Source organism: Neolamprologus brichardi, chromosome 20 (assembly GCF_056152115.1).
Source record: "Neolamprologus brichardi isolate AB-2024 chromosome 20, ASM5615211v1, whole genome shotgun sequence".
NCBI lineage: Eukaryota > Metazoa > Chordata > Actinopteri > Cichliformes > Cichlidae > Neolamprologus > Neolamprologus brichardi.
Genome location: NC_142123.1, coordinates 27,569,565 through 27,677,601, shown reverse-complemented (window position 1 = coordinate 27,677,601; position 108,037 = coordinate 27,569,565). Strand labels below are relative to the sequence as shown.

At 38.7% G+C, this 108,037-nt stretch overlaps 7 protein-coding genes across 11 annotated transcripts; 3 read left to right on the top strand and 4 right to left on the bottom strand.

Annotated features, from left to right (window-relative positions):
- Positions 1 to 17,792: 17,792 nt before the first annotated feature.
- nr4a1 (nuclear receptor subfamily 4, group A, member 1) lies at positions 17,793 to 22,249 on the top strand. Of its 2 annotated transcripts, XM_006794072.3 has the most exons (7): positions 17,793 to 17,912; positions 18,831 to 19,635; positions 19,749 to 19,878; positions 19,984 to 20,147; positions 20,263 to 20,465; positions 20,572 to 20,750; positions 21,070 to 22,245. In XM_006794072.3, the coding sequence occupies exons 2-7, from the start codon at positions 18,841 to 18,843 to the stop codon at positions 21,324 to 21,326; spliced, it is 1,728 nt and encodes a 575-aa protein (XP_006794135.1). In that variant the 5' UTR covers positions 17,793 to 17,912; positions 18,831 to 18,840; the 3' UTR covers positions 21,327 to 22,245. The 2 variants fall into 2 exon arrangements, with proteins under 2 accessions (XP_006794135.1, XP_006794136.1); XM_006794073.3 differs by having other exon boundaries at positions 17,793 to 19,635; positions 21,070 to 22,249.
- Positions 22,250 to 33,060: 10,811 nt separating this feature from the next.
- gtsf1 (gametocyte specific factor 1) lies at positions 33,061 to 35,833 on the bottom strand. Of its 3 annotated transcripts, none has more exons than XM_087833808.1 (7): positions 35,761 to 35,833; positions 34,981 to 35,081; positions 34,770 to 34,876; positions 34,186 to 34,312; positions 33,998 to 34,087; positions 33,438 to 33,515; positions 33,061 to 33,357 (listed from the first exon to the last, which is right to left on the bottom strand). In XM_087833808.1, exons 2-7 carry the CDS (start codon positions 35,063 to 35,065, stop codon positions 33,275 to 33,277), a joined length of 570 nt encoding a protein of 189 aa, XP_087689934.1. In that variant the 5' UTR covers positions 35,066 to 35,081; positions 35,761 to 35,833; the 3' UTR covers positions 33,061 to 33,274. The 3 variants fall into 3 exon arrangements, with proteins under 3 accessions (XP_087689934.1, XP_006794138.1, XP_006794139.1); XM_006794075.3 differs by having other exon boundaries at positions 33,438 to 33,495; XM_006794076.2 differs by lacking the exon at positions 35,761 to 35,833 and adding an exon at positions 35,583 to 35,753 and having other exon boundaries at positions 33,438 to 33,495.
- Positions 35,834 to 36,579: 746 nt separating this feature from the next.
- On the top strand, positions 36,580 to 45,472 carry letmd1 (LETM1 domain containing 1). The gene is made up of 9 exons (XM_006794077.3): positions 36,580 to 36,705; positions 36,987 to 37,141; positions 37,920 to 38,035; positions 39,533 to 39,615; positions 39,746 to 39,932; positions 41,070 to 41,171; positions 41,264 to 41,416; positions 41,501 to 41,597; positions 44,301 to 45,472. Exons 1-9 carry the CDS (start codon positions 36,590 to 36,592, stop codon positions 44,375 to 44,377), a joined length of 1,086 nt encoding a protein of 361 aa, XP_006794140.2. The 5' UTR covers positions 36,580 to 36,589; the 3' UTR covers positions 44,378 to 45,472.
- A 38-nt stretch (positions 45,473 to 45,510) lies between these two features.
- cd63 (CD63 molecule) lies at positions 45,511 to 55,330 on the bottom strand. The gene is made up of 8 exons (XM_006794079.3): positions 55,159 to 55,330; positions 54,373 to 54,461; positions 47,714 to 47,902; positions 47,493 to 47,567; positions 47,299 to 47,397; positions 46,965 to 47,108; positions 46,112 to 46,195; positions 45,511 to 45,933 (listed from the first exon to the last, which is right to left on the bottom strand). The coding sequence occupies exons 2-8, from the start codon at positions 54,436 to 54,438 to the stop codon at positions 45,868 to 45,870; spliced, it is 723 nt and encodes a 240-aa protein (XP_006794142.1). The 5' UTR covers positions 54,439 to 54,461; positions 55,159 to 55,330; the 3' UTR covers positions 45,511 to 45,867.
- A 4,648-nt stretch (positions 55,331 to 59,978) lies between these two features.
- On the top strand, positions 59,979 to 69,752 carry nemp1 (nuclear envelope integral membrane protein 1). Its single transcript, XM_006794080.3, has 9 exons — positions 59,979 to 60,104; positions 61,037 to 61,158; positions 61,367 to 61,583; positions 61,674 to 61,746; positions 61,837 to 61,930; positions 62,027 to 62,141; positions 64,048 to 64,273; positions 64,564 to 64,740; positions 66,180 to 69,752. The coding sequence occupies exons 1-9, from the start codon at positions 59,996 to 59,998 to the stop codon at positions 66,337 to 66,339; spliced, it is 1,293 nt and encodes a 430-aa protein (XP_006794143.2). The 5' UTR covers positions 59,979 to 59,995; the 3' UTR covers positions 66,340 to 69,752.
- A 200-nt stretch (positions 69,753 to 69,952) lies between these two features.
- ormdl2 (ORMDL sphingolipid biosynthesis regulator 2) lies at positions 69,953 to 79,780 on the bottom strand. The gene is made up of 4 exons (XM_006794081.3): positions 79,645 to 79,780; positions 75,081 to 75,254; positions 71,632 to 71,783; positions 69,953 to 70,534 (listed from the first exon to the last, which is right to left on the bottom strand). The coding sequence occupies exons 2-4, from the start codon at positions 75,252 to 75,254 to the stop codon at positions 70,399 to 70,401; spliced, it is 462 nt and encodes a 153-aa protein (XP_006794144.1). The 5' UTR covers positions 79,645 to 79,780; the 3' UTR covers positions 69,953 to 70,398.
- A 22,145-nt stretch (positions 79,781 to 101,925) lies between these two features.
- On the bottom strand, positions 101,926 to 102,984 carry LOC148097012 (uncharacterized). Of its 2 annotated transcripts, none has more exons than XM_087834222.1 (4): positions 102,838 to 102,984; positions 102,483 to 102,590; positions 102,154 to 102,336; positions 101,926 to 102,084 (listed from the first exon to the last, which is right to left on the bottom strand). In XM_087834222.1, exons 1-4 carry the CDS (start codon positions 102,982 to 102,984, stop codon positions 101,926 to 101,928), a joined length of 597 nt encoding a protein of 198 aa, XP_087690348.1. The 2 variants fall into 2 exon arrangements, with proteins under 2 accessions (XP_087690348.1, XP_087690349.1); XM_087834223.1 differs by having other exon boundaries at positions 102,163 to 102,336.
- Positions 102,985 to 108,037: the final 5,053 nt, after the last annotated feature.

The window sequence follows — 108,037 nt, the reverse complement described above, 5'->3', positions numbered from 1 at the left end:
GAGAGTTTTAATGGACATCTGCAACCGCTGCAACAAAAACAAACCAGCACTACACTCTCCCCAGTCGAGCACTGAACTAGCTCTGAATAATGCCTCTAATAGTTCCTCATACACTGCTCATTACTCCAGCAATAACAAACAGCCATCACAACACGCGAAACAAAAATGCCTAAATAAAAAAAGTATGCTATCTCTGGCCTTGCTGTACTTATTTATCTACTTAATTGTAGTTTTGAGCTTTTCATCCAAAGTCCCAGAGCCTTGTTTCGACAGGGTTTAATCAATTGGTGAATCTTAATTTTAAGACTGGAGATCAGAGGGGAAAAAGTTCCACTGACCCCTCATGCATATGCACGTTCCTTTTGTGTCCCTTTACATGCAAATTCAGCTGTAGAGTTAGACTTTTTAAACCAGCTGAAAGTAGCTCAAGACAGAGTAGAACAAAATGTGCCTGGGGGACGAGTCCTCTTCCCGTCTGTCAGTTGTGAAAATGAACATTTGAGAAAGGGAAGCGGGAGGGCCTGTAGGACAGAACTGAGCCTCTGTGGTGAAACAGTTCAGACCAGAGTGCTATTTCTCAATCCTGCTACATGCTGTGGCATCTGATTGGCCGCTAGTCCCCTCAGGTTCAAATGCTGGATCAGTGTGCTGATGGTTAATAATGAGGAAGCAGCTTAGCTTAGCACTTACACAGCTACTTATTTGCAGAGACGAGACGCCAGACAAAACCACTAATATTGTTCTCACGCAAGATACCAGCCTCTCTGAAGCACAAATATCATCAAAAAAAAGGAGGAAGTTTTTAATCTCAGAAACTGGGGGTGGTAAGTTGTGTGTGTTACGAGGGCAGGAGCTTGTGTGGGCCGTCACGGCAAAGGATGTGGGTAACAAATGTGCCGGAAATCCACCCTAAAGATAAGAGAATAAAACTCAAGGCAGGGTTTGAAAAAAACAAAACAAAAAACCAACTCCCAGCTTTATACGTATGCATGCATCTATATATCCATCTGTCTGGCAGTCTGCGTGTGTGTTTAATGGGGAGAGCGAGAGCAGGTAACGTGCAATATTGAGAAATTATGTCTGAAATAAAGAAGACAGAAATTGTCCTTTACATAGAAAATATAAAAAAGGAGTAACACTGAGGACCAAAGGGCGAAACATGCCCAGCGTGACTAAGATGACTCAGCTTTATTGCAAACCTGAGTGGCCGTCAGCTTCAACAGCGGAACAGCTAAATAAATGCAAAGCGCTGTAATCGCATCATAATCTGCATATCAGATAAAACTCCTGCATTTGGTTTCCCAGCAGCGGGGCACTGATACCTTCAGTCGTCTCTTCTATCGTCACTTTGTGGTTTTATCTGCCCCTTTCCTGTACGGTTCACAATTTTAACCCAACAGCTTGGTAGAGAACAGCCCAGAAACTCTATTTAGGAAGTGTGCGGATGTTTAATTTATAAAACTTGGTCTGTAGCTGCATCGGTTTGAAAGATTTAAAAATAATAAACATTTCATCCCAAAGTAACCGTTTCCTTAGAATAAAAGATTAATGAAAATATGCAAACAGCAACTTGAAGTACATATTAAAGCCTCTTTTTTGTTTGATAGACTGATGGGAGTGTTCAAAAGTGGGGAATTTGCAGCTACTGAGATTTTCATATTTTTATGTTTTTATATCTTGTCTGTGGTTCTCTCACTGGTTTGCAGTAGGCGAACCACGGCTGGGAAAAAACAACAAGAAATGTAATATCATGTGTTTCCATACGACAGTCAATCAAGACATCTGATGAAAGTGGTGTGTTTGTTTGCATTTGTTGCAGCAGCTGGTGAAAAATTCTGATCAAACACACACCTACGCAGGCCAGAGGAAGCAGATGAGATAAGTATTCAAGAAGAAATTCACAAAAATATATTTTTTTTATCCCACTCTGAAAACGTTCTAGACTTTATCATCTACCTGTATGCAAAAAACAAAAAGAATGTCATATGAGCTGCGTGTTATACTGTTGATTTTTCAGGGCTGTAACACAGAACAGTTGAAAGATTTAAAGGCTTCATGCAACGCTGACGATACAAATCAAAGTACAGACGTTTCTGGCAGAAAATTAATTCTGTTTTCTGCATGCATGGTGTATTGGAAACACGTGGTTATATCATTTAATATAAGCCTTGCAATTGTGTCGTATTTGCATTAAATTTAGGGGGGGGGGGAGAGCTGCGCCACACAAAACACTAAAAAAATCACAACAAAGTTCATCTTTACACTACTGACCCTGGAGTTTTGACCTACCCAGACATCTTCTTCTTAGAAACAGGTGAACCTGTGCCAGAAACCTTTAGTCTGCTTCCCATTTAGAAAACAAATTACAAACTTTGAGAGACGTTTGAGGGACTTTTACTAGGCAGAGAAGGCGTGATGAAAGATACTGCATAATGGATCCAGTGTTTTTAAAGATCAACAAGTGATATTGTATCTGTGGCTCTCCTGCATAAAATCGGGCAGTTCTTTTATCTAACTTAGTGGCAATGCCAAACGAGGTGATAAACTGCCCTATTATAGGGTAATGTTTTTGTTTATGTGCTTTTGGGTGGAAGAAAGGGACTTTGTGATTTGTTAAAATCCAGTTCCATGTTATGTGGTTGACACACAGATACATTTTAGGTAGAGGATGGATATCAAAGCTCTGGAAGTGACAATATTTGTTTTATTGCAGGGAAGCAGGTAACTGATGTTGAAACTGTTTGCATACGTGCCAGACTGTCTACACAGACGGTTACTACAGCAACACTTCCTTTTCATCATCACTTCATATCGCAGCGTTAAATAAATTCAGCTTTAACTCACCATCCCACACTCTAAGCTATATTTTTATTTCCTGTTAAAAGAGTAACAGGCGTTAAGCCTGCGTCATTGAACATGCTTTTGTTTCCCTCTGCCGCTCATGTATCAGACACTCGTGACCGTTCAGCTTCACTGCCCACTCTGGGGAACAACAGCTGCATGCAGCTTATCTCAGTACATAATGTGTATATAAAAACATCCTGATGTGATGAATCATAGGCCGTCTTTTAATGCAATACACATGTGACTGTGTTTGGGTGAAACTCTGAATCTCTGTTTTTTTGTCCTGCTTTCAAAGCATCATTACTGCAGCAGATCTGGAATAAATCTTTACATCTGGAAGGCTAAATCGTCTGGATTAGATCTAATAATATGCAGGCTATTTTCTTGATTCTGTATCTTTGGAATGGTGAAGCATAGTGTGTGTCCAGATGGCGTATATGGGCCTCAGGCTGAACGTTCAGTTTTAAAGTGGTTCCTCTTTTTTTAATATAATGGTTTTATTGTGTTTGAGAACAAAAGTCAGATAAGGAAACACCTGTTAATCCTCTGCCACTTCCACTGTAACCGACGAACATGGAGGTTTACCGTAAATGACTGAACGTATCTTTGTTCAGTGGTCAGATTTCCAATCAGGTTCTGTTTAAATGAAGTTTTCAAATGCTCAGATCAAAATAAACCTCTGTATGTAACTTTTTTCACATGTTTCTTTCTGTACTTTACTTTACTATTGACCATTCAGCCTGAAAAATGTTTTACTTTAGTTTAAGGCATCTCAAATTATAGTGAAATAAAATTATATCAAATCCTATGCAGCAAAAATACAAAGAAAGTTAAAATCTTGTAAAATCTAGACTGGATGTTACAGAAGTACTTAATCACTGTGATGTCACCCAGTGGCACTAAAGTATTGCTGTCGTCAAACAGGATAGTAAGCTTTGTTAGCAAACTGCGTCCATACAGTGCAGCAAATATAATGCTAGTCTTCCATTAATACAATGAGATACTCAGGAAGCCATATATATATAGGCATATTTGTCATATATCTTCAAAGCACCAACACCACAATCACATTTAACAGGTACAGTTAACCGGCTTGAGTTACTGCAGGCAAGGCCTTGCAGACAGCTAGTAGTTTAGTTTAGTTGACAGTATAAAACATGCAGTCAATGCACAAGTGCTTTAAAGCTTCATTGTTTCTGAAGACTACCAGATGGTGATACCCGTGGCTGCAAAAATACCTGCGATCCTATAGAAATCTGTGCAAAAATAGCTTTTACTTTGGACCTCTGTAAGCACTTTCCTGCTGAGTTTATGGCCTCAGCAACTCATTTTGGGTCACACAGACTAAATAATCAAGTCTATTTTGTAAATCTTGGTCATATTATTTTTCTGCATGCTCATTGGCTAAAGACATAAAACCCAAACGACTTAATTCTTGCATTTTTATTTTTATTCTAAGCTTTATTATTATTTCATTTGAAAGAAGACGTCAATGGCATGTTGCATGTGATGCTAATTGATGACAACAGATTAAGTGCTCCAAAATACACCAGAGAGGAGACAATGATGACATTTAAAAAATGAACAACATGCAGATCTTTTTAAAAGCCACACATAAAATAGCGTTTTTAAGCATGAGAGGAACGTGAAAAACTTGACTGACAAAGTCATTTTTGACCCATACTGTATGTTTAAGGGTTAAAAACTCAGTCTCTGTTATATAAAACCCCTGACAGCTGTGAGTGTGCACACAAAGACAGAGAAAGTCCTCAAACACAATAGCAGGAAGTGTCATGAGGTTATATCTTTAAACACACAGTGGCCTCAGTTTCAAACTTTTTCCCACAAATTGCAACAACAAAAACCTTTCAGCTAAATTATTTGCCCAAACCATCACATTCTTTGCTGTTTTACCCCCAACTGATTCTTATAACTGTAGTTTCCACATCAAGACTCCCTCCACATATCTACACTCGAATTCAAAGACGCAGAATAGTGACTGTAACTTCTTCCTGCCTCCAAAGACAGGATGTTTTGGGGATGAACTTGTTCTGGACGACATTTTTTCCCCAGGAGATGCTAAACAAACATAACCTCCACGTCCACACTGATGGAACAGCACAGCAGCGTATTGTACAGCATATTGTCTTCATCTCCCACCATTCCAGAGCAAATGAAACCAGCATGGCCGCCTGAAAGCTGCAGAGCAGAAGTGTCTGGCCTTCAGGAATGCTGGAAGCTGAAGTGTTTGGGAGAGAGGATGTTGACTCACCATTTTTTTTAAGAGCCAGCTTCAGGAAAACAGAGGGAATGACGTTCAGAGATACTGTAGTGTGTTCCTTGAGCGTAGTTAGCTGGAATTTACAGGAAGAAAACATTGTGCTTTGTGTGATAACAAAAGGAAATGACACAAACAACCCCAAATGTTGTTTCTATACTTTATTAGAGTACCTGCATGATTCACAGTTCATAATGATCCCTTTTTTACCTGATAGAGGACACAGGGTTTGAAACACTTGCCTTCTGTTTTAGCCAGCCTTCTTCTGATTGGTTGTCCCTCACAAACACAAGGTTTAATCAGCAGTGAAGTATACCATATTAAGATATCCCCTCTTACTGAGCAGAAAAAACGGTCTGAACCTGGGTGTTTAGAAAAGCCGAGAGTTACTTCTACATAAATGGATGCATACTGTACATAATGTGGGTCTGCCTCAGTACACCACCTCAGTGGATTTTAAACAAAACAATAAATATATGATTGAAGGCTGGGGCATCTTATTCTTCATTATTGGACTTAAAATACTTGGTACACCATTACTTGGGTATTTTTAAAGCTCAGCAAGGTCGTATTTATAAAGCGCGTGGGTCCGGATTTTACACAGACTCGCTTTCATCTGGTGGTGTTTAGATCATTCTCACTTTTGCCCACACACTCTCCACCTCAAAGTCCTTCACTCTCAATCCACGAAGGTAGAACTGACTCATCTGTGGTAATGACACATGCACAAACACTTCTTTGCGAATAAAGTGACGACTGTGAAAGCAGACACTACAGCGGCTGTGATATCATATTCCTAAAACAACTGAATTATCTTTGTTGGAAAAAGAAGAAGTTTGCGTGTCTGTCTTTTGACTTTGTGGCTGCTTCGTCTGCTGCCACTTCTTCCTTTTGTTTTTCATTTTGTTTCATATCCCATGATTAAAATCTATTTCTAAGAGCCAGAAGATTCCCCTTGGTTAATTATATCTGTAATTTTCATATCTTTTATGCTCTTCAGTTTGGTACCACAGTAGTTTGTTGGGCTCGATTTAGCACCAGACAAATAATGACTGTATATGCCGTGTGCTGATGAGATCGGGGAATTCACTGTGATTTGAAAAGAGACCAAACAAAAGCACACTGGGGCACAGCTATTATCCATTTCGGTGAATGGCAGCAGTGGTTCTTGCGGCTGACGTCTCTTTCCGCCTTCTACGAGTTTCTTCAATCTCTGTTTAATGCTGAGAAGCAAGCCTTTGTATTGTTGGGGGATTTCACCTGCATCAGTGCAATCAACCATGTGATACAAGCGCTTTATAAAGTCCCCTGCTTACGCTTAAACAACTAGATCCTGACCTTGAGCAGGTCCAGGAAACTTTGAGACAATAACACCACTATTTCATCCACGGACTGTATCTGGAAAAACAAGAGGAAATTCGCAGGGAAAAAAAGGGAAAAGTTTAAGATGAAAAGGGGCCAAAGTCAGCCAACAGCCAATAGAGTGAGTCACTTATGGCGACTGTCCCAGACCTGGAGAGGAATCAAAACAAAAAGCACCAACAGTTCACCACAGCAGCTCATGAGGAGATGCTAGTTAAGGGGAGTTCCTGGAAGACCTTTATGCTACCCCCCCACTACCCCGTTTGGGGCCTCGTGTAATACTTCCTGACTGTTTTCCTGTGGGACCTGTGAAAACAGTCCCCACCCTCGTCCACGCCTCTGCGGAGATACAGCGAGAATGAAGGCAACCACGACGACCCAGAAATCCAGAATAAAGGAGACAGCCAACCAAGGTGTGACTTTATGAAGAGGTGCTTCCCCCTCTGAGCTCATGACCTCGTATTATTTTCCTACAGAGGCGCTAAGTCTTTACTCAAGTAGCGCTGATGCTACTTAAGAATTGCTTTACAGATGAACACTTCAAAGTCTGTTGTGTTCCTTTGATTTGTTACTCATAAATGCAGATCAGTAACAAATTAAAGACGCAGTCATGTCTATATCGAGGGCTATGTTGTGGAATGGCCTTATTGGCTGGTTTGTCTTCTTAAATTAACTCACAGTTCCTCCAAGTCCACCTTTTATCCCTGGATAAAACATTTTTATCCTGATAACAGTGGTTTCTGTCAGGATGACAATATCCTCATGCCCTCGTGGGCAGTGAAAGATTTGATGTTTCTTAACGAGATGCGAGCCATAAATAACTGCTTTCTTCCAGTCCCTCAAACCTGTTTCATTCTAAGGTCTAACAGGGGGAAAACACTCCAGCTGTAATCTCTGTTCCCTCAATAAACATTTTCCTGGTTTTAGTCAGTAGTTTCCCATCATGTTGAAAACATGGATGGATGGATGGATGGATGGATGGATGGATGGATGGATGGATGGATGGATGGATGCTAGCCTGTCGCAGGGCTGAGACAGAGAGAGACACACAATCCTTTGGACTCACATTCACACCTATGGGCAAATTTAGAATGACCAGTAAACCTAACAGTTAATCTCACCTTCTGCATGTCTTTGGACTATGGGAGGAACCAGGAGAGAACCCCTGCAGACATGGGGAGAACATGCATGCTCCAAGCAAAATATGGTGGACTTGAACAAATAACCTTCTGGCTTTGAGGGAAAAGTGCAAACCGCTACACCACTGTGATGCAACCATGGCTACCACCACAGTTTTCTTACTACACTGCCCATCATACTTAGCTAAAATCCTGCAGCATTTCCATAAAGTTTTTTATTCATCGCCATTTTTCTTGGTTTTGATGGCCTTGGTTGTGCCCCAGTGACAGCCACACATGTATCCCTGAGAATCAACCACACACAGTGGACGAGGCCCAGCGTGTGTGGCTAAGTGAATGTGGGCAGTTGGAGGAATGTGAGAGTGGGAAGGTGGGGGGCATTCTTGTGACCTACAAATGGACGACAGAAAAGATTTTGTCCTCTCCGGGTGACAGAGACAAGCTTGAAGACAGAGCTCGTTATTCAAACTGTGCCGTGATGAAATGTCTCTGATGGCAGCACAGCCGGGTCTTACGTCACTTTCACTTAATGTAATCTGGACCCAAAGTCATTGTGCAACACTGGCAGCCACATGGCTTTGGAGACAGATTTAGAAATCCACAACTTTAGCATTACATCTGCAAATCATCTTCATTTACTAAGATCTCTCTTTTGATTCTCAGCTGTGGAAAAAGTACCATCATGCCGAAACATAATCCTATTTAATCAGCTTGAATCTTGTACAATGTGGTCTCCATCCTCACATCTTTTTCCATTGAAATATTTATTGGATCAAGCCAGCAGCTGACTTAAGCTTTATTTGATCTATTGTTGGCAAATAATACATTGGTTGCTGTTTATTTATAGTGTGTTGTAAATTTTTTCCTCTCTTGTTGACAAACTCCAATTTCACTCGTTATTATTGTGTTGTTTTTAGATAATAAGATCTCACCGGCACAATCTTTGTGTTTTTGTGTCTCATTACCTTTCAAATGTCAGAAAATAGTACACAAAAATGTCCTTGCTAGATTCTAAGCATGCATATTGAAGTCTTTAAGTGTCTTGTTTTGAGTTCAAAACCCCAAATAGAGCGGAAATAGCTGCATTTAACACAGCAAATTACTTTTATGTAAGCTTTTCCTTTCGTGTTTACTGATGACAAGAAGATAAATTACAACCAAATATGCCGAATACATCATTTTAAACAGCTTAAGCCTTCTCGAGTAGAAATAAATGACTTTATTCATTTTTTCTTCATTTGTTTCCTCCCTCTCTGCTTCAGATTGCGTCATGTAGAAGATGGACCCTCATTGTGCAATACACAAATAAACTAACTAACTTAATTTTGCTTAAATCCGCCTCCCGTTATTCAGCCAAAGGCAAGAGGACAGTAAGCTGCTGACATGCTGTAAAGATCCTGCCCTGCAGTGAAGACACGAGTGTTTGCTCACTTGTGTCAGGATGCTGCCCTCCAGTGGTTAAGTTCAAACATGGCAGTTTTTAAATATATATATATATATTTTGTTGTTGTTGTTGTTTCTTTGTGGATCACAAGCTAGTTGTGTCCCACAGCACTGGGACACAACTTACATGAATATAAGCAGCTGGAAATGATATTGTTTCATTATAACCTCAAAGACAACAATTTCAACAATTAAAAAACAAATCTGTCCCTTTAAGTGAACGGAGATTATTGATAAATAATTCCACAAAGTATTAAGTTAAGGCTTTGGCTGCTTACTGATTTACAGATATGATATGTAATCAGGAGCTTTTCGACTTAAATAAATACACTCACCAAACACTGTATTTATTTCACATCTCTCCTGACACTAGTCTCATTCTCAAGAGACTAGTTTAAGATGATTTGAGGTTTTTGACGTGGCCAATTATCCTCCCTGAAGCAGCATGGGTACACTGTGGTCACAAAGAGATGGCCTTGGTGAGTAACAGTCCGCACGCTCTATGTTTAAATGACCCTCAGTTGGTACTAAGGGGCCCAACGTGTGACAAGAAATATCCCCCACAACATTAGAATAACAGCAGCAGCCTGAACAAGGATAAAAGGCAGGATGGATGGCTTTTATGTTGTTACTGCCAAATCCTGAGTCAAACATTCAAATGTCACGGCAGAAATGAAGACAAGGAGACTATTTTCTTCTTTCCACTTTTGGTGACTCTGTGCAATTTATAGTCTTAGGTTTCCTGTTCTTAGCTGACTCAATGCAGTCTTTTGCTTCTGTAACCCATCTGCTAATGTGTATTCACACATGCTTTTGTGTATAACTTGGTTGTAATGAGTGATTATCTGAGTTACTATTTCCTTCCTATCAACTCAAAAAAGTCAGGCGATTCTCCTCTGACCTCCTCAGACATCAACAAAGCATTTTTGCCCAGACGTCTTTTCTCTAGTTTGGACCAGTCTCTGTAAATCGCGGAGTTTTGCGTGGGGAAAACACCAGTAGATCAGCAGTTTCTGAAATTACTCAGACTGGCACTCCTGGGACCAACAACCGTGCCACATCAAAGTCAATTAAATCACATTTCTTCCACATTCTGAACTTCAGCAGCTCGCCTCGATCGTATCTATATGTGTAAATGGACTGAATGGCGCCCACGTGATTTGCTGATTAGAGATTTACATAACAAGCAGCTGAACATTTGTACCTAATGAAGTGGCCAGTGAGTGTGAGGGAAGCAGCCGCAGGAGGCCAGCAACATCCACACCACTCACTTTGTAACATTTAAGTGAGGGTCAGCAGAATCTTATGGCCATTCATCTGAATGACCTGAAAACCAACACAAAGTATGTCAGGTTGTAACTTCCTGGTAAAATGCACAGAAAACTGTTCGCTTTATGTGTGACTAATAACTCACAGCTGATCTGATTGCTGTGGCGAGTTATGTTAGTTTGTATGTTGGAAAGCTGGAGTGAGAATCTGCAAAGGGGTATTTCATGCACTTCTTTTAAAAGTAGAAAGATGAGGAAAAATATTTTGTTGAACACTGAGAAAAGAGGCACTCTTGGACCTATCAGGGTCCCGCTGAGTCACTCAGGCCGGAAAATTGATAAGAATCAAAGACTTTCACCCACACAGATTAAGATCAGAACAGGGAGAACTCCAACATGACAAGAAAAACACAAACAGCACTTAACTTGTCTGCTGTAGTAATAGAGCCTGCAACTGTCAGTACTCACACCGTACTTGACTTATTTCACATAAGATATTCTTATGTACTTTGAGTCTTTATCGTTACACTTTTGACAGCTACAGTCAATATTATAGTCACATTTATCCTCTCAGATTGAGATTGTGGTCGTTGTTGAAAGCAGATCAAAAATCAGTTAAATATTGTTTTTTATTAAATTATTTATTTGCCTATTTTAATCCAAATGGATGTATACTAAAAGCTTTAGCATACATCTGAATAGGCTTGCTTTGCCTTAGTTTGACATGACATTTCAGTTGTTTCTGAGCTGATAACAGCTCTACCAAAGTGACATTTTCACTCTGACCTTCTCACAAGGTTTCATTTATGCAGGGCTGTCACATACACTGACTGTTTGACTTCTTGCCTCTGAGAGTGTCTGTGTGCCACACCTGAATGCCACTGAACAGCATCTGCTTGTTAGTGAAGCTGCGTATTGAGGCCCAGCTGTTTGCCATTTGGGCACTGAGCTTGTCTTGGATGGATATTAAGTTCAGCCTTTGATGTACCTTGAAATGTGTTTCTTGAGAGTTACTTGTGGCAAACCTATACATTCTCAGTTCCTGTTTTTTTTTTGTTGAAATTTGCCTGTAAGGCGATGAAGCTTGGTAAAAGGTTTTCTGACGCTTTATTTTTAGTATGTTTTTCCTGTTTTGTGGCCTGTCAGGGAACCTGTGTCGTCTAGTTTTTGTTTGAACCTGTAGCTTAGTGTTTCCTTTTATTTTTAGTTGGGGTTTTGCTTGTCGTTTTGGTCTGTGACCTTGGCCCTTCTCAGGATGTTCAGTACTTTTGATGTGAATTACCAAGTTTACTGAGAAAAATCTTTGATGTCACTTCCTGTGCCACCCTGGATTCCAGGTAAGGGTTCTCTTATGTGCCTAATTTGCTTTTCCTTTCTGTCATCTACACTCACTGGTCATTTTATTAGGTACACTTAGGTACATGCTCAACAACATAACTCTCTAATCAGCCAATTGCATGCCAGCTACTTAACGCATTTACATGGCATTTGAATTGAGTAAGCCCCTCTAAATGGAGTGAAAACCGCAAACATTACAGAAAAGTTACAAAACTAGACTTATAAGATACTGCTCTCTGATTGACAATACAGAATTAAAGGGACATAAAGACATTTTACACGTGCAGCTGCTATGATCAGCCTTTTTTTTTTTACTTTCCCCGTGAGTTATTTAAGTCGTTCTTATTTCTCACTAAAAACAGTGAATGCATTTTCTTTTAAATTTATCACACAGAAGGAAAGTTTTGGCTGCACTCTTTTATAATGATAATATACCAATAAACTAATTTTATATTTAAAAAATGTCAGAAAATGTTTGAAGTATGTTTAAAATCTTATTACATGTATCTGTATCATATGTATTTTTATACCATTTTTTATTTTATTTTATTTATTTATTCATTTATTTATTTTTTTTTTAGAAATGTATACTTTCACTGTTGATACTCTAAGTACATTTTTTGCTTTGCATTTTGAATGTGAGGTTTTCTCTGTGATGGAGTATTGTTTTATTTTTTTACACTCTGCTTATACAAATATTTCAATATTTTAAGAACTTTCTCATACATGTTGGTTTGTCTATTCAGAGAGAAAGTTCATTTTTGAAAAGGCAACAATAAAATAGTAACTAGTCTGGTATTTTTCCCTTCTTCCACCAGAGGGAGCATGAACAGTATGTGCTGCATCCTCTCCTTTCTGCAAACATAAGCAAAAATTGAGAACTCTGTAGTCACCACAGTCATAACAGATTCGATGTCACTTGTTTCTAGACTGACATGTAGCTCTGTGCACACCGATGTGGCTGTTCACACCCATTAAAAACAAAGTCAATGTGTTATTTTACGCAGCAAGAAGAAAAAAAAGTTAAAAAATAAATAAATAAAAAAACACACAGAAATGACCGTTTTTGGAGATGTGAAAATGAAGGGAAGGAAGTGCTAATTTATGTGATCTGAATTTAAAACATGAGCTGTACTTTATGTGTGGTGCCTGATCCTCTTTTCATTTGAGACTGGAAAGTGGAACCTGATAAGGACAGTGGCGATTTAAGCCTCATGGAGGAATGTGGGGGTGATAAAAAGTGTCTCACGTGTTCGGTATAAAACAGAAAGGGGAAGAGTGGCAACCAAGCCTAGTCATGTTTTCGTCATGGGTGCGACCAACAGCTTCTGCAAATACGTCTATTCCAGAGTCTGAATTGTGTTTCTTGCAAGTTATTCAGCACTGTGGGATTAAATGTGGCACGAAGGATTTCCCACATATCTCAAAACTCTTTTCACAGAACAGTTAAAAAAAATGAAAACGTAAAAAAAATAAATTTTGTTTTTATTTATACAAAATGTGATTGGAAATGTCAAATATCAAATAAATGGATTGTTTTATACCTTTGAATGCACATTTAATAAAACAGACAAACAAAGGCATCACAGAGCACACTAGCTTTGTAGTTCACAAAACACCAAAAAACACCAACAGTAACACAGCTTATTGTGAGCACCTTAGTGTATAATTTACCAGATGCTTTAGTTTATGATAGTTTAATCCTCTGTAGCTATGAAATTCCCTGACAGTTGACTGCTTTGTGTCAAAAGCTTTGAAATCAATCTCTCTTTTAAAAATATTAAAATATATATTTGATGTTAGATTATAATCTATCTATCTATCTATCTATCTATCTATCTATCTATCTATCTATCTATCTATCTATCTATCTATCTATCTATCTATCTATCTATCTATCTATCTATCTATCTATCTATCTATCTATCTATCTATCTATCTGCCTGCCTGCCTGACGAAGGATGGAGGATGAAGGTAACGGTGTCCCAGTGGTAATCTGAGTAGTAGGTGCGGTGACTCCCAAGCTAGGCAAGTGGCTCCAGCAGCAACATCTGAGATCTCTGTCCAGACAGAGCTCAGTCCTGGGAACAGCTAAGATACTGCGCAGGGCCCTCAAGCTCCCAGGCCTCTAGTAGAGGATCTGAGCTTGGACAGCAGGAAAAAGCCTGTGGGCACAAAGGCAAGTCTGAAACCGATCACTGTGTAGTAGTAGCAGTTACCAGCCACAGGCAGAAGATATTCTGAGTGCAGAATGCAAGCTGTGTCAGGAAAAGGTTTATCTGCAAGGCCTCAAGAGACTGCACACATGGAGTAAAGAGTCCTCAATGTATTATCAGAGGCACATTTTGAAAGAGAAAGTAAAGTTAACTAGCCGATATTTTATTTCATTATGTTCAAGGTTAAATGATTTTCATTGCACTGTTAAAAAAAGGAAATCTCTGGTGCACAGACTGATATTCAAGCAACAGATAGCATTTGACAATACTATACTATACTATTAGATATGATAACTTTCTTTTTTAGTTTATATGGGTGTGATTAAATTTTCATATCGGGGGGAGGGGGCGGTCAGAGGGTGTAGTGTATTAAATGTTGAAATCAACAATTTGTAATTGTACCAAGGAAGTGGAATTCCCTAAGGTTTGGAAAAAGATGTGATATGGATATCATATCTGCCTCATTTACATCTGTATGCAAACTACCTGGGATCTGGCTTCAACAGCTTTAGCACTTTTTTCCATCTCTAACGAACAGATGCAGCTTTAGTCCAGCTCCCTGATGGGAGTAATTTGCGTACAGAACTCTCTGTTATCTATTATCAGATTCATTACAATGCTGAAGTCCCTCAAGGATTCCCTGCAGCTCTCCGTTAAGCTTTGATATTTTTTATCAGATGGTAAAGGTGCACAAACGTGTCTTCAGTTTGCAACACGTTTGGCTAGAAGAACTGGAGGATTTTCTCCACAATCCCAAACATCTTCTCAACACTTAAAATAGCCTCTGGAAGAGCAACAGGTGGTTGGTGTATGTGTGCGCGAGAACAGTTGCACATTATAAGGTCTAAGATCTTACATCAGCTTTAGCCTAATGGAAACAGAATAAAGTGCAACCTCCTAGCAGTTATGATTTAGTGACGACTTCCTCCACGTTTTGTGAGTAAGCGCCCAAAATTAGACACAAAGAGCGGATGTCACAAAGCAATGACGTTGTGTCTGATAAGACAGGTATGATAACAAGCGAAATTTGTTTCTGTGCAGCAGGGAGGACCCAGACAGTGCTCACATGACATCACAGATTAACAGGAAAACAAACGCGCAACACCAGGGTGATTAGTTTCCACCACCCGAGGCTGCCATCAGTAGCTCAGGAGCCAAAAATGTGTACCGTCCAAGAATTTTGTCTTGACGCCAGTAGCAACTGTGTAACCACGTCGCCTTGGGTGCACGCAGCTCAATCATTCACCATCACCCGTACTCACAATTTCTGCTTGATGTGTGAGTGTGTGCGCGGCCTGCTTCCTCTGCTGTCAGCTTGTGAAAAGCTCTTCCTCCCATGTGGCAACAGAACTATGACTGACATTCGGGGGCAGTGAGCACATCATTAATGAGAGTCTGGAGGTTGACAGGCGCTTTGAGAAAACACGAGTCGAGGTGGGAAGAGATGTGACGCAGTGGGGTCTCGCATAAAGCCTCGCAAGACAGTACTGGTTTCTGAGTGGTAATAGTAGAGGTTTCTGAGTGGAGGAGTGAGAAAGAGAGAAACGCAAGTGCACTACACACTACTGCACGACAGCAACACCTCATAGGGGTGCCCTCTAACGAACTTGTGTAGGTGGACAGGAGAGCCTCATATGAGTAAAGACTATACGCTAGCAATTATCACGTACAAATGTCCAACCCAGAGTCCTCTCTTGATCTCATTGTGTACAGTTTTTCTCTACTTTATACTGATTAATATCTTTGCAACAAAACACAAAAGAATTTACCAATATGTGAAACAGAAACAATGATCTCAAACTAGGCTCTGACTGTGATCCTCTTTACAATTAGGTCTCAAAAAGGCACACACACATAAAGGCCTTTGTGTCACAGTCAAGGGCTCTCATTTAAATCAGTAAAAACCAATTCACACACACAGCTCTAAGGACTGAGTTTTCACTTTAACTCAAGTTTTAATTTCTGTTTTACTCGATTACTACTCTGTGAATCACACTTAAGGCGATCAGATGCTAGCAAGTAAATGTAGGGCAAATGTAGGAAGCATTACTAATACTGAGAGGTAGTCTGAAAAGCTGATACATATAACTCGCTGAATAAACATAAGCTATGCAGGTTAAAAGTTCGGTATTAAGAATATGAACGAAAAGTGTGCTGTTTTAAAAATTACATTGCTGCCCAGTTTTTTGAGGCATAAATGGAAGGCAAGGTTTGTCTTTGTATGCTCTTTTATTCACCTTTTCCTGTTGCAGTAACTGTTATTTCAGCTGCTGTTCTGTCTGTTAGTCATCTCTGGCTGGGAATGCAGATTTCTGCACAAACACCTGGCTGAAGAAGAGGCAACTAAAAAATGTGGGGAAGTGTCTCGTGAGACAGGAGCATGAATGGATTACGATGGCTCTCCCTCCTGCTCATGCAAAGAGTGCTCACTATGTGTGCCTTTCCTAAGCACTCAGTGTTTAGTCTAACAATTATGCAAGGCGGCTTTCTTTTTTATATGTTAGGTGCAGGACAATATATTCGCGTTAAGGATGCAAACACAAGCTTGAATCAAAACCACAGTAATAAATCTGACTGGCCCTCATTAGCTAAAGGGCCTTAAAACCCAGCCTGATTTCTGGCTCCCACAGTTTGGCTGTGTGTCCATGTAGCACACAGAGTATAACACATCAATTACAGATACTGCTGATCTCAACTCATTTTGTGTATAAAGCACACCTCTCCACAAAATCATTTTCTTCATTCAACTTCTCCCCCACCATGGACAAGACCAAAGAGCTTTCAAAGCAAGAAGCTTTGTGAGAACATAACACCTGTTAGTGCGACCATTCAGAATGCTATGCAAGATCCTGCCTGGGTCCTGGGTCCATCAGAAAGGTGATTGATCGGGCCATAGCAGGAGCAGTTAAGGTAAGTAATATAGCCAGTCTCCAGACCTCAATGCATGATGCATCGTGCTGCCAAGTATCACCCAAGAAACAGATTTAGACTGTTTCTGTGAAGAGGAGTGGACCAAAATCCCTCCTGAGATGTGTACAAACCTCGTGACCGAGTACAAGAAACATCTTATCGCTGTGCTGCCAACAAGTGCTTCTCCACCCTTGTACTACTAAGTCATGTTTTACTTAGGGATTAAGGCCACTAACTGACATGCAAATCAGTTTATAACTTTCATGTAGTGTATTTTTTTTTCAACATTTTGGTTGATATACTGTCTCTCTGCATTAAAATAAAACGATCATAAGACAAATAGACTATTCAATTTTTGGAACTGTGCAAACTTGCAAATTCAGCTGGGGATCAAATAATATTTCCACCACTGTGTGTGTGCCTACTTTGTCCTTGCAATAACCCCTCTATAGATGAGAGATTGAAGGATTTCTGTGCAGTCCCATACAAAGAAGAACACCTGATGTACACTGCAGATATGTAAAATGTAGGTCTCAGCAGAATTCTTCTCCATTCTTACCCAAAGACGCCAGGCTTAAAAATAGCTTTTTTTCTCTCTCTCTCTCTCACAGGAATAGAAAAACATCTGTGACTTCCTGTTTGTAAATGATAAAATCACAGTTTTTCCACCAATAATCAGCAAAGCATGGCAGCCTATAACAAAGACATTCTTGCGGGGAGTCGACTATCAGTGTTTGCATGCGCAGAATTACTTTTATTTGTATTTGTAGAGTTTTATTTAGCCATGTGTGAGAGTGAGAGCGTGCCTGTGCGTGCGTGTCTGCTCAGGGAGGACAATGCTGCGGTTCTTGGTCGTATGCGCGTCAACGGAATCCCGTAGTGCGTCATCCTGTGACTGTTCTCTCGAACAGCGCTGTGATTGGCCGCAGACTGGAAATCTCCCCGCCCATGTATGGAAACCTTCCTGCGTCATGGGTAGAGTAAAGCCAATCGTATAAAGTTGTTCCCGGGTCCCGAGCTCAGGGACTGCTTCTCAGCTGAGAGACACATAAGATGACACACGGTCGTTTGTGGAATACGGACCGTTCAAAACACTTGTAGACGGACCCAACAGGTGAGAATGAGGATTAATGATTTTTAATACAATAGACTTGAATGCGGGATGTCGTTTTTTCAGTTCTCATGTGTACGGCTGCAGCTGAATGATACTAAACTTAATCTGGCAGCAAAATAACTTTAAATCGGAACGAAAGCAGCCATCTGTTTGCACCTTTATACACGAAAACGTGTTTGAAGTTGTGCTTGCAGAAATACATTATGTTGCAAGTTTGCTAGATTTACATCTACACTAATATAGGCTACGATTAGAATAAGTATGTCAAGTGGGTTCCCTCATCAGTCTTCTCCGCGGTATCGTAACATGTGATTCATGGGTTGGCATTGGATCCATGTCTGAAGGTCAAGTTCAATGAACTTTGCAGGCGTGACTATATATATACCACACGACTAAGTGATATATAAAAAAGCGGGTAACCTTCTCCAGTAATGAATGATGCCTAACTCGCTTCAAGCCGGGCTCTTTAATTTCTTCGAAATTCACCATGTGGCGGGTCCATGTTGTGGATTTGCAGAGGGGTTCATGATGGTCTTCTTTTAAGACTTTCTGCATATCTATAGATGCTGCAAAGAAGCATACTTGATGTTAATTAGTGTTGTATCAAACTAATGCTTGAGAAGGTGAGACATCCAGGGTAAAGCCAGTCATTTTTCATGCAAAAATCTACAGCAACATAAATTAAAAATAGGCAATATTTTGTTATGAAATTTTGAGCTGAATCACTGCAATGACTTCTAACTTTTAACCATTGGTTATCCAACGTGTGGCCCTGCACTTATGTTGTCTAAGGCTGTGGAGAAACAGTGTCTTCCACCTCTGTTATAGCTGGTTAACCTGCCAAAGCTTGAAGGTTGGGTAAAGATAGTGACAGGATTTTGTGTCTTCTCTTATATTCTTATTTTTTGTGTTTTTCAGTCTTGCAGTCATGACTTGCATATATTCCCAGCACAGATCTCAGCCTAGTGAGAACAACCTCGGCAGCTCAGAGTTTCAGAACACAGACTTTATCTCCAGACTGGCTGTGGGAATGAGTAGCCCACTGGACCAGCACCTCTCTGCACCATCCTTGCCAAGCATCGGCTCCCTGGTGGGCACTCCCACAGGAGACTTCGATGCATATTCATGCCAGTTTACTACGGCTCCTGCCCATGTTGCTCCATCCTCAGCGCAGGAAACTCCTTTCAAGCTCGATGAACTCCAAGTTTACGGCTGCTACCCTGGATCTTTCATGTTGAGTTACCCCGATGAATCTGTGTCCCCCACTGGGTCAGATTATTATGGCAGCCCTGCATCAGCCTCGGCTCCTTCAACCCCTGGGTTTCAGAGTCAGCACACATCCACCTGGGATTCAGCCTTTGGGCCATATTCACCCAGTCCAGGGTACTGGGCAACTGAGGAGACATCAGTACCCCATGCACCATCTTTCTTCACATTTGGTGCAGGATCCATGGAGGATATGTCCCCTTTGGGTCAGCCACACTTACGAGATCATGATGCTTTCGCCTTGAGCCATCCTCACCCATCTACGCTGACCTTTCCCACCTTGGAGATGGAGCATGCACGCAGCTTTGATGGTGCTGACCAACTGGACGCTGGAAGCTTGTCACCCAAGCTGAAAAGTCCAGGTGGAAACGAAGGCTGCTGTGCTGTGTGTGGGGATAACGCCTCCTGCCATCACTATGGAGTTCGCACTTGTGAAGGATGCAAAGGTTTTTTCAAGGTAATAACATCTGATATCTCTGTCCTGCAGAATCACCTATTTGAAAACAGTTGTTATCGAATTGTTTGTTTGTGCTATGTGAGTTAAGAGCATTTCTTCTTTCTGTTTTACAGCGTACTGTGCAGAAAAATTCAAAGTATGTATGCCTTTCCAACAAAGACTGTCCTGTGGACAAGAGGCGGAGGAATCGATGCCAGTTCTGCCGTTTCCAGAAGTGTCTAGCTGTAGGCATGGTCAGGGAAGGTGAGCGCAGTGCAAACACACATGATTCATAGTGTAGAAGGATGCTAACACTGAACCTGAAGTAACAGATTTACCACATTTCTTTTTTTGTTTGTTTTGTTACAGTTGTCAGAACCGATAGCCTGAAAGGGCGAAGAGGCCGCTTACCTTCCAAGCCCAAAATTATTCAGGATGTAACGGCTGCTGTGTCTCCAGTGAGCATGATCGCCGCACTTGTGAGGGCACATATTGACTCAAACCCCAGCGTTGGGACACTGGATTATTCCAAGGTAAGAAAAATACATTTTCTACAGCTGTTTCAGTTCTTTTGGAGTAATCTTTGCTAAAAAATAAATGAATAAACTGAGATAGCTACCTAAATGTCTGCGCTGTGTTTAATTTCAGTATGTTGAGATGGATACCAGCCCTAATCAGAAAGAGGACGCCAGTGATATCAGACAGTTTTACGACTTGCTTACAGCCTCCATGGAGGTTATCAGGCAGTGGGCAAATAGCATCCCGGGATTCTCTGAGTTCTGCCTTGAGGATCAGGAACTGCTGCTCGAATCGGCATTTGTTGAACTCTACATCCTGCGTCTTGCATTTCGGTGAGTGTAACTTCCTTTAAAAAAATTTAAACTACCTCTTTAGCATTTACTTTTGACATTCTTGAGATATTTTATACAGCTAACAAACTGTGTTTCTCTTGTGCAGGTCTGATCCCAAAACGGAGAAGCTCATCTTCTGCAATGGAGTCGTACTTCATAAAACGCAGTGCGTACGGGGTTTTGGCGACTGGATCGAGTCCATCTTGGAGTTTTCGCAAAATCTCCATCGCATGAAGCTCGACGTTTCCTCCTTCTCCTGCCTCACAGCCCTCGTCATAATCACCGGTAAGAAACTATCATGCTGAGTTCAGATGACAGCACTATATATAGGGAATCTGCTTCAAAATACTGACATTACAGGTGTATGACAAAATATAACATGGAGCACATTATATATCACAGCAGACCTAAACGCAATCTACGCTGTGCTATATTTCAAAATACAATGCACAATTTGTGGGGTCATCTTTGAAACCATTATATTGGTCTTTATTTGCTTGTTTCCTCCCTCTGTGGCCACGATGCTATGCTTTTCCATTTGTATTTAGTTTTATTTTGTTAAAGTCAGATAAATGATTGCTTAATGACTCTTATATTTTCTCAGATCGGCATGGTCTTAAGGAACCAAAACGTGTGGAAGACCTGCAGAATCAGCTCATCACCTGCCTCAAAGATCACGTCTCTGGCTGTGGCTCTGACTCTTTGAGGCCCAATTATTTATCCAGACTTCTCGGGAAGCTGCCTGAGCTCAGGACTCTGTGCACTCAAGGCCTCCAGCGCATCTTTTACCTTAAACTAGAAGACCTCGTTCCTCCGCCACCGATCGTGGAAAAAATATTTCTGGATACGCTTCCATTTTGAGCGTGAGATGGGAGATATGCCATCTGTGATGTGAAATCTGGAGCTGATCTGAGAGCCAAAGCAAACAGACTGAGTGCTCATACTCCAGGTAGCAAAGTAAAACTGCATGCAGCTAAGAAAAAAAAAAGCAATCCTTAGGGATTATGCATTATCAGAAGTAAAGTGCTACTTCTGACTTATAAAATGAAATAAAACTTGTAGAAGTCCCTTTTTCTGTGGAGCAATCACATGATTCTTTATTTGGTTAGGAAATTGTAATCTCTCCAGATGGAATTCGAGAGGTCATCTCATGGATCAAACAGTAACTGTTTACATACGAGGTGCCATGAATGGAAACTTTGTTAAACAGAGGGAAATGACAGCACTTTTCCAAACAGTTACAAATGAATTCAAATAAGGTCCGCGCCATCATTTGAATGATATAAGCAAAAAGCATTAATGTGATATTTTCAGCTCCAGTATTAAAATAGCCAATACCCACAGATTTATTCAGCAGTACAGTTCGTGTATCATGAATCGACTCTGAGCAGCTATCATACTGTGTATTTTCCAGTACAGTCTTACACACTGGTCTTGTTTGTAAATGATTTTATATCTGTTATGAAGTCTGGTGTTGGTGCCACTTGAACTGTTTTATACAGTTTGTTTTGGATGAGTTGTTTTTATGTACAAAGATGTTCTCTTCTACTGCAGATAAACATTTAATAAAAATGTCAAACTGCATGTTTTGAGTGCGTTTGTTGTTTTCTCTCTGAATGTTTAGGATATTTTAAATGTCTTAATTTATTTATTGTTTAGCTCAGGCAGCATTGGGGAGTAATGAACCGATCGTACATCTTGATCATTCACTCGCTTCTTTTTTTTTGTTGTTGTCATTTTTGATGTAGCTACCTACTGAAACTATAAAAAGGAAAAGAACCATAAAAGGAAATGAATGGTTTTTTTATGTCACGCTGCCTGTCTTACTGTAATTGAAGCCCCTTTTGCAAGCTCCGCCTCCAATTTCCACTACAAAGTCATGCCCAGGCAGTGCATTTGGCAGGCAGCCACCACCACACACTTAGAGCATGTGCAAAAGGTGTTACTCAAGTCTCAAACTGCAACAGCATAATCATGGATAAACTTCCTGAAAATATCAATCATTGGTATTCATAAGCCAAGGTTCAGGGTAGTTATTGCATGGTGGAAGTTGACTGAGTGGTGCAATGCCCCCACCATAGCATCAGGTGTCTGTCTGATGGTCTTTGTATAAATATAAAGCCAAATTTGATATTAACTGTGCTTTTTCTTTAAATACTGTATTTTTTTTAAATGTAGTTCTTCTTATGCATAACTAGTGAACAATTTGCTGCAATAAATCCAACTGAGTTGTGTGAATTTTTTGTTACATCTTACAATTTTGTATCACTTGAACTGTACATTGTGAATTTAAAAGTCGTTCCCAACAAATGTTTGTTGACCAATCTATGAAGGTCAGTGTACTGCAAAATGAGAAAACATCTTCATCAGTCTTACAACCAATGGCCTAAAAAATTTCACAACACAATGTAAAACTTATCAGGATAAACAAAAACAAGTGTTGAAGTCAGTTGGACACACGTCTTGATGTTTTGTGACTTCTGAAGTTGATTGTCACCAGTGTTGGAAAACTAACTAAGATGTATGAGATTCTGTTTGTTCATATATGATGTTCTGGTGCTATAAACCTCATAAAAATGGAAATAACACAACATACTGTAACTAAAAGAAGGATGAAGCCACTGTGGTAGTAGCCACTGGTTTGCAGAGTCACGGCCTGCTAACCTGGACTGAGCATTCTGGTAACTCTAATGGCTACCACCACTTATGAAACGATCAACATACTGCACTCAATAAAATGAAGCTAGCAGCTGACACCAAAACACCAAAAATCATTTACTGATTTAGTACAGATCATATACTTGTATATGACTTGTAGGACTTTCTCCAACCAGAGGCCTCACCCGCTGCTATTAGAAAGAATGCAGGCTTAAGGCACTTCCACATTGGCTCATCAGAAACCACCTCTATCTTTTACATACAGTCTATGATAACTAGCAGGAAAAAACCCCCATGAAGAATAATTTTCCATTCACCAATTTAGTTAAAGTTTCCTCTTTAATGTAGCGGCATGTACTTCTATTTATGGTAGTTTCCATCATATTCCATCAAACAAACAAAAAGAAAGAAAGAAAGAAAAAGAAATCTGCATTGCTTGTGACTGTCTGGTGACCTGCAATTCACCATCTTGAAAAACTGTAACATGGTAACCTGCAGGAAATTTATGATGAGGGTTTTCTTTAAAGCCATTTAATAAAAGCAGGAAAATAAGGAATGCTGTGAATTCCCACATAAAGATGCACACTTTTTCACCCTGACAGCAGCTGCAGCTGGATTCATCACATCACTTGTGTCTGCTTTAATATGCTTTCTTATGTTGCAGCGTGCTGAGCTCTCTCTCAGTCACTGTGAATGTAGCTTTCTAAACGGAGTCAAGGGATTCTTGATTGATTGCCTCAATACCCTTTGACCTCAGTCAAGATGAGTTTCTTCCTTTGGCAACAGATCAGTACATACCGCTCAAAAATGAATCCCCTCCACCCTCTTCCCTCCCAGATATGTGCTGATCTGTTTTTAGAAGCTGGTGGATTTCCCAGTTCGGTCTCAAGTGACCCAGACTACTTCATCGTTACATAATGAATACATGTGTGAGTGTATGCCAACACACACATGAACCTCATGAAGCTGGAGGTGTTTGTTAAAAAAAACAAAGAAAAGAAAAGAAGAAATTTGCCACAATAGATAATCAAGTATGAATGAAAAGATTACTCAAATGCACCAGCATGCGAAAAAAACCTCTTCATTTACTGTATAGAGCACTTTTAAAAACAATGGGAAGTGACTCAAAATGCTTTCCAGTAGAGCCAAAACACATTTAACACATAAATATGAAAAACACACAGATAAATAAAATTGTGTGTGTGTGTGTGTTAAGCATGTGGCACTGTGACCCATTTAGCAGTATTTACATGGGATCATAGTAACAGTCAAGCATGAGAAAGAAGATGAGATGTAACAGTGAAGGCATGGAGACCTTTTTGACCTGATGATGTTGCAAGATGAGAGTTCAAAACCAAAATTAGATCAAATTCAGAGGAGGACATGATTGAGCATAAAATGTATTCAAAAGTCAGAGTAACCTTCACTAAAAAGTATCATGTGGCAACAACAAACTAAAAATGTGTTACATTTTAATGCTGTTCTTCCATTGTTGAAATGACTGTCTGGACCAACATGTTGTAATGATGCACAGATGATGCCACACTAAGTTTTAGGGATCACTTCCAACCTGAGGAAACACACATGCAAAGACTTGAATAACTTGTATAGCTAAAAATATACCCGAATCTGCATATGTTTGCATGCTGTACAACAATAATGAAGAAATATCTACCTCCTCTGTTGCAGAGTTTGTTTATTTTTCACTGCTCATCTTGGACACAGTTCTTTAAAAAATCTGCAGTGTCTTCAATCTGTATTTATCTGCACACATTTGGTCCAGAACTATTAAGAGTCACTACACTACATCATGATGACTGGCTCAGGATAGTACTTTCTATCCTTAGCTGCAGCCGTGTTACCGCACTATAGGATAGACCCTCAGTACGTGTTGTTCTCTTCTGTGCGCATCTCATGTTTCTTCATGGCAGTTACAGAATCTCAGATCTCTGTCTGATATGGTAATGTATCTTAATACACAAGCTGGAAGATTATATAATTGGAAAAGTGAAGACTTGTGCAAAAAGAGCTACAATATAAAACCAGTATCGCTTTCATTACCAAACTTATGTGAGTGATAAAGATAGCGTGGATAGGACAACTCTTTTATTTGCATTACACTTTGGTTGAAACTGGGGAAAGTGAGAGTAATTTGAACATGTCTTGTTAGATTGCAGGTGCTTTAAGCTTGCAGAGTGATGAGCTTCATAAGAGAATCATCTGACCAGGAGTGAAATAAAATCTGTTGTGTAACAGATGAACACGAGTGAAAACATGGTGATCAAGGGGTTCATCTACCCATGCAAATAATTGTCTTAAATATGTCCTTGAATTTGTTTAGATTATTTTAATTTGTTTAAATCATTTTGAAGAATTGTGATTAATTTACAGTAACACTCAAAACTCATTTTGCACAATGTAGAACAATCTTGATATCAGCCATGCAGAGGCTTTGATCCTTGCCCAGCTTGTTTGGGTCATCAATCAAGCTGGGCATTCCTTGTTAATGGATTTGAAACCATCAGAGACGTTTTTGTAATAGATTTTTCCAATTACTGAAGAAATACATATTATTGCAAGTTATATATACATGTTTCTTTCCAGATGTTGCATAACGCTTTTATTACAACAGAAGTTGTTGCAGCCACAAAACAACCATAAAATTGTCTCCTAAGAGAACCAACTGAAAAGAGGACCCAGGATCATCTCTAATTCAGAAGATCTATTAGAGCTTCAAAAATCACCAATTAAATGCACTCTACAGTCCATATCAGCGCTTCTCAAGACACATCTTGACATCAACTGTTGGACAGGAAGCAGCATGTGAGGCTGGGAAAGAATGTCTCGGACTCCCGGACCATCAGCACCAGTTCCCCCCAGGGCTGTGTTCTTTCTCCTCTGCTCTTCTCCCTGTACACCAGGGGTGGGCAATTCCAGGCCCCGAGAGCCGGTGTCCTGCAGGTTTTAGATCTCACCTTGGGTCAACACACCTGAATCACATGATTAGTTCATTACCAGGCCTCTGGAGAACTTCAGGACATGTTGAGGAGATAATTTAGCTATTTAAATCAGCTGTTTTGGTTCAAGGACACATCTAAAACCTGCAGGGACACCGGCCCTCGGGGCCTGGAATTGCCCACCCCTGCTGTACACTAACTGCTGCACCTCCACCCACCAGTCTGTCAAGCTAATCAAGTTTGCAGACGACACCACCGTTATTGGACTCATCTCGGACGGGGATGAGTCTGCCTACAGGAGGGAGGTTGAACATTTGGTGTCCTGGTGCAGCCACAACAACCTGGTGCTGAATGCCCAGAAGACAGTGGAGATTATTGTGGACTTCAGGAAGCACACAGCCCCACTCCCCCACATCATCCTGATTGACACCCTCATCACCACCGTGGACTCATTCCGCTTCCTGGGTACCACCATCACCCAGGGCCTGAAGTGGGAGCCCACCATCACCTCCGTCATAAAGAAAGCCCAGCAGAGGATGTACTTCCTGAGGCAGCTGAAGATTTTCAACCTGTCAACACGGACAATGATGCAATTCTACACTGCAATCATAGAGTCCATCCTCACCTCCTCCATCACCACGCTGGAGCCACTATCAGGGTCAAACAGAGACTGCAGCGTGTTGTGCACTCTGCTGAGAAGGTGATTGGCAGCAGACTCCCATCTCTGAAGGAACTGTACACCTCCAAAACACTAGGGTATGCAGCTCGGATCACAGCTGACCCTTCACACCCTGTGACACAGTCTGTTTGACCTGTTCCCCTCAGGCATGAGGCTCCAGTCCATACGGACCATTTATATTTTTATTTAAGTGTTGTGTTACAGTATGTTTTGCACTAAGTACCGCAGCAATTTCCTAATGTTGTAAACCTGCTCGACATTTGGCAATAAAACCCTTTCTGATTCTGAAGGGGGCTACAAAACAAGTTTTTTGCAGTCAAAGAGCCACAAAGAAGCCATTGGAGGAGAAGAAAAGGATAAAAACCACAAGACAGTAGATCAGGTGAAACCTGGACTTTAGTCTGATATGTTCAAACATAAGCAGACAAACCAGAGCAAGACAGCCACAGCTTCCAGTGTCTGCAACTCAATGACATCTAGAGTGTTAAAATATGACTTTTTATTGTAGTTTGACCAGGAAATATTGTGCAATTCGTTAAGAACAGGAGAGTGATTGAGCCTCATCCGAGCCAAAGGTCTGAATCGTTTTAAAGCCCTTGTTATGACAAACCACAGTGAAGCAAGAGTTAACAATGGGCTTGAACTTCGTCAGACAAACGGAACAGAAAAAACGTGAACATTTGTTTTTAGAGAATATTATTCATCTATTTTACTAAGCTGAGATCAGAAGGAGATCAACTTGGTTTCCATGTGGCCACTAATTTAAAATGAGTTTGACCCCATTTGTTGTCCTAAAAGCTGATGCCGCCCACGTAAAGTCATATTTAGTAGTATTTAAATGAAACAATTTGAATGGGAAAAGAGCAGGAGTTCCTCGTATTCTTTTCCTTGCCCCGGGATATTTACAGTACGTCACTTTTTACTCAGCACTGAGTCTGGAACAAAACTAATTTATTTCAATTTATGTTTCCAGAAGGCGTGTAAATATTGATTTGGTTATAGATGTCCAACCAAAGTACGAGAACATGTTGTAATCAATAATGTTTTATTGCTAATCAATAGCAACACATGTGGAAATCAGATGGGGTGGTGAAATGAAAGCCATTTCTTTGCACATTTACAGGTGTTACATTCTCTAATATATACTGAGCCATTTTTCAAAGGGGTGGGGTGGGGATGGGGGTAACTTAATGCTATATATCCAGTTTTAGAATTCATATTCAATGTTAATTGTAGCTAGGCTCAAAGTGTGTTCATGCTAGTTTATTTTTTATAAACAATTCAAAACTAGGGTGGCAATAGGGGTGGCAAGAGATTGTTTTAGGGCCACCCCATGCCTCCACAGTAGAGCTGCACCTGCAGCAACAGCAGGATTGTGTTAAAGGAGAACAGTTTGTAAAAGAACTGTGATAAGAGATGCAGTAAATCAAATCAAGCAACTACAAAATTATATTTTTTCATCTGTTTTAATAACAATAAGTCTGATAAAGTTAATCCAGATATTGTCGTTAAGAGAAAACTTAGATAAGCAGATGACCCCCTAATAGCAAGCACTTGGTGACAATGGGAAGGGAAAACTCCCTTTTAACAGGAAGAAACCTCGACAAGAGCCAGGCTCAGACAGGGGCAGCCACCTACTACGACTGGTGAGGGGAGGGAAACAGGACAAAAGACACACTGTGGAAGAGAGCCAGAGTAATAATAACTAATAATTAAATGCAAAGTGGTAGGTAAACACATAGTGAGTGGAAAAAAGGTGAGTGAAGTGCATCATGGGAAACCACAGCAACCTAGGCCTATTGCACCTTAACTAAGGGAGGATTCAGGGTCAGCTGATCCTGCCATCCTCAAAAAAGCAAAGTTTTAAGCCCAATATTAAAAGCCACATTATCTGTCAAACACGGTGTAAGCAATATTCTAGCACAGACATGCAAAGCTGCGAGCAGAACAGGGTCACTCGTGTTTATCTCACTAGCTGGGACCACATCCTCAGTGACGATGATCGATGATGGATGAGGAACCGTGTACTGGTAAACGGCCTGTATTTGTATTGCGCTTTACTTAGTCCCTAAGGAACCCCAAAGCGCTTTAAACTACATTCAGTCATTTACCCATTCCCCATGTACTAACGAGAAGTGGATGAAAGAAAGATGAGAAGAAAGAAGAAAAAAGGGGGCGGGAGAAGGGTGGGGCATGAAAATGAGAACAGCAGGTATTGGTGAAGGGGCTTATAGAGCCTGAGGCCGGAAGGGGCGTGAATGAGGTGTGATCCCGCTCCTGAAATTCAGATAATATCTCCACTTATGATGTGACTGTTCATGGAAGGATGAATTGTGAAATGTCCTCTCTGCTCAGATTCAGCCAATGCTCTGAAACTGCAAATGGATAATGCAAAGTGCAAAGGCAGTCTAAGAGCAATCAGTCTAATTTCTCTCAAAGCAGAGAAATTAGATATTTTTCTGTGGCCAAGTCAGTCACCTGATCTCAGCCCAACAGAGTTTGCTTTTCAGTTACTGAAGATGAACCTAACCTATCAAATTACATCCTCCTTGTATGGAGGCTTGTATGGTGACTTTGAACCTAATGGTACCCCTTTCTTTTCGCTATTTTGCAACTTCTGATCATTTTTACTCTGTTCATTAGCATCATCACAATTAATCCTAAAACAGTGACTCTGGTTAGTTGTATGGTCCCCAGTCTGAAGCCTGGAAGGAGACACGAAGCAGTGGACTCCCAGTGAGAAACAAGGCAGCAACCAAAAGTAACTTCAGGTGCCAGTGCATCGAAGACTGTATCACAAGATGAACTGATACAATATACTCTTGTCACTCCAACATGTCAGCATGTAGCTGATAGAGCTGGTGACTGCAACCTACCATAAAATAAAGAGTAAAACCAGAGACAAAGATGATTTTAACTGATAGCATTGATTACTTTGCCAGTTCTGTTGGTTACAGTAATTGTGAAATTAAAAATTGTGATACGTATGACAATTTTGTATGACAAATTTAATTTTACTTGTTGCTACAGATGAAAAAATAAACATTCAGGATGTTTAAGTTAAATTCAGTATTCACTGTGGTACTTCCCGGTTTTAATTCTACTTTTAAATCTAATACATTTTGATTCTTCACATAAAGACCCTTCTTGTTCAAAAGTTTTAACACAGTCCAACTTCTCAACTAAGGAACGGATCTTTTTCCACTTTTTGACATAACACCCTCCCTCCCTGTGATGTCTTTAAATAGACTGGCAGCCTTGAAATAATCACATATGTATCTGATGCACAACCACGACAATGAGCACAGGGTACTACTAAAAATCTGAAGATTTCTTCCATGCTGAGATAAAATCACTTTCTAAAAATACTCATAAAATCTCAGATACAAACACCCGCAGTATTAAGAAATCAGAGAGCATCTGAAGAGCTATTTATAATACTGGCTCAGTTCAGTTTTCCTCCTTTTTTTTTTTTTTAAAGACACTTTATGTCACATATCGTGTTATTTAAATAGACAGCATGGGCTCCTACTAGCAGTTATTCGTTGATAGTACACAATTACAGTGGCTGGTTTAAAAAGGGCACCGTGACATTTAAGCCTGCTTAGTGGCAAGGTTATAAGATTTATATCAATACAAGCATCTTCATGTTCCACCTTAAGTGGTCATACAAGTAGTAACACAACCATAAGTAGCTCTTGTAGCTCATTGAAAGATATGGGTGATAATATACAGAACAGAGGTCCTGCAGACTGGGTACAGATGCATGAAAAATAAAAAAAAACAGCTTCAAGTGTCTTAGTCAGTTGACACCGTGTCTTGCTTGATCAGCTTCAATGATCCTTGGCATAGATTCTACAACTGTCTAGAAAATTACTGGTAGGGATTGGGGATTGTACAAGAAATTCCCCTATTTGGTATTTTGATGACAGTTGTCATCAAAAGGTCAAACATATTTAATTAAGTTGAAGTTAGCTAAAATGGTTAACATCAATTTAATATTTATCAGATGATCGGTGAATGTCCATGGATGGAGTTAAAGTCATTCTGTAGGATACCAATCCCAGAAATACAGAAATATAAAAAATATTTATGTACTATAAACTTTTTATTGATTTGTAGAGATGCTTTCCTCTAATAGGACCGGAAAACCTTAGAACAAAATGTTCCCTCACTGCATAATAGAGACCACAGATCACTTCGCCTTAGAGGTGAAGGGTTTACGTTTTTTTTTCTTTACTCAGTCACCTGTTCTTACAGATGGTCACAGAGCAGTTTAGCGCCCCGTGAACATTTCTAATAATAGCCACAACTAAAATAGACAGTCATCACATGAAATCAATAATGCCACTTAGATATGACAGAGTGGGCTGGCATGCTGCCCCTCACACTTGGATTATCGTGACACTTGTAACTAAGCTCACTCTTATGCGGCAGCTTTGGATGCATGACTAAGTTAATGTCATAAGAGAAATGTTCTTTAAACATGGAAAAGCCACATGTTAAAAATGTCCGACAATAAGAGAAGATCATTGAATCGATGTGTGATAATGAAGTCAAATGAGTTTCCAAAGTGACAGAACGTAAAGAGAAAGAATGAATGTAGAAAGTTGACAAATAGCGCCATCCAGAGGTCAGAAAATGACAGTTAATACACGGCTGTGCTCAGACTGATCTTGGGTATGAATGTTACTCTGGCCTTTTAATGGTTCTGCATAATCTACACAGGGTCAAATATTTACGTATATTCACTTTAATCTTTTAATACATGATGAGGGCCAAAGCACTTTATCTTCTAGTTACTGATCATGATTGACTACAACTGGTAGTTTCTTTTTGCCAGAATAAAAAGGATTTGTTAGACAGCACTTACTGGATTGACCAATACCCAGCACAATGTGAAAGTCCAAGGAATTCAGTTAACATCTAAGGACAATTGTAGATTTACACGAGTTGGGAAGGCCGTTTCTAAACAGTTCAAACTTGTCCTCGGGATCTCCTTACCTGGATGATTGAGCATGTTCAGACAACTGTATGCAAGTTCAGGAACAACCCAGGAATCACTCAGAGTGAAACCTGCCATGAACTGGAAACCAGTATCACAGTTTACAGTGATGCAAGTTTTCCATTGTCATGGTCTAAGAAGGTGCTGGCCAAGAAAGACACCCCTGCTCCAAAACTCGACTGAAATTTCCAGCTGTCCACGTGGATTAGCCTTCTGGAGAAAAGTTTTATGGTTGGATTAGACAAAGGCAGAACTATCTAGCCACAATGACAAGAGGCATGATTGGAGGAGTAAAGGTGAGGCTCTGGGGATGGTTTAGTCACTGGTGCATTATGAAAAGTGGAAAGAGTAATGGAGGATGACGTCTACCTACAAATTCAACTTCACCTCAAACCAACAGCTAGACCAGTTGAAACCTAAAAACAATTAGGTTTTTACTTTAGTTATTTTTATTTTCAAGCGTTTATGAGCCCTGATCCACAGGATATTTAAGGGATAAAAAACCCAAACATTTTACATCTATTAAAAATTACAACCACATCCAACCACTCCACACAAAGGCCCAGCAGGACTTTGCAAACCTCTTAAGTCATGTCAAACTGGTTTCTTGAACTTGATAACAAGTTTACTGTACTCAAATGACCTCCACGTCATCAGATCTCAATCCAATAGAGCACTTCTGCAATGTGGCGGAACATGAAAATCCAGTCATGGATGTGTAGCAACTGTGACGCAATCATGTCACTCAGAATCTGAGGAATGCGTGGAGCACCTTGATTAAATTATGCCAAGAACTCATTCCAACTCAATTTTACATATAGTACTAAAACACAGCTACCTCAGGGTGCTTTATATTGAATGTTAACCAATCAAAGCAACACTGAAGTCAAAGTGGTCCAACCTGGTATAAGTGTACGTATGCATGCTGCACAACTAGAATAACCATAAATAAAGGCATTGCCACTACACAACTCATGTTATACCAAGCAGTTTGTTTAAAATGGCTGAATTACCTCATCAAAATGTCTTGAAATTCTCCAGAGGCCTGGTAATGAACTAATCATTTGATTCAGGTGTGTCGACCCAGGGTGAGATCTAAAACCTGCAGGACACTGGCCCTTGAGGCCTCGAGTTCCCCCATCCCTGCTCTACACCAACTGTTTTTGGTGTTTAATCAGACCTTGTGACTTGATGTCAAGTCCCGGATTCTTGCTGCAAATATATGACTTGAAAATTTTGCCTTTAAACCATCTTGAATCATTGCATAGCATGTGACTGAAAATGAATTTACTCATGTTTCCTCACATAAACAGCTTTATTAAGCAACAATGCAGTCTGACTAAACAGTGAGAATGCTAGACGCGACAAAAAAAAGTGGACATATCACATCAACGTAGTCTGCATCTGGCAGAAGACATGAGTCACATTGAGGGAGATTTTAAAAAAAATGTTAAGAACAAATTTAAAAAGCTAAATATCTAAACATGCTTGCATATGCAGTAAATACAAATTATAGCTTAAAAACCAGACCATGGAATGTCACTGGGTGATCTAAACTTTGGACCAAGATTGTTGGTGGGTCTTGTTTCCTGTCTGGTGGGAGAGAGACAACAGTTAGAGAACAAAGAAAAACTACTGTTAGCCGATTCAGACTGATGGAAGAGCTGACTTACTTTGGCCCAATAGTTTTGGTTTCACCCCACACAAATGGAGGAGCATTGTTATCCGCCTCTGCAAGATGGGACAGTTACCTTAATACTTTCACTAAGTATCGTCTCAATGTCTCAGGGTGCAGCACAAAAAGTTTATATTTCAGGTGCATTTAGACCCAGACCCATTCTTAAAATGGAAAGTATTGTTTAACAGTCAGAAACTGAAGGGGGAAAAGCAGTTTTCAAACACAAGGTTTGAAAAAGGTTGACCTAGGTGAGAAATGGGATATTTCACATTTTACACAGTAGCAGTTCATCACAACAGGCCTGAGCAATCTTCCAGAGTTAAATTCATTCAGTAATAGTTACTAAAACTAGCAACCGAGACCATTAACCCAGATGAAGCATTTACAGAGGTCACAAATCAAGTGAGCGTAAGCTTCAAGCAGGAGGAGCAGTTGTCTTCAGCTTTCCATTACAAGGAAAGCGAGTCTAAAGCACTTTAACGCTTGAGTCACACAGTCAGGTAAGGGTTAGTCATCCTTGTGCCAATACAGAGATGATGAGGTTATAAGTCATACCTTGATCCCAATCCTCAGTCATGTTTGGGTTAACCCAAGTGCTGACTGGGACATGCCAGTTACAAGGTCCATTTGAACTTGAACTTCCATCTGTAATAGGGGTGTAAAATAAGAAATATTCACGATGTTAAACATGATTAAATTTAAGTTAAAGAAAAAAAAAAAGAAAAAAAGAAAAGCAGTCTTACCTTCTTCCATGTCCACAGGAACTCTGTCCTCGCAGGTCTCAGTGTGGTGAGCCATCTCATGTTTGGGGACCAGGTGGCGAGCATTAAAAGGGCAGGTTTTTAGTTCACGGGCCAGTTTGGGATGGTTCTGCAGAGAGTTTATATAAACAATTAAACTTTCAGTCATGGCTAAAGTTTCATTCAAGCCAGGGAATTACACAAGACCAGTACCAGCTTCGCCACTTAGCAATTTTTATTCTCCCTCATCCACCAGTGGACAACATTTGGCTACTTTAGTGTTTTGATGTTCTGCTGGATAAAAATAACTTTAAGCGCTGGTTCAGCGGTTAGATTATTCAATAGGATGCTGTTTAACTCAGTTGCATGACACAGAGGCCCTTCCAAGATTTAATGTTTGCATTGTAATGGCTGCTGTGAACTTCTAACAAGGCCAAACTCTCTTATAAGATTAAAACCATCAGTGGAACTACGGAAACTAAAAAAATAAAACTAAAATGAGTAAACTCAATTTGACAGACTAATGTAAAATAGAAAGAAAATACAACTAAAACCTAAAATTTTAAAGATACTAGCACTTGACTCACCTTCCTGCACTTTATGATGTGGTAAGGAAAGCGGCTGGACCGGATCTTGTGGTTTTTATCAAAAGGGCACTGAAGAAGTTTTTCTGGGTCTGTGTTTCCTTTACCATCTTTAAAGGGGGTGAGAAGCAAATGCATTAACTTAGGATTTAAAGTACTGACAACACCTTAAAATGTTAAAAGAAAAAAAAAAGAAAAAGAAAGAAAGTTTCACCATATTCCTCCACCAGCTGTGCTGGCTCTGCAGAAGAGGTCCTGCAGGGACTGCTGGTGCTTCCAATTACGAAATTGCTCGCCATCCGTAGCTGGGATTTACTGTGGGCAGGCAAACAATTTAAATTAAAATATAACCACCCACCCCCAAATAGACACACAGGAATTGTGTAAACTAAATGCTTGCACTTTGGTAATGCCAACACATGGCACAGCATTCACAAGCTGCATAACCACATTAACCCTTCAGCTCTGCAGGTGTGCAACATTTTTCTGTCACCCCAAAGTGAGCTTAACTTAGCCTGCTGGTTTGGATTAGTTTTAAATATAGAGAAGAAGTAGAAAAAATATTCCTAATATGTGTACAAAGACAGAAACATGAGTGACCTTACTGAATGAAGCTAGCTCTCCCCCCCAACTCTTTGTGTCGCAGTATACGTGCAGGTGGTTCCTACACCCCCTGTTCTTCTTTGACCTGATTAAACATCCCATGATGACCAAATATTCACGTTTGACTGATATAAAGCCATTCTTTATGGCTAAAATAAGTCGTAGAGCTAACTCGTGGACACGTTACACAGTACCTAGCTCATCAAACGTTACTGTAAAATATGCAGCAAGAAGACCTGGCCCGTTTCCAAAGTCTGTTAGCAAAAAAGTTGCCTAGCTGCTCAGCACATTGCCTGAGACACTAACACGTGAATTTTAAACACCTGCACTTAACTTTTGTAAAGTTTATAGAAAATGGTTAAAATAAAGCCTAGAAGCAGTTTAAAATTACCGTGAAAGAGAGCCGTTTTTCTCTAAAGATATCAAACAACCAGAGCCGCCCCACTTCTTTAAATCTCGCGAAGAGTCACGTGATTTTTAGCGCTTACTTTTTTTATTATCTCTACCGGGGTTTTAACTTTTTTCTTTTTAAAAGAATATTTTTTTATATGAACTATGAATACTATCAATAAAATGTGCAAACTGAATCTCTGGCTTATGGTGGAAGAAGCAGCTAATTAAATTAGTTGTCCGTGCAAAAAGTACCCACTCATTTTTAAGTAAAGATGATAAATAGCATCAATAAAACATGATAATTAAATTGCACTGACTTTTGGAAGAATTACCAAATTAAATGAACTGCAAAAGTAAGAGTACATACAGTAGACACTACTGATTACATGTAAAATTCCAGTACTCAAAGTAAAATGCTAACGTAAAAGTACACACCTACTGGCAAAGAAGTAGTATGAAGAATAAGAAAAAATCTAAAATTCTTTAGTGATCTTAAAAGGTTAGAAATTATTGTATTAGAGCAGCGAAAACAACAAAATGTAATATACTTATAATAAAAGACTTATTTGTAACTGGACCTATTTGTATCACATCATATCATATTTTTCTTATATTAAAGCAGACTTTTTATTTTGTGAATGGATGGTTCATTAAAATATGAAAGAGTCAGTGTTTTTAGAATGCTTATTTACATTTATAAAACAAAATAGGTTACAGCATGTGACTCATATTTAGCCTGGCACCATTTTTTCCCATTACGGTAACTGACTCACTTTCATCTTTGCTGTATATGAGCGTCATTACGGTAAGTGCGCTGCCTGTCAAACATGGCGCTGTCCTGTTCGAGTCTGTGTAGTCAACTGTCTTTAATCCGACACTGTCGTCTCGGTAAAAACAGGATAACACATGGTCTTTACTCTCCCTTCGTGGTCTGTCAGTTCAGGTATATATGAAACCGATTAACATCGTCGCTTCCATCATTTATCATTTTTGTTTTACTCGTGTTTCGTGAACCTTTGCTAAGCTAGCTACCGGCTGATAAGAGATGTTGAAAATAAAATTGAAAATAAAAAAAATAAAGTACTTTGTTGATATTTTCATCAGAGCAATTATTATATCGTGATCGGTGCATACCCCAACGATAAAGAGTAATCATGTTTAATTCTTTAATGTACAAACAATTATTTTATTCCTTTAATGACAGATATCTTTCCTCTCTGATAGACTGCCCCTGTGTAGACACTACTCATCGTCCGAAGTCAGACGAGGTTTTGCTCGTTATGTTGCCTCCAAACTCCAGTGGGCTAATACCAAATATGAAGATTTTCTTAAAAAGCGATTTCCCCGCTTTTTTCTGCTCTATCACACTTTCGTGGAAGGTAAGCTCACGGTTTACTCACTCCTGAGGTCTCCAAAAACACTGCAGGAGTGCCCTGTGAGTCTTGTTAGCACAACAATGAGGTTGGGAGACCTGACTAGGGACCAGGAATCAGGAAACAGGCTGCTGTAGTACATAGGCACCTTATATATGAAGGTTTTTGAAGATGAAAGTTGCTGAGAGAAAGAGAATTCAAGACCCAACTCGTGATCAGAATCTGGAGTTAAAATAAGACATTTAATAGCCAGATTTCTCATATTCCATGGCCTTAATATGATCGTTTCACCTGGTCTACTAACATCAGGGTCCTCAGGGTCTTTACTTCCTGTATGGGTTTGTCTGCTTTTGTTCTAGAATTGAAAAAGCCTTTTGGATGGTAGGTGAAATGTCTTCAAAAACCTAAAGTAGTCCAGTTGTCTTCTTTCAAACATCACCCCATCAGCAGCATTATATCCAGAAAACACTGTTCTTGTCCATCACTTACCCGAGCTTATTTTTTTCAGGTCTTGCAAGTCAAATTTTCATTTTACTCTATTAAAACTGCATTAAACAAGCAAACAAACATTGCATACTACATACTGTTTGTAATATACAAATGATTATATAATTACATCATTTTGTGGCCCCAATCTAAAGCGAACATCTACAGGAGTACAAGCAGGCTCAGGAGTTGGTGTCTAAATACACAGCATGCTACAAAGCACTTTGTTCTAAGAGTCAAATAAATTTTTTAAATCTACAGTAATATTTAAAACAATTTTTTCTGTCACTCATTCCAGGATTCAAGCTACTGTTCCGAGATGCCAAAGATATCAGGAGGATAAAAGGAAAAATGTGGTCTGATGGAGTAAAGTTCCAGGATTTGCCTTACAGGGACATGGAGAAACTCAGACAGGTGGGTCTGATTACCACACTGCACACAGAAATATCAGAATTTTCCACACATAGTAGAAATGGAGGGAATCAAACTGCTTATAGCTCAGTGAAAATGAGTAATTTCTTGATTATTATTAAATTTGTATTAAATATAATTACATTTATTTTGTTATTATTAAATCTGCAATAAGTCAGAAAACATTATTTGATTTTTTTAAAATCTTTTAAATTGCAAAAGTTTGGAATATACTTGATTTTGATTGTTAATATGATGCTATTTCTTTCTGAGTGTAAAATTTTCTTTTGACTGCATTCTGTCTAATGGCCAGCAGGGGGCGAAACCTGGTTGCAAAAAGAAATTCACTTGTATAGAAATTCCCTCTGCTTTTTTTTTATCTGGGATCTTTTTAAAAATCCTTTCCTTCATACATTCACTCTTAGCAAAAAAAAGTTGTGTTTTCTATCATGTTATCTACCAAAATGTGATGCATTTTGTCACAGAAAATCCAATATAATCTTATTTTATTTAGATTATCGATTGGAGTATTAGTGTAATACCGGCAATGGGAATTCATGTCGGGTTAACACCATCTCCATGCACACAAATAAAACCAGTTCTATTTTGTTTTGACACTAATTGTCAAAACTGTTTAAAATTTTAAAGGCAAATAAACTATTATATTATTTAGTGCAGTCATCAGTTTGTATTCATTAAAAGAATAAATAGACAGAAAAACAGAATTCAAGATCAAAATAACAAATGAATATATTCTAATTTAAACTCCTAAAATGAAAAGGCTTAAGTCAACCATAAAAAGAAAAAACAAACACCCACTGTTTGAACTGGTCATAATGAGTTAATTCTGTCTGATATTAGGTTAACAGGCGTGAGGATTTATCACGATGCTAGCACTTCAGGTGCATTAGGGGTGGGATGGCAGGCCTCAGGAGGTAGAGAAGGTCATCTACTCTATCAGCATTGAAAAATGTGTAATGCTGATGTAAGCAATGCTCTTATTTATTTTTAGCAGCTTCTTCTTTTTGATCAGTTCAGTGGAATGTCTGTTTCCAACTCTTCTTGTCTTCTAAATCTTCCCTTTTCATGCCAACCATCAGCATTTCCTGTCAAAACAACCGTAAAGCTCCTTTTTGTTTTGTTTTTTTCTTGCTTGTCAGCCTCATCTTCTGCATCCTTTTCCCGATAATCGCACTTTCTCCCCTCCACACATCTCAGCCGATTCATCTCTCTGACTTTGTACGTCGGGTATTCAATCTGAGCTATCGCTCTGAATAAATACTAATGGTATTTAAAAATAATTTCATAATCGTGAGGACTGTCAGAGCATCCTTTAAGGGGAGGGATTAGCGTTTAGTCACCCGTTCTCATAAATTAGTGTAGATTTTGGTAGAGTTTCCTGTGTTTATGGCAGTGTAGTATTTTTAGTTTATGCATTGTCAGTGTTTCAGGGCTGTAATGTCTCACAGTAACTTGGCTCACTTGACTTGTGTTTGACAGTTTCGCAGAGACTTGATCAAGGCCATCCCGCTGGTGATCATATCCATCCCTCCCTTTGCCAACTACCTGGTTTTTGTCTTGATGTGAGTCCTCTTGAAATAACCATCTCATTTGATTTGCAGGCTTATTTATGTTGCTGTCCCTGTTCATTAATCATTTTCTGTCACTTATTGTGCCTCACTCTGCTAACAACACCTCCTCCTGCATCGACAGGTATTTCTTCCCCCGTCAGCTCCTGATCCCTCACTTCTGGACTCCCAGTCAGCAGCTGGAGTTTCGGAGAGTGTACCACTCCCTCAGAGCTCGGCACCACTGGCCGGTGCTCAAAGGACTTGAGTACACGAGTCAGCAGGTCAAAAATGGTCACTTACAGACACAACTTAAGGACCTGTGTGCAAAAGTAAGTATCGGGAATGTGTAGCAGTACTGCTTTCTGCTTGCAAAGTACACTAATCATTCACGAACAGTTTTTACAGTGTGGCCCCTTATAATGTTATCTTCCTGAATGTAGCACAAGTTATCAGGGAATAACTAGATATTATGTCTCAAAGTAACATCCTCATTAATGTCAGAACCAAAGATTTTTCAGCCGAACATTGCCCAGACATCACTTTTTTTCTACTGTCTTGCACTAAATCTGTAGCATATCCTGCCAGCATCTCTTCCAAAGTTAAGGACACGCACGCACATCCTCTTGGCTGTGCGCATGATGTAAGAGAAAATGTGACTCATCAAACTGATCCATCTTCTTCCCTTGCTCAATAACCCAGCTTCGCACTTGCATAATCACTAAAGGCTATCCAACTGATGATTTGGGTAGATTTTAGTGGTGGAGAGCCGAGAGCATGCGCACTATGACCTGTCTGTGGTTATTGTGCTCCATGCATGTGTCCTGTCAGCTTTCTTGGGTGCTTATAATCTTGTAAGCACCCAAGAAATCTTGTTGCTTGTCTGTGCTTGGCCTGCTTCTAGTACTAGCCCATGCTTATTGGGGAAACACCTGATACCTGTGGTTTGAAGATGATCTGTGCAAGTGATCTGGTCATTACAGTTCTGTCTGAGAGATTCTTATGCTGTCCAATTTTTTCCCCACTTCCATGTCGACTGTGAAAACTGACTCCTCACTTGCTATTTAATGTATCCCCCCTCTTATTAAGACAATGGAAATCCTCACTCTTAATTGTCAGTGGTTTTAAAATAGTGCATTGTTTTTCTGCTCTGCTAAGTATTCTTTCGCACAGTTTTTCACTTCAAACTTTGGACGCATAGCTGGGATACTTGGCCGGTTTGCGAGGATAACTGTCATTTCTTTTCATTAGAAAACTACAACTTATTTGTTAAATTTCAAACTGTTCATTATGGATGCACAAATAGTAAGTGCACTCTAGTTCTCATTCTTCAGTTTAATAAACATTGCAGGAGTCAGTCATGATGGTGCCTAAACGCCACAAAGTTTGGCTGTGAACTGTGTGAAACAGTACAGATTTGCAGCTCTGTTAATTTCTAACCAGTACATGTATGTTTGATATTTGTTCAGGTCCAAAGTGGAGCAAACCCCAAAGCGTCTGAAATCCTTGCTATCCGAAGCCTGTTTTCTGGACCTCCTTTGGGTATAAGGAGGATGAGCGTTGATCACATGGTCAGTAAAACTCCTCCAATTTTCTGTCTCAGTTAACAGGAAAGCAAAAGGCTTAGTAAAGCCTTTGTATTCATGTTTTTATGGCTAATCAGAGACACATCAGCCCGCTGCTCTTCTTGACGCCACGGCTCCCCGGCTTCTTGATTGGCCAACGGCTGAGCAGCCACGGGCTGGAGTTGCTCCAACTGGACCGGGGCCTCAGCAGACTGGGCGTTCACCAGCTGAATGACTCTGAACTCAGACAGGTCCATCATTCTCCATGACTTTATATACTGAGTGCCTTCCTCTTTAAGCCATTTTAGAAATACTTGATGTTTTCCTCCTTTCAGGCTTGTTATCTAAGGGGCCTTAATGCTGATGTTCTTGGTGTTAACCAGTGTCGCGAATGGTTGTCCCAGTGGCTTCAGGTGTCAAGCTCATTGAAAGGTATTATTATTATTTGGATTTACAGTATAGATTCTTTTTTTCTGTCACCTACCCTAAAGATTTTGATGAGAGCCAAAAAAAAATACCAGACTTGTAATAAAAATAACTTTACCTGTTTCCTTAAGAGGATTTATGTGAAGAGAAATTTCCAGACAGAATATTGCACAGATTTCTGCCTAATAAAGTAGCCGAAACTTGATTGCTTCTACTGTGCTTACCTGTATAGTCAGCCCCAAAATGTCCATAATGAGTCAGAAAACAATGGAATAAAATAATAGTAAATATGAGCCTAAACTAAAGTTCCCTATATAGAAATGAGAGTTTCTGGCTTTATCCATGTGTATGTGGGCCACAATTTAGAGTTGATGTGCTTTGTGGACAGCACATCTGTTGGATGTACACTGCTCAAAAAAACATTAAAAACACTTTGAAAAGACATCCAAAAAGAAATCATGCTAGAGATCTATATTGATATGGACTGGGTAATATGTTAGGAATGAAAGAATGGCATACTGTGTGATGGACATGGAAGTTATCAACCTACAGAGGGCTAAATTTAATGACACCCTAAAAGTTAAAGTGAAAAAGTTATTTTTGCCGAAATTTAATTGATCCCGGTGCTGCTGATGGGTTAACGACCTTCTACAGCCTGTCCCCTGGAATCCACCTGCTCTTGAGACTGCACTGAAAGACACAGCAAACCTTCTGGAAATTGTACACATTAATGTGCTATCCTGTAGAAGTGGGACTACCTGTGCAGCCTCTATAGGGCCCAGGTATTGCCTCATGTTACCAGTAGTGAGACTGACCCTAGCCATCGAGTGAAAAATCTGTCAGAAAAGATGAGAAGGGTAAAAATGTCACTTGCCCCCATGAGGTAAAATCATTCCTATTTTCGTGGTTGTCTCATTGGTGCCCCTCCGGAGCACCAAAAAAGTGGTTATAAGCTGGTTATAAACACACTCTCCTACTTAACTGACCAGATCAACATCCCAGAAGTTAGTTAGCTTGATGCTATAGTATGATTAAAAAGTGTTTCTTTAATTTTTTGATCAGTGTATAAGGCTCAGACTGTCCCACAGATCATCTCTGTTAAACTCCAGTGTATCTGGAGCCAAATGAGTGGAATGAGTCTGTACTGCTATTTGACATGATTCCAACAGATGGCGCTCCACTTTTTTTTTCTGTAAACCAGGGGTGTCAAACTCCAGGCCTCAAGGGCCGGTGTCCTGCAGGTTTTAGATATCACCCTGGGTCAACACACCTGAATCAAATGATTAGTTCATTACCAGGCCTCTGGAGAACTTCAAGACATGTTGAGGGGATAATTTAGACATTTGAATCAGCTGTGTTGGATTAAGGACACATCTAAAACCTGCAGGACACCGGGCCTTGAGGCCTGGAGTTCAACACCTGCGCTCTAAACAAATGAAACACCCTGCAGATCAGGGATCCCCAATCCCAGTCCGCGAGGGCCGGTGTCCCTGCAGGTTTTAGATCTCACCCTGGGTCAACACACCTGAATCACATGATTAGTTCATTGCCAGGCCTCTGAAGAACTTCAAGACATGTTGAAAAGGTAATTTATCCATTTAAATCAGCTGTGATGGATCAAGGACACATCTAAAACCTGCAGGGACACCGGCCCTCGTGGACTGGGATTAAGGACCCCTGCTGCAGATAATGGCTGATGAAATATACTGCATGTTTATCTAACATATAATCATCTTTATGAAGAGTAACCAAGCCTTTCTCCTTCTATGTACTGCAGTAGTATCAAAGTAGCTACAGAAACGGTCTCACTCAAGAACACGTGTAGTGACAGAACAGAAAATTATTTAAGTTAATTCTTATTTGAATATGAAGTGTCTGTTTGTACTTGAATGTTAATACTCAGTTCATTCACTGATGCAGGACTTTACTCTAAAGTTAAACATTTAAAAAATACTTAATCTGAAAGGGCATTTAATTGGAACCAAAATTCAATATAATTCAGCATTACCTGTGCATGTTGCATTTATTATTCAGTACATGACCCTAGATGATGAGCCGGTGACTCATCAACTTTCTAGAGGTGTTTGGTGCACAGCTTATGGCCCTAACAAAGCAGTGTGAACAGCCTGATAAGTGCACAATCTGCTGCTCTACAGATTTATGCCAAGTCAAGGAATAAGATTTTTCTTGACACTAACAGCATGTTTTGTGTCTCTCATAATTCAGAATCTGCTGACAATTACATTTGAGCAGGCTTTGCTTTTAATCCAAGTACAATTCAGAAGGAGAGCAAGAGGGATTGCATTTGCCAAAATGTATCTGGAAACCATCAGGCTACTGTCTGTCTTTTTAATCAGCTTTATCAAGATATTCTGCATTCTTAAGTAGCGGCCGGACACAAAAATCTTGGCTTTGTTAGGTTATAACGGGAGGCTTGAAAAACTGTTGAGGCTAAATCTGCTAACTAGCTAATGTAATAAATGCACATTGTCTCCACACATTAAAAAATATAGGAACTACTTGTTCTATGTACAATAGTCAAGACAAAATATCCACTACCTTTTGTGACTTAAAGATCAGGCTTTGAGTTATATTTAAAGCATTTTGGGGGGTGCTTTAAAAGACCTTTTAAGTACTTGTTGCATGATTGTTGCATGACTCTTTTATAGCAATTACATTAGTATGTATTTTTTACTTTCATTTTTGCAGACTCAGAGGTGTCACTGCTTTTGCACAGCATTGTCTTTCTCTCTGCAAACTACCCAAGTGGTCCCAGCCGTCACTGACAGGAAGCCTCATGCTATCTGCTGTTGTGATTATACTCTCTTACGTGCAATGAAAAGCAAAACTTTCCAAGAGGTTTTCAACAGCTCCTTTTTGGAAAGGAAACAACAACAAGGGGTGTTTTTGGCAAGAAACCATTTCTATTCAAAGGATTTACCACAAAAAAGAAGCCTTTGCAGTTGCAGTTAATAGCATTTAAAAACAAGATGAATCCATTGCCATCTATTAGACAATAGTGCTATACTGGTGATGTGGAAGTAATGTCATGATTATCTATTGCTATATGTGAACCTTGTTTGCATGTGTGAACTGATACATGTTATTACACTGTTTAAGTTCAGCAGTTCTTTTTCTTTGGTGATATGCTCAGTCACATTCCATTTAAAAGAATTACATTAAGATGGGCATGTTTGTTTTTACATTACACATCAAACATGTCCTGTATTTTTTCATGCCAGTACCTCACTTTGTGCTTTTTTTAAAATATACTTTGAATATTGTTTACCATGATCAAGGTTGTGGGTAACAGGACTTGTGGTGGGTAATGTGGAGATGAAGAGGCGTTATAACCTGGTTGACGTCAAACAGCAGTAGACAATATGAAAGTCCCCGAGAGTAACTATGTAAAGAAAAAGCCCACTGGTGGCCCAGCTGTAAAGTCATTGAAGCTTGCTTGTGTGATGAGATGCTGAACGTCTTGCACGTTCTCAAAGTTTTTGGTTTGTGGCACAGCACACATTTCTGACAAGATATCACTTTATTGTTTACCTTCTTATTTTTTTGAAAGGCTGGAATGACATTAACTTAAGTGCAAAATTTGTTTTAAGCCCTTCGCCTGCTTTCTGGTTACTCTTACGAAGAGGAAATTCCTGTTGTATCTGCTGGTGACTTGTGTTAAGTGTAAAACTGAACATGTCATTGCTTCCTGTGCCTTTTGCAAAAGCACACAGAGTTTATCTAAAATAGAAGATACAAAAGTTATGTTATGTTTTTTAAGTTTTTTTTTATTATTTGCTCTGCAAATGTTCATTGTTGTGTTGTGCCAATATTATATACAATATCTTGGAAATGTGTCTGAAATAAAAACCTTAAAGGTGCATTTTTCTCCTGTATAACTTTATACAGAAAATTCAGATGAAATTAAAAAGCTCTTTAATGAAAAAATTAAAAACTGGAACCCAGTACGACGTATAAACACCAAAGCAGTTCAAAGCTTAGAACAGATCCAGGAACACCAAAATAAACTCAAGTTTACAACAAAGCAAGCAAAGTTAAGAGAGAACATTCACTTATGCTAATATGACACTGTACATTAATCTCCATTTCCATTCCATGTACAGCATCAAAGCAGAGCCATTAACTATGAAAATATTATCTGTATGAAGAAAATTATATTCTGCGTATTATGTGGAAAGTATGATGAACATTTTAAAATATCCAAGTGAAGAACTTTGTGAGTAGCCCGAACAGTCAACTCCTCCTCTGGTGTCGATCACATAACTTCGTAGCCCTCCCGGATGCCTTTCATCAAACAGCAGGCAAACACAATACCGAGTAACTGGAAGGAAAGAAAACGGTCATCATTTTTGTTTACAACTTACTTTTCAAAAACTAAAAGTCTGTAGAGTCCAGAAGCAAGATGAGCAACAACACATTACCATAGTAACAAAGGAAAATAAAATGAGCTGATAGACTCTTGAGTTTAAGAGCAAATTTTGTTTAATGGTGTTACATACCTGCAGGATAGCAATAACAACCGCTGCTACTATCACCCATAAGATGTTGTTCTTTAGTGCTGTCTCCATAGCAGCACTACAACCCTAAAGAGAACAAACAGAAAAGTTAGAATTGATCTCCACTGTGTCTGAGAAAAGTTAACTCAGAGTACACTCTGTATGCTTGTGGGCTTTTTGCCGTTTCGTTTTTCTTTCCTCCTTCCATATTTGAGGTTCTACAAATCACATGCTGTGACAATGATAGCAGCTACCTCAACCATTTTCTCGTGCACGTAAAGTAGTAAATCTTTTTTTGTTTGTTTATTTTAGTCACTAATCTCCTGGTAGAAAATTTGTTTCAGACATTTAACTTTGGAGGTACTCTGTTTGCCAGTTGTATAGTCTGTGAGAAAACAGCACTAGGCTTCTTTGCTTTGTAGCCTCAAACACTTTCCTTAAGAGTTTATGACCTCAGACACTCATTTAATAGCACAAAGTCCATTTTGTAAATTATGCTCACTACTGGATTCACAAAGGATGATTAACTAGTGCGCACTCATTGCCTAACAACACATCAATCAGTCGTTATCAGATGAGTTTGCAGTTCCAAATCCTTTAATCCTTTTGTGTGCTTGGCACAAAGCAAGACTGTTACGCAGCTGGAGTCATGTTTCTAATATTTACATGCCATCCAATTGCAGTTTGGTAACAATTATCTACTGTATGTCTCTTTAGCTTGCCAGATATATATATTTTTTACCTATTTAAGCAACATGCTGATGACTTAGATGTCTTACTAAATAAACAGGACTTAAGAATTAAGAAAGTGAATTTCAGGTTAAATAAACTTAGAAAGAAATTGACCCCTGTTTACCTGCTGATACACTTTGTCAGAGTCAGTCATGGTTCCTTTTCCACAGCCTTTAGTGACATTCTTGCAGCATGAGTCAGGCACAGAGTCTACTACGCTACCGAAACCTTTCCAGTCAGAAGAACTGTTCACACCGCAGCATTTCAGCTGGAAAATGCAAACAAGTCTATGAACAACAGCTATGAACTTGAGATGGAGAGTAAAATGATATGGAACACACTGTGCAAACAGCAACAATATCCTGTCACACGAAACTTACCAACAGGATGCAAAATGTTTTGACAGGGTGGTACCATACTAACCAAACAGTGAACAGGAACATTTACAGTGAACTTACGTTATGCTGAAGATTGTCCACAGTCTCTCTGAATTCTGGTGCGCCCTTTTCGTACTTGGAGATCATGTCAGTGAAGCTATCGTGGACGATAGTTGAGAGCTACACGGGAGGCACAACACACACAACATCGCAGCTCAAATTAAAACCACACCTTCTGCAGGGACTCACATAAAACAGATGTATTCAACACTTACCTTGTTTCTGAAGACGTATCCAACAATTGCTGCTGCAATCTCAACGATAACAATCAGTGAGAGAAGGACAGCAAACTGAGGGAGGAGAAAAGGAACGAATGAGGAATTGAATGATCTACCTGAGTGGTTGCCACACGAATAAACAGCAATTTTTACAATGAAATCTCATGCAAAAAAGTTAACAAAAACAAAGTTACTGCATATGGTGCTGTGTGAATTACCGTGGCGACCATGCAGTGGTTTTCTTTGAAGGCTCCACAGCAACCAAAGAAGCTGATGAAGAAAATCACCACACCAACTCCGATCAGGATAATGGGAGCTGCCGAAGCAGTGGGATCAGTGATCTTGAGGGTTTTGTTAAGCGATACCTGAACCATGATTCCTACCACAATCAGTGCTAGGCCACATAGCTGCAAGAATAAGAAGAAGTTAGGCTAGAGTGAATTCATGGGGAAAGGTTTATATTTATTTTTTGGTCAGAGGGGCAATGTAATATTTTATTTGGCTATTTGACAAAAGTATGATAGCAAAGAAAAGCAACAATAATTTGATTCTTATTAGCAGCTAAACAATAAAACTGTACCAAACACACTTGTGTTTTTATACACCCAGGTACTTGACTGTGATAGGGATCAATCTAGAAAGTGTCACACCTGTGTGCCAGTTATGGAGGGTGAATACCACTACTTTAATAGGTGTATGTTAACCTTCTCTGCCAGTTGGCAGCAATGCCAAGGGGTAATGGTAAATGGACTGATTCTTATATAGCGCTTTTCTACTCTCCCGGAGTACTCAAAGCGCTCTATACAACATGCCACAGTCACCCAATCACCCCCATTCAAACAAGCACTTTCTTTCTATACTTAGTGCTTCCTAGCTTCATTCATACACATCTACACTCAGATGGATGCATCAGAGAGCAACTTGGGGTTAGTATCTTGCCCAAGGATACTTGACATTCAGACTGGAGGAGCCTGGGATCAAATCACTAACCTTCCGATCAGTAGGGGACCTGCTCTGCCTCCTACAGCCACCTCAAGGGGGGACAAATTTCCCAAGACAAGTTTTTTATCTTAATATAGCTGCTACAAATTTTAAAGATCTGATTATGGTATCATTAAATCAATTTGATTTTTATATTATTTCATTTCATGTAACGAAACATGAGAAAGGTCTAAAACAAAAGAGGAAGTTGCAACATTTTTCAGTCCCTGAATGCGGATGTAAAACGATCAGATGATACAATGACACTGTCACAGTGTCACTGTCTGGTTTGGGTGATAAGAGCAATTCATTCGATCTTTTACAAACACTAATGTCTGACCGCAATCAGCTGTGTCCTTGAGCAAACTGTATTCTTTTTACTTTTATTCCCTTTTAACTCGGTCCTGCTACTTTTCTGTTAAACAATTGTTCAGCTGTGCACTTTTTCAAGCAAATATATATATAAGAACAGGTGTTATTTGCCATATCAAACATCATGTTTTGAATGACTAACAGTATAAAAATTGCTAAATTACTACTGATAAATAACTGAAAATGTAAACTGTAAAATGTAGACCTATGTTAGATATTTTAAAGCTTTTGTATAAGGTGTGAGTAAGATTAAATGATTCATTAACCTGTTTTTATCGTTCTTGATACACATGGGCGAGAGCAAAAACAAATATATTGTGGCTGGAGATACCACTGGGAGTCCCTGAAGAACAACTTCAGCTCCCAACAGTATGCTCACTATTGTAGGGGTTTAATATTTGAAACATTTAAGGGAAAATAAATGTTTTCATACCAGTATGAAAACCTGATACCTCTCCAGCCTCAGTGTCAGTCACATGTTTGCTATGCTATCCATATTAAGACCTGGCTGCTACCTTAGATCCTTCTGTGTTGGCTCCACCAATGTAAATATTTGAGCCTGAGTCAAACAAACAGCTAATGGTTGGTGTAGGACAAAATATAAAGGAGTGAACAGAGAAGCCAAGCAGAGCCCAGAAAGTCACAGAAATTCAGAAGAGAGTATACTTCATGTTTCCTGAGAAGGAAGCTGTGGCAAAATTTGGTGGCTCTCTTGCTCTCACAACTGAAGAGCTATTCAACAGGCAGATCAGATTGTGAGATTAACATACAAGACAACTGTGCTGTTAGAGTTCACAACACTCATCATATTTGGTTATCATTGAAAAGATATAGAAGATTGTACTGAATAGATTTTCAATAGCTCGCTCCAGAAACTTTTTGAAACTATTCGAATGTCTGTTATTCAGCCAGAGGCACTAGTTGTGTTGCCACTCTGATCTGAAAATCAAGAAAAACTTGCGCACTCTAGCAACACAATAGGGCTGAAACTTACAGGTCACTCACCATGAGGCTCCAGTTTACTTATTTACAGTGTCTACAGGTGTAACCAAAGTCCTTTTACAAGGAAGTATCACAACTCAGCAACCATAGTAAAAAGAATTCAGGTAGCAATTTTAAAATCTTACTCGAACTGAAAGGGGAGAAGACAATAAATGTATGAACCAGACGCAGAAACTAGCCAATCAAATACACACAGTTTCACAACATTAATTTTTCCCAACTCACTGCGGTCACCACAGTCAGCATGATCGTTTCGCAAACAGATAAGGGAGTGGCTGTTTCTTTATTTTAAGAAACTGTATGCATCATTTTAAAAGTTTTTTATTTGACATCCAAAACCCTATATGTCTTTTATGCCTGAGCGAATGAAACTTCAATCTACAAAAAAAAAAAGTGGCAAAGGGCTAGAAAATTCTTTTATCACAATGCTTTGGCTCCTTCTATGATCTTGTTGCAAGATAAACTGAGACTTCATTAATGGATCAAGAATCATAATCTCTGCTTATCCCACGTATGGATGAAGTAAACCATAAAACACTTTGTGGTTTCTTTTTGTTGGTAATCTTTCCATATGCATTTTGCTAGCCATGTCAAACCAACTGGCTGCAGGTATTTTGGACATGGCTGCTGATTGGCCAGCCTTGTACTTAGCAGGATTTTTGTGGGTGAATCCTGAGTGTTAAAACAGTCAGTCTATGGCTACGAACATCCTTTTTTACTAACACTCCCACAAGGCAAAGCGATGTCAAAATACATAATGGTGCAACCAGCTGAGGAAATTTCCCAACATGTCAAATAGAGGTGGGAATCACCATACAACTCATGATACGATATTATCACAATACTTAACGCACGATACGATATTATTGCAATTTTTAAAAATATTTTGCGATATTCAGATTCTGTACATAAAGGTAAACTTTATCAATATTCATTTTATCTAATATCAAAGTCTCACACTCAGTCTTTCTCTCATTTCAGTCAGTTTTATAAACTGAACGGTTTGTATTACAGTCTAGTCCAACTTAACTGAATGCAACCATCTGGTACAATTATAGCTATTCTGAACTATGCAATTTATGAAAACTATGCAGCCCATTCAGCAACTGAAGAATTTGAAAGTAAATTAAAACCAAATATAATTTTACATTAAATAAAAAAGTTTTAAACTTAATTAAAATAAAACATGTCTTAAATTAAAATAAGTAAACTGTCATGTTTATTGCTGCCAAAAAAAAGTTAAACACATTTGGACAGTGAAGGAATGTCAGGATTCTTGCTCAGAAAAAGGAGCTGATCAACATGCTCTGAAGTCAGAGCATGTTCCAGTCCACGAAAAAATTGTTTGTAACAAAATATCGATTTCTGCTGTCCCTGTATCGATACATTATTAGCAAACAAAATATCACGATACTACACAGTATCGATTTTTTCCCCCACCCCTAATGTCAAACCACTGCTCAACACTGCGAAATCCACTGAGTATCTCCTATTTGGGGAGTTATCAGTGAGTGAACACTGACATGTTTCTTCATTTTTCTGTTATACTTTCTTCTTTAGCGTGCGGGGCTCAATTTTAGTTATTTATCAAGTAGTAAATTGTCAGTAACCAGTGTCAATACACATTTTGACCGTTTTTGAGAAAACGGTCAAAATGTGGAGATTATTTACAGTTGTCGTTTCCTGACAACTGTATTAAAATCGCACTTCAGAATCGTTTCTAGTAACAAGGAAGGAAATGATGTCTCATTTAGCACATAAATACAGCATGGTGATAAGTATAAGAACATTCAAATAATGGTTTAGAAAGCTGCATCTGGTCACATGGAAAAACCACACAAACCTGGAGGAGCTCACAAGATGCTCAATCAATTTGTTTCATTAACTCATCCACACAAGGCTTTTTGTTGAGGTTATAGCAGCAGTGACGGTTTATCTTGAAAGAACATATGTAGTGTGCACATTTTGACTTTTTTCTCGAAATGCAATTACGACTTTAATCTCAAAATTTTTACCTCATTCTCAAAATGATCAATAATATGTTTTCTCAATGTGGCCCTAATACACCTTTGTAGAGTTGTGATGTTTGAGTGGGTCATTGAGAAGACAATTTTCATATATGGAAACGCACCATAGAGTCGAGAGGCATTTCTTACTACTGTCTAGTTTATTTATTTACATTTTACAACTATCAATTAAATCAATTAAAGTAATAGTCAATTATTATTGATCGGAATTCGTCAGCATAATGTTTATATATGCCTCCACTTACATCAGTTTACAACTACATCAGTGTGCTACACACATTAAATTATTATATACTGTTTATAAATGCTGACCAGAAGAGTGAAATAAGGTGTCCCAATTAATAATGAAAATAATGACAGCACTTCTAAAAATGTGCACTGAGTGGAAAAAATTAACAATACCAAAGTGCATCTATAACAGTTTATTGTTTATAACTGTTTATTGTTATAAATGCTTTATAAAAGATAATATTATCTCAACAACTATGATTCTCTGCTCACTCATGACCAACAAAAAAGCTCTTAATAGGAGTTGAGAAAATTGCCACCTAAAACAAATAAACAGAAAAAGTATTTATTTCTGCCTTAGACTGTAGACTTTATGTGCCCAAGACTAGGGCTGGGCATATCATACCGTTCACGGTAATACCGGTATAATGTTGGGCAACGATAACAAAATGAAATATCGCGATAGAATATGGGTAAAACACGCATGCGCAGTGCCTTTGTTTTCATGCAAACATGGCGGAAAAAGCATGGCGGTGACAGAGAATGAGAAGGGCAAAAGCGGATCGTTGAATGAAACGAATGAACCAGAATTGGTTTGTAAAAATGCTGCAACTTCAGTGGTGTGGAACTGGTTTAGCTTTCGTCCGTCAGCTACACAACAAAGCACTATTTTTTGCTAGAGCATGCTAGCGGGCTGTCGTTATTACCGTGTTTTTTTGGAAAATACGGCACACTTAAAATCAATCCTTTGATTTTTCTGAAAATCGACAGTGCCGCTTATAATCCCGTGTGCCTTATGTATGAATTCTGGTTGTGTTTACTGACCTTGAAACGATTTTATGTCGTACACGGCGCTCGAAAATCTGTCAAATGTTTTAGTACGACTTTGCTAAGCTACGAACCTGCACCGCTTGATGGATTGTCGGAGCATTACGACTATCGTAGGCAGGAGCCTCGCGGAGTGATACGTACTGTGCTTCAACATAATATTACTGTATTGTGTGTGTATAACCTCTTTTTAAGTTTTGTGGATATTATACATGATTATGCTGAGGATATGTCGGCCAATTTCCACTGGAAATGCCTTTTGGTTAAACTGTCAGCAAGGAATTTGCATTTGTACTGTAAAATTTTTATATCGCTTTAATGCACACAAAAAACAGCTGCTTGTTTAAGTGAAAATACATTGATGTTTGTTTTTTTTTGCTCTAATAAAGTTGTGGAGTTGTACAGTATTTTGTCTAGTGTCAATTATATCGTCAGTTATATTGTTATCGCAAGTTTTCAAATGTATATCGTGATAAATATTTTTGGTCACATCGCCCTGCTCTACCCAAGACTGTCAAACTTAAAGGCATGCTAGTGTTCAAATGTGAAAAAAACTGCCTTTATATCACCTGAAATAAAGGCAATGACAACTTTGACTGTATTGTCAAGTTAAAGGCCACTGACTTCACAAAAACTGTGTATTATTTTCTTAAAGCAATTTCTTTTTCATTTTCTTTAGATTAAGTTAGGTTTTATGGTGACATCTTAAAACAATACTGCTCAGTTGACTCAAAATCCCAGGGTACACCTGGACTTAAGGAAATGCTGCTGTAAAGACTGAACTGTTTACCGAGTATAAGTATTAAATAATGGGACTTAAAGGGAAGTCCCGCCAAAACAGCTTTGTCATTTTTACTTCCTCTTGCCCTATTATAAATAACAGTTTGTTAATTTAGAGTTAACTGTGCAAACACCAGCTTACCGAACTTTATGGGGTGACTAAGCAGGAGGAAAAAATTATCTGCAGTCACATGGTACTGCAACACTTTGGAAATCTGGTCATAAGATTCACATTCCTGCCTCTCTTATACCCTCTCTCTTATCGTCACCATGAAGGTGATGTAAAACTAACTAATCTTGGAAAAAGTTCACTAAGTATCCCATTAGATTTAAACACAAAACTGAAGAATGGGTAATGTGACTTTCTGTGTGTGTGTGTTCATCATCTGATTTTACAAATGATTCTGCCCTATATGCTCAACCTTTAAGCCAAAGTCACAGTGCTAGTAAAAGGAGAAATGTGACAAAAAGGTCCTGAAATGAAAATATTGTGTAGATCAAGAAGATAAGCTGAAAACATAAACTTATACTAGACAACAGTGTTGCTTTCCTTCCTGCAGTTAGTTTTAGGTGGTTTCCATGTCCACTCTGCTGTGTTTTGTTTCTTTTTTTTCATAGCCCAGTTTTACTATAAAAGAAATGTGATTGCTGCTACTTACCCAGAAGATGAAGTTGAAAAAGAAAACTAGATACTTGACACATTTCATTCCTCCTGCTACGCCCATGATGAATGACGAAGATCTGTTTTCTACATTAAAAAAAGAAAGCAAGTTTATTGCAAGTTTAATTCTTAACTGATTACATCAGCTGTAATACGAGCAGCTGAAGGGTGGAAGAGCTGACTCGTTTTCAGTAGGATACTAATTCTCATTGCTATGAAAACGCTTGGTGATTTATATTTTTAAAGTTAGATTAACGCGTCACACATTTCGCTGATTAATTTGTATTTAGATTTACTAATTAAGATTTACGAAGGAGTCTCAAAAAATGTTAGGACTGTACTTTAATGTCATTATATATAGACACGATAAAATTAAGGAAACACGCAGATCTGAATAACACTTAATAATTGGAGTAAATTGAGAAGAGTCTGAGGAACACGCAGCCCCCCTTTTCTGACCGTTAATCATTGCTAGCAAGCAACAAAACAAGCTTTGTCAACGAGTCAAACTTTTTACACAAACGGCCAAGATCAAATTACGGACAGCTGTTAGTCTGAAAACTGAATTATTCTTAAATACACGCAAATAAGTCTACAAATTAAGTTAAAAGATTTACGATAAACCACCCTTATCTACATTAGGCGACAATTTTCTTTTGTCTAAAAGATAAGACAACGAAACCGCTAGATGCACAGTTTAGAAAGCGACCCCAAAAAAAAAAACACCGGACGGAAAACGGTTAGGAGAAAAAGAAAACTTTTTCGGTGCTATTTTAACACCTACCTTTCAGAAGAAGTTTTTAAAATCTTGCCACAAAAGGCGAAGACAAAGTTGAAGCTGTAGGGTACTCTGATGCGTTCGGCCGTTTATACTCCCTCCTCTTTCTTTCACGCTCTCTGCCACCTCCTGCTCCCTCCTTTTTACTGTCTCCTGCTCAACTCTACCCTTCAATGCTGCCTTCACGGCCCCGTCGTTAAATGCAAACTCCTACTGCTGTGTAATATTCTAGGGTAGTCGGTTTATGTTAGGATATGTAAAGATATATCGGTTGATTAACTAGTTGGTGTTATTGGAGAATTGGGGTCAGGTTGAGGTCTGGCAAAACCAATATGGCAAAGCTGTAATTCTAGAACTTTCTACATACCAATCAGTTTGACTTTCATTTTCCCATTTTTAAATGAGGCTCGTACATCCATCTATTTAGAAACTGACCTGACTTGTTTACATAGTCTGGAAGTTTGAATCCATATAAATAACTCCATCAGTCACCTAGAGATCACTTTAATTAGTATAAATAGAGGTAACTCTAGGACCACAGCATCATATAATCCCAGTGTCACTTCATGTTAGCTGTTTGTCTGTTTGTCTGTAAAGCTAACACTTTCTCTTCATTCACTCGTACAAATATTTGCAAGTTGTAAATACCAGCGTCATAAGCTGCTAATTAATATAAATTCGTTGTAAGGCATTAACAACCAATTTTGGGTTGTCGGGGAAAATGTATTTTCTCTTCTTGTTATTTGTAAATTTGGTTCACATTCTCTTAACATGTTGCTATTGTTCAAAATTTACACATACATCAATAAAGCGCTACTGATTTAAAATATCCACATTAGTTGCACCAGTTTGTATTTCACAACAAACAAGTAGTATACTATGTGCACAAAGCCATGATTATCTCCATCCATTTGTTATTAAATTATCTCACTTCCATTAAAAAAAGGGTGCAAATGTAAAGTGTGACAAAAGTTATGTTTAATACACAAGTTACAACACAATGTGTGAAAGGTGAACTCCTCATATATTTCCCCATTTTACACACTAAAGTTCTTATCCTGGTGATTAAGTGTCTTACTGACCAAAATTGCCAAAGAATTCAAATGAACTGTGATCACTCAAGTCTCTGTCACTTCCTGTGACATATAAATTACAGTAAGGCTGTGCTTTTATAGCATCAGAAAGTATTATTATCATTTATGATCATGTGGTAAAAGTCTGAATGATGTGAACAAATCCAGTACAGATAAAGATAAACCTCCAGCAACACTTTAGTTCATACAACAACTTTATTATTTAACCAACACATTTCAACTTATGGTCTTCCTCAGGTCATCATAAAACAGTTCAAATGCTGAACACTTATATTTTTATGGTGCTCTATTTGCAAACAGTTATAGGATTATTTTTCTCTTACTTTTTAATATGTGTTACAGTGTTTTCCAGAGGAAACTAAATCACTAATCCTAGGTGCTCTCATTGTTACCTGCAAAGTTATAAATGTGTTGGTTCATAAATGTATCACACACAAAAACCACCCGAGTAACCTACATTCCTGAATAGACCATAAAGTAGTAATAATAAGTGTGACCTAGTTTAAAATAAAATAAAATAAGTGACACAAGTGACAGATGGTGTTACAGTTGGCTAATTTAATGTATGCACAGCAGCAGCTTTTAGTTTAACCTTCACTAAGTGTCTAACTGCGAAATATTAAACAGCACTTTGCTTCCTTCCACGAACACATTTCAAAGCTGCTACACTCTCTGCATGCTGCGAGAACATAGTGATAACATTGTGAAATGCGGCGTCATGTGGTTCCGCCATTTGACAATATTAAATGACACGTATGCCAGTAGGTCAGGGCAGCTGTTCAGTTTGTAACAGGAGCCTAGAGCTACACTCACTGTGTTTATGTAGCACTACTTTGAGCTGAATGCTTGCTTCAGCATTACTTTAAAACATTTTTAGGTGTTGTGTTTGCCATGTTTTCATTTTTGCTAATCACACTAGAGACATATCATAAAAATATATTTATGCATTTCGTAAGTGTAGGTTCGCATTGTTTTTGTTGTCGGTAAGGCGGTATGTTTCAACATCCTTTGACCACTTCACCAATTAGTTGCTAAAATTTCATGCTAAAAGTCCTTTGTGCTTTAATGGCAAGCTTTTGAAGTGTGGTCATTTTCACTCGTCATAGCAGGCGTGGGCGATACTAAAGAAGTAATGATGGCTTAACCCAAACAGTTGCACCACCCTTCACATGACCGTCTACCTCCTGGTCTTCAAGGCGTGACCAGGATCTTAAAACTGGGTGAGCACAAAAATGAGTCATGAATGTCATTAATATGATCAATTACACTTGTCCTTTGCAGCTCCTGACATTTAAATACGTCAGTGTGTGGTCTTGAGGGCTTGAAAAAAAAGGCAACTGGACATTTTTACGTTTCCCATGACCTTTCAGCTCTTATACACTTGGCTTCTTGAGAGGTAAAATTCCTAAAGACGTCGAGTTACCGTCTTATTCAAGCCCTCAAGACTACTATGATCTGGATGACTGAAAACCTACACAGACATTTCACTGTGTGAAGATAAGAACAACTTCATTTGTATTCAAGCTCTTGATAATGATTAAGTACTTACATGTCCACAAGAGGGCAACACTTGTTTGACATTACTGAACTTAAGTGGAAGTTCACAGAAGTTCAGTGGAAGTTGTCACTGTACTGTTAGTGCTGAGTTTTTCTCAGCAGTTTTACCCGTTAGCAGCAATATCTACTTACTTAATGTCAGAATTCAAACTGTTTGTGTAAGCGTTAACGTTTGATTTAAAACAAACAAACAAACAAACAAACAAACAAACAAACAAACAAACAAACAAACAAACAAAAACATCACCCTTGGTTACACGACCATAAAATGTAATAAAATGGCCTGATTTTTTTTCTTAATGCATAGTATCAACAATTTAACAAATAAAATGAGCAGATGGAGTGGTTTTAGCGTACTCTATTCAGGATTGCAAAGAGGTGAGAACTTTAATATTGAAGCTTTAATTTTTTTATTTTTTCTTTCCGCCTGTCCTGTTTGGTTCTTTTGCCATCAGAATTATTGTCTAAAGGCAAAGAAAGATGCCCAATGGATTTACTTTACCAAATGGACCATCCCAGCCTTGCCGTATTGGTCTATTTGATTCACCTTTGTTTTTGTTTATTTTATTTTATTTTCACTTGCTACACACGGGACAGACATGACTGGGGGAAAGAGAGGGGAGAAAGAAAGAGAGGCAGGGTAAGAAAAACAGCGGGGAAGAGGAACGGTGATAAAGGCAAAAAAACCCAAAAACCAACAAAACAAACAAAACAAACAGACAGAAAACACATATATCAATCACCTGGATCACCTGTTGAGAAAGAAAAAAGAGAAAACAAGCAACAAAAGAGAGCAAAATAATAAACAACATCATCGCAACAGGCTGTATCAAGACTAGATTAGATTAGATTAGATAAAACTTTATTAATCCCTCGGGTGGGTTCCTCTGGGAAATTCGGTTTCCAATAGCACAGCACCGACAGAAGTTACAGAATGTGAGCAGAGTACTATATATACACATATATATTATACAGAGACATATATAAATAAAATATACAAAAGGGATAAATAGAATAAATAGGATTAAGAATACAAGGGAATTGCACATTTCAAGTATTGAAGTCTATTGCACCGTTGGATGTTAACAAAAAGTATTGCACAATAAAGAGGCACTACAGCTTAGTTGTTCCCCCCTACTTTGTCCTAACCCTCTCCCCTCCAGAGAGGAGTTAAACAGTCTGATGGCGTGTGGGACAAAGGAGTTTTTAAGTCTGTTGGTTCTTGTCTTTGGGAGAAGCAACCTGCCACTGAACAGACTCCTCTGGTTGTTTATGGCCATGTGCAGAGGATGCCCAGCATTGTCCATCATGTCCAGCAATTTTTTAAATGTCCTTTTCTCTGCCACTGTCACCAGAGTGTCCAGCTTCATGCCGACCACAGAGCCAGCCTTCCTGATCAGACTAATGTAATCTATTAGATAATTTAATGTATTCAATATAATATTGAATTGTGGCGATTGCTTTATGTTTAATTCTTTGTCTGGACCTCTTTCATAAACTTTGAGATTCTTCTTTCTGGAGATCAGTCGGTCCTGTGCAATAATACAAAACAGACAAGACCAAATAAAAGCCTAAACAGCAGTACATGTTCTTATAAATCATTAACTGACCACAGCCAGGATTATATTAATACTGAAACAATGAATGTGAATTCTCCCATAGACTTAAGAATATACTGGGTAGGAATAACACAATTCTATCTTTTAATCAAAGCCTTCTTTACCCTGAGCTGTGCAGGGCATTGTGGAGTTCAGATTGTTGTGTATTTGCTCATCTGCTTTCACATGCATATGAACTTGAATAATATCTTCAGTGAAATTTTTTGCACGGATAAGTAATTTAAGTATTGTGGGTTTTTTTTTTTTGGAACATAATACTTGAATGATTTATCTAAAAAATAAAAAAAAATCTAACTATCAAAACAATTGTTCTTGTGGATTTAAGGAAGATTTTTTTATAACTTTATTTGAAATTGTAAAGTGAACTGTCAGTCATTCCAGTTCAGTTTGTACAGTAGGCATACAGGGCAAATAAGAGTGGATTTCGGGAAAATAAAGAGACGTACTCTAAAAACGATGACGAACGACCCAGTGTAACGCGGTGATTGGCTGATCGGCCTGCAACTCAACCGAGTTCTCCGGAGACGGAAGGGGCGGGACAAGGCGTTAGAGGCGGGGTACAGTGGAATTATCATGGCGGGATGCATGAAAATCATAAACGGTTTTATTTCAGCAAACGCTAGATTAATGGTTCTTGCGGTGCTCCTTATGTGTTTACCTCAAATCTCACAACAGGATACGGGTAAGAAGCGGTCTTGTGAAGCAGAAACATACACCGCGAGTTACATGGGGGCATATTTCGAACTGGTTTTGCTCAGGCTAATTATTGTTAGCTTGTGTTCAGTCTTTGAATCAGTGAGACTGCAGAAAGGTTATTGTATGGTGAACATTGGTGGCTATTTTCTAAGATTCCTACATCTTAATTATTCCCTGGCTCCGGTTGTGTGTTCGTATAAATAATAAATTAGACTAAATATTATTTATGCAGCTCTTTCAGATTTGTTAGGTTTAAATTTGTAGAACCGAAACCCCAGAAACCTGAATGAACTTGCCCGAAAAGAGGTTGCAGTTAACACTTGTATATTTTCCTTAACGGAAACAACTTGAATGCTTAGCCTATAATTTAAAGTAAATGCAACTTATTATTAACTCTGTCCCGAAGAGAAAAAAAGAGTATTTTTGCCGTGTGTCGTTTAAATAATGAGTATTGTTTCCAGAAATGGAAACAATACTACAATGTTACACTACCATTTGCTTTATTTTGTAATATAACTAGCGGATAATGCAACAGTATGAAAACGTATAGAATATCCCTACCAGCAAACAAAATCATTAATAATAATGATAAAATAAAAAGTCTCAACCACACATAGGTAATTGAATACTTTTTTGAAAATTAAAGGGCAACTATGTTGGGTACCCTGACACCCAGTGGGCCATAGCACTGTGAAAAATTAGAGACATTAAGTGTGAACTGATATAGTTGCAGGTTTTTGTCTTTTCTTGGGATTTACAGAGACTACAATTTTTTTATAATGTTTGTATTATACTGTAAATGCTCTAAACAGTGAGAGTTCAAATGTGTTTGGGTCAAAGGTTATTCTTGCACAAACAATATTGCTTATAAGGTACAATGACAGTTGCAGTCTTACTATTTATTGGCATGTATCCCAGGTGAAGAACATGAAATAACTAATCTGCGGGATGGTGACGAGTATGTCATGTCAGGATCCAACCGGTTCTGTTACAGAAACACCGTATTGCCAACCTGGAGGCAGACATGGACAAGAATTCAAGTAGGTGAATCTGCCAGCCCACAACTGGTAAAATACTGAAATCCTTTCTTTCTTTCTTTCTTTAAAATCATCCCTCATTTTGGGTATTTTAGTGGTCTAATGTAATCTACTCTAACATACTTCAAATTTTATTTACAGCTTGACAGTCAGCTAAAAAGAGCCTCTGGATTAAATTTGTGAGTGATATAATATTACCAATATTTGACAGGTCAAAGTGTGGAGTTCAAAGGTGTTTAAGGTGGACACTGTGGAAGGTGAGGAGGAGCTGCAGGAGCTTGATCGCTTCAGTTTTTGGGGCTGGTTCCAGAGCCTGCTGCGAGAGAAGCACAATGAGACTGTTATTAACATCAGCCTGTTCAGCAAGAAGACATGCTTCAAGGTTGATCCTACTGGGAATGCGCAATACACTGTCAAACCCATTCGCAGTAAGTGGGATGGGGGTATGGAATAAAACAAATTTGCTGGTTATTTGCAGTTAAAATATGGGTGTTTTACTGTTCTTCATTCCCTTGCAGAGTTTGATATATATCTATTCTCGCTATTCCTCGCTGGAGCATTGCTGTTTTACTTTGCAGACTCACTCAGCAGGTAATTTTTTCTCATGGACTAAAGTTTCTTTTTCAGGTTTGTCAGGTTTATCATAGTAATTGATATATTTTTTTCACCACCTGTATGAAGGAGTCAGGCTTTCTTCTATTCTGCCGGTATGAGCACTGGCATGATTGCCTCTCTCATAATCCTCTTTTTCATTCTGGCACGCTTTTTACCAAAGGTAAAGTATTTAATTTTTATCCACGTTTTTTAAAAAATATTGAATATCTCTAATATGTTTGATATTTATACCATTTGTGTTTGTTCCTTCACACAGAAAAGCCCCTTTTATGTGTTGATAGTTGGAGGCTGGTCATTCTCTGTGTACGCAATCCAGCTTGTGTTCAGGAACCTCAGCATTATTCTTCGAGAGCACTGGCATGTGGCATTAGGTACAGACTCTTCATGGACAGGTTGTGACTAGCTGATAACTGAGGACCAAAGCAAATATCCTAATATTTAAAAAAAAAAATTGTGTTGTCAGCGTTAATCTAGTTAAAATGACGTTAACGCCATAACTGCATTAACGCGGCAAATCTCTGTTAACGAGTTATCGCGGATTGCTGGACGGCGCCAACACGTTAAAAGGGGCGATCCGCGGTGACTCATTAACAGAGATTTGCCACGTATATACACACATGCATATATTTTACAGCTTCTGATTAATCCGCTAATCAAAACTTAAAGTGATAGATAATTAATCAGCCATAAATTTCTATCTGTGCGCTTAACCTTATAAAAATCAAGCATTATTTTGAATTATTTAGGGTTTTAGACTGTTAAAAATATAACCTAAGCAACAAAGCAGCTCGTCGGTCATGGAGGGGTTTTCACTTGGGTCCATATGTTCTTTTGGTAGTGATGCACTTGTCATTGTTATCACCCCACTGGGCGGGTGGAGTAGGTGAATGCGAGAACAAGGCAACATAGGAATTTAAACATTGATATGATAGCTGTATCTACCAAAAATCTCAGACAAGTTTGAATCTCAGTGACTTCAACCTCAAGGGCAAGGTCAGAGGTCAAGTTTTCTGAAAATCTTGTGAATGTTAATAATTTTTCAATTCAATTCAATTCAATTTTATTTATATAGCGCCAAATCACAACAAAAGTCGCCTCAAGGCGCTTCATAGATACAGAGAAAAACCCAACAATCGTATGACCCCCTATGACCCCCTATAATTTGAGCACAAGATGATGTAGGATTTGGAAATATTTGTATCTACTATGAGGCTGAGGGGTTGCACTGGCGGCTACCAGTATTTTGTCATTTTGCAGCTGCAAAATCAGTGACGGTTTGATTTTAAAGCAAACAATCACTATGTGATGGAAGTAGGGACTTTAAACTTTAATTCATGTGTTTAAGAAAACTATTGTTTTAACTGCTTAGAAATTACAGCAATTTTTATTTGTATTTCCCCATTTTCAGAGGCTTAGAAGGAATTGGACAAACTAACAAAAATTAAAAATATATAACAATTTTGTATAATACTTGGATGTTCCATGAACCCATAGGGGGCACCAAATGCTGTGTTTCTTCCCTTAAGATGTTCTGTTCGATCTTTACTGCAGGAGTCTCCAGTTGCTGTTTGTTTGTCAGTTTTTTTTCTTCAGTAACTAAAAGCATGGTCTTTTAATTTGAAATCAGGCGACTGATGAATATCTAATTTCTTTGTGTTGAAAAACTTTTGCTGTGGGGCACTATCATTTTAACTGTGAAGATCTGTCTCACCAGTTTCTGAGCAAAAAGGAAAACCCTTTACATTCAGAAATCATCTTGCTACATCTATCAACAATCACAGCATCAATAAACACTAGTGACCCAGTTCCACTGGCAGCCTTAATTGTCCATACCATGTTTGACAGATGATGTGGTATGTTTTGGATTATGAGCTGATCCTCCATTTTCCCCAATCATTCTGAAATGAGTTAATCTTGGTTTCATTTGTCCAAAGATTTTAAAACTGCAAGTTCTTTTAAATGTTTTGTGACAGACTGTAATCTGGCTTTCTTTTTCTGGAATGTAACCTGCGGTTTGCTCCTTGTTGTTAACCAGATTGAACCAGAGGAAATAGGTTTGACCTGGCCATGAAACTGTTTGCTTGGTCAATAATCCAATTACTTCATATCATTTGAAAATGGGAAACTGTATAAAAATGGCTGTAATTGTAAATCTTTGTTCTAAAAGTAAAGCATATGGGCATTTGGTACATAACTTTGCAGTGATTTAATTATTTTTAATGCAGTGTAAAAACATCTCACTCTCTCTCTTTGTTTGTTTGCTTGTTTTTTTGGCAGGTTATGTAGCAATTGTGGGATTCATCAGCTTTGCTGTGTGTTACCGTTATGGCCCTCTGGTTGATGAGAAGAGCATTAACATCCTGTCGTGGACCCTGCAGCTCTTTGGTCTGCTCCTGGTTTATTTAGGAATTCAGATTCAGCAAGTTGCCTTCGCTCTTATTGTAGCTGCTTTGTTTACCAAAAACCTGGAGTACCCAGTCTATCTGCTGGTTGCTGCATGGAGGTATGCATTTTAAAATGCTAACACAAGGTGGCGTAAGAGCACAGTGTACTGTGGATAATTGTACCTCAGGCAGTATAATCTGACTTCTGTGGTAAACACACACTTAGTTTCACAGAATAAATGAAGAAAAACACTTTTCTATTGCATGTTCTTAACACGGCAAATTATTTTATGTGAACTGCTGAACCTAAAAGTAGTGATACTGTGCTTGTTGTTGAATAAAGAACAATAGTCATATTAAGTTCATATAATATGGATTTATTTAAGCCATGAAAATACTCTTTTTGCAGAAAAATCAAGCAGTATATCTACTGGAAGCCAGAGCCACGACGTCTGCTGACTGAGGAGGAGTATCAGAAGGAAGCTGAGGAAGAGACTCGGCGGGCTCTGGAGGAGCTGCGGAGATATTGTAACAGCCCAGAGTTCAGTCCGTGGAAGACAGTCTCTAGAATTCAGTCTCCAAAAAGGTGGGTTTTATGCTCGTACATTTGTCATTTGCTAATTAAGCCAATTTTGTCGTAACTTCCCCCTAATCCTAAAATAAAGACAGGAGTGTTATATCTACTAATTGTTTTCTGATTCAGTTATGTTTCTTATAAAATAATTTATTTCAAGTTTTCATTTTTATTATTGCCTTGCAACTTTCTGAAATCATCTATACAAAACTAATGGGAGACTCTAAACAATAGTGATCACCAATAGCTGACTGCTTTAGACACTGTGTTTATAATACAGACATACCTTAATTACACAGTAAATTGCTGTAACCATATTTTTTTAAGATCATTTCTAAAATCTGGAAAAAAATATCTGCAATACAAAGACTGCAATAAATCAGGTAATGTCACAAATTTTAGGCTTCTTGTCTGGATAAATGACAACCATCAAAATTGCTACTTTATGCCAGAAAGATTACAAATATTGCTAAAATCATATAAGAACTTTCTATCTAGCTTATTTATCAGTAAGCCTTTTCTGCACTGCTTGTGCAATAATGTTTTAAACAACAAACCTGGGGGAAGAACATTTGAAAAACCCACTTTACAGACACCAAAGTAATGATTCGAATCAAACAGCATTTGCAGAAACTGCTTTAGTTCATGGTTTCTGCTGAGTGATTCATTTTCCCAGTATGCATATTCAAATGCACTTTATGAATGATATCTTTTGTTTTCCCTCACTTATCTAGAAGAGAAACAAGCAAAACAGTATTTTCACTTTGAAACACCTATCTGTCAAATGATCTTCATTGGTTTTCCTGTCTAAAGGGGCGTCACTAAATCTATTAAATGACCTAAACTTCAGTAAGAATGTGCGACATTTCTCATATCTTAACATTACTTCCGATATATCTTGCCACAAAACTTTCTATGTAATCCAGTCATGACTGGCAAACACTCACACTACATTTGCAATTTTGAGTCAAGGGTTTAAATACAAGGTACATTGGTAGCCTGTCCTGTGTAAAATGTAAATAAATAAATGAATAAAGATCTGAATGCAGTGATTATAAACCATTATTGTATTTACAGAGCATGAAAAAATCAAGTATTTAAATATTTTAATGTCTGGGACATTTCAGTATTTCATGAAATAAAATGCATGTCTCAAGAAAGTTGGGATGGGGCATAAAAAAGGCTGGAAAAGTAAGTGGTACTAAAAAAGATTTTGCAACTAATTAGGTTAATTGGCAACAGGTCAGAAACAGGAGGTTGAAATTAATAAGGGATAACTAGCTGGTGTGTGTGTGTGTGTGTGTGTGTGTGTGTGTGTGTGTGTGTGTGTGTGTGTGTGTGTGTGTGTGTGTGTGTGAGTGAGAGAGAGAGAGACATGTATAACAAAGACTAAGTATTGCAGCATGCTTTGGTTCAGTTTTGGTCCATGATGTCGTCATGCTTACCCACAGGTTTGCTGATTTTGTTGAAGGCTCCCCGCACTTGATGCCTAACGAGGTGTCCGTCCATGCTCAGGAATACGGTTTTGGAGGATCTTTCTTTGAGGATGAACTCTTTGATACAGACGACGAAGATGACGACGATATTGTACCTGTGACGAAACCAGAGTGAGACGGCGCAATGTTGGAAACAAAAACACTTATTACTGCCTTTCAGAAAGGTGATGGGAGACCAGCTCTCCAGGGCCGTCCAGACTGACTTTTAAATGGCTTCTTTGGAGGCGGGATTAGCGGCATCCCTGAATTCCAGGATAACGAGCCATTTTGTATCACCACAGGCAAAGTAAACAAACTGTCAAAGAATGTGCACTAAAATCATACTTCTTTATTTCAGGGAATTAAGATTTCTGTTGAGAGGTTTAAAGACAGTGAAAGCTGAGACTTGCAGGTTTCTTTGTGCCCAGTTGTGGCCCAGACAAGTTTTTAGTTTTCTAAACATATTTTGTTTACAGCCTTTGGCTCTAATTGGGTTTTCTGCTGTGGAATGTAATGAGATTATGCTTGTAGATCACTATTACCAGTTATTACTCTAGTTTCCTGCTTGGGAAGAGAAAGAGATGTCATTTTTTAAATTTGACTTATTTCATTCATTTTAAACAAAAGCCATCAGCCAAGTAATTTGAATAAAGATATATATATATATATTTGAACTCTAAAAGGTGTGATGATGTCACTGAGAGGGTTTGAGGTTTTGTAAATGTCAGCATGGCTTTATCATATGCCTTTGATCCAAAAAAAAAAAAAGAAGTTCTCTTTCTTGTTTAGTCCCGGTTGACACAATTGTCATGTCAAGCACCTTTATTTTTGCAAAGTAAAGACTCTGTAGTATCAGAGAGACAAGTTCAAGGATGCAATGAACTCTTATTAGCAGCATCTGGCATCAGTGGGAGGAAGATTTCGAGGGGCCAAGTTCTGGCTGGATGAAAATGAGTAATGCAATAACAATACTTATTTATCATATAAAACATTTTTGTTGTGTTGCGCTTGAACAATCCTTCCATCACACCAACACATGACGTGTCATCTTTAATGACATATTACCATATGTAGGTAAAGCCCCCGGTCAAACAGCCTCTAGAAGGGAAAATTGTGTATTCCCTAATGCCAGATACCTGTGAATGTAAAATTTGAATTTTAGTCATCTAGCAGTGACTAGATGTTAGAGGGATTTAGGGTCACCCGCAGGGGAATAAAGCAGCCTTTTTTTTTAAAAAAAAGCAGGCATAATGTAAGCATTCAGTTATATGGTGTGAGTGTGGATTATAATTCTTGATTATTTAGGTTGTGCTACTGTCTTTCTTGGTTTACTTCTATTCACTTTTGTTTAGTAGGTGGCCTTTCTACCAGCTCTATCCCCGTCCTGGTACAGAGCCAGTTCTACCTTGATGCCTTTTAGGAAACAACCCACATTTCGGTTTGAATTTGGTCACAGCAGTTTTGTGGTGCTGTGTTGGTGCCAGGTTTGTTTGGTGGTCTGGTCAAAATGCCATGACTTCGGTGAATGAAATTAGCATGGGAATATTTTAAGAGGACCTGCTTGTTTTAATAAAATACTTCTTTTCCACCAATTTGATGTCGGAGCCCAATTCTGTCCTGCTTCTTTTTGACAACCAGGTCACATTTCAACAGGTTTAACAACTGATTTACTAAAGATCGGATCATTTTTTTGAAAATAAAATCAGGTGGTGGATTGCACCTGGCCAGGGCTTTTCTGTGTAGAGTTTGCATGTTGTCCCCGCACTCCAGCTTCCTCTCACAGTCCAAAGACATGTAGTGGTGTTGGGTTAACACTAGTTAACCTGCCTGCTGTTAGCCCCGCAGCAGGCTGGTGACCTACCCAGGTTGTAGCACACCTTTTGCTCTTTGGGTAGCTGGAATGGGCTCCAGCCCCTCGGTCACCCTGAATTGGATAAGTAGATTCTATTTGTAAATCATTGATGCTTCTTTTGGTAACTCCTGTCATAGCGGCAAACCCACTTTGCAGACAAAAATGGAGTAATTTGAATCAAACAGCATTTTCAGAAACTGTGTTTTTGTCGTTTCTGTCGAGTGATTCATTTGTCCAGTATGCAGATTCAACTGTACTTTAGACATGATATCTTCTGTTGTTCCTCACTTATCTAGAAACAAAACAAGCAAAACAGTATTTTCACTTTGAAACACGCATCTTTCAAATGATTTTCGCTGGTGTTTGCATTTAAAGGGACATCTTTAAATCTGTTAAAATATGACCTTAACTTCAAAGAAACCACCACTCAGCTGTAAAGTAAGAATGTGCGACCTTTCTCATATCTTCGCATTACTTCCGACATATCGTGCCACACAACCTTCTATGTAATCCAGTCATGACTGGCAAACACTCGCATTACATATGCAATGTTGAGTCAAGGGTTTAAATATACGATATGTATCTTCAAGGTTTTACTAAGTTCACAATAAACTGAAAGTGGAAACAGAACAGGGAAAAACTGCAGTGGATCTAACTTGCTGTTAAAGCCACACCGTGTTATCTTCAATCAGGCAGCTTTAAGTATACGTTAGAGCTAAAACATTGTATTCATTCTTTCTCTCCCACTCTCTAGTTTCAGTGAGCCATTTCTGATGTATTGGGGACATTTTGACATTTAAACCCGACTGCCCTGTGCATTCCATCTCTGGCTTCTTTACATTATACATCTGCCCTCACAACATTTGGAGACAGGGAACAACCCAAATACCACTTTTGCAAATGATTACACTCGATTACACAACTTGTTTGAAACAGCTGGTGTTATTTGCATGTGTTTCCCAGGCACTGTTTGGCAGCGTAATCACATTCACACGTTGCTCTTTTTTCTTTCGCAACTTCCCCAAAGAACGTCACAAACAGGGAAACCTCGCTGCAATGCAAACGCGACCACGGTGCATGCGGAAGGGGGAGAATCCCTTGGATATACGAGTATATTGCAATCTCTGTGATGGCCCCCACATGGCTGCTTCATGTAAAGTGTCTGGATTTCCCCGGAGCTCATACACTGACCTACAATTGATCATTTATAATAGAGATTTTGGCAGGATTTGATTCCTGCACACCTCTGTACAATGGGATTTTGCACTTTTGCACTCGAAAGTTTGAGCACATTTCCTCTGTTTTAGCTTCACTTCACTGGCTGCCCATTTCTTTTAGGATTCATTTTAAAATTCTTTTATTTACTGTTAAAGGTCTCCATGGCCTAGCTCCATCTTATCTCTCTGAGCTGCTACAGCCTTATACACCCACCCGCTCTCTCAGGTCAGCTGATCTGCTGCTCCTGAAGATACCCAGGACTGGGCGTAAACTTAGAGGAGATTGTGCTTTTGCTGTAGCAGCTCCAAAACTGTGGAACGAGCTTCCTTTAGAGATTAGACAGGCCAGTTTCAAGTCACTCTTGAAAACCCACCTCTTTACCCTGGCCTTTGACACCACGTGAGATGTTGGTTTTTAATTTTTTTAATTTTAGTTGTTTTTAGGTGATTCGATGCTGTTTGATCTTTTTTTTTGTTTTAATATAGGGCTGTTTTAATTTTGTTTTATGTGTTTTATTTATTTATTTTGCTGTTTTCTGTTATTCTATTGTTTTAACTTATTTTCTGTGCAGCACTTTGTTCCTGTGCTGGGTATTTTAAAGTGCTTTATAAATAAAATTGGATTGGATTGGACTTTTCCAACTAGATTCTGTGAAATAAAGATAACAGACACCCTGCTGTTGAATCAAACATTACATGATTATGTTTATCATGTCAAAATGTTTATTATTATTATGGGCATGTAAATGCATGCTGCATGTTAATCCTTCATAGTAAATTAAGAAAAAGAAAACTTTCAAGTGCCATTTGCGACATGAATCAAAAATATTCATTTACATTCATGACAACAACCAACATCTGTAGAAAAGCTACACGTGAAAGCAGTGCACTTATAAATATGCTCTTTCTCCAAGACAAGAGCAAACATGTCTGGCCTTTACATCAGGAATGTCATCGTTTACTTTGATTAAACAGCAGCAGTGCATTTACTTTCACCAGGCTGCAAGCAACTTTCATGAAATACTCCAAACAATGTGTACATGTTCAGACCATTTAAACAGAGATTCTTCTTTTGCAGCCTCTAAAATTGAAACAGTCCAGTGTTGAAGGTTAAAATCCAGTGTTGTCAGTACTTGTTGATCCCAAATATCCGTACTCCATGAAACTGAGGCAGCTTTGGGAGGAGGACGCTAAGGAGCGAGCACGTGTTGATAAGGAAATGCGTAGGATCGTATTTTGTGTAGAAACTTGCAAGAATATATCTGTAAAGAAAGAGAGAGAGAGAGAGAGAGAAAGAAAGCATCAGCATCAACATGAATTCTTCAGGATTATAACACACACACACACAAATACATGATAAAACAAAAGTACATGACACACAGAAAGTTCAGGCTGCAGGTGAGAATATTTGGCTTTAGCTTTTCAGTTTTTGGCCAAACTCATATTCATCACAACAATTTTAAACAAAATTACAAATCTAAAAGCAAAAAGAAAATTCTAACAAACTTCTGGAACCAAAGCCAAAAGAATTATCATTGGATTCAACCTATAAAAGGGATCATACAAGTTTAACCTCTACTATAAAATCATATAATATATATTTAATATATATGTTTAAAAAAACTGCATTTATTATAAATGACCTCTCATGCCCTATCATCCATGCCTTCACAGCCCACACTTTGGGAATCACCGGCCTACGTCTATCTCCTCAGACCTTTTCCTCTTAGTTTCACTGAACCTCAGTAGTGGTGGTTAGCATGAATGAATACATGCAAATTGCTTTTCCCGAGTGTCCCTAACTATGGTTTTGAAATCCAAAAGGAAAAAAAAAAAAAAAACAGTCACAGAATAAAACAGGGGATTTAACAGTGAGTTGACAGATTTGTTTGCTTTCACTTGCTTTCACTACCATCCCTGCTGGCTTACTAATTTGCTCAACTGCAGTTAAAATTATATTTAAACTGGTGTACTTTTTTACTTTTACTCTTTGGAGAACTATTAAACTGCCAAATCTTTTATTTATTATAAAAGCAGACTACTTTTTAATTTAATTACTTTACACAAACACATGTAGGACTCATGTTGGCTAAAGAACATAGCAAAGTTTAACTTTCTAGCCACTAATAAGGGCAACGGGTAATTCTTGGGGTAGCCAGTCGCTATTTCGGCTGACATTTTCTAGTTTCTGTCGGCTGATCACTGTTAACAAATCCTTTAAAAAGCGGTTAAAAGCCTAAATTGTTGTCAAATAACAGACAGCAGTTATGCAACCTTTACATGTTAAATTACTCATCCTAATGAAAGTGAAACTGTAAGCTATCTGTGACGTTCTGTTGTGAACAGTGTATGTACTTACAGAACAATTGGTGAGATGGTAAGAAATTTGCGTGAAGATGTGAACTGGACACCGTAATCCATCTGTTCCCAGTGTGTGAGCAGACGGGCTTTGCCTTGGTCTGGTGTTTCAAAGGGAGTGCCCTTCACTGTGTGCAGAAACAGGTACATCACCTGCGGAGGAGACATAACAACAGTCATCCACAAACATCAGGGGGAAGGAGAAGTAATACTCCATGCAAGTTCAAGTGCAACGACGATTCAAGGAGACATTTCAGTCACTGCCCGGAGAGCTGATGTTTTCATTAACCCTGGAAGTGACCCAACAAATTTTCCCAGCTCTGACATGTAAGAGCAGTATTGTGGAGAGCAAAATTACCTCCCCCAGGTGCAAACCACACTGAAGGTATAAACCGTGGGAAAAGAAAAACAACATACATTTTATCTGATGTGCACTGCAAAACTGGTGTTTTTTTTGGTTTTGTTTTTTAAAGAACAGCGCTTCCCTGAGATATTAAAACAACAACCAATACACTTTCATCAACAGCAGCGAATCAGCTGGTTTTTAGCTTTTCAATCATACTGATCTAAAGCCAAAATGATTCTGAAACAATTGCCAGAGTTCGCTAATTTTTAGTCACTGAAAGTTTTAAATGATATGCTATCAGCTTGCCTCATAGACCAAATGGTCACTATTCCTAAACTATTCATCTAAAGTTGATGAAGTTGGGCTCTTACACCCTTCAACTTCTACTCTGACCTTAGATTTGACCTTTCTAGTAGCAGGAAATCTAAAGCCACACAGTAAAGTTACATGTTTTCTTAAAGCATAAAAAAATATTAGATATAAAATATCTCACAAGTAATTTTTTTTAGTTTTCTTTCACAATATGCTGTATAAAGTACTGTAAATAATGGAAATTTCACCAGCGAAATGCATGTAAACTTAGTACTTAGTAAATATTTTCTTTTATTGATCCCCTTCACTCTTAACCCTGTAATGCAGAGTGCATCATATTTGAATTCTTTCGTATCTCTTTATCCATCACACATCATCAGTGTGATGGATAATCCTACAGGGATCACAAAATGCCAGGTGTAGTAAAAAAATATCCAAATTAAAACTCATAATGCACATTTTTATTCAGCTTTGTTTTAAATCCTCAGAAGAATCAATAAAGACTCCAGTTTCAAAACGATTGAATATTCTGGCAAGTACTTAATGGTTCGGGCTTTACAGCGATACATAATTTGGTTTTGTTGCAGAGACATCAACAAACTATGTATAAAAATTGCAACAATTCCTAAACAGTTAATGCAGTTTTCTGGAACCCCAGAAAATCTGCACTTCAATCACTGTTTGAGTTAAAATCCACTGTGATGGTGTACAGAGAAAACTACAAAAACTGAGTCTTAACTCAACAAATCATGGACCTAACTGTATTAATATATAAAACTATGAACAGATGAGAAGACATAAGCTTACAATTTATAAGTAAAACTCATCTAAGCAGCAAATTGGTGAAAAATTTAAAATAACAACTGTACACGATTTGAATTTAGCATATCAAAATCAAAAATTTTTTTATCTCTGAAGCAGACAACTTCTGATAAACTGTTTAGCACTGTTATGAACAACCAAGATCATGGTACTTCACAAAGTTGTACTTTTCTCATTAACTCTGGACACCAGCACGCTTTACTGATATTGGGGGAGGGAGGTGTTAAGGAAAGTAGTGCTGTGTGCTGATCTGCCGATTAAATGCAAATGAAAGCGTGACCACAATTTCAGTTTCTTTTCACCTGAAAACAGATAAACCGATATTTTACGACACATATGCATCCTACAGTAAAACGAACAAAGCCACCTTTCAGCATGTAAAATGGAATAACATCCCAGGATCACGGAATATTGTTTAAGCGGGGGTGCCACACAAAAAACATGTCAGCACAAGTCATGATAAAACTGAAGAAAAGCTGATTAAATATGCAAGTGTCCACTGTCTTCGACGTCATATACCAAAAGGTTTTACTGTCATCCATTTGTCAGTTTAGTGTAATAGCATTGTTTAATATCGTGATGTTTTTATGATCTCACGAAATATAGAAGCTAAATTATGAATTAATCAGAATAGATTCTGATATTATCTGTATCTATACCTGTCACCTGCTAGACTGCTAGACTACAAATACTAGCAACTGCCAGTGATAACGCTCAGACTCCTAGTATACAACTATGGTATCAATTTGAAAATCCTATGTCGACTTGTCAAACAGTTATCAGTCGTGTCCAAATTCATGGGCTGCATTTGTAGGCCGATTACGTCACAGCGACGCGACGAAGGCTGTCCAAAGTCGTACACTCCTCCGAATGCAACCGACAAATGCATCCTCCTTTCCCCTAAATTTAAAGGATGGGTCAGGTGTGTCCTTCGTGGCCCACCATATCCCAGAATTCATAGCGCGGCCCAGCCAATTCCAGTTTTCAACAATGGCGGCGGCTACTAAGTTTTTAATATTACTCTTATTACTCTGCAAGACATTGCATATTTGCAAAAGTGCTCTGACGTTTTCGGAGACGTCTGTTATCCACCAGCTTGATAGCTAGCTGGGAGCTCGAGGGTCACTCGAGCCGCCGAGAACGGCACAACTCCCGGCAGATCATTTTTCAGATTATCGCGGTCTTTCGCTACTCAGGTTAAACGTAATATATCAGTCACTTAGACAACCTAAAAATGTTCTTGTTTGGCTTTTTTCAGTGTTTTATTTGTTCGAGAGTAAATCGGTTTGGCTGAGATTAAAGTTATTAGGTTACATAAAAAAAAACTTTATTAATCCCCTGGGTGGGTTCCTCCTTGGTTTTCACACAGCTGAATAAACGTCAAACCGAAAGTGTGAGATGGTCGAGAATTTACACCAGTGTCCTGTTATATTTTAGATAGCAAGGAGCAGATGGTCGAGTTTATTAAACTCCACCGAGACAGCGGTGACACAAATCTGAAGGCTAGACCGTCCAATTTCACAGCCGTTTACTTCCGGCCTACCCGACCTTCTGAGGACCTGGCCCACGTAGACCGCGAAGGCCGGGTCCTCAGGAGGATGCAGCCCATGAATTTGGACACGACCATCATGTTCAGAAGACTCTCAGAAAACTTGACCTCTGACCTGTAGGTTGAGGTCACTGAGATCTGAACTTGTCAGAGATTTTTAGTAGCTACACCATCAATTTGAAGCTCTTGAGTTATCACATTCACAGACGTGTCCACGCTGCCTGCCCATCCAGCAGCGTGAGGACAACAGCCCATCAACCTTTTACGGCTGAAAGGTAAAAACTGAAACTAAGTGTGGAAAAAGATTTTAGTTAACTGAAATAAAAACTGAAACTAGGCTCATGAAAAAAAGAAAAATGAACTGATGAACTGCATGAAAATGTTCATTTCTACACAGCACAGCTGTTTAGGCTTTACTGACCAGATTGTGGATGACGTTAGTTAGTGTCCAGACCAGCGGGACAGTGAAGAAAGGGATGCTGAGCAGGACGATGTGCAAGACGACAGTGAGCAGCAGATAGGTGAGCCATATCCCTCTGCTGTTCATCACCCGTGTGTTGGGGTTTACCTCGCTGTGAGCGACGCCCACATTCATCTAGAAAAGGAAAGAAAATAGAAATGGAAACAAAACAAACAAACAAAAACCTACATGCTTCAGAAGCACTCAAATGTAAACATTTAACCCCACAGAGTTCCAGCTTTGAGACATAAGCAAGCAGAAACTTGGACAATTTAAACAGTAGTAATTTTATAACAGTGGCTAATTTCAGTTGCTTTTTGTTTTGTTGCTGCAGTGCAAATCGTCTTTTTACGTTGCGTTTTATTATTTTATTTAGATTTTCATTCATTTATCTCCTTTATTATATTTTACAGAACTTTTTTCTCTTATGTCATTTTTATATTTTTGAGCTCATCATATTGTATTTATTTTTTTCAGCTAGTCTACTTTATTTATGCTATTTTATTATAGATATGTTTAATGGTTTGGCTTGTGTAACACAGGAATTTCCAGATATTTGGGACACCTAATGTAAATCTTATCTTCACATCAACATGCCAATTAGCAACAAAGGTATCTGTTTATGCAACAAAAGCTTCAAAAAGTTTTACATTACAGCAGTGACTACAACCTTTGCACTCAAGCTCAGTACATTGTTCGTTCCTGAGTTTTGCTTGCTGTACCTTTCATATAGACAACAATAACGTCAAGATCTTGATCTGCTCTGCAGCTAAAGGGAAGTTAAATCAGTGAATAATACTTTTAATTTATTCTGGGCCATTCCATGAAAAAAAACCAACAACAATCCCATGTGACCTGTCAGAATCAGCTGTTTTTGTTTCCTTTTGTACAATCACTTTAGTACATTTCATGCAAAATGTTACTTTCATACTATCAATATTTTCCAAGTTACAGCAGCATGAAGTATGCTAAGTAGGGAGTGAGATGAAATCCTTATTTTAATTCGAATTATTTTTGTATATTTTATAACTTCTTCAACATAAGAAATAAAATTACACACCAATTAAAAAGTACAAAATGTTTACCCTCCCACTATGTCCTCTATGACCTCCAGGGGTCTGTGACTGTTTTAAATGCTTTCATAATATTCTTAGATTATTTTAGAAAGATATTCCCCTAATTTTGAGGAGGTAAGGAGTGGGTCCATATTTTTTTCATGGAAATGTTTTCTGTCATGTTAGCTACTCATTTCATTCATATAAAAAGAAGCAGGACTATCAAACTAATTTTAGTTCATCAGTGCAGGACTGTGCAAACTGTGTGTGACGTAATCTTGCAAATATAGCACTTATAATGTGGGAAAATCCCCCACACAATTAATTGAATCTAATAATATTAAGCCCAGTCAACTTTATACAGGTAACAAGTATAAACTTTTCAATTAGAAGTTACTTATAGCATTGAAGAACAAGAACAGCCTAATAATGTGTAAAGAAGCTTATCTGCTTATCTTATTAACACTTTTTTTCTCCCTGCCTTTGAAGAGATGCTCTGTGAAATTATTTTGTTTTAGTGGACACTCATTAATTATTTCCTTTTACTGGAAGTAAGCTAGCTCACTTACAGTAGCACTGGTAAAAAAGTTTTTCGGTCATCTCAGAGAAGCCAATATCTCAACAGTGACTCAGATCCACAAGCTTCAGGTTATCGGTTATCTGTTGAAACCTCTGAAATCAGTCTTTTTCAGGTCGTATTATATCTAGAACTGGCTATAACCCCCCAAAGTGTAGAAATCCCCCCCGTGGGAGGCATTTAATTGGGGGAGTCCCTCTTTCTTGAAGTCTAAATTTCAAGCAGTGGTTTATGGCCCCTATACAGCCCAATCTGATCTGAAACAAGATAGACCACTACACATTCATCATCATCCAAATGTTCCTCTTTGTTTAAGCTGTAAAAAGTAAGTCCTGAAAATGCTCACATTACATGAACTATTCACATACAAAAACCCTTCACTTGGTTTCACTTTATTCATGTACCATTCACTTTATTAGGCACACCTTTCTAATACTGGTTGGACCCCTTTCACCTTCAGAACTGCCTTAATTCTTTGTGGCTTAATTTCAGCATGGTGCTAGAAAATATTCCTCAAAGATCTGAGTTCATATCGACGTGATGCTTCCTGCAGTTGCTGCAGATTTGTGAGGTGCATATCCATGATGTTAATCTCCATTTTTTACCACATCCCAAAGCTGGTGTTTGCATTGAGATCTGGTGACTCTGGAGGCCATTTGAGTACAGTGAACTCTTTGTCGTGTTCAAAAAAAAAACAGTTGGAGATTCTTTTCAGCTTTTCTGGAAGCAGCTATCAGAAGAGGGGTACATTCTCTTTTGCTTATCCTTATTAAGGTTGCTTATGTCATTTAAATGATGCTCTGTTACAGCGACCCTGAGAGGTCGAATGCAACACAACATCAACATCAACATCAACACAACAACAACAAAAGGTCAGCAAATAGAGAAATTCTACGCAAGCACAGAAAAAGCACTGGAATTCAATCTCGCAACTGTTCTGTCATTTTGTCTTCCCCAAAACTCTTGTGTTTTACAAGGATTTTTTTTTTGGTTTTAATTTCTGTTGTGCTTTATTCAACCTTTGTTGTGTTTTTTGTGCTTTTGCAGCATTTTGCTATTCACTGGTGTTTTTTAGGTTGCAGTGCATCTGACCTTTCAGAGCCACCATATCAGTTGGCACAAATCAACCGAAATGTGGCATGAAAACACCCCCACACCAAAACGGCCTCTCTGTGTTTAATTATTCGTTATTATTAATCCCCTGCTCTCTTCCACAGCGTGTCTTTGTCTGTTTTCCTGCGTGTTGTGGATTCAGAGGTGCTTTTCTGGATGTAGTAACTTGTTTTTTAAGTTATTGTTGCCTTCCTAACAGTTCAAACTGTTCTCCACTGACCTGTAGTGTCAGCCAACCTGGCCGATGTCTGGCTCAAATTCAAGTTCAGATGTGACAGATTATTAATAACCTGCTATACAATGTTTTCTGGTAGGGAAAAAACAAACCCCCAAAACTTTCCTTTTTCTACAAAGCCAGCTAAATGGCTCGTTAACATGTTTCTAGCATATTCAGACTTTCAAACCTGAGCAATGTTTGAACATGAATCTCTCAAAAGTTTTAAAGATAGAAGTAAAAAATGTTCACTAGCCTCTCTTACCATCAAACTGAATGTAATTACTGATTGTAATTTTTTGTACAAGAATAAGTGCTGCAAGAATTCTAATAAAACTGCTCAATCCACAATGACAATTGAATGAAAATAGCATTGTCTTCATTTCTGTGACTCTTTTATGCTAAAAAGTATTCTACGTTTTATTTTGCATTATTGCGAAATTCAACTGCATACCATTCAGAGATTCTCACTAGTTAACTTTTGCAAAGTGATTTTTTATTCATGTGGGACTTTGCAGGACTACTTGATATTTAAATGTATTTGATCAAATCAGAGATCTTAATTCAAGGTAACAGAGGCGAGTGAGCATTTCAAACCTTTGTCTTATTTTTTTAAATATCCATGTTCAAACACTGCCTTAGATCTCAATCTCAAATCGGAGCTGATTTAACAAAGAAATATTACAAAAAAGTGACGATTTGAATGGAATAACCCTACTTTGACATTTCAGTCAAGTGTATCAATTTGCCTTTTGTTTATAATCTCGTTAACTTCTAGTTAGTTTCCAGAGCAGGTTTTCTTGTGCAACTTTCGCGTTAATCTTTTTTTTTTAAAACATGCTCTGCAGGGGTATTTAAAATTTAAATTAAAGAAGTTCAGAGTATATGTCACATTGCAAACACAGCACTTTGTTGGTGCAGATGACTCAAAGTCATGCAGGCATGACAGTTTCAAATGCACACAATCCCCAAAGCCTCAAATAGCATGATGAGGGTTTGGGAAAAAGCGCTGGGGGGGAAAAAAACACTTAATACGAATTTTGTTTTGGTGGCCAAAATACACGCTTCCTCTCAAAGTAGATGCACCAAAGGCTTATCATGCTAGATGTGGTCAACGTAACTAGCATGTTGAGGTTAGGGGAAAAATGACTCCACCCGACTGAGTTCTTCTGGTTTCCAAAACACGCGCTTCCTCTTTTAGCCGTCCCCAACATCAGTGGGCCAACATTCAGCCGTCTCACCGCAATTTTCAGACTCTTTAGACTCGAACAGTGTTAAATATACCACAAGAACAACACAGACAACCTTTCAGAAAATGCTCAGACTTTTCGAGTATATTATTTAACTAAATACGAGTCACATGACGTTCGCGGGCTAGCTAACAGCCGCTACCTACAGGTTGATAAGCTAACACCAGTTTAAATGTACTTTAATTACAATTAATCGTTTCACACGATACGTAAGCACCGAGGACGTAAACCGCTTCCGTCGTGCGGTGAGTAATAAATCTAGCTCGTGTGGTATTTCTAGATTTAAAGCGCTACATTTCACCGGAGAAAACTTTACCTTCCTGTGTTGTCGTAGCTCACCAGGAAATTCCTTGTTTTGTCTTCTTAACCCCGCCTTCGCTTGAGCTGGACTGGTTCCTCTGTCAAAACTCCAGCCCTGTCTTTAACAACGGCAGGTAAACAGGTGAAAGGGGAAAACTGTGAGAGGTACACTAAAGATCAGCTGCCCAAGAAATTCCCGAGATGCCCCAGTAAATGTGTTGGCCACAGTTTAGTGCTACTGTTAATTCCCATATAACTACCTAGATATCAGGGTGGCTGCAGGCATGCAGAAGCTTTCAGATCATCTTTCAGGAACGCACATGGACAAAAAACAAACAAACAAAACAAAACAAAAAACCCTTTATACACTTACTCGCCGGGCACTTCATTAGGTACAACTGTTCCACTGCTTCTTAACACATCAATGTAATTAAGAATCACGGCAGCAACGGCGTTATTTGAGCATGTAGAAATGGTCAAGACGACCAGAGCACCAGAATGCAGAAAAAAGGTAAGGTAATAGACTTTGATGTGGTGCCAGACAGGCTTGTGTATTTCCAGAGCTGCTGATCTACTGGAATTATCACACACAATCATCTCAAGGGTTTACAGAGAATGGTCTGAAAAACAGAAAATATCCAGTGAGCAGCAGCTCTGTGGGTAAATAACTTCTTGATGCCAGAAGTTATAGGATAGCGGTCAGGCTCCTTTAAGCTGAGAGGAAGGTAACAGTGACTCAAATAACCACTTTGTCATGTTACACAGTTTTGTGGTTTTTGAGCTTTCACATTCTGTTTGTTATTAAATATCTTCAGTTGGTTTCTTAAGTTTGCCTTCCTATAATTATTCTGAATTATTATTATGCCTTTTATTGCCTATTATCGGAGAGCATTTGTTTTCTCTTTTGTAAGTTGAGTTTGTGAATTATATACTCGTGCAGTTTGATTTGCCATCTTGTTTTTTTCCCCATGGTAGCAGTTTGAAAGTGTTGTATTCCTTCTTGTAGTTTATCCTGCCTCCCTTGTGTTCCCTGTATATAGTTAAGATCCCTGTATCCATTTTCCTGTTTTATTTTGATAGTCATGTTTTATTGTGCCTTGTGTTCAGTTTGACCTTCTTGTCTTGTGTAATTAGTTTTAGCCGTATCTTGTCGCTCTCCAGCATCCACTTTCCTTGATTTCCTTGTGTTTACTTTTGTCTCAGTTTCTTCTCATGTCATACTGTTTGTCTGCCAGTCAGTTCCCCTCGTGACTCTTTTTCTTTTTGTTTAGGGATCTTGTTACCTGCTGCCTGCTGGACACTGGCTTGCCAAAATTGGATGATGAAAGATTGGAAAAGGTTTTCAGATGGATTGGAGGGGTCAAAAATAGGGTAAATAACTTAAACCTATGAGCAGTTCAGGGTGGTGGTAATGTAATGGTGTGGGGATATTTTGTTGTTACACTTTGGGCTCCTTAGCACAAGATGAGCATCATTGAAACACACTCTGAATCAGTAGTGTTGCTGACCATGTTCACCCCTTTATCACCATAGTGTACCCATCTTCTGATGTACGCTGCATGGAAATTGCCTCCACAGTCACCAGAACTCAGTCCAGTAGAGCATCTTTGGAATGTGGTTAAATAAAAGGTTTTCACATCATGGATATGCTGCCAATAAATCTGCAACAACTACATTAAGCTATCCTGCCACTATGGATTAAAATCTGTAAATGTTTCCAAGAACTTTTTGAATCTCAGTCACAAAGACGGCAGCTCTGAAGGCAAAAGGGGCTCTGACTCAGTACTAGCAAGGTGTACTAATAAAGTATGTAGTGAGTGTATATGCACTAATCTAAATATTCAGCACAGTATCCTCTGCAGATTAACAATAACTCTCACACTAACAATCAACAAATGGGGTGAATTTAGGGAACATTGAAAAGCACAGTAATACTAGGTTTGGTTTTCTTGTCCGATGATTGATAGTGGAACGTTTTTGTTAAGCCACTAGAGTCACTGTAATGTTCTCATCAGTGTGACATGACATGTTGTAGTGGTTAAGGATCAAAGAGGAAGTTGACTTTGAAAAGCAGAGGAAAATGACACAAGCTAGTTTTAATCAAATATATTACATAAGTGATTATAGTGAACATGATGAAACCAGTAAATTTAATTCTTATCATCATCTCTATCTTAGGAACATGATATTAGATCATCCAAACCAAGTAATTATCACCCGTGTAATAGAAAAGTATTTAACAGACTCTATATCAGTGGGTCTTCATATGTGCAGACACTGGATCAACAACAAAATGTTCATGAACTGGTTGAATGTTATCAGATGAGATATTCTAACCCTCTTTTCAGGATTCATGCTAACTACAGCCATATTGGACCAACGTTACAATAAAATAATAACACTTGCTTGTGTAGTGAATAACACATTTGCTAAAAATCCCCAGGGGGTCACAAGCTAGCTTCTGGGCCAAGAAAGCAACCAAAAGTATCTTCTCTCATTTATCAAATAAACAATATACAGGCAAAATACGAGCCAAAGGACCATGTCGATGTGACCCACTGCATCTTAAAAGGAACACCAAACAACCTCTAAAACAACAACAACCTAACCTAACCCTAATCTGTAAGAAGTAGCCTTCTTTTATTATTCATTTAATTTTATTTATTTATTTTTTTAAAAAAATGCATCATGCCCATTGCAACTTCAGTTATTAGCATGTTGACTGGCCATTTCTCAGGTGGTTTTATAAGGTAATAATCTTTCCCCCATTCTGGGTTGCAACAGGACACAAATGATAACAGTGGGTCTTTCTAAAGTGAGGATGGAAGCCATGACATGACAAATACCTAGTCACACATCTATTGGTAAGAGCGTTGTTTTTACAGTAAAGAAATGAAAGTTGAGTTCAAATTCATAATGATAAAAACATGATTACATGAACTATTATGACCAAAAAACTCTATAAACTAAGTATGAACGGAACTGTACAGAAAAGTACTTAACCTAGTCTAAGCCAATGATAAATATCTGCTGTTCAAACCACCCAGATGTTTTCAAAAAAGTTTTTGGCTTAGGTTACACATTCAGAATATGATATGATCATATCCTTCTGAGACCCAGTCTATTCATTATGTCCTCTGTAGTGGACAAAAGAGTTAAACCGAAAGATTTCCTCAGTTCTCAGGAGGACATGATATGACCTTTTCACATCAAATAGATGAGGGTAATTCCATCTCAGTTCATCGTGTTTAATAAAAAAGTTCCCTCCTCACAGCTTGTCAAAATATTGAAAAAAAAAAGGGAAAAAAGTACATTTAATATGAATTGTAAAACAAAATAAACAAAAAGAAATAGGAAAAAAATGGAAGGTTTCCTGGCTTTATTAATGTGGAATCTTGGGAATGTAGCTGAAGTTACTGCAGCATGATGGATGGAAGTCCCTAAGATATTTGGATGTTTGGTCTTTGTAGGTAGATTTGGGTGCCTGTAGAAATCATAATTTAGTATTTATGGGAATAATATTTAATAGGCAACTCATGTATGGCAGCCAAAGATTATAACAAATTATATCATTTTTGAAATTTACAGATTTTAAGATAAAAGACCTAAATTACAACCAATGATTTTTGTTTACTAGGCAAGAAGGCTAGCTCTGATACTAAGGCTTCAAATATTAATTCTAACAATATGTAAAGTATTTCCAATATATAATTTTTAATCAGTAATCAACAGTGCTCGGTAATTCAGTTTATTTATTTTTTAAGGGAAACTATAGTCGGTACTGTGGGATTATGATATTATTTTATGCCATGTTAGACCCCTAATTAAAGATTGTGAATTATTATGTAGTTTCAGTTTGCATTATGCTCCTGAACTAGAAGAAGGTGATAATTATTACATTTGGTAAACTGATTTGCATTACATTAGACTGTTGATTTATTGTGAATGAATGATATTGTTTTATGATGCATTATACTGCTGAGTTATAAGAAATACTGTTCCAGAAAGTCATCGTCTCATTTGTCTGATTAGAAGAGAACAGAGCATACTGCCCCATCTCATCAGGAGCAGATAAACAGGGAGCCAAGGTCGTAGCTTAGGCGCTGTGTGAGAAAGAATGTTTAGGCTCTGATGATTAGGTGGGGGCCACTAGAGGCTATAAGAGTTTGATCAATGCTCCACCATTTTGAGATCTGATGCTGTCTGTGTATGGTGTCCATCTCCCACGCGTGTGTTCATTAAATCATCGTTTGACTTGACCCGGCCGGACCAGTGTGGTTATTTTGGGTTTTCCTCCTGTATCCATTCCCAATATTTGAATCCGTAACAGTTTTGGGGGCTCGTCCTGTGGTATTGGGATGGAAGTTTTGGAGGTTTGGACGGTCCGAGGTGGTTGAACGGGCAGGCACGAGCCAGTGGTCTGACGTGAGTGGGCAAGCCGGCACATTTAAAGGTGAGGCACAACCTGTTGAATGTAAATCCAAACTGTGCCAAATTGGACTGTATAAATTAAAAGTCTACTCACTGAAATTACTGGTGAAGGCCTGTTTTGATTTTGATGAAAAATCTCATGAGTTTTGAAACTTGAAATAAGCTTAAAAGTAATAATCCTGGGTTAGAGGCCCAATGTAAAGGAAAATAATACTGAGTTAGAGGCTCAAGGTAAATGAAAATAATACTGAGTTAGAGGCTCAGGTAGTTTGATAGGGAATTGGTCATTTTTGTGAGTTAGAGGCTCCATTGGTCTAAAGGATTGCATCTGTGTTGGCCATGTTGAGAGTTAGAGGCTCCATTGTCCATAACGTTGCATCTGCGTCAGTCATACTCTTGTTTTAGAGGGTTGACGGCGGTTTAAAAGTATTATAAATTTTGTTAGAACGGTGGTTAGAGGCCACTAGGAGGCGCATAGCCCGGAGGTTACGCTCCCTCCTGGCCGCGGACGCGCGACCTTGACCTGTCGGCGAACAGGGTTAGTTCAGTTGGTCACTGTGGAGCTTGGGGCACTCCAGAATAACTAGGAGTTAGAGTCTCCTTATCTGCGCTTTTTTGGGCACTGTAAATTGACTTAGGGACTTTAGAGATCAGGCCAGATACAGTTAGAGGCTGATACTGGTTAATTGATTACAAAAAAGTTGGACTTTCTTCGGTTGGACCCGTTATCTTAAATTTGTCAAAATTGTGTAGGCGCTAAAACTTTCAGGCCTGAGAGTGAGTGTAAATATAAGACGTCTGTGTAAAATAAGATAGAGAGTTGAGTGTGAAACGAGGCTGTGTGTGACGACAGTGCGCTGCAGCGCTGCAAGCTATTTTTAGATAGTGTGTGAACATGCAAATGAGGTGGCTGCTGTGAAGCCCACAGAGGACTTCCTGTTTAGCGTGTTATTGAGTTTTATAAGTATGATTTGCAAACAATGATACATGCCTGTAATTAAAACGCTGATTTTGCTGATTACAATATTACAAATAAAGTTTTGAATGACTACGGTGAATGTTTAATGTTTGGCTGAGTTTTGATGTGGGAGAGACGGCTTCGCAGCTGTTGGGGGTAAGTGACCGGAAACTTGAATGCCCATAAAAGGCAACTGCCTGACTGTGTGAACTATGCACCAAGAGAGAGAGTAAAATCTAGGTGGATGAATTAAATGAATGTTTTAGTCTCTTAATACAGGTGGATTTCTCTCAACCAGGAGACCTGAGTACAGCAGCAAAAGGATAGATTAATAAAATTGGGACGACACACAGGCCAAGCTCTGGCTCAAAATTTAACAGTTTGACCTCTCACTTTGTCCCCACCCGAAAAAGAAGCCTAAAGGACATCTTCTCCTCCAGTTATCGGTTACCATCACTGGAAATTTTCAGGCAAGTTTTTCACTGAATTGTTTTTGGCACCATGTGTCCCTGAATCTCACAAGCAAGCTCTAATTCCTGGCTGAAGACATGGAATGCTGTTATTTAAGGTGGGAAATCAAAATTTGGGAAACAAAATTAAAAACATACACAATTAGAGAAATGCCTTGTTTGAGAAAAAAGTTAAAATATCCCACCCACAAACGCACACACACGCAATGAAGAAACAGCTTACATTCATGAACACGTGAAGATTTTCCAGCAAGGTTAAAGCAGCAAAACTTAACATACACCTGATGTTAAATGATAAAGTCTATCCACTACTAACAATTAAACTCTCTGGGTTGCAGGACAACAACTTGACTTCAAAATGACAGACACTGGTAAATCACAAACCAGTGATGAAACAACAAATTTAGTGGTTAAAAGAGTCAAATTGTGACATGTTTTCCTGTGATTGATTAATACAAGTGATTACTGAATGAAATAAAATTCCTTTTTGAATTATTAAACATGATCTTAAGAATTTTAATGTGTACCTGTGTTGTCCTGTCAACTTGGTGGGTTAGGAGTTGATGATATGGTGAGAAAAAACAAAAAAAAGGGGGGGAGAAGGCTGACACAGAGCCTGGCCCCTCTCTGAATAACATAGCCAAAACAACATTATTTTCAAACAACATCATTTTCCTGTTCGTCTGTTTTTGTTTTGTTTTTGTTTTTTCTCTTTATGCTTAATACAGGCTGCTTTGTCGGCCCGGAAAGCCGAGGCTGACCTGGACTCCTGCTCTCCCCTCTACCATCTTGGCTCTCCCTTCTACCATCTTTGATGTGACCCTGACCAAATGCTACAGCAGCTGGACTCACAACAACAGCCTGAGAATGTCAACAGTGCTGCAGGAAAGAGATCTCATGCAGCGGAGACGGAGAACGTTAAATCCAAGGCCCGTTTCACTACACGGGGGAGATTTCCAGACAGCTTCAGCTGACAGAGCTGTGACGAGACGCCTATTAAGCCCGGATGAAAAGTGAGGCCGAGCAAAAGAATGCTGACCTTAACAACTCTGCATCAAAACTGGGCAGGACAGTGATGGACCAACCTGGAGGATCGGGCAGCAAAAAGGGCGTGCCAGAGACACGAGGAGTAACTGAGGTCAGAAGGCACCTCAGATTGGACAAAAGCAGCAGAAGAACATAAGCTGAAGGCACAGGTGTCGGGGCTCAGCCAGGAGCTGACCTCTGAGAAGAGCCGGACAGCAGAGCTGCAGAAGGCCGTGGAGCAAAGCAAGGAAAACATCAATAAACTTCAATCTGACGTGTACGGAAAAGACTCTGAGGTTTCTGCCCTCAGTGAGAGCTCAAGACATCAGAGCAGAAACTGAGCATGGCTCAGGAGGAGCTGGCTGCTAATCAAACCCATCAGTCAGGCTTAGAGTCCCAGATACAGGACTTAAAATCAGGCCGGAGCTTGCTGGAGCAGGAGGTTGCCAAACCTGACGAGAAGCTCCAACAGCAGGAGCAAACCCTGAAAGACCTACAGAAGCAAAAAGGGTCAAGTTAAGGAGAAGCTGGACAAGGAGAAGATGCAGGACACTGGAGAAAAAGACTGCCTCAATTGGGGCCAGAACCAGTATGGAGAGAACTTTGGGCAGCAGCACCAATGGACCCAAACGGACTGAAAAGGAGGAGAGCAGGACCCCAGAGCACGCTTCAGGCCATGGTTTACCCAGAACACCAGAACAGGAAAGTGATGAACACAAACACACACACACAAACACACACATTTACATACACTGACTCAGAATCAAGAGAAACACACATATGAACACATATGCACTTGTTGATTGACTGAGAAATGACACACGCACACAAATCGAAATGCTGATTCAATTCACTGAGAAGTGATCCACACACACACACATACACACATACATATACATGTTTGTGCAATGAAGAGTGATACACACACGCTGATGCAATGAAGAATGCTTTACTAACAAATGCTATGCTGATACGCAAAATGCTGCACACAAACGTCCAAATACAGAATTTGTTACAACAACAAGAAGCCATTGATTGTTAATTGGTTAAATGCATTTCATGTCACCCAGAGGGCATTTGTGCAGATTTAGGGGACAGGGTCTAGAGCAGTTTGGTTATGAAAACAATGTCTGTGAGTGATGTCTGCTTATGGCTTAAGGCCTCAACTGAATTGTTTACTGTGCTTCACACAGCCTGATAAGGAGCAGTGGTACAGAGTGAAAATGATGAATTAACGGTGTGAGCCTTATTTCGGAGCGCCACATTTTTGTGATTGAGATTTAATTGAAGGAGGAACACACTGAAAATAAAAAATAAAATAAAATAAAAATAATAACAATAATAAAATATAAAATAAAAAGAAGAAAAGGGGGCCAGCCCTTGGAATTACGTAAGCATCCTACAAGTATTTAACACAATTGCCTCAGGCTTTAAAGATCTGTATAAAATTCAACAGGAAATCATAGCTTCCCTGTATTTCCTACATTGTTGGCATGCTGGTGAGTGCTGTTGCTCCACAGTAAGAAGGTCCTGGGTGCAAGTCCACAGTCTGGTTAGTTTGCAGTGGTTTCTCTCTGGGTATTCTGGTTTCCTGCCACAGTGAAAAGTCATGCAGCTGTTAGAGCTAGGTTAATTGATGATTCTAAATTATCCGTGAATGTAAGTGTAAATGGTTGTTTGTTTCTAGGTGATAGACTGGTGACCGGTTCGGGGTGCACCCTGCCTCGTAACCTATCACTTTAGAGTTATTTCCCAGCCCTCGTGCAATTAGGATAAAGATAGGAGGATGGTAGTTGTTGTAGACCCATTCAATTTTTAGGGTAACCAGAATTTAGACTTTGTTGAACCGTAGGCAATATGAAGACAACATGTAGTATTTAAGGGACCAAGTAGAATTTGGATAAAAGTTATTGAATAGTGTTGAAATAAAATGACAGAATTGTGAAGGATTAAAATATTCCAGGAGCTTAACTTACTCCATCTGAACATGTCTTAATCGTGTAATATAAACTCAAAATGCACAGGTTTACTGAATAATGAAAAGGTTGTGTTGATTTAACTCAGTTGTTTAAGTTTCTACCAAAGCAAAACATTTGTGGGCAACTAGTGTCCACTATTGACTGAAATAAGTCCAACATGTTTTTGTCAGTGCAAAAAGGAGTTACGGTACCTGTATGCCTACACAATATTGTCCCGGGACGGAGAAAAACTTTCTGGTGAAGTTTTGGTTGATTTTGGGTTTTGCTTAACACTAGGTTGATTTTATCAGTGAGGTTTGGATTGTTTTCTTTCTCTAAGAGAGAGAAAGATGGTTTTATGCTTGGACATGTTTCCAACGGGCCCCGGTATTTGTTATTATAGGAGTATTTTATTGGTTACGTTTGTTTTTGCTTTTGTTACAGTGCACTGAAATAAGAACATCTGAGAGGAGTGATCCACCGGTGGTGATATTTTGGTATTTTGTGAGTTCCTGATTTAACAAATCAGCTCTTTAATCCAGGCCTGAGAGATTGAACTTTAAAGCGCTATAAAACATGATTACTAGAAACAGTCGCAAAGTATTTTTCTCCATGATTATAATGGGCTTGGGAGAAATTCACTTATATGGGACATTGATCACATGAGAAGTCCTGAGCCTAAAAGGATTGCAGCGAGTCAATCCAGTCCAAAAAAAAAACAAGGAACTGTTTTCCTTTAAAATGATGACGTCATCTTGCTGGTGATGGAGGCTTGATTAGGTTGCGTGTGAGACTCCATTATCAGCAATATCTGGTATGAATGTGTGTGAATGTATGCATGTGACTGGACTGTGATGGACTGACGACTAAATGTTTAAACTGACTTGACACTGAGACAAAAACGGTACCGACTTTAGGATTAGTACATGTCTACAAATAATTCACCCAGCTTGTAAAAGAAGGGTGGATGTTTTGTCTCGCTTTGTTTTGTTTTTGCAGGAGTAGGAGGACAGAGACTAGGGGGGGAGGCTGTAGCTTCACATGAGTGTGAACTGCAGACTTAACCCTTTGGTTGCTAATTTTGAGCTACTGATGTTTCCATCAAGAAAATTGTGTTTTATTAGCTGTGTTTCGATTAATGCAGCACATTATATTGTTGGGAATGTTAAATGCTAAAGTGAAGAGAAGCTTTGATTTCACTCATGACTGAACATGTTATTATTAACCATAGCGGGCCACTGTAAAAAGTCAATCAATTTTGATAGAAAAAGCAAGAAAAAACTCTATTGATACCTACACAGCAAATCCAGCATGTCTAAATTAACACTGTCAGATTTGATTTCAACACTTTTAAAGTGTCTATATGGGTCCACACCAGAGAGTGTTCATTTGACTCTTTTTGGAGGGTTGGTACGTTAACTCTGATTTAGTGTTAAACACCAAATCTCTTTGGAGTTGATAATTTGGCACTTGGTGTTAAGAGTTTATATATTAACTCTCAAAGAGTATTTTAGTTTAGCTACGTAGGAGTTATCTTCTAATTAATTCTAAAAAGCGGGAATTTTACTGTTCTGAACTTCTAGAAATTTCTTTTGGAAATAAACATTTACTAAAAAGACACAATGGTTTTTGAAAAACATTTATTCTGAACTGTGCACCACAATTTCAAAACATTTTCTGAAAGATGTAACAGTGTACATGTTCTCACTTTCATTAGAATTTCGTTTATCAAAAGGTCTGACATAGGTGAGCTGGTAAACGCAAATAACAGCATTCTCATCACTTATTTCAATAAATACAAAATACAATATGCATGTCCTTCATTCATCACTTTGTGGAACTTCAACGCACTTCTGCTCTCCCCCATATTCCATCTTCACAAGCATATCCTATGTGGAGATTGGATAAAAATTAGTTGACACTAATTAATGGCACAAATCAATTGCAGCACAGTAAAAAAAAAAAAAAGAAAAGAAAAAGGAATCCTTTTTGAGCCATTACTTGTGTAAAGTATTTTCCCAAAAGACAAGGACACAGACAACAGGTAATACTGAACTAAATGTAAAACCTCAACCTTTTTCATTTTCACCTAAAACCGTGTGCACAAAACTCTGGAGGGATCTAAATGCTAACGTAGAACTCAGTCGGGACTTGGGACGTCTGCTACTGCTGTTTGCTCGTTTTTTATGGGAGATCGTTTTCAGGCTTCAAGTAGCACCATTATATCAACATTTCACATTCTAGACATTGTTTTAAGTGTATTTGACCAAGAAATTTGACGGAAAATTCACATGCAAGCTTTTTTTTTCAAGGCTGTGGTATTTGCCCGCAAACAATACCTTTCAGCTAGCTAAAACAGAATATTACGCTATCAGCGAGCAACATGGCTAATGCCTTTCACACAGCTTTGTCTCAACTCCAAAGAGCCACAGAAGTAAAAGCTAATAACAATAATTGAAACAATCTTTGAAAACATGACTTACCAAGCATGGCAAACAACTCAAATATGTAGAGCAAAATGTTTTGAAACGGCTTCACTTCAGCTTCGATTGGAGCCGTGCTGGGGGCGGAGTCTGTGAATTTACTCTATTGGTGTCATAGCCCCTGTAGGAGTTCAGAGTTAAGAGGTCAAGAGTTAATGTTTCCATTGTAACACCTCCAGATTTGAAATAGAAACACTCATTTTTAACACTCGATTTTAACTACTATCATTTTACACCTCAGAGTTACATTAAAAGAATGTGACTCTACTTAGAGTAAAATTAACACTAACACCAAAACATTTAACACTTTTGAATTTGCTGTGTATAAATAACAGGGGAATGATAAACTTGTCACATTCAAAATAGAGATATGTAATGACAAACCTTGGTCAAAGTCATTTAGGTTCTCCATTGAAATAGTCAATAATTTAGAAAAGTAAGATAGAACCGACAGGGGCATGTGCTGAGATGTGGTGCTGCACGAGAACAAGAGCAAAATAAAGAAAAAATATTGTGTTTAGCTTTGATAAATTAAAATTAAAATGTACCATTACACTCAGAGGATCAATATGAAATTGAATATATGCTAATTTTGTATGAAGTACAGGACTGATAATTGTTCTGTCCTGAGCTTTTGTTTTTACAGCACCCACTTGACCACACCAACAGTTTCTCGCCACCAAAAGCGGGTACTTGCAAAGAATAGGGAGGAATATCATCAGAAGTGGGAAAGGTAAGCCCCGATGGGGGTGATAATGTAACACACCCAAAGAAAGATTTCAGGTCTGACCAACCGTCTCAGTCGTGGGCAAAACGATGACAGTCAATAAAATTCTAAAAGATAATTTAGTGACAAAAAATATCAAGAGATAAAAGATAAAACAGTCCAGTGTCCCATTCATGAATCAAATAAAAACACACAGTCCCAAGGCCAGAGCCAGCTATACCACACGGCCAGTTGCACTCCACATGTTGCCTTTAACAGGGGTAGAAGTTGTCCTTGGAGACCCACTACCCTGCAAGCATATAGCCAGTGATCACTCCAACCTGTGCAACTATGCTGCCTTTAGGCTGTGGCATATAATAGGCCCTGGCCTGCACAGAGAGACAAAATGACACAGCAGTGTTTGTAGTGTGGGCTATAAGTAGACCAGTGTATCAGTGCAATCAAGTACACCTGCCTCTAATTAGTCCAACCCCATTTTTGGCTAACCAAAAATGTGACACACGCACAAAAAACCACTCCCAACCCAGTGCAACTTCACACAATAATATGGAGCTGAATTAACACAGGCACACTAGTCTACCATGTTACAATAACACCATTAATTTCACGTATGGTCAAATTCTTAAAACTTGACCCCAAACATGAAAAATTGTGGAGTTCTAGATAAACATAATGTAGCAAACCACATAAGGATGGAGCGTTGGAATCAATAAGATGGTGAAAAAACACGCAGGAAAAATGTTGATCATGTTGATTATGTTTATTCCAGTGTGCAGGGATTGGCTAATCTGACCAGGAAATGTTATAAATGGATTGTCGGAACAATCAGCGTTAAAGTCACCTTTGACAGTCCAGACTAAGATGGCGTTGGACATCTTCAGGGCGGAAAAGGGTTGGTGTGACCAAAGTGTGGTTTGGCTTGTTGTATGTATATTTGATAATGATATAGCTCTGGATGGACCAGTTACCAGGGCATGGAAGGAGGACAGACTCATTAAATGAGGAGAAGGAATTTTCTGGGATTGGAGATCCTGTGGGTGAGTGGTTGACTAAAAGCATGCATAAAATAAAAGCTATTTTTTTTTTTTTGTTATTGATTGGTAATAGATTGATAATTGGCCACATTCACAGTTGTATTGACTTGTAGTGGACGTAGTCTACTTCATGTTTAAGCACTCTAATTAACAGATTGAAAATAGTGACATTAAAGGAAGAATATGCAGCACCACCCTGTCAAATGCCAGTGCCGGTGGGGCTCAGTGATGAATCAGGTGAGCTTCATGGCTGAATCAAAACATAGAGGCCCCTGCTGTGGTCAGTAAGGGATAAAAAGGGTGTGTTTTACTGTTATTTTAGCATCAGCATTATTGTTACATCAGAATCATATAACAAGCATTGCATTGAACATTTATTGAAGCTATTGACATATTAACATTTGTATTACAGTGATTGTTATAACCCCATGTTAATCTTCTATTTACAGGTGTCAAAAGAAGTCAACAAGTTCATGTTGAAGTGAAGTTCATAATAATACAGGTTTTGTTTGTAGACGATTGTGAAGACGCAGGCTCTGGGCGGAGCCAGGTGTTGAACAGATCTAACATGACAATTAAATTGATTTCATTCCCTAACACAGGATAACAAAATTGGAGCAACGACACTGGATAGGAGAAAGTCTGATACTTTCTAAGATATGAGCTCACTAACCTTTTCTTTTAATTTTTTAGCTTCATTGAATGGACACATGTTAGAATTAGAAATGGCTAATTTGTTTTTTATGTCTTTTATTAGAATGAGTGGTTTTAATCATTTTTATATATATCTTGCAAATGTGCTTATAATGAGTTGGCACTCGGTCTTTTGAAGGTCATAAGCTTCGTTCGGCGATAGTCCGGACTGATAAAGTGTAAGAAATGCCTTGAGTGCAGCGGGCTAAATGCAAACACACTTACACACACATACACTAAATTAGGATAAGTCCTTGGGACATTCTGAATGTTCTAAACAAATTCTGAATCACCAAAAGATCAGCGGACAGCAACATTAGATTGTTAGAGCTAGGAAGAGAGGTGTTTTGGTTTTCTGTCTCTTACAGAGAAAGGAACAGACACCAGACGAGGTCACAGATATACGAGGATCCTTCGCAGCAGAGACAGACACGGTGACTGCTGAAACATCAACTGGGTTCAAGTGTCATGGCATTTTGGGCTCCAGTTAGTCACCTAAAAAGGATGGATCAAATAAACACAGCGATAACCACGAAGGGGTTGACGGAAATCCAGGAACACCACACCAACGACGTTCGAGAGGCTGTTGGTCATAAGGAGAACACCTTTCTGTTCCTTTTCCTGGGGAACACAGCTGTGATCCCAGAATACACAGATCATTGTTTGAAATCGGGGCAGAATAATCCCCTGATCTGTGCAACGACTGAAGGGTTGTCTAACCCCTGAGGTTGAAGGAAACAAGAGCAGAGGATACCCGACTGGAAGACACTGGTGCCTACAGCCATACAATAAAGGTTAAAAGCTCCTCGGACAGAGGTTCTAGTCTGAGTACGTGTGGAGGGTATAAGGTAGCACCGAAATAAAGCTGTGGGAGAACTGGGGAGTGATGGGAGTATCATCTGTACCTATTGTTGTTGTTGTAATAAAAGTTTTCTTGCATCTGAACTGCGTAAACACAGAGGTCATCTCACATATGGTTCACCCAACAGGGGGACAAAAGGCCTCAGGAGTAAGGAGAAATGAACCCGGCAACACTGGATTGCAGGGTGTAAGTGAGCTCTTTATGTCTAAAGAGCTCATCAGGGGGAATTGTGGGATTATGATATTATTTTATGCCATGTTAGACCCCTAATTAAAGATTGTGAATTATTATGTAGTTTCAGTTTGCATTATGCTCCTGAACTAGAAGAAGGTGATAATTATTACATTTGGTAAACTGATTTGCATTACATTAGACTGTTGATTTATTGTGAATGAATGATATTGTTTTATGATGCATTATACTGCTGAGTTATAAGAAATACTGTTCCAGAAAGTCATCGTCTCATTTGTCTGATTAGAAGAGAACAGAGCATACTGCCCCATCTCATCAGGAGCAGATAAACAGGGAGCCAAGGTCGTAGCTTAGGCGCTGTGTGAGAAAGAATGTTTAGGCTCTGATGATTAGGTGGGGGCCACTAGAGGCTATAAGAGTTTGATCAATGCTCCACCATTTTGAGATCTGATGCTGTCTGTGTATGGTGTCCATCTCCCACGCGTGTGTTCATTAAATCATCGTTTGACTTGACCCGGCCGGACCAGTGTGGTTATTTTGGGTTTTCCTCCTGTATCCATTCCCAATATTTGAATCCGTAACAGTACACAAACAACTTTTTTCCCTTTCAAGAAATCATCAACTGAATACAATCGTCAGGTGTCATCAAAATTCACTTGACTTCCTTCAAATAAGTCATCCTCTTTAATACATTTATATATTTTTGTTTTGTGTTGTAATAGCGGGACATTAAAATCTGTCCAAATCACCCTTAATTAACCCCAAATTCTTATTTATGGTTTACATAAATATTTACTTTTAGTGCTGTTTAGGAACGCAGTGAAACTGAATTTTAAATATTCATAGCTGACAGTGTTTTATGCAGTAAAACTAAACCACTGTGCCAGCTAGAAATATTAGTCTAGTGTAAAAGTATTACGAAGCTAGTATTGGAAATTACTTTAAAACTATGACTAGGTAACCTTTGTATTCCTTTTTTCCAATATAGAGATGAATAATATAATAATGTTTTCTACAAACGGGTCTTGCAGCTCAATATGTTTTCCATTTGTAACTCTGAGCTATATCTTTGTCTATTTTTTGGTACAAAGCCACCAGTGAACTACAGAATTACACTGTTAGCTTCTATGGTATCGTGGGCATTGATTAATTTTGCCATGAAATTAAAAATAATACAAAAATGGAGTGAACTGACATTCATAGTCTTTTCTAGACTTTCTGACTACTCAGAATGCTTTATACTGTAGTATGAAGTGGTCACATTTAACCATGTAGTCATACATTCATTTGATCATACTGTACTTTGTTCTACACATTATGCACTTTATTTACCTCACATCCAGTTAGCCTCACATGAATGGACTGTGTAGGAAGACTGGACTACCTGAAAGGAACCTTGTGAATTCACAGGAAGGTCCCAGCCACTTTGATGTTTTCAGTTCACAGACTTATTGTTTTTTAACCCTTGAAAACAGGATGTCTTCACTTGGAGGATCTGAATTTATTCTGTGAAGAGCAATTTTCAGTTGAGTCATACAAATGGCCTGATGTGATTCTCTGTTCCTTCTGAGCAGATACTTCAGTTTCAGTCAGGCTGTGAATGCACAGCTCTCACTTGAGAAAGGAAGTGGTATTTTTTTCCCTAAGACCATCAAGTTTATGCTGATAAATAGAGAGTTAAACTCGATATCTATTTCACTTTGACATCTTGTGAAGTTGCATTTGTTTTCTTAGTATCAAGTTTGTGAATTTGTTTAACAGTCACAGGTGTCGAACTCCAGGCCTCAGTGGCCGGTGTCCTGCAGATTTTAGATGTGTCTTTGATCCAACACAGCTGATTTAAATGGCTAAATTACCTCCTCAAAATGTCTTGTAGTTCTCCAGAGGCCTGGTAATAAACTAATCTTTTGATTCAGGTGTATTGACCCAGGGTGATATCTAAAACCTGCCGGACACCGGCCCTCGAGGCCTGGAGTTTGACACCCCTTGTTCTTCTTTATACTGCAACTCTGTAATGAGTCTCTATGTGCAATGTTACTGGCCAACTCCCTTTCCAAACAGTGTGTATTCTCTCTTTGATAAGAGACTCCTTAGCTTAAAAATAAAGAAATGGCTTCTTGCTAAATGGAGAGCAAGGCAAAGCAGTCATCACTAACCTGCATTTTTGGTTTGAGCAGTCAAAAGGGCAAATGCTTTGACTCTTATAGCATTTGTGTTATATTATAAATATAGTGAGAAAGAGAAATATGCTCATCAGCTGAACCCAGACAACACTGATTGTACAATTGATGATTGATTGTAAGACTGTCTGCAGTGACGGTCTTACAATCATCAGTTGATTCACCATGAGCTTGATTCACAGGCGCCAGCAGTCATAATCATCTTGACACATAAAAGGATGATTATTATTAGTAGTAGTAGTACTATTTTTACACAACAACAACAACAGTTGGGTGAGTCGATCAGTTGGAGCGTATTTTTTGTGCCAGAGCCCCGTGACTTATTAATCCCACCAACCTTCAAAAAACATAATTTTGCATAATGAGTACTTCTGATGATTCCAGTAGATATAGCCTATTAAGATTTTATTTATTGAATGCAGAACTCATAAAATGGGCTAATATCATGATTTATTTTTTTTTTTACTTTGTGAAAACTGAGTTTGCCACTGGATAAACTCCAGTGCAGTCCTATTAAAAAGCTGAAGTAAAGTAAACAGGGAATCTCTTTGTAGCTGCTGTTGATGCATTGTGATTTCAGAATGCTCAGAGCAGTAAAGTGTTTAAGTATAAGTGTGGCAATTCATTCTTAATTTAACAAGCTTGATTTTATGGAAATGGGAATACCTCTTAGGAGGGAAATAAGTAAGCCAAAGTCAGAAGTACTGTTTGCTATTCTGTCACACCGGGGAGACTCCTCTTCAGTAGCACGAAAGCTGTGTAAAAAAGGAGAAAAAGGAAGTGATGTCGTTACTGAACTGACTGAATGTCTCGGATATTCTGAAAAACTTAAGCTTGCTGCGTCAGACATTTTTTTAGGGAAATTTAATATTTACCTCTGAGTCTTTTATTTGCCCTTATTAAACAATAGTTGAATTGTCCACACAGAATTTGTCTGATCATCTGCAGCAGTTGATGGGTTATAATCACTTAGTACTTAACAATGAGCTGTAAACTCAAGTGTGGAAGTTCAACCTTGATTTGATGAGTCTGATGGTGCAGTAAGGGAAGCATCTTGGAGAGCGGGAATGAGTAGAATGATTGAAGAGAAATAAAGCAGAAGTGCTGTTACCTGTTATGTCACTCTGATGTGGTTGCTTCCCAGGATTGTGTGAAAACAATTAAAAAGCACAAATCATGTTATTCCTAATGACCACTGACTGAATGTTCAGGGTGTTCTGACAAAGTTTTTTGAGTTGAAAATGTGTATTTATCAGTCTGTTTTAGGGGATGATGTAAATGAGAAGTCATAGAGGGGCTCAGAATAAGAGAATTTCTATCCATAGGAAGTAGTGTTGGAGGATCCTGAGGATATTGTTTCCCGGTAGCATGTGCATGTTGTTAAATAAATAAATAAATAAAAAGAGAAGTGATGTCATTGCTATTGACCACACGATTACCGTACACTATGTTCTGATGAATTTAAGCGTCACACTTTTTTCACACAATTAAACAAGAAGCACTCAAGAGAGCACAAATATCCGCCTTTACATTTATAGTAGTAAAAGAATTATTGTATTATGGACATGTTCATTTTGTTTTCTTTGTTCTTTTTACATATACTTTAAGGGGTTTGTAAATGGTAAATGGCCTGTATTTGTATAGCGCTTTTCTAGTCCCTAAGGACCCCAAAGCGCTTTACACAACCTGTCATCCACCCATTCACACACACATTCACACACTGGTGATGGCAAGCTACATTGTAGCCACAGCCACCCTGGGGCGCACTGACAGAGGCGAGGCTGCCGGACACTGGCGCCACCGGGACCTCTGACCACCACCAGTAGGCAACGGGTGAAGTATCTTGCCCAAGGACACAACGACCAAGACTGTCCAAGCCGGGGCTCGAACCGGCAACCTTCCGATTACAAGGCGAAGTCCCAACTCTTGAGCCACGATCGCCCAGTAGTGCAGTAAAAAGAAGAACACAGTAGCAGCTTTTGTTATTTGCTCTGTTGAAACCTATTTTAATATACCTGACATAATTTTGAGTATATTTATTTGTTATTTTGTGGATATAGTAAATGTGTAGCATTAATTGTATTGCTTAGTAAAATGTGCTTACATTTTTAGTAAATATCAGGTGAATAAAGTTTTTGATCACAAATTCATTTTGTTTTTTTTAATATCCATCCATCCATCCATCTTCATCCGCTTTATCCGGGGCCGGGTCGCGGGGGCAGCAGCCTAAGCAAAGAGGCCCAGACCTCCCTCTCCCCAGCCACCTCCTCCAGCTCGTCCGGGGGAACACCAAGGCGTTCCCAGGCCAGCCGAGAGATATAATCTCTCCAGCGTGTCCTGGGTCTGCCCCGGGGCCTCCTCCCGGTGGGACATGCCTGGAACACCTCACCCAGGAGGCGCCCAGGGGGCATCCTTGTCAGATGCCCAAGCCACCTCAGCTGGCTCCTTTCGATGTGGAGCAGCAGCGGCTCTACTCTGAGCCCCTCCCGGATGGCTGAACTTCTCACCCTATCTCTAAGGGAGAGGCCAGCCACCCTTCGGAGGAAGCTCATTTCCGCCGCTTGTATCCGCGATCTTGTCCTTTCGGTCACTACCCACAGCTCGTGGCCACATTTTAATATATGTGTATATATTGGCAAAAAGTCTTAGAATGTATTTTGTTTTCAAATCTTTGACAAATAAATTAAATAAATTAAGCCGACCTTGAAATTCTCAGTGAATGTAAGCCAAATTTGAATGGATTGTTGAAACCCCACTCTCCAAAAGTTGATTCTGTTCATCTGGACGTAGCGTTTTCAGTGGGAGAAACGTTTCGTCACTCATCCAAGTGACTTCTTCTGTCTCAGCTGACTGCAGGTTTCCCCAATCTTAAAAACAGTACATTCGCATAATGACTGAAACCAGCCCACTGAAGGAACAATGAGCTGGGAGGAGGTCAGTTCCTTCATCATGATTATGCAAATTCTCATGACCATTGATCAACAACCACTGACCAAACCACATTTTCTATAGTGCCATTATCAATCATATTATTAAATGGCAATGGGTGGTTGCATGTGGTAATGAGGATTTCTATGTGTCTGATCTCTTAGATGACATGTTTGCCTCATTTGACCAAGGTGAATTTCTCCCAAGGGAGACAATAAAGGCTAATCTAAGAATTCTCTGACTGACCAATCGACATAATCATAAACCAGGGGTCCCCAATCCTAGTCCGCGAGGGCCGGTGTCCCTGCAGGTTTTAGATCTCACCCTGGGTCAACACACCTGAATCACATGATTAGTTCATTACCAGGCCTCTGATGGATCAAGAACACATCTAAAACCTGCAGGGACACCGGCCCTCGTGGACTGGGATTGGGGACCCCTGTCATAAACGATCAGCGTTTCAGAATCAGGGACACTGAACAGCTTAAGTTTTTGCAACATAATAGAGCACACTCACAGTACGGACAAAAAAAGAAACAAAAGTGGATCACGAGGTGCTGTTTTGACAGCTGCTGTTTGAATTTAAATAAATAAATAAAGACTGTACAACGGGTTCCAGTATGGTCAAACATCTTTACACAGCCATCTAGTTTTTTTGTTTTGTTTTTGTTTTTTTCAGCAGTAATTCTATTGATTAACTTGAGCTGTCCGTTTCAAAGGTGGGAAGGAATAACTGAAAATCTTCAGTTTCTGCAAAATAACAGACTCAAACAGTTGCTGTTTTGATACCGGTGCGCAAAAGCGAAAAACAAAACAAAAACAAAACAAAACATTTTGAGTCACATTGGCAGCTCTTCAATCCAGACTGAAATTTTTAACATTTACATTTTAGATTTTTATCATAAAGCAATGGACTTAGGGGGAGAGAAGACAGGCGTTAATAATATGCATGATGAATGAGGGGAAAAGGAAAGAAATGCTCAGTGCATCACTGGAAGTTCCCCAGTCTGTAAGCTTTATCAAAAGGAAAAGCTTGAATCCTGATCTTAAAATCATGTGATTACATCTGATTGCCATGAGTATATTGTGTCGTATTCGGTGATCTTTTCATTTTGCAATCTAATTGGTTCAAGATTTTTTTTAAAGGGAATAATTATGACCTAATCCCTTCAATACACCGCCCACGATTTTTTTTTTAATTATAACCGTAAACAACAAAATCTCTCGAGTGACTAATCGTAACATTTCTGAACTTCCTGATTGCATCACAAATCCTCTGCAGAGTAAACAGCACGTCACGTCACGTCTCATACAATAAACCATGCAGGTGATTAAAAAAAAAAAAAAAGTAATACTGATCCTACCCACAGACATCAAAAGCATCCATTGCTGATTAGTGTAGCACTTTAAATGCTGTATGTGGGTTCACATCTGTTATTTTTCTTTGTTTGTTATATTTGACGTGATTACTTGTTGAGCATTTTTCAGTTTTTGCAAATGTGCTCAATAGGTAAAGAATTTCCTCATTTGCTCCGAGAGCCAGGAAAATAAGTTGTGCTCTCCAGCAGTGGATGGAAACTGTAGAGTATGGAGTTTTGAACTCAAAGAGTGCAGGTGGGTGGGACACGAGGGAGGCGGAATAATTTCAGGATATCAAATCACTCACAGTAGGAGAGACTTCCTTGTTGAGCAGCCTAGTGCCTTTACGTTCACTGGCCTCATTAATACTTCCTCTTCCCCTTTAAACGTGTCGCATTCTCTCTTTTCCCCTTTCTTTGAATTACCGCTGTACATGCGTTGCATCATCTGAATGCAAACAAACAGGTCTGAGCAGAGGCGTTGACTGAGAGGAAATATGCAGGAAGTAGTGCAGCAGGAATGTTTTAGGAAAGCACAGCTTCCTTTTAGCACCATAACATTATTATTCAAAATTATTCAATGAAAAGAGGGATACCTCAGCGCAGGTAACTTCATAAATTTCCTGAATGAGTAAGCATTTATTGTGATCGTTTGGGCAAAAAGAACAATCGCCATAGGATAAATAATAATAATAAATATATATCTAAATAAATTTAAGGGTCAAAACACGTTATCATGCGTAGCAGTTTTTATTATAATAAATATTGTATACAATTTGAATGAAAAATACAGTGGTGAATACATTAAGTATTCATTGATTATTATGAATAAAAATAAATACAATAAATAAAAACTTTAATAAATATATCAAACCTTTCGGAAAGATCATTAAAATCGATAAATTATTAACTACAGAAAACTGCACTACAAACTGCGATCACTGTGATCAATTTAAAAGATGCTCAATACATTGAGTATTTAAAATACTGTGAGGTTCTACATGCATTTCTGAGTCGGTCCGTCTGTGTGGTGAGCCGGATCTCCAACTGAAAGGACGCGAGCGGTGAAGATGGAGAAGGAGAAGAGTCTGTCCAGAATGTAGGAACACACATACGGCTTCTCCCACTCCGGAATCGTTACTTCGACGGCTAGATCCTGCAGAATCAGAACGATCAGTAAGCATGCTGTATCAGTGCTGCTGTCTAAAGCAAATACTTTGATGACCAAACTTACCTTCTCTGCTCCCCATTCTCCCTTCGAATCAGCGCACTTCGTCACGTCAGTGAGCAGCTTATTTATCACTGGCACCACCTGGCTGGCAAACTCTGAGCAGCTTTCAAATTCAGAAATCGTCCTCACCAGAAATCTGTAACGGTCAAGGACTCTGATCATCTTCCCAAAGCATGGCTAAGGACGAAGAATACCGGTAGACAAAAAGGATTAGAAATCACACATAATCAGATAACAAATCGTATTTTGAAGTCACAGATTTATGTCAATATCAGTTCAATTAAATTCATGTCACAGTTTATAATTCTTATAGGTGATATTACCAGAGAGTTCTGTTTGAGGGTCCCAGGATCACACATGTCTTTCGAGTCCATCCACACAAGTAAGGTGCTAAATTGTATCTCTTCCCTTGTAATTAATCCCTTTCGTGCCTGCAGAACATTTGGAAACAGTCGGTATGAGCACATCGTGGTACAATGTAATGTATCTCCTGTGAGAAAACCTTTCATGCTTTAAAACTAGACATTTTAAATGTGTTTATTGCTTTGGCGTCGTCTAAGCATGCATTTGAGTGAGCAAAACATATTCCAAATGCGCAGTAAAAAGTTTGTTTTCCCCTCCACTAGTGGTTAAAAAGGAGAAATTAAGAAATTGCTTGGAAAAAATTAAACAACTTACCTCCAGAGATACATTTCTAGCAATTTTATTAAGTTCCAGCGAACTGGTCTGGACATCAACGCAGGGATCTTGATGCCCGGCTGGAGCAGCAGACGAGGTGGAAAAAAACATCAAAGAGAGAACAGCAAAAGTAAAAGAGTGCGCCATGGTTAGTTAGTTGCCTCCTGCTGTGAGATCCTTTCTGTGAGATGGGTGCTGTGTCCTTAAATATCGTCTGTTAAAAAGAACGCCCCCCGTCTGTGTGTGATTTGAGAATGAGAGAGCGAGGGATGCTTTTAACTTGTGTGACTCAATGCAGGGTTTCCCAAGGGCTTCCCTCTCAGGTGTGAGCTAATTAACTACGCAACAGTAAGACAGGAAACGCATGAGGTAATTCAGGTCGAATTCATTGGAAGAATGCGAAACTCCGATCATAACAATGATATTCGTCGGCTTGCAAAATCCACGTCTTTCCCTTTTTTAATTATTGAGTTGCTCTAATCACACATCATATGAAATTAGTCAGCGCCACAGTTTCACGCTTTACTGTTTGTGATAAGGCTACAAGCGAAAAAGGCCAACTCGCTTAAACATTTTCTAATCAAAGTTTCACATCGGGGCACAGTCATGCTGTTACCCTCAAAGGGAAAACTGCATTCACCGGTCACTTAACTGGGGACACCTCGCTCGTACCAGCCTTGTGCCTGCTGAAAGTGATTTGCGATTTTGTTGTTTCTAATATCTTTGCTCATGTTAATAAATGCCATGTATATATGTACATATGTTAAATATATATGTTATATATAAAATAAAGAAATTACCCGTTTTCCAAGTTATTTGTGACTGCGTTTTTGTACAATACCTACTTTGTAGGTTTATAATCAACCAAGCCTTTTTGGGCACATAAAATATCTTTATATGAATTCCATATTGCCGCCCTCTTGGCAGGATCTCTCTTGAAAGAAGTATTTTAACATCAATTTCCCTTTTTACCAGATAAATAAAAACAACATGTAAAACTAACTGGCTGGTTATAGGGATGTTCTTTTTGATTAAAAATGGCTTGATTTCATTCATGAGAGATGTGTTTGGCATTTGTTTGACAGGTTATAGGACAACAACGTCATTTTCAATTTTTATTTTTATTTGCAGACTGTCACTCTTTGGCACAAGACCTGGTTGAGCCCTCCTTTTTGTGCCTTAGGCACAGTCTTAATTCTTCATGTCATATAAACCTCAAGATGAAGGTGACATTTATCAGAGATTGTGGTTCATATTGGCATGATAGCATCAAATAGTTGTTGCAGATTTTGCGGCTGCTTAACCACGATGTGATTCTCCACCAGAGCCCGAATCTCAACTTAGATCTGGTGGCTGTGGAGGCCATTTGAGTACAGTGAACTCACTGTCATGTTTCAGATAAGGCTGCTGCCATCAGCTATCAGAAGATGGGTACACTGTGGACACGGTTAGCAAAAATACTCGGGTCGGCAGGCTGTGGGCTTTAAACGATGACGCTAAAGCTAAAGATGTCCGGCGCCGTATACAATACAATGAAAGAAAGACAAAAGGAAAAAAAAATCCAGGCTAGCAACAATGTTATTCAGTCTGACAATGTTCATGTCTTCCCCTTTATGGGTCGCTTTAATCGTGTAATATCAAATCATTCACAATGACCACATTTTTCACTTATTATGTGCGAAAGATTACAAGGAAAAAGACATCAACTAAAGTCTTTCTAATCAAAGTTTCACATCTGGCGAGGAAGTGAGAGTAACCTTTGTATTTCAGAGCGATAACGAGGTGAGTTCTTATTGGGCAAACTTTCCGTTTGTGTCCACGATCTGCCCCTCTTCACTACCAGAGAAAAACCAAATCGTCTGTTTTTTTCTGAGAAAGAAAAAATTCAGGGAAGACATAAGATATACACTTCCTTTATCTTTCCCATTTCTGTTCAACGTTATTGCGAAAACACAGGGGCGCACAAACACTAATGATTTGGTCCTGCTATTGCATTTACTGACCATCTATGTGTTTATTTGTCAATTAAAAAGCTTTGGTTAGAGACTTTATTTCAGATTAGCACAAAAATGCATTAAGCTCCTACCTCCGTCAAATAGCTCATCCTCAGCTGATAGGATAAACACATATATGGCGTTTTTGTCCAATCAAGAAAGATTAACACGACAGAGGATCCGAAAATTGCGGGTCAACCATCCCTTTCACACACTCTGTTGCTTTGATGTTCTCGCTGCTATGGGAGATTTCCCCCTGAACAACGTCAACATACGCTGCTATGTAAACCCCTGGATCACGTACAGTCCCACTTCTGTGTGTCCTAGTTGTTGCTGGGATTAATCACTTCCAACTTGTGGCTGCGCAGTTAAACCACGCGATGCTAGGCACTCAATGTGACACGACCAGGGGAAGAATATGAACTGAAACCAAGCTGATTAAACTTATGATATAGGGGAAATAAACAAGAGTGTGTTGGTGTAATCAAGGCGACCGTTATTATTATTATTATTATTATTATTATTACTTTTAACTGTAGGGTGGGGGGTGGGGGGGAGAGGACATGCCAGAAAAGGTTTGAGAACCACTCAAAAATACGGCAAAGACATGACCAATAAAAGCATAAACGTTATAGCTTCTCACTTAAGGCTTGTGAGAAAACCATATTATGCACATAATTCTTATCACACTTTGTCCAGGAATAAAAGTCCAGAAAAAGCTCCTGCTCAGGTCGTTTATGGTCGGTTTGTGCTGTTATCAAATGGTGCAGTCCTCTTTATCTTTATCTGCTTTGTTATTTTCAGTAGGAGCGAACAATTACTTTTATTATCCACACTCTAAATATTTCGTTTGGAAATAATTTGTATGCCAATAATTATTTATTTATTAGAAAATATTGGAACACATCCGCTAGGTGCAGGTGTTTTACCAAGGCAGTAATCCAAGATTCAAAGATATTTAGTTCAATATGATTTTTTTTTTAAACAAAGAAAGAAAATCGGAGGGAGTTCTTGCATTTCACAGAGTTTGGAAGTGATGGATCATAAACTCGTACTTCCACAGTTTATCGACACATGAAGGTGAAACACCACGGATACCTTTCTGTAAAAAAGAAGGGCCATCATGGTTCCATCATAGCAGTTTCTATTAACTACCACATTTTATTATTTCTGCGCAATTCATTTTAATATCTTCACTTTAATTTGATACAAATACATATTTATTTAAATATATAATTTCTTTTAACACTCCACGTTGATTTCTGATCGACTTCACTATTGACTTTCTGTGATGGCAAGCTCCACAACTCACCACTAGTTGCTTCACTTTAGTTTACTCTGCAGTCAATACTTTAAATATACTTTACTTATTATCATATATATTTTTTCTTTATTAAATGTATCTCCATCACACCTTCCAATGTTTATATGGAGTGCACACATATCAACACTGCAAGGCCAAAGTTCTGTTTTCTTTGGCTGAGTTACCTGGGGATTCTTTTTCTCCTTTCCAGTTAGCAAAAGGTGTGGCAAAGGGCTGGGGGATCTGAAATACCGCTGACAGCCTCATTGGACTAAACCACATGCTTCATTGCCTCGGGGGTGTTTGGAGTTTTGTGTTAATTGGTTATATGGCAGCCACTTTGTTTCCCCCTTGTCTTTCATATGATTTAGCTAAGCCAGTAAGTTCCCTCGCGTCATTTCAGGAGACCAGTTTTTCTTATGTTTGTTTGAGATTTTGTTAGTGGTTATTTTGCATTTAGTTTATTGAGTTGACCTCTTTTATTGGTCTGCCTATTGAAGGTTTTGGCTTTGTCAATTATTTTTTCATATTTTTGGATAAATAACATCCCATTTTTGAATTAAACACCTGTGTCCTATGCCTTGGTCCCTGACAAGCAGTATAAGAAATAAGCGTAAGAAATAAGAACTGTTGAGGCACAAGTAGTTCAGTAATCACCTCAATTACCCTACAAAGAGACTAGATTTTTTTTTTTAAATAAATGATTGCTTTTCCGTGGACACGAATTATCACTTTTTCCCTACGTCTTTAGTGTCACTGAACACGCTTTGTGGGTTGCGTCACCATTATAACATGATAATTCCCAAGTTTAAAACAAAGATTTAAAACTTGGGAATTTGTTGAATTTTAATATTCTCTAAGCCCAAGGTAGTATAGTTTTTAATTCCTAAATTTAAGCAAGCGACATATTTTTTAATTCATTGCGTAGTTGAATTGATACAAGCCATGTGTGAACATATGTGTATGAGTCTAAATCCACCGCCTCCAACCTCATCATATGGAATTTTTGACATCATTTGGAAAACATTATTTTTATGTCAATGGACACAGATAAGAGTGGATTGATGAAAAGTCACTCATCTTGGGGGAAAAGGTCGTGATTATTTCCCGAAGTGCGCTGAATGGCTGGCCATCAGTGAAGTGCTAAAGAATTATTTTAAACTAATCTTTACATTGAAGAAACTCGTGTTATAAACTCTGCTTTTTATGTTAGAAATAGCCCATGTTTAATAACAAGGTTACATATATTTCACTGAATATAATTGACACATTTATCCTAGCTGTAGATAAAGAAATACCATATTTTGAATTATTATTAGCTGTTTTTAATATTGGTTGAACCACTGCAATTTTGATTTGACATAGCAAACGATAATTGAAACTATCAGGATGAGTAATCTCTGGCAAAGCCCAACGAAAAACAACCAAAACATGATGTTAACACTTTCATTGACTTCAATATGTTCATATTTCCAGAAATGCCTTACGCAATACAGCTACTGGCTTTGTTTGTTAATGTTTGTTCATGACCTTATGATATAAAATTAGCCTGAATTGTCATCACACCCATGATGGCATGGAAATTTGAGTATAGAGAAAAAAAAACCTTTTAATTGTCACCTTTCTGATGATGAAATAAACACTGCGTAATTTTAAAATTTCCCTTGAACTCTGGCATACCTTAATCTGATGGAGCGTTTTCGCAGTTACGCAGGTACATAGTGACCATAGTAACCCAACATTCACAGCTATGAGAAATTTAGAATCAGTCAATTAGTCTAACCCCGCTAATTGGATGTCTTATCACCGTGGGAGGAAACCGGAGTACCCTCAAAGAAAACACGCAAGCGCGGGGAGACCACGAAAACTCTACATAAAAGGAACCCGACCTGAGTCGAACTCA

Coding starts and splice junctions, on each gene's coding strand:
- nemp1 (XM_006794080.3), top strand. CDS start 59,996: ATGGCGGGATGCATGAAAATCATAAACGGTTTTATTTCAGCAAACGCT. Junction 61,584..61,673: donor CACTGTCAAACCCATTCGCA/GTAAGTGGGATG, acceptor ATTCCCTTGCAG/AGTTTGATATATATCTATTC. Junction 64,741..66,179: donor AGAATTCAGTCTCCAAAAAG/GTGGGTTTTATG, acceptor GCTTACCCACAG/GTTTGCTGATTTTGTTGAAG.
- nr4a1 (XM_006794073.3), top strand. CDS start 18,841: ATGACTTGCATATATTCCCAGCACAGATCTCAGCCTAGTGAGAACAAC. Junction 19,879..19,983: donor TGTAGGCATGGTCAGGGAAG/GTGAGCGCAGTG, acceptor GTTTTGTTACAG/TTGTCAGAACCGATAGCCTG. Junction 20,148..20,262: donor GGACACTGGATTATTCCAAG/GTAAGAAAAATA, acceptor GTTTAATTTCAG/TATGTTGAGATGGATACCAG.
- cd63 (XM_006794079.3), bottom strand. CDS start 54,438: ATGGGCGTAGCAGGAGGAATGAAATGTGTCAAGTATCTAGTTTTCTTT. Junction 47,398..47,492: donor GATACGTCTTCAGAAACAAG/GTAAGTGTTGAA, acceptor CCTCCCGTGTAG/CTCTCAACTATCGTCCACGA. Junction 45,934..46,111: donor TTGTTATTGCTATCCTGCAG/GTATGTAACACC, acceptor CTTTCCTTCCAG/TTACTCGGTATTGTGTTTGC.
- gtsf1 (XM_087833808.1), bottom strand. CDS start 35,065: ATGGCGAGCAATTTCGTAATTGGAAGCACCAGCAGTCCCTGCAGGACC. Junction 34,877..34,980: donor ACAGCTGGTGGAGGAATATG/GTGAAACTTTCT, acceptor CCCCCTTTAAAG/ATGGTAAAGGAAACACAGAC. Junction 33,358..33,437: donor ACCAAAACTATTGGGCCAAA/GTAAGTCAGCTC, acceptor CTCTCCCACCAG/ACAGGAAACAAGACCCACCA.
- letmd1 (XM_006794077.3), top strand. CDS start 36,590: ATGGCGCTGTCCTGTTCGAGTCTGTGTAGTCAACTGTCTTTAATCCGA. Junction 36,706..36,986: donor TTCGTGGTCTGTCAGTTCAG/GTATATATGAAA, acceptor CCTCTCTGATAG/ACTGCCCCTGTGTAGACACT. Junction 41,172..41,263: donor GGATGAGCGTTGATCACATG/GTCAGTAAAACT, acceptor ATGGCTAATCAG/AGACACATCAGCCCGCTGCT.
- ormdl2 (XM_006794081.3), bottom strand. CDS start 75,254: ATGAATGTGGGCGTCGCTCACAGCGAGGTAAACCCCAACACACGGGTG. Junction 71,784..75,080: donor CTAACGTCATCCACAATCTG/GTCAGTAAAGCC, acceptor TCTCCTCCGCAG/GTGATGTACCTGTTTCTGCA. Junction 70,535..71,631: donor ACCATCTCACCAATTGTTCT/GTAAGTACATAC, acceptor CTTTCTTTACAG/ATATATTCTTGCAAGTTTCT.
- LOC148097012 (XM_087834222.1), bottom strand. CDS start 102,984: ATGGCGCACTCTTTTACTTTTGCTGTTCTCTCTTTGATGTTTTTTTCC. Junction 102,591..102,837: donor CTAGAAATGTATCTCTGGAG/GTAAGTTGTTTA, acceptor AATGTTCTGCAG/GCACGAAAGGGATTAATTAC. Junction 102,085..102,153: donor GAGCAGAGAAGGTAAGTTTG/GTCATCAAAGTA, acceptor CTGATTCTGCAG/GATCTAGCCGTCGAAGTAAC.